The sequence below is a fragment of the Phocoena phocoena genome, chromosome 3 (genome assembly GCF_963924675.1).
Source record: "Phocoena phocoena chromosome 3, mPhoPho1.1, whole genome shotgun sequence".
In the NCBI taxonomy this organism is placed as follows: Eukaryota; Metazoa; Chordata; class Mammalia; order Artiodactyla; family Phocoenidae; genus Phocoena; species Phocoena phocoena.
In genome coordinates, this window is record NC_089221.1 from 84,080,485 (window position 1) to 84,192,523 (window position 112,039).

At 35.6% G+C, this 112,039-nt stretch overlaps 2 protein-coding genes across 11 annotated transcripts in view; both read left to right on the forward strand.

Annotated features, from left to right (window-relative positions):
- Positions 1–205: 205 nt before the first annotated feature.
- PPIP5K2 (diphosphoinositol pentakisphosphate kinase 2) lies at positions 206–66,290 on the forward strand. Of its 10 annotated transcripts, XM_065874504.1 has the most exons (31): positions 206–319; positions 3,125–3,320; positions 5,771–5,861; positions 7,107–7,192; positions 8,239–8,393; positions 9,810–9,911; positions 11,021–11,182; positions 12,575–12,696; positions 13,994–14,095; positions 22,611–22,697; positions 23,305–23,380; positions 23,464–23,573; positions 24,295–24,380; positions 26,750–26,875; positions 27,115–27,236; positions 27,483–27,665; positions 32,925–33,066; positions 33,670–33,893; positions 39,861–39,988; positions 40,569–40,683; positions 44,227–44,334; positions 44,424–44,540; positions 47,608–47,775; positions 50,151–50,324; positions 51,624–51,696; positions 53,294–53,413; positions 54,314–54,376; positions 56,305–56,364; positions 57,983–58,123; positions 61,263–61,388; positions 66,178–66,290. In XM_065874504.1, the coding sequence occupies exons 1-31, from the start codon at positions 206–208 to the stop codon at positions 66,288–66,290; spliced, it is 3,792 nt and encodes a 1,263-aa protein (XP_065730576.1). The 10 variants fall into 10 exon arrangements, with proteins under 10 accessions (XP_065730576.1, XP_065730577.1, XP_065730579.1 ...); XM_065874505.1 differs by lacking the exon at positions 56,305–56,364; XM_065874507.1 differs by lacking the exon at positions 56,305–56,364 and having other exon boundaries at positions 27,118–27,236.
- Positions 66,291–104,268: 37,978 nt separating this feature from the next.
- MACIR (macrophage immunometabolism regulator) overlaps positions 104,269–112,039 on the forward strand; it is a 17,074-nt gene continuing 9,303 nt past the window's right edge. The window contains exons 1-2 of the mRNA XM_065875289.1: positions 104,269–104,428; positions 111,881–111,970. The gene's annotated coding sequence lies outside the window, so the exon portion shown is untranslated. The remainder of the gene's footprint in view (positions 104,429–111,880; positions 111,971–112,039) is intronic.

Consider the following 112,039-nt stretch of genomic DNA (forward strand, 5'->3'; position numbering starts at 1 on the left):
ACAATGAAGCAATAATATCTGAGAACAAATGAACATTTGCCAACTAACTGTCATCACAATTTCAAGTGATTGTATAAGCAGAAACAAGCTGCAACAGACCCATGTGTCAACTCTTACAGAGAGAATGCTTTTTTCAGATGCTGTTTATTTAGAAACAGTTTTAGTATATCACATTTAAGTTATATCTATATCAAATGAAATAAAAATGAGTGAAGGCCCCAGATTCTTTGTTGGACCTGAGGATACAGAAATAAGCCCTGGAAATTATCGACACTTCTTCCACCATGCAGATGAAGATGATGAGGAGGAAGATGAATCTGTAAGTTGTTTGTTTAGTGAAGACCAATACAGTCTGGGCTTTTTACTGATCACTGTGAAGAGGAATTGATACCATTGTCTTAAATTATTAAGACATTTTTTTCATATAGAAATTTGTTGGAAAGTTTTAAACTGAAAAAGCATACTGTGTTTCATTAGTAACATTACTGAATCTATAGTGCTTCAACAAAGACAATTAGAGGTCAGATTTCTAAGTTGTTTAATAATGACTAATTTAGTGTCTTTCATTGCTATGTCTAATATAACACAGGGTTAGGTAGAAAAAGTGACAAGGAGAAAGAGTAATCAGGGCCATAAATCAAAAGGGTTCCTTGTATGTAGAAGTGCTACAGCAAATACATCAAGATAAAGAATTTTAAAGGTATTAAAGAAGAACTGCTTAACCAGCTTCATTAAGTTTGTCATGTTGTCAACACAAGTAGTGGCTGACCTGAAGATACCCCTTTTATTAACTATTCAGAAGTCTAAACTGTGTGGCTAGGAGAAACTACCTCAAGTATCTACGGGTGTGTGTGTGTATGTGTGTAAACCATACTGGATCTTTAGGAGTAACACACATTTATTATGTTTATTTTGCTATGGTTATGTTAGCTCAACATTTTTATTACTCATCATTTTTGTCCCTTTACAATTAGAGATTGCTTTACTTTGAGAACCTATTTAAAATACAAACTTAAAATATGTGTTTCTTGTATTTCCTATTGAAAAAATAATTTTGTTTTAAAACAAAAACCTGTTATACTTGATGTAAGTAGTAAAAATGAACCAAAAATAGCTATTAGATGACTCTTCAAATTCTTTTTCACTGTTATTTAACAACACCTTTCACAGTGCAGTTATACATCTGAAATGCAAAATCAGACTGTCACCCATTTAAAATCTATCCCACCCCCCCACCTCACCCCTAGAAAAAAATGATGGTTTTCAAACTTCTCATATCATCCAAAACTTTTCTTCATCTAAAGTCTTATGCAGAAGTCCAGTAACTAAAACATAAAAGCAGAGCTTCTCTAACTGACTTAGACTAGAAAGTACTTTTGATTCTGCCTCTGCTACGCTTACTCCTTTTCTTTAGAGTTCTTCTGAGCACATGAGAACACCGCTGATAAATCAAGTCCAGTCTTCTTCCATATAAGGATTTTTATCTCTCTCCTATGTCTAGAACTGTACTTGTCTCTCTTCTCTTTTACCTTTTATGTTTTAGCAATATCAGATTTTTATTTCCCACATCTTCCATCTTGTACCATGCCTCTTTGCTGTTGTATGTACTTCTTTATCTCTGTGAAATACCCCTCCTTTTTGGATAATTTGTGAATCAGTTTTCATTCTTCAAAACCTCAGATTTCATGTTGTTCAGTCTTCCCCCTCTCTTTACTCTTTTCCCCATGAGAAACTTGAACATTTTTTCCTCAATACCATTTCTATACCTTGACTATATACTTCTATTCTGTATATCACTATGTACTGTATGATTACTGTGTTTCCTGTTAGATTCAAAGTGCTTGATGACAGGTAGTTTCTGTATATGTAACTCTTCAGTGCTTAGCATAATTCTTGGAATATTGGTACTAATTAAATTGAGTTCACCTTTTGAGGAGCTTGATTTGGTTCATTTGACCTGTAGATTGATAAAATGATTTGTTCCAGATTGTTCTGTTAAGGTATCAAAGACGTTAGGTTGAGTACTCTTGTTGTCTGGGGAAATCTACTTAAGGAACATCATAATGAGCTATGCTGAGGCTTTTGATCAGGAAAGAATTGAATAAGGGAACATAAAAGTAGATGATCAGAGGGTGAAAGACAGCAGATCCCAGGGAGGTTAGAATTTACAATCTTTGATGGTAACATCAAATCCAATACCAATTTGAACTCTAAATTTCATATGAGTGAGAGGAATAATGCTAAGCATAAAGAAGAAGAATTATTCAGATGTTGCCCTGTTTTATTTTTAGATTTATAATAAGAGACGGTCTAGTAAAACACTTTTGGGCCCAGATTATAATGTCATATGAAATAAATAAATATAGAAGAGAAAAGAACTGAAATGGAAAACTGGACACAGCTTTATATTTGATAAAACTCTCAAAGTACCTGAAAGCAAAGACCTCAGAATGAATCTTGAGTAATTTTATAAACCCATGAGCTACTCATAAGTTTTCTATATTCTGCGTTTTAAATTTCAGGCTGAATCATGGCCTTTGAGCTGTAGCAAGGGTGCCAGAGATGAGCAACACTATAAACTAGGAATGTTGAGTACGAAGATTGGGGTGTCAAAGAGCATAGAAACCTCTGTTTAGCAGTGTGGCTTTCTCCATAATTTCCTTCTAAGTTGTCATTGGTGACCAACTCATATTTAAGCTCAATCTACAAAAATATTTTAACACTGCATAGCTTTGTAGTGAAAATATCTTATTTTAGGCAAGAGAATTCTTTATCTCACTCCTATTGGCCCTTTAGGCCTTATTTGCTCCTTTAGCAATTTAATAATTTGCTAAATTGTTATTTAGCAAATAAATGCTAGACACAGTTAAGGAAGTATTTAAGTTTGAAATCTGAATGAAAATAGTAACAGTGTTCTGAAACTTTAAAAAAATTTTTCCAGACCTTTGTAGAAAACTATTATTATTTATTATAACAATATAATCTTGAAAAATGCCTGTTCGGGTAATGTGTCACTTTTATTGATTTATCACATACTTTATGTACTTCTGACAGAGATTTAAGATAGCTGTACTTTGGAGTTGTTATCAAGTCAACCTGATTTTTTGTTTTCTTTCTGTTTTAGCCACCAGAAAGGCAGATTGTGGTTGGAATATGTTCCATGGCAAAGAAATCCAAATCCAAACCAATGAAGGAAATTCTTGAACGGATCTCCTTATTTAAATATATCACAGTAGTAGTATTTGAAGAAGATGTTATTTTGAATGAACCAGTGGAAAACTGGCCTTTGTGTGATTGTCTTATTTCTTTTCATTCTAAAGGTAGTAAAACAGGGAGGGAAACCTCTTTATCCTTTCTAACTATAAAACTAATAGATAAAATAGAAAAATAAAATTAAACTCACCTAGTCTCACAGATAAGTGATATTAACATTTTGATATATTTCTTTCCAATCTTTTTTTCTGTGTGTATTTTTTAAAAACACATTTAGTGTTATAGTGTATATGTAATTTTATATTTAATTTTTAACCTAATTACATCAAGAGGTTTTCCCCTTCTATATCATTAAGTACTATATCATACTTAACCAATATCCTAAAAGTGAGATGGTTTCCAATTTTTACTATTAAAAATAAGGTTGTGATGAACTTTTTGAATGTATGTCTTTGTTTACAACTGTAAGTTTCTTAGGACAAATTCTTGATTTTTAAAATATTATAAGCCCATATATTTTGCCATATAGAAGATGATCTATCATTCCTCAATACATATTCATGCTTTATTTCTTAAGAACTTAATATTTGAATTTTATATTTTCCTTGCTGTCTTTTATAAATCAAACTGAAATATCAATTAAGCTTAAGTATTTCTTCAAAGTAAAGTCCACTAATCAAAAGTTATTAAGTGTATGTCTGAAAATTTATAACCTAAGAATCTGTGAATTGAGTTTTCATTAAGAGCTCTAATTTAAAAGATATGCACTCAGTTATAAATGTATTCATATTAAGTCGTTTTTGTTACCAAACTAATGTAGCCTCCAGGTGTGTTAAAGTCTCACTTTAGTTAGGTGTTTAAAAAGCATCCCCTTCAGCAAGAAGGGGATGGAGCAGGTTAAGATTTTTTGTGCTCCCATACACTATATTGATTTTCATAATTTCATAGAGAAGTCAAGTCCCTGGTCTTCTTTACAGACTGAAGTCATTCATTTTAGAGGATCTTAAAACTTGCTTATCCTTGATGGTAAGGTGTTCTTCCCTTACTATCACGTGGTTCTTCCTATTTATTAAGTTAAAGCTAGTTATTTGCTTGTAAAAACTAGATACTACCTAAGGTCATATCCCACATGCTGCCTCTTTAACAGCAACAAAAGCAGGGTAATGACTGTATAGGCATTTCTTATTTCCTGAATTCTGTTACAAGGCTTCAAACCATAGACATTGAGACATCTTTACAGTAAGTGATGAATTCTTAAGAGTCTATAACACTAGATGGGTTTGTGATTTGTGGCCCATTGATTCTTGGTATAGAGTACTTCTAATTAAATGTTAAAAGCTAAGAGGAATTTAGGATTAAATCTTTTTTTTAACTGACCATAGCTCTTTGTTTTGTTTTTGTTTTTTTAACTTCAGTAGGCTTTAACACTTCCTTCCTCTACTAACTATTCTGATAATGCTACAAAATACAGTGTCTTCACAGTTACACTGTAGCATACTATAATTAAATGCTAAAGCTATGTATGCCTGATGATTGTTACCCTTTTGCTTATTTATTAAAATATTGTTGTTTAGGGAATAATAATAGTTAACATTTATTGAGCACTTATTATGCTAGGTATTGTAATGTGTTTTATATACAGTATTATATTTAATTTCCCCAAAACCCTTTTAGTTAAAATACCCCTTTACAGCTGGGAATCAGAGACTTGGAGATATTAAATAAATTTGCCCACGGTCACATAGCTAATAAAGATGGAGTTAGGATTTGAACCTTGGTTTATGCTCTTAACATCTATGGTATACTGCCATTCTTAATCATAAACTATACGTTGATGGATAAAATTGGAGTCTTTTAGTGTTAATACAGAGAGTGAAGTATAATCATTAAAATTATTTAGATTTGTTTTTTTAGATCTCTTACTATATCTGCCATTTGATTTGTTTTCATTGTAATTAGTAATTTTACCGAAGTCTAGAAATGGTAAGGACTTAATTTCTGCTGTGTTATTGACCTAGTTAATGGCAAGCATGATTCTGCTCATATATTTTGAGCATATCTGTTGAATGTAAATTAATTTTTCTTTTGCTGTTTTTGAAGATGCTTAAGTTCTTTGAATTATCAGCTAATTTATATGTATATGCATCAAAATATCGTTAGAAGAGGAGTTATATAAATTTTTTTAAAAATCAGAAGGTGATTGTGATACACTTATTTATATATAGATTTCTATTTGTGTATGAGGTAGTCTTACCTTCTGTCAGGTGACTTTGAATAATCAGGCATCAACTAACATGTCAGTGCTCTAAATTGGGTTATGTAACCACTGGCTTGCTGTGCCTTATCTATCAAATTCACTAAGAAAAAATAAGATTTATTTACTAGTACAAGATAAATCAAGTTTTGTGTATTTATTATTCTATCTTCTAAAGAAAGCAGTTACATGCATAATGAAATTAGTCTTTTATAGGAAATGGCATAAATTCAAGTTGATTAAGTTATAGATGTCAACTTATCTTGAGATTCTACAGAATATGTTAATAATATGTGTTCTTAGGATTTCCACTGGACAAGGCAGTTGCCTATGCAAAACTCAGGAATCCATTTGTAATCAATGACTTGAATATGCAGTATCTCATACAAGATAGGTGAGTGGTTAAGTTGGCTAAATTAAGGAAGGAAAATTAACATTTATTTAGTATCTACTTAAGCTGACATGGTATCAGGTGTTTTTATACATATATAAATTTGTGGTATCCTTGAAATAATACTTAGAAATAGGTATTTATACCCAGTTTTACAGATGACAAAACTTGAGAATCAGGCAGATCATTTAGTTTGCCAAAAGTCACAAGTAGTTTCTCAGGTAGTGGGACAAGGACTTAAACCAGGTCTGTTTAATTTCCAGACCGTACTAAACCATTGAAAATTATGAACAGTTTTTCTATCATGTGACTGATGATGAAGCTACGGCTTTAGCCATTGTAACTAGGTTTTTAATGGTAAAGTGGAACCATTTTGAGAAATATTTTACTGTATATCTTAGCAATTCATTTAACAGGTCAAAAGCATAGATATTTAAAAGAAATTGTAAAATACAAATGCATTTATATATTTCATTTAATTGGTGTTTCACTCTACTGGCTACGCTTATAATTTCACCGGTATTCTATTTTATTCTGTCTTAGCATTACAATATGAGGTTATACATATGAAAATGCTATATGAAGTGTAAGGCCCTATAGTTTTTGTTTCCCTATTTTTGTTTTTCCTTTTCCAGATAGTAATGTTATTAATATCTCAATTTTTATAACATTTTTCCTAGGTTTACATGTTTATATAGTATAAATATATATATATATAAATGCATATTCATTTTAAGAAATTTAAAAAATAAAATTATGAAGAAAGGCATTTAAGCCTGCCACTACGTTTACCATATTTTTTAATATAGAAAGCAATACATATATGCACTTATATTTTACAAAATTAGCATCACATTTCTATTAAAAGACTATAAACATTTTCCCACATTGTTAAATATTCTTTGAGTACTGTATAAGGTTTCTAATACTTAGGTAATATTCTGTCATTGTGATATAGTAACTTTAACCATTTCTTTTTATACACTTACATTCCCAATTTTAAAAATTAGTATTTTGATATGCCATAAAAAGTATTGTACATACACTTTTGTTCTAATATTGCTGAATATTTACTTAGAATACAGCTTTTCAGTGTTTTAAATGACATATTTGTTTACTTTAAAAAAGACTATATGCATGACTTTTTTAATGATAGAACAGTAATAATGTACTTTATGAACAGTACAGTAATATACTCATTGTGAAACAGAACAATAAAACAATAAGGATATTTTCTTTTTTCTTCAGGAGAGAAGTATATAGTATTCTTCAAGCTGAAGGTATTTTACTTCCTCGTTATGCAATTTTGAATCGTGACCCAAATAATCCCAAAGGTAAGAGTAAGAGATTTTAAACAAGCTATCTTTTGTCACTTAACATACTTTTGAGCCACTGTCTTCTATAATTAAATGGAAAGAATTTAAATTATGGTATTCTATTCAATTTTTTAAAAAATGATCCAAATAGGCAATTAAATTTCAATTAAAATGTGACACTATGAACTACAAGGCTAACTAATAATCAGGAGTTGTATGTCCTACATTTCTTTGGTCTACATTTGACATATCAGAATCATAAAGAAGAATTTTTAAATTACATGTTTAATAAATTTGTATTGATTGGGGTAAATGAGTGATTCATCTATGACTATTGATTTAAGTATTAGAAACTTCATGTTAGTATGCCACAACTAAACTGCTGATGAGTAGGAATTTTGAAATACTACTATTTATTAATATTTTAAAGTACCCTTTGCTTCATTTTCCTAGCTATCTAAAACATGGCATGTAAGTTACACTTAGTCTAAAAAGGCAAGATAAATGTTTATATGTTTTAATATTTAATATTCTGATAACTATTTTGGGGAATTTTGATGACTTTATTGTACATTAGAGGAACTTTTATTAAAAACCAGATATAGTACCATCTGTAACAGGGAACTTTTCTCATTTGTCTAGAGGTACAACTTGCTGATTGGATTGCTTGCTTACTCTGTATATTGGTTAATTTTCTAACTTAAATAATTTCATGTTTTATGGTATCTGTGGTATAATGATTCCATACATTTTTCAGAAGATGATAGCATTATGGAGTTATTTCTCAATCTTTCTTGTGTATCATTTCATATCTAACTTTGAATTCTATGGGGTGGCAGGGTAAAATGGCCGGTCCATTAGATTTTTGAAGAATATAGTTCCTAATGTCACAGATCATATGTTTGCATAAATATTTTTAATTAAAATCAAATCAGTACATTATCCAAGGTTACTTTTCTTTGTAATCTCTATTATAGTAAAAACAAAAAAAGTCCTCAATAATAATAATATATCTAGGTAATATACAATATATAATTTTTCTTGCTATTGTGTTTGATTTATAGAATGTAATCTGATTGAAGGGGAAGATCATGTAGAAGTAAATGGGGAAGTTTTCCAAAAGCCATTTGTAGAAAAGCCAGTCAGTGCAGAAGACCACAATGTTTACATTTATTATCCAACATCTGCTGGTGGTGGAAGTCAAAGACTTTTTCGAAAGGTAAACCTTTGTTACCCTAGTGAATACTATTCTAAATACATTGTTGTATAAATTTTACTAAAAGTAATGAAGTATTTAGTAAAACTAAGGTTAACAATGTATCATTTAGAGATAAATTAATAAAACTGATATCATATCAATACTTTGTTAGAAAAGCAAAGCTTACCTACAGAATACCAAGAAAGTTATTTGATCTTCTTTCTACCTTCCATTTATTTATCTGTCATGTGAGAAATTCGGTAAAGATCAGCATTTTTTTTAAGAAAAATGGCCTTCCAAATGGATAGTTCATAGAAAAAGTAATGCCAATGAACTCTTAAATACATGAAAGTATGCTCAAAATTTTACACCCATAATAAAATAAATGTAAAGTCTAAAAGATAATGACATTGAATTACTTTTTGAATTAGCAAGATCAAAAAGATTGAGGTAGTTGGAAAACAAGTACAAGTCCAAACGTTGTTAGCAACATTTCTACTTAGCAATATAACTTAGCAATATATCAGGATTAAAAGTGCACGTTCAGGGCTTCCCTGGTGGGGCAGTGGTTGAGAGTCCGCCTGCCGATGCAGGGGACATGGGTTCATGCCCCGGTCCGGGAGGATCCCACATGCTGCAGAGCGGCTAGGCCCGTGAGCCATGGCCGCTGACCCTGCGCGTCCGGAGCCTGTGCTCCGCAACGGGAGAGGCCACGGAAGTGAGAGGCCCGCGTATCGCAACAAAAAAAAAAAAAAAAAAATGTGCACGTTCACTCATAAACAGTCATGGAAATACAAAGTAAGAACACAATGAGGTACTTGTTTTATATTCATTAGAGTGTCAAATATTAGGAAGTCTGACAATACCAAATATAGATAATTGTAGATCAGTAGAAACTCTTATACATTGCTGGAGAGACTGGAAATTATTAAAACAGTTTTTAAAAGATTTTGGCATTATTTTGTAAGTTGAATGTGAGCATATTCTATCACCTAGCGATTCCACTTCTAGAATATGCCTTAGAAACACTCCTGCACACGTGTGCCACGGGGATATTTAAAAGAAAGTTCGAAGCAAGATTGCTCTACTAGCTAAAGCTTAGAAAACAACCTAAATATATATTGATAGGCAAATGAATGAATTATGGGCTATTTATACAGAGGAAAATTCTATAGTATTAAGAAAGTAGTTACATGCAGCAATATGGTTGAATCTTAGAAACACTGTTCTTAGTGTTCATTGTATTTTTATGCTATTCAAGTTACCATTAGAGCAAAAAATAATATAGTGTCAACTGTGTAATGTGTTGTTAAATATTTGTAGATTAAAAAAATTTTTGGAAATAACAGTGATGGAAATAGATGGTAAAAAGGGTTATTTTATAAAAATGAGGAGAATAATTTAGTTTTTACATTGATAGACTTCTTTTATTTTCAGATTGGCAGTAGAAGTAGTGTTTATTCCCCAGAAAGCAATGTACGAAAAACAGGCTCATATATATATGAAGAGTTTATGCCCACAGATGGTACTGATGTTAAGGTAGGATTGATTAAAGTTTATTTTGTATTTTGAGTTTACCAGTGATCTCAGAAAAAGAGATTACCTTTTAGTTAGCTATATCTAACCTCTATTCTGAATCTCTTTCTTTTTAACTAGGGATTCTTAATCTGTTTTGTATTATGAATGCCATTGGCAGTCTGAAGCCTATGGACCCTTTATACAGGATAATGTTCTTAAATGCTTAAAATAAACCACACAGTATTACCAAGGAGACAGATTTTATTGAATATTTAAAAACCAACCCAAAATATAGTGGGTAAGGGTCTAATAGCCACCACGATGTTTCCAGGCATTGATCAGTGTAAATGATATTTTGAGAACTTTGACAACTATAATGTGATTTAAAAAAAAATAGGTGTGATTTCTGTTGGTGACAAATAAGGTCTTAACTGCTTTACCTCAGCCAGTCTGTGTCTAGAGAGTTCTTTCTTAGGTGTAAACCTGATCATGAACTTCTTTTTAAAAATTCTCTTGTGGATCCTCATTGACCACAGGGTAATAATCAGATTTATAAGGCTGGCATAGATACTTCACAGTCTGCCCTCTGTCCTACAAACCTTATTTCTTACATTATAAACCATATCAAATACGTACTGTTACCTGAATACATCATGCTGTTTGGTTTCTCTGCCCTTTGTCTGTGTTTATTACCTTTGCTTAGAGTGCGTTTCCCTCTCTTGTCTGCTTTTGAATTCATTCTGTCCCTCATCCCCCACCCCCTTTTAAATCTTTATTTTGGCAGTTACTTCCTTCTGTAATTTTTAAATTTATTTGTACCTCTACTTTGTTAAACTAAAACAATTTGAGAAGGGTCACATCATATGCATTCTAGTATTCCCTCATAATGTTCAGTATAATTATTTTTTATAGAGAACAGGACCTCACTTTACCAATTTTTGCTGTATAATTAATTATTTATAACCTCTTCCAGTGTATTGAAAATTTTCACATGTAAAATAGAAAGATGTGTGAAAAAATAGTCTGGACACAGGTATTTTTTATTTATTATTTTTATTTGAATTTGTTGTCTGCTTTTTTATTTATATATATATATTTAAGTAAAATATGTATTTTAATATTTCTGAAAGGTTTATACAGTAGGTCCAGATTATGCCCATGCTGAAGCTCGAAAATCTCCTGCACTTGATGGCAAGGTGGAACGAGATAGTGAAGGAAAAGAAGTAAGATACCCTGTTATTCTCAATGCACGAGAGAAATTAATTGCTTGGAGAGTTTGCCTTGCATTTAAGGTAAGATGTTATGCAGGCCATATAGACTCTTGTAAAAATTCTAATTTTTTTTTTTTAGTAAATGAGATGTTATTTGGGCTTATAACAGGAGAGATAAGCAGAGAAAATAAAGTGGTATATCTGAATGGTTTATGTACTTTTCAAGGGATTCTTGTAGTGCCATTAATATTAAAAATATATAATAAATGAAGACCTTTGTTTCTCTTTATTCTTTCTGTATTATATAGAAGGAAACCATGTCAATTTATTCAGAAACTACAATTACAGAGGAAAACTTAACTGAAACAGTAGAATTACAGGAGTATTATTTAACATACCCCTATAACCAAAACTGATTACAAGTATCTATTCAGAGTTGATAAATGATTTTTTTAAATAAAAAATGTCATCAGTCTTCTAGCCTTTGCAGTTGATCCTTTAGCCTATTATGTATAGTAAAATATGTTCATGAAAGCTATACTAATACACTTCCTAAAGAAAACTTTTTACTTACGACATTTGATTAGTTCTCTCAATCTGTATTATTAGGCTTTGCCTGTACTGTACAGTAAAGATTTAAATAGAGTAGTTCAACTTGAATCTAATAAAGGATAGACTTTACCTTGTTGAAGCCTTGCCTTGGATATGTAACTTAAAGACTAGTGTATATTACTGGTTATTAAATAATAAATAAGTTCTTTGTGTTTTAATAATTTGAAGTCTCTCATGGAAGGAATCTTAGCCTGAAATATGTTTTAATAGCTTTATGTGAATTGTTTTAATTTTGTAATACCAGGATTCCAAAAGCCTTGACTTAAAATAACATTATACTAATATGTGATATGTGAATATAAGATGTAGAAGATCAGAAAATTCCTGGAGCCCGAGCAGGAAATTCATACCCTTCAACTGTTTTCTCCCAAATAAAGTAAATTTATTTCAGGTGCTCACAAGTATGTGGTTATCAGGGTTTAAAAGATTCATAGGGATAATGGGACATTTCCTCTGGGATATGTCTTCAAAACTTTCTCCTGTTTAGTTTTTTGTGGTTTTTTTTTGGATTAAAATGATATAATTTCTACTAGCACAGAATTTATCGAAGCCTTTAAACATTTTTACTTTTGTTTTTTAATAAAATGTTAATTGAAGAACTTCTTGGCCTCTCTAGTCCCGTGAGCATTAATGTTCTACATCTACTTCATAGGAAGAACTTAAATAATCATATGACATGCATATTTCAGAGTATTCAAGTTACAGATAAGTAGTTTCTTTGTTTTTACTTGCTATGAAGTAAACTGATAAGCAGTAATATACTTTTAGGCAGTTATAAAATTTGATGTTTTCTAATAAAACTGGAAAACTGTAAGTCATAATTCAAATGGAACTTTAAAGTTTATACTTTATTTTAAATAGCAAACAGTTTGTGGCTTTGATTTGTTACGGGCCAATGGACAGTCCTATGTCTGTGATGTCAATGGCTTCAGTTTTGTGAAAAATTCCATGAAGTATTATGATGATTGTGCAAAAATACTTGGGTAAGATTTTCTTCTTTATACTTCTTCCGCTTTACTTTTGTTACAGCTAATGCATACTGGTTATTCAGAAACCAAATAATGGTAAACATCAAGTGATCAGGGTTTTGTAAACACTGCAGAGTAAAAATCAATGTTCATAAAATGACATGCCCAAAGACCATGCCAAATCCTGAATTACACTTTGGGTTATGAAAGACAAATCAATATATGACCAGTATAGGTAAAGGCTTAAAGGTATTTAACTTCATAGATTTAGAAATGCTGTAACAGTGATTTTTAGTGATTATTACAGTGGTTATTCATCAAAATGGCTAATTTATTTGATTATTTTGTTTCTCAAGTTTTTGATATGTAATTATAGTACTTAATGGTTCAAAATTAACCAGAATAAGTAACCAGAATAAAATAGAAATACCTGGAATTTAGAATTCTTTTGAATGATTCTGCTTTCTACACGCATATGTTACTTTAAAATAATCTCATGAGATTATGAAGTGAATATAAAAGAAATTATTGCATATAGAAATGCCATTTTTATATTCTTTGACTTATTTTCTTATATCCTGATTTAGACGACTTGAAAGACAAGAACTATTTTTAAACCATTTCAAAGTATATTTGACAAAGCCGTAAAAAACTTACACTTTAAAATGTATTTTAATAATTGGGGTCAGCTGTTATAGTATATTTCAAAGGTTTGTGAACTTACCCTTAAAGTGAAATTTGGGGGAGCTTACTAAATTTTAGCATGAATAAATGCTAAATTAAAAAAAAACAAAAAATGTCTTATAATTACTTAAACATGTTTTCATTATTAACCTTATTAGCAAAGAGTAATAAGAAATTTGTTAAACATGAGCAATAGTTTAAAATAGCTTTGCAGGTGATAAATAAAAACTGAAAGAAATGATCAATGGCCACACAGAAGAGATAATCTTGGATTTCAGAATCTTTGTAAGTAGATACGCAGTTACAGTGATTTACTTGAATCCTGTGTAATTTATATTTTTAAAATGAGAGTAAATAAGTAAAGCCAAATTCACGACATCCTGTTAGTGTGTTCTATACAACAGTTTAGCACTGCTGATCTAATTTTTCTTGACCAGGATTGATTTTTTACGTTACTTTTTATGTGCTGTATTCACATAATCACTAGATAGTTTGACTTTCCCTCCTATAATACTCAGTTATTTGTCATTAGACTTTACCTCCTATAATACTCAGTTATTTGTCATTAAATACCCAGGTTTGTCTTGAAATGAACTAGTTTAATTTTTCTTTTCTTTTTGTCTTGAAGGAATATTGTAATGCGAGAGCTTGCTCCACAGTTTCATATCCCCTGGTCGATACCCTTAGAAGCTGAAGATATCCCGATTGTACCAACTACATCTGGAACTATGTAAGTTTAAATATTTTCATTTAGAAACTCCTTGGGTTTTCCCCATTGGTTAGTGCTATTACAGTGAAGATTATATTTCTGAATAATTATTAGATACTCTACTGTGTATGTTTTCATATGATTGACTTTGCAGATGGAGAAATAGATTATATGCTTTACATGGGGCTATTTAGACTAAAGATCTTTTCTGTTGTTCCAAATAAAATCCTGAAAAATGCTTATATAGTTATAGAACTATTGAATTAAGCCATAAGAATGAAGGAGGTGCCAACAGATGTGTTCCCTAAAGGTTCGTGGTCAGTGGTCATACAACTTTAGTGCTCTCAGCATGTAAAGGAAAAATATACAGTTATATCTTGAAGTAAATTAATTAGACCAACATTGCCAAAGTGTTTCATAAATTCTAGTGAAAGTTACTGCTTGAAATTCACCTGTCACTCAGGTGAGTTGACCAAATGCTTCATATTCACAGCTTAGAGCTTTATCTTAGCATATTAAATATTCTTAGGAGTCCTGATTGGGGCAGAGAGGAGGGTAAAAATACTTAATTTTGTTTTTAAACCAATATTTCCAAACTTATTTAACACAAAACATATTTTTGGGTAACTTATTCTATAGAGTTATGTTCTATGTCTCACAGTCTGGCAAATGTTAAATTGTACCCTACCATTTCTGCTAAGACAGTTTTATCTTCCAGTAACTTGAGTTTGAAATACTTTTCTTCTTACGTGGGCAAAATAAATATAGCAGCTTTATTTTGTTTGATTTAATGAAATCTCAGTCTATAGTGATCTGTGCTACAGGGCAGATAATTAAAGAAGTTAGGGGATTACAGTCCATTTACTTTATTTTTTTTTAATATTTTATTTATTTTAACATCTTTATTGGCGTATAATTGCTTTATAATGGTTTGTCAGTTTCTGCTTTATAACAAAGTGAATCAGCTATACATATACATATATCCCCCTATCTCTTCCCTCTTGGGTCTCCCTCCCTATCCCACCCCTCTAGGTGGCCACAAAGCACTGAGCTGATCTCCCTGTGCTATGTGGCTGCTTCCTACTAGCTATCGATTTTACATTTGGTAGTGTATATATGTCAGTGCCACTCTCTCACTTTGTCCCAGCTTACACTTCCCTCTCCCCGTGTCCTCAAGTCCGTTCTCTAGTAGGTCTGCGTTTTTATTCCCATCCTGCCCCTAGGTTCTTCATAACCATTTTTTTCCTTACATTCCATGTATATGTGTTAGCATATGGTATTTGTTTTTCTGTGTCTGACTTACTTCACTCTGTATGACAGACTGAAGGTCCATCCACCTCACTACAAATAACTCAATTTTGTTTCCTTTTATGCCTGAGTAATAGTCCATTGTACATATGTGCCACATCTTCTTTATCCATGCATCTGTCCATGGACACATAAGTTGTTTCCATGTCCTGGCTATTGTAAACAGAGCCGCAATGAACAATGTGGTACATGACCCTTTTTGAATTATGGTTTTCTCAAGGTATATGCACAGTAGTGGGATTCCTGGGTTGTATGGTAGTTCTATTTTTTATATTTTAAGGAACGTCCATACTGTTCTCTTATAGTGGGTGTATCAATTTACATTCCAACCAACAGTGAAGAGAGTTCCCTTTTCTCCACACCGTCTGCAGCATTTATCGTTTGTAGACTTTTTGATGATGGCCATTCTGACCCGTTTGAGGTGATACCTCATTGTAGGTTTTTTTTTTTTTTTTTTTTGCGGTACGCGGGCCTCTCACTGTTGTAGCCTCTCCCGTTGTGGAGCACAGACTCCGGACGCACAGGCTCAGCAGCCGTGGCTCACGGGCCTAGCTGCTCCGCGGCATGTGGGATCTTCCCAGACCGGGGCACGAACCCGTGTCCCCTGCATTGGCAGGCTGACTCTCAACCACTGCACCACCAGAGAAGCCCTCTCATTGTAGTTTTGATTTGCATTTCTCTAATGATTACTGATGTTGAGCATCCATTCATATGTTTGTTGGCAATCTGCAAATCTTCTTTGGAGAAATGTCTGTTTAGGTCTTCTGCCCATTTTTAGATTAGGTTGTTTGTTTTTTGATATTGAGCTGCATGAGCTGCTTATAAATTTTGGAGATTAATTCTTTGTCAGTCGCTCCCTTTGCAAATATTTTCTCCCATTCTGAAGGTTGTCTTTTCATCTTGTTTATGATTTCCTTTGCTGTGCAAAAGCTTTTCAGTTTCATTAGGTCCCATTTGTTTATTTTTGTTTTTATTTCCATTTCTGTAGAAGGTGGGTCAATAAGGATCTTGCTGTGATTTATCTAATAGAGTGTCTTGCCTATGTTTTCCTCTAAGAGTTTTATAGTGTCTGGCCTTACATTTAGGTCGTTAATCCATTTTGAGTTTATTTTTGTGTGTGGTGTTAGGGAGTGTTCTAATTTCATTCTTTTACATGTAGCTGTCCACTTTTCTCATCACCACTTATTGAAGAGGTTGTCTTTTCTCCGTTGTATATTCTTGCCTCCTTTATCAAAAATAAGGTGACCATATGTGCATGGGTTTATCTCTGGGCTTTCTGTCCTGTTCCATTGATCTATATTTCTGTTTTTGGGCAAGTACCATACTGTGTTGATTACTGTAGCTTTGTAGTATAGTCTGAAGTCAGGGAGCCTGATTCCGCCAGCTCCGTTTTTCTTTCTCAGGGTTGCTTTGGCTATTTGGGGTCTTTTGTGTTTCCATACAAATTGTGAAATTTTTTGTTCTAGTTCTGTGAAAAATGCCACTGGTAATTTGATAGGGATTGCATTGAATCTGTAGCTTGCTTTGGGTAGTATAGTCATTTTCACAATATTGATTCTTCCAATCCAGGAACATGATATATCTCTCCGTCTGTTTGTATCATCTTTAATTTCTTTCATCAGTGTCTTATAATTTTCTGCATACAGGTCTTTTGTCTCCTTAGGTAGGTTTATTTCTAGGTATTTTATGCTTTTTGTTACAGTGGTAAATGAGAGTGTTTCCTTAATTTCTCTTTCAGATTTTTCATCATTAGTGTATAGGAATGCAAGAGATTTCTCTGCGTTAATTTTGTGTCCTCCTACTCTACCAAATTCATTGATTAGCTCTAGTGGTTTTCTGGTAGCATCTTTAGGATTCTCTATGTATAGTATGTCATCTGCAAACAGTGACAGCTTTACTTCTTCTTTTCCGATTTGGATTCCTTTCACTTCTTTTTCTTCTCTGGTTGCTGTGGCTAAAACTTCCAGAACAATATTGAATAATACTGGTGAGAGTGGGCAACCTTGAGTTGTTCCTGGGCTTAGTGGAAATGGTTTCAGTTTTTCACCATTGAGGATGATGTTGGCTGCGGGTTTGTCGAATATGGCCTTTATAATGTTGAAGTAAGTTCCCTCCATGCCTACTTTTTGGAGGTTTTTTATCATAAATGGGTGTTGAATTTTGTCAAAAGCTTTTTCTGCATCTATTGAGATGATCATATGGTTTTTATTCCTCTTTTTTTTAATATGGTGTATCACATTGATTGATTTGCATATATTGAAGATTCCTTGCATTCCTGGGATAAACCCCACTTGGTCATAGTGTACAATACTTTTAATGTGCTGTTGGATTCTGTTTACTAGTATTTTGTTGAGGATTTCTGCGTGTATATTCATCAGTGATATTGGCCTGTAGTTTTCTTTCTTTGTGACATCTTTGGTTTTGGTATCAGGGTGATGGTGGCCTCGTAGAATGAATTTGGGAGTGTACCTCCCTCTGCTATGTTTTGCAAGAGTTTGAGAAGGATAGGTGTTAGCTCTCCTGTAAATGTTTGATAAAATTCGCCTGTGAAGCCATCTGGTCCTGGGCTTTTGTTTTTTGGAAGATTTTTAATCACAGTCTCAATTTCAGTGCTTGTGATTGGTCTGTTTATATATTCTGTTTCTTTCTGGTTCAGTCTCAGAAGGCTGTGCTTTTCTAAGAATTTATCTGTTTCTTTGTGGTTGTCCATTTTATTGGCATACAGTTGCTTGTAGTAATCTCTCATGATCCTCTGTATTTCTGCAGTGTCAGTTGTTACTTCTCCTTTTTCATTTCTAATTCTGTTGATTTGAGTCTTCTCCCTTTTTTCTTGATGAGCCTGGCTAATGGTTTATCAATTTTGTTTATCTTCTCAAAGAACGAACTTTTAGTTTTATTGATCTTCGCTATCGTTTCCTTCATTTCTTTTTCATTTATTTCTGATCTGAGCTTTATGATTTCTTTCCTTCTGCTAACTTTGGGGATTTTTGTCCTTCCTTCTCTAATTGCTTTAGGTGTAACGTTTGGTTGTTTATTTGAGATGTTTCTTGTTTCTTGAGGTAGGATTGTATTGCTATAAACTTCCCTCTTAGAACTGATTTTGCTGCATTCCGTAGGTTTTGGGTTGTCTTGTTTTCATTGTCATTTGTTTCTAGGTATTTTTTGATTTCCTCTTTGATTTCTTCAGTGACCTCTTGGTTATTAAGTAGTGTATTGTTTAGCCTCCATGTGTATGTATTTTTATAGATTTTTTTCCCTGTAATTGATATCTAGTCTCATAGTGTTGTGGTTGGAAAAGATACTTGATACAATTTCAATATTCTTAAATTTACCAAGGCTTGATTTGTGACCCAAGATATGATCTATCCTGGAGAATGTTCCGTGAGCCCTTGAGAAGAAAGTTGTTCTGTTGTTTTTGGATGGAATGTCCTATAAATATCAATTAAGTCCATCTTTTTTAATGTATCATTTCAAGCTTGTGTTTCCTTATTTATTTTCATTTTGGATGATCTGTCCATTGGTGAAAGTGGGGTGTTAAAGTCCCCTGTTATGATTGTGTTACTGGTGATTTCCCCTTTTATGGCTGTTATCATTTGCCTGATGTATTGTGGTGCTCCTATGTTGGGTGCATAAATGTTTACAATTGTTATATCTTCTTTTTGGATTGATCCCTTGATCATTATTTGTGTCCTTCTTTGTATCTTGTAATGGTCTTTATTTTAAAGTCTATTTTGTCTGATATGAGCATTGGTACTCCAGCTTTCTTTTGATTTCCATTTTCATGTAATACCTTTTTCCATCCCCTCACTTTCAATCTCTATGTGTCCCTAGGTCTGAAGTGGGTCTCTTGTAGACAGCATATGTACGGGTCTTATTTTTGTATCCATTCGCCCAGTCTGTGTCTTTTGGTTGGAGCATTTAATCCATTTACATTTAAGGTAATTATCGATATGCGTGTTCCTATTACCATTTTCTTAATTGTTTTGGGTGTGTTTTTGTAGGTCTTTTCCTTCTCTTGTGTTTCCTGCATAAAGACGTTCCTTTAGCATTTGTTGTAGAGCTGGTTTCATGGTGCTGAATTCTCTTAGCTTTTGCTTGTCTGTAAAGGTTTTAATTTCTCCATCAAATCTGAATGAGATCCTTGCTGGGTAGAGTAATCTTGGTTGTAGGTTTTCTCCTTTCACCACTTTAAATATGTCCTGCCACCTCCTTCTGGCTTGCAAGGTTTTTGCTGAAAGATCAGCTGTTAACCTTATGGGGATTCCCTTTTATGTTATTTGTTGTTTTTCCCTTGCTGCTTTTAATATTATTTCTTTGTATTTAATTTTTGATAGTGTGATTAATATGTGTCTTGGCGTGGATTTATCCTGTATGGGACTCTCTGTGCTTCCTGGACTTGATTAACTATTTCCTTTCCCATATTGGGGTAGTTTTCAACGATAATCTCTTCACATATTTTCTCAGTCCCTTTCTTTTTTTCTTCTTCTTCTGGGACCCCTATAATTCGAATGTTGGTGCGTTTAATGTTGTCCCAGAGGTTTCTGAGACTCTCCTCAATTTTTTCTTTCTTTTTTCTTTATTCTGCTCTGCCTTAGTTATTTCCACTATTTTATCTTCCAGGTCACTTATCCGTTCTTCTGCCGCAGTTATTCTGCTATTGATTCCTTCTAGAGACTTTTTTATTTCATTTATTGTGTTTTTCATCATTGTTTGTTTGATTTTTAGGTCTCCTAGGTCCTTGTTAAGCATTTCTTGTATTTTCTCCATTCAGTATCCAAGATTTTGGACCATCTTTACTATGCTTACTCTGAATTCTTTTTCAGGTAGACTGCTTATTTACTCTTCATTTGTTTGTTCTGGTGGGTTTTTACCTTGCTCCTTCATCTGCTGTGTGTTTCTCTGTTTTCTCATTTTGCTTCATTTACTGTGTTTGGGGTCTCCTTTTTGCAGGCTGCAGGTTCGTAGTTCCTGTTTTTTTTGGTGTCTGCCCCCAGTGGCTAAGGTTTGTTCAGTGGGTTGTGTAGGCTTCCTGGTGGAGGGGACTAGTGCCTGTGTTCTGGTGGATGAGGCTGGATCTTGTCTTTCTGGTGGGTGGGTCTGCGTCCGGTGGTGTGTTTTTGGGTGTCTATGACCTATTATGAGTTTAGGCAGCCTTTCTGCTAGTGGGTGGGGTTGTGTTCCTGTTTTGCTAGTTGTTTGGCATAGGGTGCCCAGCACTGTAGTTTGCTGGTTATTGAGTGGAACTGGGTCTTGGTGTTGAGATGGAGATCTCTGGGAGATTTTTGCCATTTGACATTATGTGGAGCTGGGAGGTTTCTGGTGGACCAATGTCCTGAACTCTACTCTCCCACCTCAGAGGCACAGGCCTGACATGCAGCTGGAGCACCAAGATTCTGTCATCCACACAGCTCAGAATAAAAGGGAGAAATAAATAAATAAATAAATAAATAAAATAAAGTTGTTAAAGTAAAAAATAATTATTAAAAATAAAAAATATTTTTAAGTAATAAAAAAAGAAAGAAAGAAGAGAGCAAGGAAACTAAAAAACAAGTCCACCAATGATAAGAAGTGCTAAAACCTATACTAAAAAAAAATGGGCAGACAGAATCCTAGGACAAATGGTAAAAACAAAGGTATACAGACAAAATTACACACAGAAGCATACACATACACACTCACAAAAGAGAAAAAGGAAGTGTGTATATATATATATATATATATATATATATATATATATATATATATCATTGCTCCAAAAGTCCACTGCCTCAATTTGGGATGATTTGTTGTCTGTTCAGGTATTAAGAGATGCAGCGTACATCAATTTGATTGTGGAGATTTAATCCGCTGCTCCTGAGGCTGCTGGGAGAGATTTCCCTTTCTCTTCTTTGTTCGCTCAGCTCCTGGGATTCAGCTTTGCATTTGGCCCCTCCTCTGCACCACCTGAGGGCGTCTGTTCTTTGCTCAGACAGGACGGGGTTAAAGGAGCAGCTGATTAGGGGGCTCTGGCTCACTCAGGCTGTGGGGAATGAAGCGTATGGAATGCGGGGTGAGCCTGCAGCAGCAGAGGCCAGTGTGATGTTGCAGCGGCCTGAGAAATGCCTTGTGTTCTCCCGGGGAAGTTGTCCCTGGATCACGGGGCCCTGGCAGTGGTGGGCTGCACAGGCTCCGGGAGGGGCGGTGTGGATATTGACCTGTGCTTGCACACAGACTTTTTGGTGGCTTCAGCAGCAGCCTTAGCATTTCATGCCCGTCTCTCGTGTCCACGCTGATAGCTGTGGCTCGTGCTCATCTCTAGAGCTTGTTTAGGCGGTGCTCTGAATCCCTTCCTCACACACCGTGAAACAAAGAGGCAAGTAAAAGTTTGCCTCTTAGGGAGGTCCAGACTTTTTCCCTGACTCCCTCCCAGCTAGCTGTGACACACTAGCCCCCTTCAGGCTGTGTTCATGCAGCCAGCCCCAGTCCTCTCCCTGGGATCTGACCTTCTGAAGCCCGGGCCTCAGCTCCCAGCCCCTCCCACCCCGGCGGGTGAGCACACAAGCCTCTCGGGCTGGTGAGTGCAGGTCAGCCCCGATCCTCTGTGCGGGAATCTCTCTGCTTTGCCCTGTGCACCCCAGTTGCTGCGCTCTCCTCCGTGACTCCAAAGCTTCACCCCTTCGCCACCCGCAGTCTCCACCTGCGAAGGGGCTTCCTAGTGTGTGGGAACCTTTTCTCCTTCACAGCTCCCTCCCACTGGTGCAGATCCCATCCCTATTCTTTTGTCTCTGTTTTTTCTTTTTTTCTTTTGCCCTACCCAGGTACGTGGGGAGTTTCTTGTCTTTTGGGAGGTCTGAGGTCTTCTGCCAGCGTTCAGTAGGTGTTCTGTAGGAGTTGTTCCACATGTAGATGTATTTCTGATGTATTTGTAGGGAGGAAGGTGATCTCCACGTCTTACTCTTTCACCATCTTTAAGGTCTCCCCTCCATTTACTATTATCCTAGAGTTAGCATAGTCATCTCAAGAGAAGAAGCAGGTATTGTGTAGCTTAATATTACTCCCCCTCCAGCCTCTTAAATTCTTTTTAGGATTTGATTTGATAAAATTAAGACTATTTGTTATAAGCACTATGCTTCATGGAGAATATCTTAGAGTGGTAAAAGATGGTTCTATAATATAATTAGATATATTAATCTGAATTATATAACACAAATCTTTGTCAGAAAATTGAATGTTATTTTTTAAATTTTAGGATGGAACTTAGATGTGTCATAGCTGTCATACGTCATGGGGACCGAACACCAAAACAAAAAATGAAAATGGAAGTGAGGCATCAAAAGTATGTTTAAAGGGGAATAATTTAACTCTTAGGAGATAATTTAAGATTTCTGATAGGTGCTTAGTTATTTTGATTAATACTTCATATAGAAAAACTGTTTACCACTACTTCTTGGCCATTAATATTTAAACCACTGGAAAGCAATAAAATCCAACAAAATCCATTTTAAATTGTATATTTTAGCATCTGAAAATTACTGTAGCAATATCCATATATGGTCATCATCCTGACCTAGCTTTTATTTATTATTGTAAATATTTAGTCTTCTGTTATTATTCTCTTATATTGCTTTCTGAGAATCATTAACTTCTCAACCTTCTAGATGAAAATTAGTAGAATGAAACTTTGTTACTTCTATTCAGTGAATCTAGTGATTATTAGTTTGATATGGTTTAGGAAAATACTAAGTTTTATCAATCAAAGTAGAGGAGCAACATCGTATAGTGAAAGAGGGCACACAGTGTTTGGAGTCCATAGACCCCAAGTCCCAGATCTATTATTAATTATTGTTTTAGTCCCGTATCTATCATTTATTGTAATTATTTGTTTTAGTTTATAGAGGTAATGTTGTTGCAAATGCCTAACAGTGCTCTGTCTTTCTTATAAGATTCTTTGATCTTTTTGAAAAGTGTGATGGATATAAATCTGGGAAATTAAAGCTCAAAAAACCAAAACAATTACAGGCAAGTGCATCTGATTTCTTGTTGGGTTTTAAATTGCTAATCGCAAAGTTACATAAAAATTCAATTCTTTATTTATTTTACAGGAAGTGCTGGATATTGCACGACAACTTCTTATAGAGTTGGGACAAAATAATGATTCTGAAATTGAAGAAAACAAGTCAAAACTTGAACAACTTAAGACCGTGTTAGAGATGTAAGTATCTTTTTGAAACCCATAATTTTGGTAACTACTTATAGTGCTTTTTTTTAAATATGTGTGACTTTTCATGTTAATTTCCTTCACAGTTTTATCTTCTTTATCACTGTAGCTGAGGAGAAATTAGTGGAAATCTAACAAGAACTTTATTTTCATCAGTGAGAAAAGAGATTGTTGTATTGAAGGTTCTGTTTTAGTTTTAATTTTGATGAGAAGATCAAAAGAGGGCATCACATTTAGATCTTGTATGAAGTACTACTTAGGATGAAGGCCACATTGCTAAGTTAACCACAGATTCAGTGCTGTTTAAGTGAAAAATAATTTTGAACTATGTTTTAATCAAGTGAAATTGGTACCACCAATATTCCTCTTATAAACTTTATTTCTTTGACCACTTAAAATCGTTTTTTCTTTTATTTTTTTAAAGACACATACATTTATGTTTTTGTATGTTTATATACTTTGGCATCTATTCAAAATTCTCCAAATTTTATAGAGAAACTTTATTGTATTTTTATTTTTAACGTGGTTAGAATAATTACCTAGGATACAGATTTTGTGCTAGGATATTTTGAAGAATTCAGCAAGGTAATTACAAATAGGAAGCATTAATATGTAAGATTTAGTTTTTGTCCAGGTGGATTTTAGTTTTTCTTTAGGAGGTTGCATCGCATGCTTATTGAATATTGTCTGTTCTGTTTGCCATTTTATTTTTCAGGTATGGCCATTTTTCTGGAATAAATCGTAAGGTCCAATTAACATATCTCCCTCATGGTTGTCCTAAGACATCTAGTGAAGAAGAAGGTATGTCACTATTAATGCCCGTTGTGTTTTATTTATATGTAGGGACTTACTACTCGTTGTTGATTACCTTTGTAATCTTCTGTCTAATAGTTTAGGGGTTAGCATGCTGAATAGAGGAAAAATAACATGGAGTTGTGTTAACTATGCCTTCTATCCTTTAAATAAAAGATGTTTTACGTTTTATCCTTTAGGTAAAGGATACCTTTTATTATTTTGAAAACTGTCTAGGACTTCTCTTTTACTCTTCTGAAAGCTTATTTATTTATAACTAAATGTTACTTAATGGGTCCCTATCCCATACAGGGTATACAGGAAGAAAACTTAAGAAATATGAAAAGACTGTTTAAAAAAATACGTAATCACCATGTTTCTAAAATAGATATTTTTCTCTGCCAATAAATCAGAATAAGCATTTAAAATTAGTCTCCTAAGAGCAGTGAGCACAAAAGTTCATTTACTTTTCAAAAGAAAAATGGGCAGGGATTGGGAAGCCATTTTACGGAGAAGTGGAGATGCCCAATACAATAATGATAATAGTAATAATCAGTCTTGCCTGTCACACTGGCAAAGTTTTTTCTTATTTTCTTCTTTTTCAAATGATAATAAAGAATGCTGATGAGAGTACAATGTGACAAGATTTCAGTTTACTGGTAGGATTGTAAATTGACATAACTTTTTTTTTTTTTTACTTTGTTTTATTTATTTTATTTTTGGCTGCATTGGGTCTTTGTTGCTGTGCGTGGGCTTTCTCTAAATGTAGCAAGTGCGGGCTACTCTTCGTTGTGGTGCGCCAGCTTCTTATTGCGGTGGCTTCTTTTGTTGTGGAGCACGGGCTCTAGGTGTGCGGGCTTCAGTAATTGTGGCTCGTGGGCTCAGTAGTTGTTGCTCGTGGGCTCTAGAGCTCAGGCTCTGTAGTTGTGGCACACAGGCTTGGTTGCCCTGTGGCATGTGGGATCTTCCTGGACCAGGGCTCCAACCCGTGTCCTCTGCATTGGCAGGCAGATTCTTAACCACTGTGCCACCAGGGAAGCTTTGACATAATTTTTTGAAAAGTAATTTGGCAATATATATCAACATTTCAGGGGACTTCCCTGGCAGTCCAGTGGTTAAGCCTCCACTCTTCCACTGCAGGGGACACGGTTTCGAGCCCTGGTCGGGGAACTAAGATCCAGCATGTTACACAGTGCAGCTGGGGGAAAAAAAAACCACTTCAGAAATTTTTCATATGCTTTGACCTTAATTCTACTTATAAGAATCTATCCCAAGGGGGTAATCAGATATTGAGGGAAAGATTGTTCTATAGGGATATTCACAGTGGCATTATTTATAGTAACAAAAATTGAAGTAATGATTATTTTAAATGCAAACAAATTTGATTATGTTGATCTTTATATATTCTAAAATTTGATATATTGCTCTTGTCACACCTTGTGATTAATAGCAACACAGATTAATTTTCTATATTTTGATGTTTATATCAAAAAAATCCATAAACAACTATAATTAACAAGTCAGTTAATTACCTTTCTATAAATGTTGGCTTGCATGATAAAGCACATACAGCTACTAACTAGCTCCAGGGGAAAGGGTGATTTTCTATCACTTTTAATGAATCATCAAATTCTTTAGTGCTTATAGTGCTAACTTTTAAATGACCTTTGTTTCTGTAATCCAGCACAGATCTTAGGACGTGATAAAGAGCAAGTCAAAATTAAATATAGAAACTCAGACCTCCCCTATATCTGAGAATATACTTTGGTCTGGAACATACAGATTCTACAACTCCAAATTTAAAAAGCTATTCTTGGCTATATTTTATTGTATATCTCACCCATAAGTTTAAATTATAATAAATATTAAGCTCTGTCATCTCACATCTTGAAAGTTATGCAAATCACTGATTACTAATCATAAAAATGTGTATATCTTCTTCACTTCAGATAACATTAACTTTTATGTGACAGCACTGCAGGAGGCTCTTAATATAAAGCCAAGATCTGAATCCTGTCATCAAGGAGCTCTTAATCTAGTATATGTAGTACAACTAAATACATTGGGCAAATACCATTGCTCTCATACCACTGAGAGCAGGGAAGGGAGAAGTTTCCTTTTAGAGAACTGGGAAAGAGCCTTCTTTCTAGAGTGTGGGAGAGATTTTGAAATTTTAGTAAGATTTTAACAGGTGGAGCAAGGGGTATTCCTAGCAGAAGCAACAGCCTACAAGAAAGGTATATTTAGGGAAGAAAATAATTTCCGTAAGGGCCATATTCCACTGCAGAAGAGACACAAAGAAAAAAATTAATCTTGAAATATGTCTGTTTAGAAGAAAAAACCTTGACATTTGCTTTATTCATTCACATGTATCTTAGACAGCCGAAGAGAAGAGCCATCCTTACTTCTGGTTCTAAAATGGGGAGGAGAACTAACCCCTGCAGGCAGGGTCCAGGCTGAAGAACTTGGAAGAGCTTTCAGGTGTATGTACCCTGGAGGTCAAGGTAAATCTTAGAGTTTCTTTAATTCAGTTAAATTCATACAGGCTGGGTCCAGGCTGAAGAACTTGGAAGAGCTTTGAGGTGTATGTATCCTGGAGGTCAAGGTAAATATTGGAGTTTCTTTAATTCAGTTAAATTCATACATCATATTTTCAAATCCTAATTTTGAGATGTTATTAAATATTTATAGAAATACAGTGAGGTAAAAATATAGCTTAAGTGATTTGAGGATTTATTTTCAGGAGATTATGCAGGATTTCCTGGTTGTGGTTTACTTAGATTACATAGTACCTACCGACATGACCTTAAAATATATGCCTCTGATGAAGGACGAGTCCAGATGACTGCAGCTGCTTTTGCAAAGGTATAAATAAATGTTTTTTAGAATTATTAGAATTTTCATCTAATATAGCATTTAAAAAGATTTTTACTAAGGTATTATTTTAATATTCTAAATTTTAAACTTAGCCCTGAAATGGCAATGACAAGTTGCATTATTAATAAAGTTTATTGTAAATAGTAAGCTTACACCTTTTGAAATTCAGCATGTAACAAGATAATTTTTGCATACTAATTCTTAATCTGTTTTGGCTTTATTTTATGTATTTAGGGGCTATTAGCTCTAGAAGGAGAACTTACACCCATTCTTGTTCAGATGGTGAAAAGTGCAAACATGAATGGCCTTTTGGATAGTGATAGTGACTCTTTGAGCAGTTGTCAGCAACGTGTGAAAGCAAGACTTCATGAAATACTTCAGAAAGACAGAGATTTTACTGCTGAAGATTATGAAAAGGTGGGTCTTACCAAACTCTTGCATTGTCAAATATTACATGCATTGTCAAATATTACACATAGAAAAGTGCATAAAATGTAAACTTAGAGCTTATCATATTATAAAGCAAAGAGTTATATAATCAGTACAGAGATACAGAACGTTGGAACAACTCTAGCCTCTGTGTGTCCCTTCCCAGTTGCAGCCCCTTCCCTATCTGCTAGAAATAATCACTATCCTAACTTTTTATAGTCTTATACCCAGAGTGCTTATTTGGCTAAGTATGTATCTGTAGCTACCATAGTCTCAGTTTGGGGTATTTTTTAAGCTTCATGTAATAGAATGTTTTCTTTTATGTCTGGCTTCTTTTTCTCAGTGTTATGTTTGTGAAATTCATCCATAGTTTTGAGAATTTTCAGAATTTTCATTTCTATGTAGTATTGTTTTCAGAGGTTGGCAAACTTTTTCTGTAAAAGACCAGATAGTAAATATTTCAGGCTTTGGAGATCACATATAGTTGCTTGTTGCATATGCTTTTCTTTTTTAAACCACCTTTTAAAAATGTAAAAACCATTTATTAGCTCACAGGCTATCACAGGTCATGTTTGGCCTAGTCTGTTGATCCATGTTCTATTTTATGAGTATATGCCAATTTATATATGCTTTCTAATATTGTTATAGTTTGAGGCTGTTATGCTAATACTGCCGTGAATATCCATATATGCCTCCTAGTGCATATGAGCATATGTTTCTCTTTGGTGTATTCTAGGAGTGGAAGTGTTGTGCCCCACAGTGTGCTAATATTTCGATATTAGTAGATGTCAAACTGTTTTCCAAAGTCATTGAAGCAATTTATACTCCCACCAGAAGTCCATGGAAATTGTTATTGCTCTACATAGTCTCTATTCTTGGTATTTTCAGACCATTCAATTTTGCCTATTCTGAAGGTGGATGTATAGTAGTACCTCACTGTGGTTTTAATATTCGTTGACCATTTAGGTATCTTCTTTCATAAGGCCTGCTCTTCAAGTCTTGTCCTTTTTTTCTACTAGTTGCCTGTGTTTTTCTTATTGAATAGTAGAATTTCTTTGTATATTTTGGATATGAGCTCTTTGTTATGTGTTCTAAATACTACCATCTACTCTGAGCCTTAATGATTTCCTTTGATAAGCAGAAATTCTTATTTTCCATGAATTTCTTTTTTTTTTTCCCATGTATTTCAAGGTCAATTTTTTCCTTTATGTTCAGTGCATTTTAATGCATTCTTTATAATACCTTTTTCTTTTTTTTAATTTATCATAGGTTTAACAATTAAACCTGTATTTTATTTTTATATATATATATTTTTTTACATCTTTATTGGAGTATAATTGCTTTACAATGGTGTGTTAGTTTCTGCTTTATAACAAAGTGAATCAGTTATACATATGTTCCCATATCTCTTCCCTCTTGCATCTCCCTCCCTCCCACCCTCCCTATCCCACCCCTCCAGGCGGTCACAAAGCACCGAGCTGATCTCCCTGTGCTATGCGGCTGCTTCCCACTAGCTATCTACCTTATGTTTGGTAGTGTATATATGTCCATGCCTCTCTCTCGCTTTGTCACAGCTTACCCTTCCCCCTCCCCATATCCTCAAGTCCACTCTCTACTAGGTCTGTGTCTTTATTCCTGTCTTACCCCTAGGTTCTTCATGACATTTTTATTTTTCTTAAATTCCATATATGTGTGTTAGCATATGGTATAATACCTTTTTCTAATGTGGGGTCATAAGATATTCCCATATATGATCTTCTAAAACTTTACTGTTTTTCCCTGCACATTTATCTACAATCTAGCTAAAATTGACTTTTGTGTGTGCTATTAGATAAGGATGTCAAAATTGATGTTTTCCCCCCAACCATATGTACATCCAGGTGTCTCAACACCACATACTGAAAAGTCCATCCTTTCCCCACTACTCTGTAGTGCCAGCTTTATCATATGTGTGTTCTTTGTTTCTAGAACGTATTCTTTTGTTGACTCTTGGGCCATTGAATAAGATCTCCCAAATCCTACATGGGTCCTTCTTCAAGTTCTTCTTGGCTTTTCTTGTATTTCCATATAAATTTTAAAATAACCTGGCCTAAAATCCTGTTGGAATATTGATTTAGATTGCATTAGATCTATAGTTTGTGAAAACTTACATCTTTAAAAAAAATTTTGTGTACTTGTAAACGCTCCCTCTAAAAAGGTTATTATCTGTTGCTGCTATGTACAAATAGTTTTTTTAATATTGACTTTATATGTGTCAACTTTATTTATTAACTTAGTAATTTATCTGTAGATTAAAAAAAATCTTTTCAAAGCATATCCCCAGGTTTTTGTCTTCCTTTCCAGTTTTTAATGTTTTTAATTCTTTTTATTGCTTTACTTTAATAGCTAGTACCATCAAAGTGATAGTAAATACAAGTGGCTTTTCTGTTTTTGTTTATATTCTCAAAGGGAAATCTTTTTAACACTGTCCATTAAGTATGATCTCTGTAGATTTTTTTAAAGCTACTCTTTTTCAAAATAAGGAAAATCCATTTTACTCCTGTTTTCTTAAGAGGTTTTATCATGACAAGTTTTTAAATTGTATATTTTCTTATCTGTTAAACATCGCATGATTTGGGGGAGAGGCTACCGTGGTTCCTAGAATAAGCTCATTTAAAAAAATATATATATATCACTGGTTTGCGTTTACTAATATTTTTGGTTAGGAGTTTTACATCTGTGTTCATGAGTCATACTGACCTTTACTTTTTTATTCTTGTTGTCTTTGTCTGCTTTCAATATCAAGATTATGCTGTTCTCATAAAATTAATTAGAGAGTCCTGTTTGGGGGGAATAATTCGTGTATATATGTTTCAGTAAATGTTTGGTAAAATTTACTGGTAAATCCCATGGGCATTTTCTTGATGGGAAAGCTTGTAATTGTGGTTTCCAGAATAATTTAGTAATTTCCATTTATTATGTCTTGTGTCTGTATTAAGTTACATTCTTCTAGAAATTTGTGTATACATTCCTCTTAAGTTGTTTATAATGTCTGCAAGATCAATAGAGATATTCCTTTTTGTTTCGTAACACTGTACAGTCTTCCCCCCCTTTTTTTTCCTTGATCAGTTTTGCCATAGTTGATCAGCTTTATTAGTCCTTTAAAAGAACTGTCTTTCAGATTTGTTGGTTCACTAAATTATGCACTTGTTTTCTATTTTATTAATTTTTATTGTTTAATATTTTATTCCTTCTACTTCTGTAGTTTTATTTTGCTCTTTTTCTAATTGTTAAAAACTAGTGTCACTAGATGGATGCTTATTAACTCATGAATGTTCAATCTTTTGTAAAATACACACTCTAGGCCATAAATTTCCCTTTATGCACTGTTTTGACTGTATTCATAAATTGAGGTTTATGCCATCTGGGACATTTTCTAATTTCCTTAGTGATTTCTTTGATCATATGTTATTTAGAAGTGTACTTTTAAAATTTTCAAACCTATGCATTTTTAAGTTATATTTTTGTTATTTCTAACTTTATATCATTTTGGTAAAAACAAAAATTCTTGCTGATTTTTTTTTTTGGTCTGTTTTTTCTTTCTTTACTGTTGTGTGTTAAAATTTCCCACTATAATTGTGGATTTTTCTTGTCTTTGTAATCTCTTAAGCCTTGCTTTACATGTTTTGATGTCATGCTATTAAATGCATACAAATTAAGAATTGGTATATTTCAATCAGTATTTTTGCCTCAAAATTTACTTTGAGATTAATATAGCTAAAACAGTTGTTTTTTCTTTTACTTGGTGTTTGTACGGTATCTTTTTTATCTTTTAACTTTCAGTCTTTCTGAAACTATACTTTTAGATGTATCTCTTAAAATCTGCATATAGATTTTTTTAAAATTTGTCATGAAAATGTTTAGGACAATTATTTCATTTATATTATAAATTACTGAAATTTGTATATGAATCTATTATCCTTTTAAGTGCTTTATATTTATACTGCCTATTTTTATTTTTCTCTCCTTTCTTGCTTCATTGGAATTGGTACTTTTTATTTATTTATTTCCCTGGTAGTTTGAAAATTATATTTGATTTTACTATTTGTTTTGTCACTACCCAAGAGATAACAATAGGCTTCTATGACATTTGCAAATTGAATGTTTACATCATGCTTTTATCCTCTTCCTGGACAGAGCAGGGACTCTAGAACTAAAGTGTTTTTCAAACTTACTTGACTAAGAATCATCTGGGGTCTTGTTAAAAATGCAGACTCCAGTTTATCCCTTTTTTGAACCCTAAATGTAGAGTTTACCAGAGTTTCACCTTTGAAAATCCTGGACTTCACTTTTTTTGTCCTGTTAACCTAAAATGATATTAAAGCTGTATTCTTCTTCTCTGCTGTCCATTCAGAATCAACAGATGTCTCCAGTGCAAAAACAGCCTTAAAAGCCAGTATCACTCTCTGGATCTCTGACCAGAGAGTTTGGTTTCCATAATTCTTAATAATTCTTAATATCTTATCTCTCAGATACCTTAAAGCAGAAGTATAGAAGTTCTTTGCCCAGGATTTTTACTAATCTTCAGTGGTTAGATTGGCCTAAACTACCTAGTTCACCATAACAAGAAGTGGAATTCCACTTTACATTTTTTATATTTATACAAACTTATTTGATGGGGTTAAATTACTTGCCAAGCAAAGTTTCAACAGTGAAAATTGAAACTATTTGTCATTAATGGCTTTTGTTGACTTGCAGAAAATCTCATCACAAAGGCATTTACATGGTGGTTAAGAGCACAGCTCTTTAGCCAGATTACCTGCTTTTTTAATCTCACTCTTTGCATACTAGTGGTTTGATCTTAGGGAAGGTGCTTTAACCTCTGTTAAGTACCTCATCTGGAAAAAGTGATGAAAATAATAGTCTCGAGGTTATTCCATGTCAATATATGTCAAATGGTTAAACCATATTTGCAAATACCAAGTGAATCAGCAAAATGTCTGCAAAATATTAGAATAAAATCTCCTTGTAAATTAGAGTACTTCTATTAGATTTTCCCTGTGGATAATCTAATGTTAGCTAAGGTTTGGATTTTTTTAACATGAAATTTTGAGGTTTTTATTTCCTCCTTGATCTTATTTCTGTATTTTGGGGGTATCTTCATTTGTAGTTTGAGTTATTCTGCAGCTACTGGAAAATTTTGTATATTGTTCTCTTGGCCAATTGAGCATAACCAGATGTAAAAATATATACTCTATTCATTTGTAGCTTACTCCATCTGGAAGTATTTCTCTTATCAAATCAATGCATTTAATTAAAAATCCTGTGAAGACCTGTGACAAAGTGTATTTCTTGATACAAAGTTTGACTTCTCAAATCAGACATCGAATGGAAGATCCCAAATCATCAGGTAAATATTTTGTTTTCCTTAGATTAGAACACAAATAAAAGGCACTATCCAGTTGCTATAAACATTTTTAAATAAGATGTGCCAATCATAAAAAATTCAAGCCTTTAATGCTATATTTAGCATTAGATAGGTATGTCTAGGTGTAATTTGAGTTAGTATATATCCAGCAAAAGAATAATAGCGAAGTTATAATTGCTTTTATCTGTGGTAGCATGAAAGGGATAATAAAACATTTTTATTTGGTTAATTATGTAACATTACTGTACAGCTCAGCAGCAAATAGGCAGCATAATAAGAAGGAGCAAGCAACAGGAAGGTGATCAGTGCTCTGGCTCTGAGACTAGCTTAGTTAATAACTTGGGCAACTAACGTATGTAACATATGGAAGGTCTTCTATAAAACCAGTTCCTAACCCATGTATTTGTACTTTTATTCAAGTCTACAAAATATATGGTTGCTAATAGTATATGCCTATGATAACATTTCCTAGATTGTTAACAATTTTACCTTTGATATTTAAGAAGTTTCTAACTACCAATTTTTAATATATATTCTTTATCTGATTTTGAAGTTTAATATACTAAAACTGTTATGTTGTTTTAGATATTCAGCTTTATCATAGTGAGACCTTAGAGCTCATGCTACGTAGATGGTCCAAGTTGGAGAAAGACTTTAAAACAAAGAATGGAAGATATGATATTAGTAAAATCCCTGATATATATGACTGTATAAAATATGATGTCCAGCATAATGGTTCCTTGAAATTAGAAAACACAATGGAATTATATAGGCTTTCAAAGGCATTAGCAGACATTGTTATCCCTCAGGTAAGTAATTCCTACATATCAATTTTCTTGTACTGTTATATAGATACTTTTAAAATGTCTATCAGTGGATAAAAGATAGTTGGTTTTTGTGTCCCAGTAAGCCTATAATTTTAAAAAGGAAAGTAACTAATTATGAATTTATATTTTAAACTTTTTGTTACATTAAATCATTGTTTGATTTTTTAATAGTTTATAGTGACTTTTTAAAATTTAAGAATTGATACTCTTAATAATAATATGCTAACAACAAACAAGACAACTGAAAATAGGATGTGATAAATCACTTAAGTATTTATTGGGCATTTATTGTGCACCTACCAGCTCTGTGCTATGGGAATGTGTGCAAAGTGGGAGAAAAAGGTAGTTGTGTCTCTATATAAATTTTGGAAGGTTTTTTACTTTATGTGGAAGTATTTTGAAAATAATATTTAGAGGCCAGGATGTAAGTAGTTATTTGTGGGGTGTGGTAGAGGTGGAATGGGGGGCCTTATCATTATAGGAGAGTAAAAATAGAGGTGTAACCAAAATTCAGTTAACTGAAATGTAATTAAACAGAGAATCAGATGATAATAAAGAGACAGGTGACAAGACAAGTTGAGATAAGAAATGTGTTAGAAGAAAACAGTTGCAGATGCCCTTTGGAGAACTTTTTTCAGCTCAATTACCAAAAGATCATTTGGACATTGTAAAAGGGAGATTGGAGTAAATCACACATTCCAACTGTGAACCAAAGTTAAAAAGCAGGAAAAATGAAATACAGTTGATTTTTGACCAATGTGAGTTTGAACTGTAGTGCGTCCACTTATACACAGATTTTTTACGATAGTAAATACTACAGTACTGCATGATCCACATATCCACAGTTGAATCTGCCAGGGATGCAGAACCACAAATAAGTTATTCTCGAATTTTCAGCGGTGTGCAGGGTTGGTGCTCCTAACCTCCACATTTTTCAAGGGTCACTGTACATGAAAAGTGTAAAGATTGTATATAAAAGTAGCCTCACTTAAAGATACTCATATATAGAAAACAGTGGGGAGGTTCCTTAATAACTAAAAATAGAGCTATTTTATGATCCAGCAATCCCACTCCCATATATCCAGAAAAGATAAAAACTCTTAATTCAGAAAGATACATGCATCCCGGTGTTCATAACAACACCATTTACAATAACCAAGACATGGAAACAACTGAAGTGCCCATCAGTGGATGATTGGTTTAAGAAGATGTGGTGTGTGTATGTATATATACATATATATATCTCTTTACACACATATACGTATATATACATACACACACCACATATACATACACACACACCATGGAATATTATTCAGCCATAAAAACAAAATATTGCCATTTGCAGCAACATGGATGGACCTAGAGAGCACCATACTAAGTGAATTAAGTCAGAGGAAGACAAATATTATATGATATCACTTGTATGTGGAATCTAAAAAATAATACAAATGAATCTATATTAAAAAGTGGAAACAGACTCATAGACATAGAAAACAAACTTATGGTAAGGGAGAGGGGGAATGATAAAGAGTATGGGATACACACCACTATACATAAAATAGATAAGTAACAAGGATTTACTATATTCTGTCAAGAATTTGCTATATACTAGTTCTCAAGGAGAACTATATTCAATATCTTGTAATAACCTATAATGGAAAATTATCTGAAAAAATATTGGATTGGCCAAAAAGTTCGTTCGGGTTTTTATGTTATAGAAAAACCTGAAAGAACCTTTTGGCCAATCCAATATATAACTGAATCACTTTACTGTACAATTGAAACCAACACAATACTGTAAATCTACTACAATTAAAACTATACTTCAGGACTTACCTGGTGGCACAGTGGTTAAGAATCCACCTGCCAACGCAGGGGACGTGAGTTTGATCCCTGGTCCGGGAAGATCCTACATGCTGAGGAGCAACTAAGCTCATGTGCCACAACTACTGAGCCTGTGCTCTAGAGCCCGCAAGCTGCAACTAGTGAGCCTGTGCACTACAACTACTGAAGCCCACGTACTCTAGAGCCCATGCGCCGCAACTACTGAAGCCCACGTGCTCTGGGGCCCACAAGCCACAACTACTGAGCCTGCGTTCTGAAACTACTGAAGCCTGCACGCCTAGAGCCTGTGCTCTGCAACAAGGGAAGCCACCATAATGAGAAATGCATGCACTGCAATGAAGACCCAACGCAGCAAAAAAAAAAAAAAAAACTCCAGTGTCCTTTTCCTAATATTCACAGAATATCCAGGAAAAACTAGAGACTTAAAAACTGGGAATTCAGGCTGCACAACTTACCTATAAGTATTTGTGTACATGTTAAAGTTTAGCTTATTCTTTCAGCATGAAAGAACAACTATTTATTTGTTTGGTCAGTGTATATGATGTAGACAGGTTTAAGTATATGGTATAAATCAGTGATTTGCAAATAAATTCTCTTTAAAAGAGGATAAAAATATCTCATACTGCAAGAATATGTCTTTGGGCCTCACTATAAGAAACATAGACTTAGAAAACAAGGACTTAGTCTCTGACAACATCTTTCATTTGCTAAATAGAAGTTTTATTCTGCAAAAGAGGTTTTATTTTACACAATAAAAAGTTGTATTTTTATAACAGATAAGAAAAGCAGACATATAGATGAATGGAACAGAATTGAGAGCCCAGAAACAAACCCGCATATATCTGGACAATTAGTTTATGATAAAGGAGCCAAGAACATACAATGGAAAAAGCATAGTCTCTTCAATATAGTATTGGGAAAACTGGACAGCCACATGCCAAAGAATGAAACTAGACCACTATATCACACCATACACAAAACTCAAAATGGACTAAAGACTAGAATGTAAGATCTGAAACCATAAAACTAAAAGTAAACATAGTATGCTCCTTGAAGTTGGTCTTAGCAATATCTTTTTGGATATGTTTCCTTGGGCAGGGAAACAGAAGCAAAAATAAACAAACAGGACTACATCAAACTAAAAAGCTCTGTACAGTAAAGTAAATCATCAACTAAACGAAACGACAACCTACGGAATGGGAGAAGATATTTACAAATCATATATTCAATTTGGGGGTAATATCCAAAATATATGAAGAACTCATACAACTCAACAGCAACAAAAAAACAGCCTGATTAAACAATGGGTAGAGGAGCTAAATATTTTTCCAGAGAAGACATACAGATTGCCATGAGGCTCATGAAAAGATATTCAACATTACTAATTATTGGAGAAATGCAAATCGAAACCACAGTGAGAGATCACCTCAGGCCTGTTAGAATGGCTGTTATCAAAAAGGCAAGAAATAACTAGTACTGGAGAGGATGTGGAAAAATGTGTGGTACACTGTTGGTGGGAATGTAAATTGGTGCAGCCGCTATGGAAAACAGTATGGTGATTCTTCAAAAAATTAAGACTAGAACTACCCTATGATCCAGGTATTCCACTTCTGGGTATTTATCTGAAGAATATGAAGACTCTAATTCGAATAGATACATGCACCCTGTGTTCATTGTGGCGTTATTTACAATAGCCAAGATATGGAAAGTGCCCATTGATGAATGGATGGATGAAGTAGTATATATAATACAATGGAATACCTAAAAAAGATACAGTCTTGCCATTTGTGGCAACATGGATGTACCTTGAGGGTGTTATGATAAATAAGTCATTCAAAGAAAAACTAATACTATATGATTTCACTCAAATGTGAATATTAAATTTTTTTTTAAATAAATGAACAAACCAAGCAAAATAAACATGTATTTATAGAGAAAAGAGTAATAATTACCAGAAGGGAAAGGGGGTGAATTGAGTAAAGGAGGTAAACTGTATGGTGATGGGTAGAAACAACTTCTGGTGTTGAGCATACTGTAGTTTATACAGAAGTCAAAATATAATGTTCGCATGAGACATGTTATAAACCAGTGTTACCTCAGTAAATTAAGTAAATAGTAAAAGAGCCTCGATGGTATGATGGAAGATAAGAACATCTAAAGATTATATTTGTTATTAAGAGTCTTAATTGAGATGGCACACGTTTATTGAAGTTTGAAGATCATTTCTTTGGTGATTGTATTATGAAATGCAGAGGATTCTTTATAATAGCATTTGCAATATAAAGTCCAATGATACTCTCATTAAATATCACCATATAATAAGCTTTCAAATACCTTCATCTGTTATTTTAATCAGTTCTTTTTGTGGAAGAAATAAGAGAACTTGGGTATCTAACAATTAATTATTTGGTCCTAGTTGGTTATGGCAGCTTGCTTTTTCAGCTCTACAAAATATGTCACTGTTTTGAAGGGAAAGGTTTTTTTATTATGAAAGTAATATATCTTTGTTATAAAATATAGATATAGCCAAAAAAAAAATCAGTATGCCATTACCAACTAGAGAAAAACATTTCACTATTTTGGAAAATTCTAAAAGGCCTTTTCCCTTAAATTCATGGATAAAATTTTTTTCATAAATTCGTATATATGACAAATGTATTCTTTGCAAAAATGGAACCAGGAAATGCATACTATTTTATAACCTGATTTTTTTTTTCTTGGCATCAAGAAATTTTTTCCAAATCAGTAAAGCTAAATATACTTCATTTTTCCTAATGACTGAATGATGTGATGTAATAATAACTATTTAACCAATTTCTCACATTTGGAAATGTGGATTCTTTTACTTTCTTTCACTCTCCTTATACATATGTCTTCTACATACAATCAAGAAGATTTCCAGAACTCTTTTACCAGTTTTGTTACAGACCAGCAGTGTATGAGAGTGCCTGTTTCATTACACCTTGCTAATAGCAACAGAAAAATTTCCTTTGATGATGTTAATTTCAACATTTTCCTTTTGTTTACACATACATACACAATTGCATACATATTTCTTTTTTTCATACCAATTTCACAGTCATCTATGTTGGTGAGATAATTAACCAACCAAGCTTTTATGTTTAAGGTAAATGACCCAAGAGGTTCCATTTTCATACGTCTTCCATCTAATCAATCAGCCTTTTTTTATTAGGCAGTTTTGAGATTTATTATCCATACTAAAGTTTTGCCATCTGGGAAGTACCTGATAACAGCAAGTAGCCTTTAAATACAGGTATCCCAGAAGGAACTGGGAGAGAAAGAGTGTGCTTATTTCTTCCCTCTTCTCTACTCTTCCTTCTTTCCCACTCTGTCCCTGCCTTCCTCTGCCTCCACCCCACTTTCTGCCCTCTTCCTCTTATACCCTCTCTTCCCATCTACACACACATCACAGATTTTTTTCTTATATCAGGTCATTTTCTCATCTACCCCTTTGAATTGTAATTTTTATTATAATTCTTACAATTACTATGTTTTCTTAACACTTTGGATTGTAATTCCTCATTTAATTAACTTATAATGGTTATACAGCTCATTAAGTTTGATAATTTCACGGCATTTTTGGCTAACCACTAGTTAAAACCTTTACAGTATTGGCCAAAGGCTTTAAAATAATTTGTTAACCTTTTTAATCTTTGATATTCAAATAGACAAAAATTTCATAGTTTCAATTTATATTTCTTTCTGTATGTTTATTGACTATTCTGTGCTTTAGTGTTTGTGCCCTTAATCCATCTTTCTTTTAGGGTTGTTTTCTACATTTAAAACCTGGTTGAGTTGAATACTTTTCATAAAGATTACATTCATCCATTCATCCTATCCTCTTTAGAAATTACTTTCTTTTTCATTTACACCAAAATAAAATTCTTCTAATTACACTTAATACTTTGGGGAATAGTGTACTTGAAGTTGCAGAAATGTAAACTAGGAACATTGTATAATGTTCAAAAGATGCTGAATAAAAATACTTGTTGCTCACTAAAATTCTTAAATTTAGTAGTACCTTTATTGGAGTTCTTTATTATTGTACCCTTTTTCTAATGTTGTGTATGTTCTGCTCAGGAATATGGTATAACTAAAGCTGAAAAACTGGAGATTGCCAAAGGCTACTGTACTCCTCTAGTTAGAAAAATTCGCTCAGATCTTCAAAGGACACAAGATGATGACACTGTAAATAAACTCCATCCTGTGTAAGAGACTGTACTGATATTTAAGTCTATAGGCATCTGTTTTTGCATTCTTCAAATCTAATCACTTTTTAATGTTCCTATGGCTAAATCAGGAGTGTATCACTTGGCACACTGTGGAAATAAATATTACCTAGGTATTTCTAATAGTTAACTTCCAACCAAGGTTCTTTTTGGCTCCAAATTGGAGAAAAAACTGAGGCAAACAGGGAAAGAGGATGTGTGTTATCATTCACATGTGATCATCAGTGATCATCCTCATTCAGCAGCATTAACATCTGTGAGCTTCTTTAGTGCTATGACCTCTTTCACTGTTAATAAAGGTGCTTAAATAACCTATGTACAGTGAACTTGACTAATATTAATGCTTCTTTGACTAATCTCAGTGGTCCCAGTTAGTTCCAGTTATCTTCATGTTAGAGGAATACCTGCTAAGATAATGCCTCAATTGTTATTGGAAGAGTGATAGATTTGCTTACTATGTTCTTTTACTTCTAGTAAGATTAAATTCCATTTTACAAAATAATTTCATTAAGTTTTAACTGCATGGTTACGTTTTAACACTGTCTGCTCCTTACTCTAGGTATTCCAGGGGTGTTCTGTCACCTGAACGTCATGTCCGTACCAGATTATATTTCACCAGTGAAAGTCATGTACATTCTTTACTATCTATTCTTCGCTATGGTGCCTTATGTGATGTAAGTAGGATAAGTTATATAAATCTATTTAACAAATATGTGTTATTGAATTTATAATCGAATCACTAACACCATTTTTTACTGTGCAGTTTTAAATAATTCATTATTTACCATCATTTGTCAAGGGTCTACTTTATACCAAGCACTCTGCTAGATGTTGGAGATAATGACATGTTCTCTTCCCTTTGGAGAAGATCCATTTAAGCAAACAATAATACAAAATATTTTAGGTAATGTTACAGGCCAGTGGCAGTGAGATAAAGAGAAACTGATGAATTTGCATTATTTAGAGGTTAGAATCAATAGGACTTGGTGTTTGGTTGGACATTGTGACTCTTATTTACTGTTATGTAATGAATCATACCAAAGGTTACTGCCTTAAAACAACCACAGTCATTTTATTTTTCTCTCTCATGGTTTAAAGGCTGACTGTGATTAGGCAATTTTGCATTGGGCCTCTCGTGATGTTGCAGTCAGACAGTGGCTCGGGCTCAAGTCATCTCACAACTTTCTTCTCATGTCTGGTGCTTGATGCACAGAACATAGCAGCTGAGTTCCAAAAGTGAACTTCCTAAAAGAGCAAGGAGCAAGCACAAAGCATTTTTATGACCTAACTTATGAAGTTACATAGTATCACTTCTGCTGAGCATTTTTGGAGGCAGTCACAGAGGCCCATCCAGGTTCAAGGGGTGAGGAATAGACCCATCTTACTAGATGAGTGGAGTATCACTGTCACTTACTTATTGTAAAATGAATACTTGGGATTGGATGTATTTTGGTGGCCATATTTGGAAAACAGAGTCTATCACAGTATGTCCATTACCCACACAATCCATATTTCTCCCTCATGCAAAATTCACGTAATCTCTCCTCCAGTATTCCCTCAGGCTTATCTATTATAGCATAAACTTGACATCCAGGATCTCATTATCTAAATCAGGTCCAGGTGTGGATGGGACTCCTTGGGGAGAGCTCCTTGAGTGCTCAGGAGAACTCAGTCTCATTTCAAAGACCTATGAACTGATGATACCAATTGTCTGTCCTTCATACATTTGACATACAGTGGTGGGATAAGCATAGAATAACTGCTGTAGATAACCTTTTCAAAAGAGGGGAAAACAGAAGGTACACCATGGTCACTGGTCCATAGCAATTTTGAAATCTGCCTAGGTACTTACTGCCCATTCCTTAATTAGGGCTCTGTCATACTGCCAGGGAGTTGTTTATAATGGTTCATGGCTTCATACTTTGGGTTCTTAATTGCTTCATCTAGGTCATCCTTCCTTTTCCATAAAAAGTAGCTCACATTTGCAGCTAAGTAGTTTTCTTTAACCTGCTTCCTGTCCAAGGAAGTTTGGGGATCCAAAGGTCTGTTTATTTTTAGTTCAAGATGGTATAATTTAAAAAACAAAACAAAAAGGAGTAATTTATAATCTACTTTATTAAACAGTTCATACCCACAAATCTTAAGAATAAGCCCATTTTTACATTGGGCTCCCTCTGTGTCTACTGAGGGATAGTACTCAGCAGTCCTTATTGCTTAATAGTGAGTATCTGAGAGACATGCTAGTATAATCCTGAGAAAGTCTTTGCGTCTTTGAAAGGTCTGTGAGCCTTAAATCTTTCTGAAGTCTTAGCAAGTGTTTTTACAATCACACCCATGTTTTCATGACAGATTCCTGCGTTTCTGTTCTTCCTGGAAGCCACTTTTTAACTATAGCATTTTTTGCTGTCTGGAGAGGCTAGGAATGAGAAACAGTTTTATTCTGAACTCTGCAAGTCTTGGCTCCTTTAATTAACCATTTTCCTGTAGTTTATCTCCCTCCTCTCATAGTTCATCACAGGTAGTGAGAAGAATCTTGGTGGCCTTTTGAGAATTTTTCCTGGAATTTTTGGTAGCTAGCTCATTGAGTTCCACTGTCTGCAGGCTACAGTGTTTCTACACTTTATGCCACTACATAACAAGGGTTCTTTTTCCTATAGTTTCCAGTAAGATTTTTTTTTAACCTTCCTATAGTCCCTCACCAGCAACCTCCTCAGTGCCCTTTCAGGCTTTCACTAACACTCTCTTTTTGAGGCATTTTAACTTTCACCAACACTCTCCTTGAGGCCCTTTCTTTGCTTACAGGTGTGGAAGGTAAGAAAGAAAAGAGAGTCAAGAAACGTTCCCATATTTCTAACAGGATCATCTACAAAATTACTCATTATTCACTGATAAGTAACACTTGGGGGAGTATCAGGCATTAGAAGGAAAGTAATGAGGTTAGATAGCTTGAATTTGAGGCACTAGTAGGCTAGTCAAGTGAACATGACCAGTAGTATGTTTATATGTAAGGCTAGAGGTTTGGGTTAAAGGTACAGAGTTGGTAAGCCAACATATTAATGATGGCTGAAGCAGTGGCTATTAATAAGATTCCCAGGAAGTTTGTATGTGAAAAAATAAAGAAAATGATGTTTTAGAGATTGGCAGTGGAAGTGATAACCACACAGACTTAGAAATTTTAATATCCCCTTTCTTTCTCAGTACACTCAAACCACAAATTATCTAGAATACAATGTCACTTCTATCATATATCAAAAATATATTTTCAGCCATCTCCAAGCTAGCAAAAAATAAGAATTAAAAAACTTTTTATATGTATATATATATTAGCATATACATTTATGCACATCTATAAAAAAATAATCTTTAAAAGAAAATGAATTCAACTTTGTTTTCTTTTGTACTTTTTAAAATAAAGGGCAGTCAGTGAAATGTATGAAGATTTGGTATATGTCTCCTGATTCTTAATTTCTCTTATCATTGGGCCTTGATGAATAGTTATTATCAGAGTTACCCTAAGACTATGTAAGTGTTCTTTTCCCATCAAATTTTCCAATTCATATGTTCTTTTCTCTTGTTTTTTATTTCTTTTTTATTCCTTAATAGAATAGCAAAGTGGCATCCCTTGCATACATATGAGAATTAGTGGAGCTTTAATAAAAGAAATAGAGAAAAAAATGACCTTTAATTAGCAAGGCAAGAGCTTATATATCCATTAGTAATGATGGAATTGTTTTAGGGGAGGAGAGATACATCTCTTATGTGGTCACCTTTTAACTTTCTTGCACTTATTTATAAGGTAGAAAGAACATAGAAGATGTAAGAATGGAGAGAAAGCCTATAATTGGAGCGTAATAGTGAGTGATGCATAAAATTGTAACAGATAAGTTTGGAGAGCCATGCCTTGAGGATTGGGAAGCCATTAAAAGGTTTTAAGCAGGGAAGTGAATGGCTTTGGTTTCTGTGTAGACAATAGATAGGTAGAAGTAGATATGAGGAAACCATTTAGGGAGCTATCACAGTGATCTAAAGAAAGATGATGTAGTTTACACTTAGGGTGGTGGCAGTAGAAGAAAGCTTGTTGAGTATATATAAGTGTGTTGAGTATTAAGTATTCACCTCATTTGTGTGGTATCAATCAGGATTAAACAAATTACCATAATGAAAATAAAGTGGTTTTAAAGTAACATAATATGAGAAAATGCTTACCATTTGTTCAGGAATCAAAGGATGAACAGTGGAAACGAGCTATGGATTATTTAAATGTTGTCAATGAACTCAACTACATGACTCAGATTGTTATCATGCTTTACGAGGATCCTAACAAGGTAACAGAGTCTTGATTTACGTGTGTTACCAGAGGTAAATAAATAACTTGAAGTTTCTCATTTTGAAAGTGTTCTGTAATAATTTTTAGGATCTTTCCTCTGAGGAACGCTTTCATGTTGAATTACATTTTAGTCCAGGAGCCAAAGGATGTGAAGAAGACAAAAATTTACCATCTGGCTATGGATATAGACCAGCTTCAAGGGAGGTAATGAAGATGAAATTTTCATTGCTTAGTTACTACAGTTCTAAATATAAATGAGGTTTCTTTAAGAATTTTCTATTATGTACTATAATTCTTATCTCAACTAAGTAGCAAGATGGTTTAAACTTCTTGAAGTATGATTTGGGTAGACAACATTTTTACGAATATTAGAATTTTATATTTTATCTTTTCTCTAGATTTTTTGGATTTTTAATATCAGTAGTTAGAATGGATAACTATAATTTTTGTTTTTGTCCTCAAGTCCTACTTGAGGACTAGTCCGTTCTTTACTATGCTAAGCACTTGTTACGAATTACTGCAGTTTAATTCTTAACCTTACAAAAGTTAAACATGTACTCAGCTTTAAACCTTTTTTACTAAACTATAATACATATTCGTAAACATACCTAAATCGTAAGTGTGTAGTTTAATGATATATCACAAAATGAACACAATTGTAAAACAACTAGCCAGGTTATAGACAGAAGATCATTCTAGAAGAACCAGTTGTGCCCCCTCTTTCTCACAACCTCCCTGCCTTCTCCCCAAAGTTACCTACTATCATGACTTCTGGCACCATAGATTAATTTTGTCTATTTTTGGACTTTATGATCACAAATGAAATCACAAAATATGTGCTTTTTGGGGCTGGAGAGTGGGTTTGGTCTCTTTCATTATGTGTTTGAGATTCATCGGTTCTTCATTTTTGTTGCCATGTAGGATTACGTTAAATAAATATGGTGCAGTTTATTAATCCATTTCACTATGATGATCATTTGATTTGTTTCCAGTTCAAGGTTTGAAGATGGATGCTTTTATGAAGATTCTTGTTCAGGTCTTTTTCTGAACATATGTACACATTTCTTTTGGATATATATGTAGGTGTAAAATTGCTGGGTTATAGGGTATGCATATGTTCAACTTTTTAAAATAACAGTCAAATAACTTTCCAAAGATACTACCATATCTTTATCAGCACTTGGTATGATTAGTGTTTTTAGTATAGCTATTTTGGGGACTATGTAGTGATATCTTGTGGCTTAAATTTACATTACCCTCATGACCAATAAGGATTAGTACCTTTTCTTATATTCATTGGTTATTTGAATATGCTTTTTGTGAAGTGCTACTGGCTAGGACTAGTATGGTGTTGAGTAGAAGTGTTGATACTAAGCATCCTTAGTATCATCCTTGTTCATTCCCAAACTAAAGCAAAAGGTCATGTTTCAAAGTGAACTTTTTGGAATTTTGATTGAAATTACATAAACTCTGCAGATCAGTGTTGAGAGAAATAACACTTTTACAGAATTGAATCTTCTAGTCCAAGGACTTGATATACAGCTCTGAATTTAGTGAGCTATTCTTTATATGTTCTTGATAAAATTAAGACTTTTTTTAATGTCTTGTATTTTCTTTGTCAGAGTAATTCCTAAATTCTTTATGTTATCATAAATGGCTTATTTAAATTTCGTTTTCTGTTTGCTATTTTCATATTGAATTTTAACTCATTTTTATAGAGAGATTTTATAACTAACAACCTTACTGCATGCTGTTTATTCATTCTAATAATTTATACATAGAGTCATTTGAATTTTCTATGTATATGATCATATCTGTGAATGATGACAAATGTCCAGCAAAATGTTGAATAGATTTAGTGATGGTGGGCACTCTTGTCTTCCAGTGATTTATTAATTGTGATGATTGTTTCAAGTTTTTAGTTATCCCTTACCTGGTTGAAGAAGTTTATCTTTATTTTCTATACCCCTTAGTTTGATGAAGGTTTTTATGTACTTCTGCTTGGCTTCTTTTAGCTAACGTACATTCATAAGATTCATTGATGTAATTAGTTTTAGTTTGCCCATTCTTAGTGCTTTAAAATATGTGTTTTAGTGTAATTTACCCAATTTATCCGTCCTGTTTATTTATTTTTAAATTTATTTATGTTTTTATTTTTGGCTGCATTGGGTCTTCGTTGCTGTGTGTGGGCTTTCCCTAGTTGTGGTGAGCGGGGGTGACTTCGTTGCGGTGTGTGGGCTTCTCATTGCGGTGGCTTCTCTTGTTGTGGAGCACGGGCTCTAGACGTGTGGGCTTCAGTAGTTGTGGCACATGGGCTTAGTTGCTCTGCAGCATGTGGTATCTTCCCAGACCAGGGCTCGAACCCGTGTCCCCTGCATTGGCAGGCAGATTCTTTTTTTTTTTTTTTTTTTTTTTTTTGCAGTACACGGGCCTCTCACTGTTGTGGCCTCTCCCGTTGCGGAGCACAGGCTCCAGACACGCAGGCTCAGCGGCCATGGCTCACGGGCCTAGCTGCTCTGCGGCATGTGAGAATCTTCCCGGACCGGGGCACAAACCCGTGTCCCCTGCATCGGCAGGCGAACTCTCAACCACAGCGCCACCAGGGAAGCCCGGCAGGCAGATTCTTAACCACTGCGCCACCAGGGAAGCCCTACCCATTCTATTTAGATGGATATTTAGTGTAACTTTTTTAAACGTATCTGTTTTCTGTACTATACCGTGAGATTCTTATAATTTGGGACAGTATCTTATTCATCGGTGTCTTGGCACATGGTACATACTAAATATTCAGTGAGTCATCAAATGGTTGTTATTTAAGTATGCAGTCTTTACATTTGTTGGAAATATTTGGCATAGAGTTTGAATTTTCTAAAATTTATAACTTAGATACTGTTTCAGTTTGTGGTTGAGTTGATGGCATTACTGGTAACAAAACTGGTTTCTTTTTTCTTACTGTCATTTATTATTATTGCTTATTTATTTGGGCATTGGATGAAATTTAATTAAGTACTTTGTTTTATATGGCTCTTTATTGTCGTTTTATGGTTTAATGTATCCAAAGAGTATGTATTTCTTGAAGTCAGGAACTCTATCATCTGTCTTACAATATCCAGAATAATACTAGGCTTTCATAAGAATTCAATTATTAATTTGCTTGAATAAACAAACTTGTATATGTACTGCAAGTGACTATACCAGTTGGTGGTTGAATTTGTTCATCTGAAGAGATTGATTTGTTTTATCTGAATTTTATTATGTTCTTTCTGCACAGAATGAAGGCAGGAGATCTTTTAAAATTGATAGTGATGATGAGCCACATACTTCTAAAAAAGATGAGGTTGATCGAGCTGTGATATTGTTTAAACCTATGGTATCAGAGCCAATTCATATACACAGGAAGTCTCCACTTCCAAGATCTAGGAAGATGGCTGCAAATGAAGTAAGTATATATCAGAGCATGTTTTTTATGAAGTAAACTAACTATATTTTAATAAAACAGAAAAGAAAATACAGCTTTAATTATCAAGCTTGGGAACCTAACAGATTTTTAATTGTCAACTTTATTTTTCAAATAAATTTTTTAAAATATAGAGGCAGTTAGAAAATACAAAGATTAATTTTAGAATTTGGAGCTTTATAGTTTTCATAGCAAAGTTGAATAGAAGTAGTAAAATAAGGCCTTTTGAAGACTTGATCCATTATTTTCTTGTCACTTTAGGTTATTCTAATAAAGAACTTTTTAAAAAGTCTGATATAATGGATCAGAAATAATTTTTGGTTAAAAATAGTGAGAAATTGCCAGAGATGCTTCAGCAACAACTGATTCCAATGACACTGTATATTAAGATGTGAGATTCTGAATTGTTAACCTGATTGCAAAAGTCAGTATAGGAATTTGAAATTTTGATGCTATGGTTGGAAAATTTACCTTTGTATTATATTAAGGTCTATAATTAAATAACTTAGGCTAATTCTTATGCTCACTAACAAAATAACATTTAAATAGCTACTAAAATAACACTTAAAAGGAAAGTTGAAAAGAAAGAAAGGAAAGTTGAGTAGTTGGAATAAAGTTTAAGTAAATCTTTAACATCTGTATACATTTTTATACTCTGAATACCTTCTTTTTGGGTTATTTATATTCTCTATAGGATGATTCCCCCAGCACTGATTTGAGATCAGTGCTTAAAAATGTCTTCTAAATGCTCAAGTAAAAGTATTAGATAGGAAGAACCATCAACTTTTAGGTTAGAAAAATATTTTTTGTTGATGATTAAATATGCCAAATCTTAAGAGTTAGGTATAACATCTAGCAGTTGGTGAGTAGGAACGTAAACACCAACAAATGAGAATTATGCTCATTTCTATAGCCCCAAATTATACAAACATATGTGCTTTTGATTCTCAAATTTCAAATGTATGTGTCCCAATTTGACAATGATGTATAGGAAAAACATCCCGATAAAATAGATTGTTGTAATTTTACAGTTGAAAATGTATACTAGTTAGGATTCCCGTGAATAACTATGGTATAATTTTCAACTGTAAATTAGGGGCCAAAAATTCTTCTTTTCCTGCGCTCTTTTCGCTAGCCCAATAAAAAAGAGGATGATTAACAATTGTAGAATTTGGGATTATTCTATTATAGCTTAATTTAAGAATGAGAAACTGGGGTTATGTTCAGTTATCTTTAATTTCAGAAAATTGGGAAATGACATTTATTAATGTAACCTAAAATACCATTTGTGTGAGGGCAGTGATTTTGGTGTTGTTGAACAAAGCAATCTGCAATTCATCAGACTGTTCAGAATTTCACCATTAAACCTTTTTTCTGAACTCCAGAAGAAGTCTGTAACACTGATACAGTCAAACGTATTCTGAGTCTCATCTGTATTTGTGAAATCTTCAACAAAATCACTGCCCTTTGTTAACTCTTAAAACGCAGAACACATTTATAAACCTTTTTCTCGTAAATACTTAAAAAGTTGCTTTCAAGAGATTATTTCTATGCCATGCTAAACTTTTACTTCCATAAGGTAAATTATTCAAGTAAAACCTTGAAGACTTTTTCCAGCGTCCATCATCTCCATGGATATCAGAAGTTTGTACTTCCAAAAGACATACAGAGAAAAAGACTATTCTCTTCATTTTGTGCAAGTAGATTTTACTCTGTCCTCACTGTCTGAAACCTGAACATGCAAACATGTAAAATGAGAATGTTTGCTGCATGTTTTGCCTACTGAACTCTATAAATAATCTTTGGAGGGGGTAAATAAATAGATAGCTTGAAAGTGTAAACAAGTGCAATTTGAATCCTCCATCTTAAGATCTCTAATTTTTTTTGTCTGGCAGACAGATTTCTTTTCATACATATATACAATGAAGTCTCTTTAACCCTTTGCAGGATTCTTTAGTGCTTTGGGTTGAAAAGTTTGCCCAGTATAGCATAAAACCTCCTGAATATCATATTTTTAACATTGCTAAGATAAAAAATTGTTAAAATCTTTCAAGTTCTAAGAGGGAAGTGACAACTATTAAGCAGTATAAATATTTTGTATATTTAAGATAGTGATGTAATTCTGATAATCATTATTACTTACAGTTAGATTTATAACTCATTCCGATCAATTTCTAAAATATTAAAATATTTGGCTCCCAAATTACTGTTTAATAGTTTTTTAAAAATTGATAAACAAATGCAAACAAACTGTATTTTTTTTTCTTTCTGATCATTTGGCTCTGTTGTATCTAACTTTGCATGCTCTGCTTTTTTTTTTTTTTTTTTTTTTTTTTTTGCCCCTTTCTCACTTCCAGGAAGAGAGCCCCCTGAGTGTGTCTAGCCCAGAGGGTACTGGTACCTGGCTGCATTACACCAGTGGTGTGGGTACTGGGCGTCGAAGACGCAGATCAGGGGAACAAATCACTTCTTCCCCTGTCTCCCCCAAATCATTGGCTTTCACATCCAGTATTTTTGGCTCATGGCAACAGGTTTTTAAACTTTACTTCATTAAACATTTTTCCTCCCCGCATTCAGAGCAACAAACAGCTGTCTTTGAGGACATCTAATCCCTTATATTTTACATCAGAGTAAATACTTCTGTTTTTAAATTTTGAATTCACTTAAAAATGCTTGTAATGTCTCACAATATTTGAGGGAAAGAAACCACTTACATTGCATGTGTTTAGCATTTTTACTGGGGGGGTTTTAAATATCCAGGATTTTAAAATTAGTCAATAAATTTTATACTCCTGGAAATTTAGCTTATTAATTAAAATTTTTTAAATGTAAAGAAATCATTTTTTGACTTATTTCTTCTTTAAAACATTCAGAAATGAAATTACATAATTTGATGATAAGAAAATTTAATAACCTTTTCCCCCATAATTGAAAAATAGATTCCATTTGGAATTTGCTGAGAATGTGAACATTTTTTTAAATATCAAAATTTACGTGGCCCTGTGTTAATTAGCAGGATACATCTAATACTGATGGTTCTCTCCCTCGCTTTCTATTATCTGGAAGTATCTAATAATTACATACAGTATGGGTTTTTTTAGTTGTATAATATCTTAATGCTCTCTTTAAGATAAAAGGGGACAATGTATATGTGCCCATCAACAATATGCCCCAACAAAAGGGGTCAAAATAAAATTACTTCAGAAGGACTTTTTGTGATGACATTTGGAAACTTAAAATACTGTGGGATTTTTTAGTTTTTTGTTTTTTTACAATGGAAGGTCTGCTCATACACATGACTTTTCCGAGAATTTCAGCAATTTCCTTTTGGAAATATAATGCATTGATTATAGGAAAAGGGATTATGGTATCCATTAAGGCTGTGAATATTTAAAGGTTACTCTGATAAAGCCTGTGCATGGATCAGTAATTGTATGGTGATCTCAACAGTCTGTCTGTCCTTTCTTTTGTTTGTGATTGTTTTTTCCCCCTTCAAATACAGGAGCCGTTTAAGAGTGGGCATTTGGCTTCTTTTAAGAGAGAGTGAAATTATTAATTGTCTATTAATTGTTTCTTTTCATCTGTCTTGTTTCATACATGATATTTAATTCTGAATGCCTGCTTCACACCACTTCATTGCAAGGACCTCATATGAAATGGACTCCCTTCAGAAGGGGATCTTGCATGATCTTTCATAATTTGTGTATTTCTACTAATATTTATCATACAGCTTATTAACCTTTGTCTGTCTGGAACAGGCTGCAAATGAAGTATGGACTTTTAAATTTATTTTACTGTTTTAGTTCATTTATTTTGCTTTCCTTGTGCAGGTTGTATCTGAAAATGCTAATTACTTGCGAACACCACGAACTCTTGTAGAACAGAAGCAGAACCCTACTGTAGGTATGTGGTCTAAAGGAAGTTGTATTCCAAACCTTAAACTCACTATTTTGCACACATGTAAAACTCTTCAGAGGTGAAAGCATGACCAAATGCTATGCTTTAGTTTTTATTTAACATACACTAATTCAGAAATGTTGAGTCATAAAGCTCAAAATATAAAGTTTTGATGAAATAAATAAGAAATAGCATTAATTTTGTTTCATAACCCTTTTGAATGCCCATAATGTAAACTACTTAGTCTAATTGCCAGTGCTCATTTTTAATCTTGTATTCTATAAGTTAAAATCCCAACATGTTTTAATTTAGGAAGGAAACATCATTTTTCCCAGCTGATAAAGATGAAAATATGCTATCACATACAAAAAAAATCTACTATTCTGATTAAAAAAATTTTTAAGTGGGGAGTGTTTCAAACCCTGTCTGGGTATATTAATTATCCTTTTGGTTTTGGTCATCTCTTAAGGAAAGCCAAAGCAAAACTGATGTACAGTGACAATGTTAATTCTTCATTGACCTATAGAACATAATTGTTTCTTTGCTAACACTCAAGCAAAGCAACATTGAAAAAGACCTTTCTAAACTTATTTTAGTTTTAAGGTCATTATAGATAAACTACATGCGATAATGACATATTATTTTCTGTAAATAGTTGTCTAAATCAGTTTAATAACAGCATAAATAAATTTCATTATGTTTCGACTATGTATGTACTATGATCTCTATACTAAGTTTATGAACTATCCATTGATGCCTACATACTTGAAAAATCTCTCTTTAATTACATATATGTTAATTGATACCTTTTGATATTCCCACTGTGTCTTGCCAGATACACATACACACACACACGTGTGTGTGTATATATATATGTGTGTGTGTGTATATATATATACATATTATATATATATATATATATATATTACTCCTTTCTTTATATATCATAATGTAGCTGATAAAAATTTACTTAATCCTTACCCAGTGGTAAAAGTTTTACTTGGGTATAAAGACTTTTACTACAAGTTAAGCATTAGATTGGGGTCTTATTAATTAAGATCTTAAATCATTTAAGTATTAGGAATTTAGAGTGATTTAGGCCTGAATGACCACTTAAAAGGAATTGTTTCACCTGGTCTTCTCACAAATTTCATAATAGATATTGATAACTCAAATTCAAGGGCATCAGGAAAGCTTCTTCATTTACAGATATACATTCAAAAATATTGATTTAGTATGATTTAATTTATGCTAGGAGAAGTTTTTTTATATGGCCTGCTCACGCAAATTGATTGACAGAATTCCTTATCATCCTAAATTAATTTTTATGATAGTGTTTTTTTTAATATGTATATGTCTAATTATTGTGTGGGCATATTATTTTCCTCAAAGAACATTTTCTCCAGTGTAAAATGCCTCCATTTGTACATATGATAAATGGTGGTGGTGATTGTATTATGTTGACATTAAAAGTGAATTGTGAGCCTGTTCAGGGCACTGCCAAGTATGTGTGGTAAGAGCCATGTTATTGCATGCTGCATGAATTCCCAATGTGAATAGAAGAACACCCGTTGTTGTATGTATTTTCTCTAACTCCCATCAGGGTCTCACTGTGCGGGCCTGTTTAGCACCTCAGTGCTCGGGGGTTCTTCAAGCGCACCTAACCTACAGGATTATGCTCGTACTCATCGTAAAAAGCTGACCTCTTCTGGCTGCATAGATGGTATGTGCACACATGCACACACAGATTCATACCTACACCCATGCACACACCCATGAGCATACGATATTTCTCAAAGGCAAGCCTAAGGCCACTGACTGATGCAAGCGGAATCCTAGCACCCTTTGCCTAAGTGACTATCAGTGCTCTGTTATTCACTACTTGGGTCCATGTTTCATCAAACAGTTAATTGTAGTTAGACTTACAGTACTTGTTCAGTGAGTATTTCACTGAAATATGAAATTTAGAACTACATCATGTGTATTCTTCTTTTAAATAGTTGATAAGCCATATTATAAAGAGTAAATCTTTCTTTGATCCTTTAAACATTTGTTCATTATTAAACCTTATTTTATTTACTAGTATTGATCTAAATAAATAAAGTGAATGGAATGTTTATAAGTAGAAGAAAATATCATATTGGCAATATTTTTATTAGAATAAACATAAGATGAGAATATTTTAGGACCCCTAGTAGAAGGAAATCCTCTCATTACTGTTAATACACCTTAAATTATAGTATTCAGAACATCTCTTGAGGCTCACAGAAGCTTGCCCCTTTTGTTAATAGGAGTGTTTATTAGCCCTTTCTAAATTAGCTTTATTTGAAACTTTTCCTCATGTATCCACAAATTTATTTTACTCAGTAAAACATGGCTTTCCCAGAATTGCCAGCTCATCCTGCTTTTCTTTCTTTTGTATATTTCGTTAAACACTTTGCCTCTGTCATCAAGCCATTTACTTCTTTTAACCAGTTTTTGGCTTATTTCCCTCTCTCACCATCCCTTCTGCATGTCACCTAATTCTAAACTCCTTATATATTTGTTTTTCCTCCTCTTTTTTTAAGTGTCCTTCTTTTGGTAGCTGTTACGAATTTCAGGTACCTGTTTTTCTCTTTCTCAGACGCCACACGTGGTTCTGCTGTTAAAAGGTTTTCTATCTCATTTGCTCGACACCCAACCAATGGTACGTTTTGCTTTTATTTTAAAAGATAATCCCCTGCTTCATCCTTTTTTATTTTTCTTCTGTTTCAAAATATGTGGGGTATACAGTATCATTCATTTCTCAGTCCTTAATTTCAATTGGCATACAATTCTAACTTATTATTCACCCAAAATATTGATACTGTCTAGCTCCCTGTTTCATCTGTAATTTAGACAATAATTTAGCACTACTCATCAAACTTTTAAATGACCACAATGATGATGAGTTTTAATACTTAATTAGCACCTAAAAATTCCTTCTGATTTCTCAAGTGATCAATCTACGTAATTTTAAAAATACAATTAGTATTATTTATTTTCTTTTTAATTCTTAATAATTTTAATGTGTTTTTCTTTCTAATTTATTTTCTTTTTTTTTGAATTTTTGAATTTTATTTTTTTATACAGCAGGTTCTTATTAGTTATCTATTTTATACATATTAGTGTATATAGGTCAATCCCAATCTTCCAATTCTCCCAACCATGATTACATGGTTGTTTCATTGAGCTATTTAACAAAAATACGGAACCACACTTGTCAAATAGCCAAATGAGATGTGTCTTTGAAAACTTCTTGGGAAGCAGGGGATGCGGGTTTCACTGTGTAACATTATTTATCCCTGGCTGTCTAAAGCAAAACCCAACTTGGTCTGGAGCACTCTGAAAACTTCATTCAGCGTTCACTTTGTCCTCATGTGGCAATATGGTTTGCTGCTGTCGAGCAACAAATTTTGGGGGGTATCATTGCTTTTTGTTAGGATTTGGAGGGCTCCTGATAGGAAGAAGACTAGGCTAAAAAATCTAGACAACCAGTTCAATTAAATTCAGTTTTTGAGGCTGAACAGGAAGGTTTTGTGGCCATTATTTATAAGCTGAATTTTGCACTATTACCGCTTTCTTACATAGAGCTTTTTTCGTGTGGGACAAGAGGGAATATTTACTAATCATTTTTAAATAACTCAGAATCAAAGAATTTAAAAGAAAACATACATGTTTTTGCTTTTATTCGGAATGAAGTTATTTTTATCCATGCAATTATTTTTTTCTTTTTCTTTTTAATTGTTAAGTAAGTCTTTCAAAAACTCAAGTCAGGTCTTTCAGAAACTATTATGAAGCTCAGGGATTGAACACAAATTTATAGTCATTCTTCTCCTTCTGGATCCTTTAACAGCACACCTAAGTTAACAGTGCACTAATACTTCTTGAAGGTGGAGTAAGAAGATCTAATCCTCAACAAGTGAAAATTTAGCCTTAAAGCTAAATGTGCTTTCCCTCCATTGTAGCTGTTTAAATGCTACTTTTTGAAGAAAAAGATCCTTATTTGATACAGCTGCAGCTTCTAAAGAACCCACATGCATAAGAACTTCTTAGAAGAAAAACCAAAGTCACAAGAAAAACCGAAGTCACGAGGAAAACCGAAGTCACAAAATTCTAAAGAAGAGACATTGAAGATTTAAGACTGACTATAGTTTTTATACAAAATGCTTATGTGTTTATAGCCAGTATTGCAAGTTTTATATAGGAGAAATCTTTGTTTACTGAAGCTTAAAAATAAAAAAGCTTTTGTTAAGTTTAACAGAAAATAGAGTAATTTTATATTCTTTTGGTTTAGACTTTTTAAAAAATGTGGATTTTCCACACATTGTGTGACTTGATGCATATAAAATGCATCCCTTTCAATTCTATAAATATTTCTTTTGGGTTTCAAATTTTCTTTTTTATGCTGTGTTGTCTTATCTGTCCTATGAGTTGTCATTTGACTCTTTCTTTTTCTTTTCCTTAACTTTCATGTTTTTTCCATCTTAACACATATTATGGACTTACCCCTCCCCTTCATCTTTAGTTCAAAGAACATGGTGAAACAAGTATCTTCTGACAGTGCTTTACCTTATTTTCTGGGCCTCTGTGCAGAACACCTACACCTCTATAGGTGCTGGTCCGTTTCCTCTGTGGAATTTCTAGGCTCCAGTGGTATGTTTTTATAGCTTCTAAACGTGACAGCAGGGTGGCTTTTTAAACTGCTGCGCTAACCCTTTCACTGTGCATTAAAGAAAAAGTTTACTAAGGATAGATGGAAAAAGATGTAGTCCAAAGGGGCTTGATTATATTGTCATTTGCCTGTTATAAAATCTAACAGGCAAGTGCAAGAAAATAGTTGTTACAAAAGACTTATAAACATTCTGAGGAAAGGATAAAAAATCCACAGTATTAAGTTTAGCATAATGCAAGGAAAGGGTTTGCGCTTATTTGCATGAATCTTGTACTTTTAAAGAAATGTAGTACTTGTGGAAGCCTAATTTCTTTAGTGCTTAACTTAGGTGCTTTAGCTGCTGCTATGGTATTATAATTTTGTTTTGTTTTAAGTTTATGTAATATCCTGTCATGCTTTGGTTTGCACCTGAAAATCAAACATACCAGTTTTGTTAATCAAAGGATTTGTTGTTTTCATTGAAAGATAGATTCTCTTTTAACCAGTTTCCCTATTGCAACTAAGAATTAGACAGTTCTTGGGTCAGTATTTTCTCCCAAAATTAAATAAATATCAGTCAGTGTTAAAATGAGCACATGCCTATTGAAGCAGAGAGTTTTCCAGTCTATTTGAGTTTAATTAATTTTTACTTTTAACTTAAGAATATTAGACTTTATGTAGAAACTAAACATTAAAAGTATGTCTTTTGGAGGAAAACTAGTTTAAATTTTTGAAAAAGTACATGCAGAAAGACTTGTTATTTTAGTTGTATATAAAAGCAATTTTAAAAGCCATTCAGTTGAATAAAGTAGGCAATATTTATAAAAGGTGAATAACCTATGTCCTATTTGTTTAAAAAAAACTGTATATTTAAGTGCTTTTGTTTCACTGATGGTATTAATACATATCTGCATGGTTTGTTTCATGAAATTTTTGTATTCCTGTGCCATTGTTGAATGCAAACATATTTGTATTTTGTATTGCTTTTTACTTGGCCTGACTTCACTCAGCTAGCAATTTCCAACAATAGAATTATTGTGTTAATTCAATAAAGGTAGGTTAAATATGTTTTGGAATTTTAATTTCAGCGTAAATGAATGGATGTTATTTTGGGGTCACGCTAGAGAGTATTATTGGCCTTGTTATGACTAGAAAAGTATTTAAAATCACTCTTCACAAGTAATCGCTTATTTGTTTTTCAACAAGAAGTTACCTTTAGCATTCTGGCATCAGGGACACATTATGGCATCAGCTTCTTCACCTATCAAATAGACCTGATTCTAAAAAGTAAAAACTAAAAAACCTGTATTTTTCTCTGTTTATTATTCCCCCAGGTTTTTTTCTTTAAGTATTATTCTTAGATTTTACCAAAATAGAGAATGAAATTGTGTGCATGCTGTACTATGTGGTTACATTTTAAATGAAATCTTTGTCACATCCTGATCCAACCCCATACTGCATAGCATCTGGTGTCATGACTTCAGAGATCTCGTGTGTTTGCATGTGATAGATTGAAAAGACCTAAACTGTCTAGTTCTAAGCAATGGTCTTCTTCCTTTTTAATTAATGAATTTTTAAGATATCCAACTCTTGTTTTTGTTTTTGTTTTTTTCCCCTCAGGCTTTGAATTGTATTCGATGGTGCCATCTATTTGTCCTCTAGAAACTCTTCACAATGCCCTGTCTTTAAAGCAGGTGGATGAATTTCTTGCTTCCATTGCTTCTCCATCAAGTGAAGTTCCACAGAAGACCCCTGAAATTTGTAGGAAAATTATTATTATTATTTGATTTTTAGGCAATAGAGATTATCTGAATATAAAAATAATTATAAAAACATAAATTCAATAGTGATAGTAAATAGAATTTTAGGAGAGAAAGAGAAGAACATTATTTAGAATTCTTTGGTATAATATGCAATGTACCAGGCTGTTGTCTTGACTCTTCTGCAAAGACTTTTTTTTTTTTTTTTTTTTTACAGAAAGGGGGGAAAAATCTAAGACCCAGCAATAAAATCAGCAACATGTAATATAGAGTCATGGTCTTATTTCCACATTCCTATTGTATGTCATTTTATAAGCTTTTTAAAAATGACAAAACATCAGTCTATATTAACCTACACATGCCACATGCCCATCCCTTCACCACTTTTGATAAGCAGTCATATAGACTCAGAAAGAGCCCTTAACTAAAGAGAGCAAATTAGGACAACAGTTTTTTAAATTGTGTTCTGCAGAAAATATTCTGAAGAGGTTAATTCCTCTGTGTAAAAAAAAAAAAAAGAGGTTTGTCACTAAGTAAGTTTTGGAAACTTTATTATATCCCACCTCCCTTTCAAGAGGTGTAGTTTCATCAGCATATAAACAGCTATGGTTCTTCTCTATAAAGAAAACTATATACCCACATTTTCCAGAACTTCCTTGCTGAGAAAACACTTTTTTTGGTAATGCATTTAAACATCATGTAGAACTATTCTGAGGGACTTCAGTTTGGGAAATGTTCAGGGCTACCTTTTTAGATGTGAGAAGTCAGCTGGCTGTTGTCATTTTCAGCTCTGTAGGATCATTTGACACATTGGAATTTCCAGTTTAGGAAGCATTCATTCTGAAAGAGAATGCTCTGCTTAGAGTTAAAAGTCTTGCTAGTCCTAGTCATATCTTAGGAAAGGTACAAACTTTCTATGTATACCAACTCCTTTTTGTAAGGAGAATGTTGTAAATATGTTTTTCCCAAGAATGAAATTGGAGGTCTTGGGATGAAAGCCACTTTTGTGTGTTGCTGTTACTCTCCTCCCTTTCCTGGGGAACCACAATGTATTATTCTACAGAATTCTATTCAGTGTATTCTGTCCAAACAGTGCCCCCTGCATTTTTGCCTTTCTCTTTCACATCTGGTGGTAGAGGTCAGCTTTTAACCATTAAGGGTAATGGAGAGGTATCTTGGTGTGAATGTTCTAAAATATTTCACTTTAGGAATGGTTTGGGGAAGTAGGTTTCAGATTTAAATGTACATATGAATGTGTCTGATTCTGAGAATTGATAATACTCCAAATGAAATAACCTGCAAGCTATAAAGTCAAAGTCAGGAAACTGAAGGATGTTCTTCCTTTTATATTCTCTGTTAGCTGATAGAATGGACAATGCTGCTCCTCAGAACGCAGTAGAGAACCTGAATAAATAAATTCTCATTTTCTCTTTTACCCTTCTTTATACTTGACATTTCAGTGCTTCCCTGGATCAGGGATTTATAATCTTAAAATAGAGATTAAAGAAAGACTGTAATTAGTAAATAAGAATTTAGGGTAGGCATTAATGCTGCTTTGAATTTAGAAGATCTTCAGTAAATGACTTAAAGGTAAAGTAGCAGTAATGACATCTGTTTTGGAAAGAGAATTTTGGTGGAATATTTACAAAAAGATAATCTTTGAATGTTTATGCTGTGGCATTGCTACCTTATGATGGCTTCATTTCTGTGGTTAGTGAATTCAGTTCCTCAGAGTGTATTATTGAGGTATATTAATGAAATGAAATATTAAATTCTTTTTCTAGTTCTCATTAACTCTTCTCTATATTATGGACACAAGTTGTACCCCAACCCCTCTAGTTCTCTTAAAATTTCATTCCATTACTTACTAAGGGAACTAGATGAGAAAGTAAATATAGTTAATGCAGTTCATAGAGTTGGATAAACCTTAGAGTTAATCTAATTCATTGGTCTTCAAACTATATTCCCAAGAGCTTTAGGAAGTTCCATGAGGAAGAGAAGGATGCTGAGTGATTAGGCCTGTGTCTTCTGTGGTTGCTTCAATCAGAGTCTCTGCTTTGATCTGTTTTATTTAAGATTTCATTTGAGAAAAGCTTACTGTTTTAAGAGAAAAACTTAGAGACACCATTGAGGAAATTAACCAGTTAGTGCTCAAGCAAGACTAAAACCCAGGTCTCCTAAAGTGTATGGTTTTTCCATTCTCTTTGATTAAAGAAAATAGGGTTCCAATTATGATGGAAGTATCTGAATCCTGTATTGTATAGTGTAACTGCAGAATAAATATTTAGTAGTCACAATATATTTATGTAATTTATACTTAATTCCCTGGATTGTCAAGGAAGTAACATCATAATATAGAACTATACTGAATTTGTGGCATTCATAACAAAGGAGAAGACATTGTTAATATCTGTCATTCACAGATTTTTTTCTCACCTAGGACAAAATTAATTTTGTGGTAACTAGTAGATAGCTTACAATGAGGCACTGACAATATCAGGTTGGTGGAAAAGGTGTGAGAATACTAATTGGATAAGTTAGAGGTGGAAGTTATAATAGGATAAAAAATGCAAGCAGAAAAGAGCTAAGTAATGATGTGGTGCTTTATAGGATGTTTTAGGCACTTTTTAATCACTTGTGTATTATTTTATTAATGGCTACTTTGATCTTCTGCCAGTGAAATTTGTATTCATTCAGTGTGGGTATCAATCACCAAAGGCACATTTGCCATAATTGGCCCACATATTGATTTTTCAGAGACACCGTGTTTATTGCTATCAGGTCCTCTTCCAAAATTGCAGTAATAGGCAAATCGGTCTTTTGTTATCTCCTTAACTCCCTTTGTTTAGGAACCCAAAAGGTCATGCCAATAGCTCCCCCACTCCAGCCTATCCTTTCCCAGAGGACTTCATACTTAAGAATTGTACCTACTTGTCCTTTTCACACCTCTCAATCTCCCCACCTTAATTAGAAAGAAAAAAAAAATATTTAAATTTCTTTTGCTTGAAGATAAATCTCATCTGGGTGATATAGGAAGACAATCTGATTTAATTATTTGTAATCTAGTTAGTTTAGATTTGATAGAATTGTCAGAAAATTATTGAATTACCATGTTGGGTTTGTTTGTTTGTTTTTTCCAGCCTCTTCAGCTTCACGTTCCAGTCCAATAATAAGAAGAAAAGTATCTTTAAATACATATACACCTGCAAAGATCCTCCCAATGCCAGCAGCTACCATAAAGAGTACTAAAGCAAGCAGCAAACCAGGTTAGGAGTGTGTGTGAATTTGTGGATTCAATATAGCAATTAAAAAAAAAAAAAAAATATATATATATATATACATATAGCAACTAGAGGGGCTTCCCTGGTGGCGCAGTGGTTGAGAGTCCGCCTGCCGATGCAGGGGACCCGGGTTCGTACCTCGGTCTGGGAAGATCCCACATGCCGCGGAGCGGCTGGGCCTGTGAGCAGTTGCCGCTGAGCCTGTGCGTCTGGAGCTTGTGCTCTGCAACACGAGAGGCCACAGCAGTGAGAGGCCCGCGTACCGCAAATATATATATATATATATAGCAATTAGAGGAGTAATAATAGCTTGCTTTGTAGATGTAAAGATCTGTTTTTAAGTAGGATCATTAGACTCTAGGAACTCTGTTATTGTAGCCTATTTACATATTTGGGGGTTTTTTTCTCCATTAATTATCCCCCCTTTCCCTCACATATGTTAATAAAATATACTTCATACTCATACTTTTCCAAACTGATTTATGGACTGTTTTGTCTTCTTTTGCTTTTCTCTTGAGCCAAGGCATCACTTTAGTCATTTTGTTTGAAAGATTTTTTTTTTCTCTTTCCCTAGAGTATTTTAATCTCTCCATTCTCAGTCTGGTGCTGTAACTACCAAATTCAACTATGTTTTATCAGCTTTTTTCTGTTTTTACTTGGCATATTTGATTGTGTTGTTGCCCATTACAGATGAAGAAAGTTGCAGAGAGGTTATGACTTGTCCCTGTTCATGTAGCTAGTAGTCAGTAGATCTAAGACCTGAATACTCTTTGAATCATGGTGCATTGTTCTCTATGTTTTAGATGCATAATAAATGTACCAAGTGCACTAAAAAAGAATTATTCCATAGTTTATTGATGTAGCGTTCTGTAAGTATCCATTAGGTCAAGATTGTTGATAATGTTACTCAGATCTTCTGCGTATTTACCATTTTGGGGGATGGCAACACGTACAAGGGAGAGGAGGTTCTGATTGTTCTAGCAGTTGCTTAGAGAGCAGTTTCTACTCACAATTGTGGAATTGTCTGCTTCCCTCTTTAATTTGGTCAGTTTTTACTTTGTGAATTTTGAAACCCTGTTATTAGGTGCATACACATTTGATTGTTATGACTTCCTAATGTATTGCCCCAATATCATCATGAAATTTCCCTCTTTGATTTCTAGTAATGCTTTGTCTTAAAGTTTATTTTATCTAATGTGAATTTAGCTACTTCAGCTTTCTTATGACTACTGTATGCATGGTGTATATATATATATTTAATTTATTTTATTGAAGTATAGTTGATTTACAATGTTGTGTTAATATCTGATGTACAGCAAAGTGTTTCAGTTTTATATATATATACTTTTTCATATTCTTTTCCATTCTGGTTTATTACAGGATATTGAATATACTTCCCTGTACTTTAATTTAAAGTAGGACCTTGTTGTTTATCCATTCTATATATAATAGTTTACATCTGCTAATCCCAAACCCCCAATCCATCCCTCCCTCACCCACCCTCCCCCTTGGCAATCGCAAGTCTGTTCTCTATATCTGTGAGTCTGTTTCTGTTTTGTAGATAAGTTCATTTATGTCATATTTTAGATTCCACATATAAGTGATATCATATGGTATTTGTCTTTCTGACTTACTTCACTTAGTGTGATAAGTGAAGTCCATCTAGGTCCATGAAGTCCATCTAGGTCCATCCATGTTGCTGCAAATGGCATTATTTCATTCTTTTTGTGGCTGAGTAGTATTCCATTGTATATATGTACCATATCTTCTTTATCCATTCATCTGTCTATGGACATTTAGGTTGTTTCCATGTCTTGGCTATTGTAAATAGTGCTGCTGTGAACATAGGGGTGCATGTATCTTTTTGAATTATAGTTTTTTCTGGATATATGCCCAGGAACGGGATTGCTGGATCATATGATAACTCTATTTTTAGTTTTTTGAGGAACCTCCAAACTGTTTCCCATAGTGGCTGCGCCAGTTTACATTCCCACCATCAGTATAAGAGGGTTCCCTTTTCTCCACACCGTCGCTAGCACTTGTAATTTGTAGACTTTTTAATGATGGCCATTCTGACCAGTGTGAGGTGGTACTTCATTGTAGTTTTGATTTGCATTTCTCTAATAATGAGCAATGATGAGCATCTTTTCATTTGCCTAGTGATCATCTGTATGTCTTCTTTGAAGAAATGACTATTTAGGTCTTCATGCACATGTATATTTTTTTTAACCAAACTGTCTTCATATTTAAGGGGATCTTTTTTAGACAGTATATATTTGGCTTTTTTAAAAGGCCATTCTAACAATATGTGCCTTATAATTAGTGTTTATAGTCCATTAACATTTAATGTAATTATTGATATGGTTGAGTTAGGTCTACTCTTTTATTATATTTTCTATTTATTCCTTCTGATTATTATTCCTTTATTCTTTCCTTCTCGTTTTTTTAAATTAATTCAGTATTTTTTAGAATTTCATTTTAACTTATCTATTGGCTTTTTAGCTATACCTTTTTGCATTATTCTTTTATTGGTAGCAGTAAATACATATTTCTGGCTTTTCTTGGTCTACTTCAAGTCAATTTTGTGCCACTTAACATAAAATGTAGAAACCTGCCAACTGTATAGGTGTGTTTACCTTCCCTTCTTTCCATCTTTTACACATAGTGTCCCATATGTGTTACTTCCACATGTATTATAAAGGCTACAGTACAGTGTTATGATATTTGCTTTAAAGAGTCATATGTATTTTAAAGAAATTAAAAAGAGAAAGAAGTCTTTAATTATCCACATATTTGCTATTTTTAATGTTCTTTATTTCTTCTTTTAAGTGTTTGTTTCCATCTGGTTTCATTTCCCTTCAACTTGAATTTATTTACCATTTCTTATACTTCAGATCTGTTACTATATCTGAAAAAAAAATCTTTATTTTGGGCTTCCCTGGTGGCGCAGTGATTGAGAGTCCACCTGCCGATGCATGGGACACGGGTTCGTGCCCTGGTCCGGGAAGATCCCAGATGCCGCGGAGTGGCTGGGCCCGTGAGCCATGGCCGCTGAGCCTGCGCGTCCTGAGCCTGTGCTCCACTGTGCGAGAGGCCACAACAGTGAGCGGCCCGCGTACCGCAAAAACAAACAAAAAAATCTTTATTTTACTTTCATTCTTGAAAGGTAGTTTTGCTGGACAGAGAATTTGGGAAGAAAGTTTTTTCTTTCAGCATTTTAAGGATGTTGTTCCACTATCTTGTCATTCCTCTTGTTTCTGATGAGAAGTCTTTGTTAATTTGAATTGGTTGTTCCTATGTATGCAATGGGTTAATGGATTATTTTTCTCTGCCTGCTTTCAGTGTTTTCCCTTTATCTTTGGTTCTCAGAAGTCTGACTGCGGCATGCTTAGGACTTTTTTTTTTGGTAATAAAATCCTGGTTGATAGTCACTTTTACCTGTCATCTCTATTCTGCTGTTAAACCCATCCAGTGAAATTTTATTTCATATATTTATTCTGTAGTTTTAGACATTTGTTTTGATTCTTCTTTGTAGTTTTTTTTCCTTCAGAGATTTCCTATATTTTTATTCATTATAAGCATATTTTCCTTTGTTCTTGAGCATAGTTAAAATAGTTGCTTTAAAATTCTTGTCTATTAATCTGGCTGATCTCATAAATTTTCTCATTCCCAAGAAGGAAGGTTTATTTCCTGTTTTTCATATACTAAGTAATTTTGGATTGTATCCTAGACAAACACTGGACTCTGTTGTTTCTCTTATGTTCCTCCAAAGAGTATTGGATTGTTTTTAAAGCAAAGAGTTAACCTTGGCTGAACTCAGATTGCAAACCTATGTCTTCTGAAGTGACTGACAGCTCAAATTTCACTTCACTTCTTTTAGCCTGAGCCGGACTTCTTAGGAGCTTACTCTGCTCAAGTCACACACTTGATCAGGGTTTACACAAAGATTTGGGATTCCCCACTGGACTTCCAAGCAGCTATTTTTGCCCCAATACTTTTCTTCTGGTTCTTCATGCTAGTAGGACTGAGTTTTATGTTGTAGTTTTAGCCATTCCACATGGGGCAGACTGGATCCTGTCCTTAAGCCTAAAGCTTTTTTAAAAAGGGCACAGGGGACTAACTCCATGTTGTTCCCTTCTTCCAAATATTGGTTCTTTTCTAGTATATGCCTGCTTTTGTTCATTCTTCAGTGTCTTCAGGTAGTTGTTTTTTTCATATTTTATCCTGCACTTATACTTGTTACCAGGAGGAGGAGGATTGGTCTGGCAGGAACTTACCCATCCATACAAAAGTGTAACCTGGCTTAGAATAACTTTTTGATAACTCATTGGGGCTTGATGTTGGTTTGGATATAAAAGGATGATTCCCAAGTCAAGAATGTTTCTAGTTCTTTAATCGTTCAGCTTTTTAGATAGTGGTAAGATAGGAGATACTGAAGAAAATAGATGTTTATAGGGAAAATGATGAGTTCCATTTTAAACATGGTAAGTTTATATTTCCTATCAAATATCTATATAGAGGTTTGTAGTAGGATGTACAGGGTATACAGATCTTGAGGTAAGGGAAAAAGGTCTGGACCAGAAGTATAAATTTGAAGGTCGTTAGGACATTAGATGTTAATTAAAAATGATGGAATAAATGAGTTTCCCAGGAAGAATGCAGGGGAATAGAGAAGTTTGTTTTATGTTATTTGAACTTCTGTTGATTATTTTGTATTATCTGAACTTGGATTGCTTGTGAAAATCTAAACAGTAGTTTTTCTTTTTATGTATAGCTCCCAGCGGACCTTCTAGTATGGTTGTTCCCAATACCTCATCTCGGAAAAAGGGTGTGAGTAGCAAAACAGAAATACATGAACACAAAAAAAACACTGCGAAAAAAAAATGAAATCTTCTTAGCAGAAGCTGGAACTCATTATACTTATAAAAAATCACGTGTTCAGTAGAAAGAGACACGTAATAAACCTTGACTGAAAAGTATCAAAGCAAGTAATTTGTGCCTCCTTATACATCTCTGTATTAATTTAAAGATATATGACATCTAGAGAATTCTTTGTATATATTTAGTTAAGGCCTTTGTCATGATCTGGAAATGTTTAAAACAATGTTTATTAGCATTTTATGAGTAGCAAAACTTATGGTGGTAAAGATCTGTTGTTCTGAATGTGATGTTTACTGTGTGCCTGTGGTAAAGAAGAGGAATGGGAAAACCCAGACAGCCTGTGCCAATGTCACACAGTAATGCTGTTTGCTGAAGAACCTGTGAGGTGACCTCTGTACACATTTTCACTTTCACAGGATCACATCTGGGCTGCAAAAACCTATAGCTTGAAATTTGATGGCCATACTGGGGACTTTTAAAAAGCATATTTCCAAAGAGATTTCATTGACCATATAGATTAGAAACCTTTTTTTCCCCAATTGTTATGATTACATATATGCTGCAATATTTAATAACTGGAGTATTGGCATATGGGTTATTTTTTCAATCTATGCTTTGAATTTTTATTGTGTATTATTTAAAATATTACATAGGCAGCTGGGATAACTATACCTTTATGCACATACATTTGTAGAAAATATTTTCTTTATATATTTCCTTACCATAAGGTGCTTTTGTTCATCAGGACAATTTTTCTTTGTATATTGGCAAGAAAGACATCTTTAGAGTTTCTTTTTAAGATATAGTTGACAAGTTTATAAATGTTAGTTATCTTCAGAGTTCTTTTTAGATCTAAAAAACTGAGTTCAAGAATGGAGGTAATCAATGTAAGAAGAGTATCTGAATTCCATTGTTAGTAGATAATATGTATAGCACCTATTTTTACCATTTCCATTCTTATCTCTAGAATATCAGTTGATCTCACAAAGATAACTTAAAGATTGAGCATTTGAAATACATGCTCATTTCAAATGATTAGATTTTGAAGGGAAATTGAGATTATTGCATTGTGATTTCATCTATAATGTGAAAAAATATTTATTATCCTTGGTGCTCACTTTCCCCTGATGCACAAATAATTATTGTCTAAACCACTTGAAATGACTTAAACTGTAAACCAAACAGTACATCCTGATAAGAATTGCATCCATTGCCAGTTAGGTAACTTAAATTGCTAAAGCTTTAGTTTGAGGCTTATGTTTAGAAAAATTATTGAATTCTCATATGAATGCAGCTATTAAAATCCTTCAGTAGAGACTCTCCTAACCTTAAATCATCATATATGAATTGACTTTAGAAAATAAGCATAATACGTGTTCATTTTAAAAGGTACCAGATGCAAAAGTCACAAATATATACAATTCTATAAGTTCATATATTTCACATGAATGTAAATGTATTACATGGAGACATGTCTTGTAAACAGTTGAATGTACCTAAGCTTTCTGTATGTGAAAATGTGGTTAATGTGCTCATTGTCAGAGTAAAGAAACTACTTTTATTTTTTAAGTGGAACTGAATTAAAATATTTTATTTCTAGAATCAGAGGATGGCTTAAATGGCAAGTTATTTTTTATTCTTTTCTTTGACCCTTTACTTTTAACTTTCAAAGTAGAATGGGGAAAAGTATTTTAATATTAAACAATGCTCATCTTAGATATTAGATAAAATTTCTTAGTATTGGCCATAGCTATCACAATAGAAACTAACTAGAAAGTTCAGTGCCAGTCACATTTTTCCATTGATACACAAGAACTATGATTTCACTGTGGTCGCCAAACTTGGTAATAACTGCTGTGTAGACAGGACAGTTTTATTTGCAAGAACCTTAGATTCATTTTCCAAAACAAACAAAAAGAAATTATAGTTATCACCATTCAATGGAAGTTTGACTGAAGCATCTGTTTCTCACTTGATTCTATCCCTGTAAAGTGTGTTTTTTGTTTGTTTTAAATACTAGAAGATATTTCTTCTCATAGCTAATCCTCCATCCAGCGAAGAGATGAGAAAGCCCAGCTTGAGGTACTGTTCAGTTATCCTGGCCTGTTAGTCTTCATAGTGCATTATTCAATCTTTTCCCCTTAAAAACCCTGCATATGAACTCAAACCTATTTTTTGCCCTTGAAGTCCAGTGCCAGCAGGTTCTGCTGCTCTGGTTTTAATGAGTTCTTGTAGTCCATTCTTAACTATTAGAAAATGTTTTGGGGGTGTTGTACAGTCTTGGGTTATGGAGAAAAGTATGCTGAACACTTTATATCATGTTTCCTTTGAGTAGGAAATGGAGGCAGAAGGTAGACAGTAAATGAACAGAGAACATGTGGCAGTATGCTTAATATATACATACCTAGAGCAAGAGGGTGATAGATGGCAACTATAAGAGAAAAGTTAAATGATAGTTCTTCAAGAACTCTCTTGTTAAAACTCTTTAGACAAAGGAAGAGTTTTTTAATCAAGGTCACCTAGATTTTTCTCCAGGTTCTGACTCTGATCTACCCTGCACGTCCACTATTATTTATTTCCATGCCAGTTTGAACTAAGATTTTACTTTTTTGTTTTGTGTTCATACTTTGGTAAAAAGTTCTCAATCTTTACTTGTGTGCTTATCAAAGTTTGCCTTACATAAAGCATTCATTAGTTTTCTGTCAGTTTACCCTTGCCTTATTTTCTGGACAGTATAGGCAGCCATACTATTCTTGGTCAGGTTGGGATCACTTCTGTGATGGCCCAGCAGTTCCCTCTCTAGCCTCTCTCTAATTCTCTTTCCCTGTACCTGCTGCTACCACAAATAGCAGCATTCTTGCCCATGGGAACAATTTTTACACTCCTTCTGAAGGAGTCCCTTGTGATAAGGAGTCCAAGTAGAAACAGCTGTCCCTTTGTATGGAATCCTGGGTACCAAACTATTGGCATGTAAAGTTTTCTTTACATGGGTCAATTTTTGTGGAAGATCTAGTCTCTATTTTCAGAGAATGGAGTACTATACAAAATCTCTTTATTGTTTTATACTTTATTATATCCTGATTAAAGATATTATTTAGATTTTCTATAGCCTTTTCCTTTGATCCACATGCTTAGTCATGACTTGAGAGAGAGGTAAGTTAAACTCTCCACTTACAGATTACTGTTAAGTTCTCCTCTTATCTGTGGTTTTTACTTTACTTTTTTCTGTACAGTACATGGCTGTTTTCTGTTGCAAATGAATTCACAACTGTTAAATTTCCATTGTGGGTTTTACCTTTGCCATTATAACAATATTTTTTTTCCTCATTGGATGCTTTTGAAATGTCAGATATTAAGATTATGACCTGTTTTATTTTGGCTTGCATTTGCCTGATATACCCTTATTCATCCTTTTATTTTTTTATAGTGTCGATTTATTTAGGTATTTTATTTTAACTTACTATATAGTAGGTTTTGCTTTGTGATTCTATTTTAGTATCTTATTTCATTTATTAGTATAGTCTAATTGTATTTATATGTAATATATCTTTGCTTTTAGTTATGTTTTGTTTTTATTGCTTATTTAGTTTATCTTTTTGTAAAAGAATACTTTTCATTGCAAGTAGGAGAAACTCCAATTGAAATTAACTTAAAATCATAAGGAAATTCACTGTTAAACATTTCTGAAGGTCCAAAGATGGTGAGCTTCAGCCACAGTTCTATCAGTCATGTCATCAAGGGCCTAGGTTCTCTCCCTGTTTCCTCTAGCATAGAATAAACTTTTTCCCAAAGTTGTTTTCTGTCATGTTCACAAGATGGTTGCCAGTGGCTTCATGTTGCCTTGTTCATGTCCAGCACAACAGAAATTGAGGAAAATTCTCCTTCAACCATGGAATAGTAAGTCATCTTCTTCAGTGTGATTGGGCTAACTTATTTGGTTATTTGTCCACTTTCTGGATGAATAACATTCACCAGGAGAATTCTATGAACTTATTGGCCCTAGAGCTGGTGATGGGGTCAGATTTCCCCAAAAGCCTCAGCAGTGTTGGTATTTTGGACCAGTTAATTCATTGTGGGAGGCTGTTATGTGCGTTGTAGGATGTTTAGCAGTATCCCTGCACCAAGCTGGAAGGGTTTTAAGACAGTGAGCCAAAATGAAAGTAACAATCAAGTCTTTATTTACTTACTGTGATAAGTGAGAGGCCAAAAAGGAAAGTAGGAAAACAGTGCCCACTCCTCACTGTTCCAAACCCCCACTCCCCGTAGAATGGCACTGAGCAAGGGTCAATCAAATGACACGTAGTACAGGTGGAGGAAATTGTCTTACTGCTGAGGAGCCTGGAATAAAAGGTTCCTGCCATTTTATGAACCAAGGGGACTAGAGGAAAGGCTATGAGTGAAAAAACTGAGTCATAGTGGAGAAAAGTGTCTTGGTCAAGGCCCGCCCCATAAGGAGGTCTCAGTGGGGAGATCTAAAATGTGTCTCAGCCAAGGTCTCCTGATAAGGAGGCCTGTGAATGGAGGTGCCTGGGCTAGGAATGCAGATATGCATACGAGCATGCAGGCCCAGAGGTTATTGATTATAACTCTCTTGGAAGACTATATGTGGGAAGGGCAGCTTTTCCCCATGAATCCTGTCAGGCAAAGCCTTTGTAATTGCCTGTGATAAGGTCTGAAAGAGCACATACAGGATTTTGGCCTGGAGCCAGTCACGTCATCCTGGCCTCTACCCTAAATGCCAGTAGCATCCTCCCCGAAATTGTGAGAGTCAACATCTCCAGACAGGATCAGATGTCCCCTGGAGGGGCAGAATCACCTTCAGTTAAGAAACAGTGCCCTAGAGCCCATGACGGTATGAAGAAAGGATGGATATATGACACAAATTAGGGTTCTGATAGGAGGGAGAGGTAGGGGGATGGATAATGAATAAGTAATCAATATAAACTGTACACTATCAATTATATTATCCATGTTTGCTATAGTTTCTTTGGTTCCACTAATAGTTTTCTTTTTAACTATAATTTTGTATTATACATTTAATTTTTTAGGTGCTACTGACTCCCTGCTATGAGCAATGTACAATTAGTACACTTCCTTCTACCTTTTCTCTACTTCACAGGTTTGGTTGATTTCCTTGGTTCTTCCTGTGTTTAACTTTTATAAATATTTTTATGCCTTATTACATGCTTATCAATTTAAATGTTATATTTTGAACCCCTGGTTAATCAAGATGAAGAAATCATTTCACCTTATCTCTTCTTTGCCTTCTCTTAGTTTTGCTTATTTCCACTGTATTCTTTCTGGTGTGACCTTATTTCTGGGATGTCTTTATTTTTTCTCTTTCTTTCCTGAACTCTGTTAGCTCATATTGCATTGCCTTTGGTTGTTTTGCCAGGTGGTTTCTGATCACCTGTATATCTGGATGAACTTTTCACTTCCTTAAATTTTTTGAATTTTGATGGTATGTTTGATCACATATTTTGTATGCTCAGCAAATTCATTTTCTCTGTTGAATGGTTTTATCTGCTGTTGTTTCTCCTGTTCCTTTCCTCCTTTTCTTGGAGCATGTTTATGTTAGCACTGTGTGAGGTCATTCTCATTTATTACTCTTCTTTAGATGAGGTAAGTGTCTCACCTATTTGGTAATAAATTCATATGGTGGATAGGGCAGCATTTTGTTTTATTTATTTATTTATTTGGCTGTGTTGGGTCTTCATTGCTGCACGCGGGCCCTCTCTAGTTGTGGTGAGCGGGGGCTACTCTTCGTTGTGGTGCGCGGGCCTCTCATTGCGGTGGCCTCTCCTGCTGTGGAGCATGGGCTCTAGGCGTGCGAGCTTCAGTAGTTGTGGTATGTGGGCTCAGTAGCTGTGGCTCACAGGCTCTAGAGTGCAGGCTCAGTAGCTGTGGCGCACAGGCTTCGTTGCTCCGCGGCATGTGGGATCTTCCCAGACCAGGGCTCAAACCCATGTCTCCTACATTGGCAGGCAATTCCCAACCACTGCGCCACCAGGGAAGTCCCTAGGGCACCATTTTGGATTAATAGTAGCTTCCAGTGAAGCTACTTATGACAGGACTGTGGGTCTGAGAGAGCTTTTTGAGCCTTTTGTTCTCTCCTGCTAACAAGGGTTGGCAACTGCAGAGCTACTCACCTTTGGAATCTCTTTCCTCCCTTCTGACTCATCCACAGATTGCTTCTTGTATGTGACATGTCTATATTTCCTTCTTTGGCTTTGCCTCTCCTGCTACTCTGTGGTACCAGGTAGTGTTCAGAAAATTCCCTCCTGCTGGCACTCAGCCCATTTCCATTTTTTCAGACAAGGAATTGGCTTTGCCCCTCCAATTATGCCATCTATTTTGGAGTCTTTTGGTCTAGTGACTTTGAGATCTGCCCTGTGAGCATCCTCTCCAGGCATCATCCTGTTTGACCTTGACTACATATGTCATCCCTTTCTCATATACTGTGGCTGAGGTTACAGGTGTCTTCTAGTTGTGTTGAAGACAGTTTATATTTCTGTTTTATATTTGGGGATAATTTTTTTATTGAGAAATAATTCCTCCTTTATTTTCAAACTGGGAATCGCTTCTTTTTTTGTTACTGTCCTTTAACAAGAAGGAAGTGGAGGAGGAAGAAGGAGAAAAGGAGAAGCCCATGTCTTCTCATCCCAGTTATATTTTATTAATGAAGTTAATAATGCCAGTCCTGCCTGCAGTACAATGTTGGTAGGATCAAATGAAATGTTAATTTGGTAAACCATAAAGGGAAGAACAAAATCGAAGCATTGTTTGCATTCTTTTGTTGTAATAGAGTTGTATATAGTCCAAATGTCGACCAGGCCTGTTTTCAATGGTGTTTCAGCATTTTTCAGTCAGGGATGTTCTGGACAGCTCCTAATACTCCTTTATGGTTGCTCTTGTTGCCATGGGAACAGCCTGCCTAGTAACAATCTAATGAAACCTACCCCCCACCCCCAAATCAAGGTTATTCTGCCACCTTTCCCTTTTTAAAAATAAAGTATTTAAAATAAGGCAATACAGTCCTTCTTAAAGCGGGTTAAAAAAAAAAAGCAACACAGTATTTAATCGGGCCTGCCCTCGCACCCATCCATCTCACATTGTATGTGATGTGAATGACAACAGTTATATGACCCTGGTGGGATAATGGTTGTACAGTTTAAATACCTATTTTCAAGCACTTACAAGCATGTATCTTGATAGGGAAAGTGAGCTACTTCTTTATCATTCTATGTAAGGTGCTTCAGGAGTGCTTGACATATGGAAGGATGATTTTTAAAAGAAAAAAGAAACCAAATGTGCCTTCTGAAAGGGTTTTGCTGCTTTTAAAACCCATAGATTTTTCTCAAACTAGTCATTGCTGACTAGAAAGCTCAGTGATAAAGGTAGATGGATGGATGGAAAAATGGGGAGAAAAAAGAGAAAGTGAGGGAGAGGTGAGGCAGAGAATAAAAGAACACAGGTTCTACTGTTATCAAAAAGCATCATTGCTGATGTGAAGAAATTGGAAACCAAATAATTAAAGACTCTCTTTCATTACACATAGAAATGCTAATTTGTCCTATAATGTCTGGCACAAGATTCATGACAATAAAATGAGACCCGCGACTCTCAGATGTAATAACTCATCACAATTTTTTATTACTGATTCTTCATTGGTCAGGTAGAAACCTTTTTGAAAGTCCCATATACCATACCTACATCCCAGTGGAATAGATGGAAAAGCCACAAAGAATAAGCCACACAATAGTACCCATATTGAAAGAGAACTGTGTCTGCTCCACCTGTGGGAAATGCAATCACTTTAAAAATGTGAAAATTGAAAGAATCAATAGATCGAAGAAAGCACGGAGTCATTTCAGAAATCCTGTATGAAATATTAAATGTCCAGATTGGAATTATGTGGCTGAAATGCCCTCATGTGATCATTCCACAGTCTGGGCAAGAGGATAGAGCACTGAATAGATAGATGCTTTAATTCCATTTTTAGCAATGAATTTTGTGTATGTAAAAACATGCATGTTGAACTGCCTGGCTATAATGCTTTTTTCCACACTTTTTCAAAGCCTCTTCAGGAAGAAAGAGCAAAGTCATTGCTATGAAAGGTAGAATACGGGACTGGGAGAAAGGAGACCTGGTTTTGCCTCCCGGGTCTGCTACTGGCTGTCTGGGAGACTGTGATGCTCCATACTTCTTTGGTCCCCAGATCCCTTATCTCTGCAACCAGAGGGTTTGCCTGAGGCCCTTTCTTCTAAAACTTTATATGAACTTGCTTTATTTTCCCTTCCACAGAATTCTAGAACCTTAACCATTCTCTCTAATATCAGTAGCTCCCTCTTCTATCATAGTCAACAAGTGTTTTTTTGAACACTTATTTAGGTAGATAGCATAGCTCTAAAAACAGTTAGTGGTACTAATTCACATTACTACTCCCTCTTGTTCCCCAGATGTTCTTTTGAGGAATTTACTTTTAATAGAGTTAATGCTACAATATTTATAATAATAACTTTGAGAATTATCAACATGAGAATATTTACTTAATAGCTTCCCTTTATTACCCAGAATGCATTTAGTTCTGGATATTGGTTGGTATTGTAAATGCAAACTCTTCTTCATATTAGCCTTAATAAAATGAAATACAGTTATGGAAATGTTTTTGTAGCAAGAAAAAAATATTTATACACACTATCCTTATGGGTGGTGTAGTCCTATGGGCTGTGTAAAAGCAAATGACTGTAAGGGGAAATCTTTCAGTGTATAGAATATGTTCCATATTCCTACTACACATGCATTATTACCCTTGTCCAACTGGTTGTTTAAACCAACATCTGTAAAATTAATCTGTAAAATGATCATGTGGGTTCTGACCTCTCACAGTCTATGATGTTGTGATTCTAAGGAAGTTCTTTCCCTTGTTATCTTCTGTCTTCTATATTCTGACCAATTCTGCAATCACAAATAAGTACATGGTATCATTTCATCATAACACTTGGTTATAAATGGCTATAACTCATTTTCATACACACAAACACATTATCCCTAAAAAACTAGAGTGACTCCGTAGGAATCAGGTGACCTTGTATTACTGGGTTGGGCCGAGAGGCTACTACATAAGCAGAAAATTTGGTTGCTGAGTAAGGTGTGAGAATTTGGAAGCAATTTATCTCCTCAAAATATCTCACCTACTTGCTAGATTTAGTGTCTGAAGTGTAAACACTGGAGATCCGTTGAGGGAAAAAATCATTAAGAAAGCTCAGTGAACTCCCCAGTGAACACATAGATAGCCCCTTTTAAAATGCAAATACCCTTGGAAGGTTTACCTCATTAAGCTAGCCATTAACCCCATAATTAATCAAATGGTTTTCTCAGTCATCTGAGAATAGTCATTTCTTCACCAAGTGTGTGTTGAATGCCTATTATAAACCAGTTACTGTGCTAAGCCCTGGTGATAACAAAGGTGAAAAGTTCTGTTTTCATTCTTTAAGGAATTTACTGTCCACTGAGGACTAAGTGCTCTAAAGTAATCAGAATCCATGGCAAAATGACTGAGTAATTAGCTCTTCCATTCCAAACACTTAAAACTTCTGGATAAAATATTTTGAAAATAAATGCAACAGTTCAAAAACAAATTAAAACCAGAGGGTATCCAAAATGTAAAAACAATCAACAGCTAAATCAAGCTTGAAGTCTTTTTATCCAAGGGATTCAAAGGGTACCTCGATCTCCGATTTTTCAGGGATAATTTATTTAGTCAACATGAGCTATAGCTAAGGGTACTCTTGAGAAGATATAATAGGGATTGTGGTTGCAAACTATATGCATGGCAAGTTACTGGAGCTGGGCTCCATTCATAAAGGAGAGAGCAGGAAACACTCTTTACTGTTGGTAATCAGAACTGTTGGAATCTCATGCCTGCTCATTATCTTGATAAGTCCTGTGGGACCATAAAAAGAAGCAAATACCAAAACATACAGTGGAGACACTTTCACAATCCAGAGCACACACAGGGCACTCCCACAATAGAAAATCACACTCAAGGGAATCTCGCAGTTAAACAACAACTCAAAAATCCCCTGAGCAAACCGCTAGAGACAGTTGGCAACCTAGGAGAGGAGACTTCTTATCTGAGGAACTAGCTGGTGGTATGTGATTGTGGTATATGAGGAACAAAATAAGGTTGGAGTAGGAAGAGGCATTTAGAGGGGAAGCTAGGAGAGGCAGACGATGATGACTTCATAAATATTCCTGGGCTGGTCTTGGTTGGGAGGCTTTAATTTTGGAGGCTTCAAGAATTTCAAAACACGAGTAAAAACTACTGGAGACAGGGATGGTTGTCATCCTAATAGGATCCCAAATAAAGTGTATACTCTAAAATGTTATTCTGCAAGTTGTAAAAGCTTTTCAAAATAAAGTGATGTTAAGCTAATATAACATGAAGTTTAAATATTTTTAAGTCATTTATTATCCCATTACCCTAATAAAACTTCATTTTTCCATTGTCTCTTCCAGTTATTGCATCTTTACATACTTTTAATCATTGTGCCATAAACATAGAATTTTGGTTTCCCCAGATTCTTTATTCCTAGGAAATAAACTCTGGTATTTTATTTAAAATTTTAAAAAATATATTTATTAAATAATATAGCACATTAGATCAAATGTTACTAAAATGTAACAAGAGCTTCAGTTCCCTGCCTCTTCTTTTCCTTGACCTTTATCCACCCTTATCCCTACTCTCATTTCTTAAAGTCTCATTTTCTCCCTACAAGTTTTCTAGCTTTTTCTTCATATATTTGCCTCCGTATTTCTATATAATAATCTTATACATCTGTGTTTTGATTTACCAATTTTAGATATTATCTATTGACTTCTTGTTATGGTAAGAATTTAACTTTCTAAACTCTACTTTTCCTTCCTACCCTCGAAAATTAAAATATTTTTAAATCATTAATCAGTGTTTACAGTGTTCGTGGCTATGTAAATATTGCTTATTGCTGAGCCAAATAGTATACTATGATTGTTTCCTGTCTTGTACAATTTTGGTTTCTTCTTGGAATTAATTGTTTCATCGGTTTTCATTCAGTTACTATATTGCTAGTTCTTCAGTTTCTCCAGTGGATATGTAGAGCAGATTTTAATGTTATTTTCAACATAATAGAAAACCAATTAGTTCCATTTTCTTCCCCTGAATATATCCTTCCTGTATCTTGTCAGTAGAATAACTTTAGCAGTTGGGCCCACCAATTTAGAAAAAAGCAATGGCAGATATGCAGAAATCAATCCAATGTTATCATACTTTTCCTAAGAGTTGTGTGGTCCTACCAGTCAGGAAAAATTTGAAATGAATGAATGATTTATAAAGTTCAGGTTTTAAAGCTAGGCAGGGAGATATTTATACTTTAAGAAGAGCCAGAGAAATAGAAAATCCAGTCAAGTCACATGGTCAGTTAGATGGAGGTGACAGACTTAAAGATGTCTATGAGTAGACAGAAAGGTATGTACATTTCCAGTCTAAGAGATGGCAGACTACTTAAAAACCTACTTCTTCTTTAGGTACAGAGTGCTTAATACAACAACTATAAAATGGTACTCAGTAAATCCCATCAGTGTTGAAGGCAAGAATCCAGTCCTGGCCCAGGCCAAAGTCTTCTCTGAACCTAAAGAAACTTTGGGGTTGTTTTGTTTTGTTTTAACATAAACATTGAACAAGCTGAAAGGGTGGCCACAAAAATGACGTGGGATGGTAACGTTAAGATTTTGGTGGTGGGTAACAATTTTTTTTGTAGTGGCAAAGAGTTATTTATCTTTTAAGTTTGGGAAGATTTAGAATTAAGTAGAGGAATATTTAAGGGACTCAAACTTAAAATAACAATTTTTTTTGTTGTTAGAGAATCTCTGCATTTTTGTATTTTATGTAAGTATAATATTTAAGAAAACTTGGTCAGTTGGAGTTAGATCAACTTGCGATTCCAATTTTAAGATGTGTAATTGATTTAATTTGATTTTAAGCTGAAATCAAACTTAATTAATTAGATTTATAAGAATTCTGTGAGCACCTTGGAACATTTGTCAGACATTTAAATATTTTAAATACTTAAACAGGTGTTATGGACCAAGCTAGTAAATGGGACTGAATATTAATAAAAGGATCCTTCAAAAGTAATTAAAATTTGCTAGATTTACAAATAGAATAATATGTTAAAGTCAACTTAAGTGCCTAGGAATTTTGAATTTGTAACTTTACTAAATGGAACATTTTAAAAATCAAAGTGCTCTCTGAATAATTTTTTGTGCCCCCAGGCTGCCCTTGAGGGCATTACAGAACTCTCACATTAACAAAGTCGGCTGTCTTTCTGTTCCAGTCTGGGCTGATTACTCTCTAAGCCTGCTTCCACTACTTTCCTGTGTTAGCTCCATGTTTTTCAGATTCTATGCCCATGTCTTCCTCTGAGTCCCATGGCCACACCATCACACTAAGAGAAGGACTTAGCATTCTTCCAGGAAGGAGGAAGGGTAAGCATGTCAGGGGCTGGGTGAGAAATAGATGTTGAGTAGAAAACCATTGGTGTCTGCTGCCTTTCCCCCAAGCCCCATCCCATCCTTGCCTCCCATATACCGTACGCCCCAAGCCCTCGGGGTTTCTTGGTTTCTTGGAGCAGCTGGTTTGCTTTTCTTTGGTGTTTCCATCTGCGGTGCCGTCGGTTGCAGTTGCCTCTGCTCTCTAAATCCAGTAACGTGAATTGTGTGCTTTCTACTTTCCAAAAATCTGTTGATACCTCTCATCTGATGTTCTTTTCATTCATACTCTCTTTATGGTTTATTGTTTTTTATTCTTCCTTTCTTGTCATTTTAGAGTGGTTTGGGAAGCAGTTGTAGTTAAATTGCGTGAGTTCAACTTTCATTATTGGGAACTCCCATCATTTTTACAGTATGTATTAACAGTCTACTAGCTGAACTACCATAATTTGTTTAAAGTCTCTATTGTAGAGCACTTAAATTTCTTCTTTTTCTTTCCTCTCAGCTTGTTTTCTGGTGAATTATTTCCTTGCAGTAGATTACAAGAGGTGGAATTATGGGGACAAAAGTTATAAAAGGATACAATGTGGGATAGCAGAAAGGGTGTGGGCTTTGGCACAATTCAACTATTAACTCTGTTTATTGCCATCAGTGTGATAAGCAGTTTATTTTTGAATCTACCTGAGTCCCAGTACCCAAAGTCAGATTAAGGAATAATATTTATTCCAAAAATCAAAATACTCTGCAAAGTAAATAAAGTAAAATAAAAGTAAATAAGTAAAATTTTAAGTATAAATATGGCTTAAAAAAACAAGTAGACCCCTTGGTGTTAATATCCTGTTCCATAACCTCCTTAATAAATTTAATTCCATTATTTACCATTTTCCATCCTTAAAATGTCTCTCATTTTGAAACTTTCAATGTATCGAATCAATTCTAAGTTTTATTAAAGTGTCCACGCCCTCAAGGCTTTCTAGGGTAGGCATCTGAAGGTTGAACAGTGCTTTTTGTACCTAATTAAAGCTTAGCAAGTGGTATTATAATAAAAACAAGTTCTCTCACTGTCTTTTGTAACATGCGTGCCAAGTTATTGTACCTTTCCAGAGTCTTGCCAGCTTTTAGGTAATGACATTAAACTAGTATGAATGGGAAAATGGTTTTCTTGCCTCATCGTCCTACTTATATTAGCAAAAAGTTGATTGCCAAAACTGCACAGAACAGATTCCGAGCTTTTCTGCTTTCATTTTAAAGAGACTAGTTTACTACAAAATCTGTTTGAATTGAAACCTGCCCAATTTTTTATTTTTGCTTCACTCTCCTCAAACTACAGAGGAACCATTAAATATTTCCTTGAGTATACATCTCACCTTCAATGGCACTTTTTTAAAAAAGAAAAGTACAAGCAAAAACAGAGTAAATGGGAGTAGGCATTAGAACATCAGAAAGAAACATAAAATTAATTACATTTTTCTGACCGTGCATTTTACCATAAATAAAAATGCTAAGCCTCTGTATTATTCCCATGGCTTAAAGAGCTGAAGTTCTAGTCGGGCAATTCAACCACAGGACTTTCATTTGTAGAGAGACATTCTTTTCAACTTCATCATAAATTAGTTTGCCGAGTTCTTCAGAGAGCCCTAGGAGGTTAGCAGAGCATGTATTCTTACTTGACAGATAAGGAAGCTGACGTCCAGAGAGTTTGCCAGAGGAAACAGTGAGTCAGAAAATGAATTGCAGTGCCACAACTCCTGTGCATTTTTGTCTCACAGAATCAGCTCTCAGTAATTATCTCTCTCAGTGCTTATTACTTTAACTTTCCAACCTTGCTCAGTGGCCATAGTTCTCGGGGAATATCATTTGGTTTTTGTAATTCATGATGCAACGATTAAAAATGAATTTTCTAAATTAAAAGAAGTATTTTAGTTAGTGCACAGAAATTCTGGTAGCTAGACTTGGTTCTAGAAGTCCTCATTTCAAGAAACATAGCTCAGTTTTGTCTTTTATTTAGCCTCCATTTCAACTCTTTGTAGTGTGGTTATGGGAAGAGAACTGGATGACGGTCTGGGCAGCATGTCTATCTTAGCCCTGTCCTCTGCTGGTACGTGACTCTGGGCAAATTGGTTACCCTCCTCTAGCCTTGGTGGCATCATAGGTAAAACTGAGAATAACGTCTACTTTTCCTGCTTTACTAGGCTTTTTGTGATGAACAACAATAAGATGATACTTGGGAACATGCTTGGTAAATTGTAAAGCACACCACCTAGGTAAGATAGTATTATTTCCTCAGTACCACAGAACAGGTGAAGAGATACCTCTTCGGCTAATATAAGAAAGAAAGTGAAAGGCCATTTAAGAAATTTCAGCCTGAACTGTTGTTAGGATTCATTTGCTTGAATGATACAAGTTGACCTTTAGTAAAAATCTCCACTATGACAGCAATTTAAGGGTGCTTAACATCAGAGCAAGGTGAAATTCCTAGTCTTTATATATGAGAGTAATAGGGAGCAAGCTCAAGGATTAAATCCAAGTTCACTATAATTTGGTAGTCCACCAGTTGTTCTCAGGTTTTTCTCTCTGGCTGCTGGGTTTTCAAATTCTCTTACCAATGAAAACACCATTTTTTGAAAGAAATAATTTAATAAATTTTGTGTCTGTGTCTGTGTGTGTGTGTGTGTGTGTGTGTGTGTGTGTACATGTAGGCACTCATGCAGGCAAGAACTAAATGTTTAGAGAAAAACTGAATTGTTCAAAATTGTTTTTGACCTTTTATCACAAGCAGAGTTATCATTCATGGAAGATTAATGGAGCTAAGAATAGAGTCTAGTGCCCAGCATGGAATACTCATCTGAGAGGACTGACTGAAAAGTTTTAGATTTAAGCTTTCTGTTCCACTCTGGTAGCGGGAGAGGTGAGCAGAATCTGCCAATTAATATGTATCTGTGCGGTGGATTGTATTTGTGATTGTTCAGAGGTCCCAGCACTTTTGATGTACTGAAGAGGATATATATATATAACCCTATCAGTTTCTACCCACTTTGCCTGACTTTTTAAATTCCTTTACTGTAGAGTTCTGAAATAAGGAATTTGGATCGATTAAGGTAGGTGAACGAGAGTGAATAGAAAAGGGGGTCAAAAAGGAAAGAGATTGATTTTTTAAGTCAAAAAAGTACCATAGAAAATAATTGTTCCTCTCTCCAATTGCAAGATAATTTATTTTCTAATATATTTGAAGACCCTCTAGTATATCATTGGCAGCAATGTGGCGCTTTAAGAAAATTTTGTATGGGGCATTGATCACATCATTGAGTGGTGATGATGACAAGACCCTTAAAGCCCCTTAAACATATAGCAGTTTTTCAAATGATCTTTCTCCATCAGAATACCTCAGTGCTATGCCACTTAATAAGTAGAAAAATAAGCTAAATTTGTTCTATTTTCTGATAAACAATTGTTTATGGTTAGTAAAACTGACTTGAGAAATTAATGCAATTTTTCTCCTTTAAACACATGTTTTCGATAGTGGATTGCACTATATGTCTCACAAAAAAAGTTTAGAAATGGATCTTCGTTTCATGGCATTTATAGTGTAGCAAATTCTTTTGACTAAGAACCAAAAAACAAAAGCAAACACTTCTTTTTGTTCTTTCTGGCCACTTTCTTCCTCTAGTTTTACTAAACTCTCATCCAAAATATGGCCTGTTCACATATAATAGTATTGGTAGCACCCAGGCCTTTTTGAGTGGTTGATGAAAAGCAGTTCATTTAGAACAGTTATTAATGCAGGTCCTCTGGATGTTAGTAGCAATTACTTGGGGAAAAAAGTTCAACGATTAATTAAATCTGGGAATAAGCTTAGATTAAACAAACTTAAATGGGCTTCATTATTACAGGAGCCCTCGCAGCCTTTAAAAATAACAAGTCTGTGATTCTTCCAATGGGGAATTTAATAGACAGTGTTCCCCAAATGTATTTGACCATGAAATCCTTTTCTCATGAAGGCATCTTTTGGGAAAGAGAGATCATTTAGAAATTGACATTAGTATAAATATTAGGAAAGCCTTTAAAACAGGCTAACTCTGGACTAGAATCAGAGTTATAGTCTGAGCTCAGCTATTTATTAACTATGTCCCTGGACGTGTCATAAAAACTTTTCTGAACCTCAGTTTCCTCATCTGTAAATGAAAATGAGAATACTTCAAATCATAATTATGAGGATTAAAAAAAAAACTGTGCAAAAATGTTCTGTAAATTTCAAGGCATTTTAAAGATATAAGCATTATGAAAATTATGGTTACAGCATTAAAAGTTGATCTCACTAAGAATTATTGACCTCATTTTTAAAGAATGTGCTTTGACATTAGATTAATGATGTGTAATAATCAGATTCCCTGATTCAGCAAAGGAGAGTTGTTCTCTTCCAAGCCATTCAGATAGTAAAGTATTAACTTCAGTGGAAATAACCATAAAGTAATGAGGCAAAAGTTTCCATGTGGTTCATTATTCTATCACACTATCACATGTGAATTCTTGCACAGTGCTTATTGAACTAGAGATAATAAATGTTAAAGAGTAGGCTTCATATAGTTGGTGAAATACCAGACTAAAAATTTTCTCACTTGGATTAGCATCAAAATACTTAGAAATGAGGAAGAAAACTTATGTGAGTAAACAATAAAATGATTTGGAGTTTTATCCTCCTAGCGTTTATCACCTAGAAGGCTGGTGGAGATATTGATAACCTCATAAAATGACAATAAGCAGGTTGTAGAAAAGCAAGGAAACAGAGGTCCTAAGACATTTAGCATTACTGAAATAGAGTGAGTTGGTTGATAATATTCCCTTAAAATGGAATATAATTGTTATGGGCTGAATTGTGTCCCCCTCAAATTCATATGTTGAAGTCCTAACCCTCAGTGCCTAAGAATGTGAGTATATTTGGAGACAGGGTCTTCAAAGAGGTAAGGTAAAATGAGGTCATAAGGGTGGGCCCTAATCCAATATGACAGAGGTCCTTATAAGGAGAGGAGATTAAGACATAAACCTAGGGGAAACCCTCTCTGGATACAGTGAGAATATGGCCATCTATAAGCCAAGGACAGAGGAATTGGAGGAAGCCAAACCTGCCAATACCGTGATCTTGGAAGAACAAAAGAAAATAGATATTGATAACTCTTTACGTAGGCTTGTAAGTGATTCATGTTTTAATCAAATCTGCCCTCTTACATACCACTGTTATCTAATGAAAGTTTATGTGGCTTACTCAGTGGTGGGTTCCTAAATCTGAAAGTCTTGAATATTCCTGTATTAGAGAAACAGTAGACTATAAGGAGTAATGTTTGGAGCTAATTAGCCTGGGATCAAGTCCTGGTCCTGCCACTATAAGTCATCCATAAAATAGGTATGCAAATAGTACCTATTTTGTAGGGTTGTTGTGAAAATTAAATGAGTTAATGGATATAAAGATGTACAGTACAGACATTGAACTTGCAATTCATATATCCAACACCAGATGGCAGTGTGGCCATCCAAGGTTAGGTTGCCATGTAATCAGGTTGATGAGCCAACACGAGTATCTGAAACACAAGGTAACGAAATTCTAGAAGATTTCTATGAAACTAAGACAAATTTAAAACCTCTGTGCAAATAATGCTATATAAGGTCACAGAAATATACACAAAAGCTTTTTTTTTTTTAAGGAGAAACTTAAGTAAAATGCATCTGATTATCATTAGTTGCTTTCCATCACTAGTTATTCAAATCATAGCTCCATGGTTTTCTAGCTGAATAAGCTTGGGCAAGTTACTTACCTTTTTTAAGACTCAGTTTTCTTATCTGTAAAATAATATATGCATTTAAGAAAATGTTGTTGAGCTTCTAATGTCAGGCATTGTTCCATGCTCTGGGGATATAACATTTTAAAAAAGAACAGATTATCCTTGCCTTCATGAGGCCTATATTCTAGTCACTAGACTCTAGTGAATAACCAAAGAACTGTTAACATTTAAAATCAGACTGATTGTGTACCAGGATGTTAAAGTGACGTTCTACCTCAGTGTTCACTGAATTCCCAAAGGTGCAGAACAAAACAATGGGTTTAAAGTAGCTCTACATTTTATGGCAAGGTATTCAATAGACCATTGATGAAGAACCTGGAAAGGTGATGTCAACAACTGCAAAGGTCAGCTTAGCACCTACCTCAAGCATATAAGAAAGCTTGGATAGGTTGAAAGAAAGGATTGTTTTTAAAGATAATTTATTTGGAGAAAGTTGTTGGAGGACTGCACATATCCATCACATCACCATAGTGAAGAGTGGGAAACATTCTTTCTCACCTAAATGAGAAAGGGATCTTCAGGAGAATCACTGGCAGGGCTGACATGAGTCCCCTGGAGTTGAGGCACATAAAAACTGGCTGAGAGGCTGTGGCTGCTCAAGCCTGAGGTGACAAAGCTGAGAGAAGAGAGCTGCACTAGAAGCAAGGTACACTGCTGTAGCCGACTGGCATAAAAGCACAGGCGTGTCTCATGGACCAGGTGTGCACTCTGAGGAATCCCTATCTGGAAGGACAGTGTGATATCCTCTGTTATAAAGTGAGGCACATTAAAATTTTCAAGGGTTTAGATGAGCAAACAGTTGGAATCAGGCAGTGCCAAACTGGAAATTGTAAAAAGTTAATAAACAGAAACCTCAATTAAATAGAGCTGGGAGACCAGAAAGGGGAGCTCTCATGCCCTGTGATAATAACAGAGCCCAACAGGAAGAAGAAAGCTCCTCTTCTTTCCTGACAAGGACACAGCCAATGAAAAGCCATGGACTCTATGTTTACTATAGCCCTCTCATCTTCCCTTTCCCCTCTATAGAAGAGTTCTTCCCTTGCCAGGTGGGGACTTGCATGTGGCTTGTCATGGTTGTAGACCCCAATTGCAGTTCTCTGCTGATCCCCAATGAACTCATCTTTGCTGGAGAAATATTTGGCAGTAAATTTGTTTCAGGTCAACAAAGTGGTGAGGAGCCTCTTCTAACAGGAGCCGGGGAAAGGCTTTTATAGAGCAGACATGGAAGGAAGCAAAGCAAGGAAATTATTTTATTGGCTATAGCTTAAGTGGTTGCCTTATTTGGGAGAAACTAGTTGGTTGTTTGTGATTGGTTATTCTTAAATTTTGTTTTCTCCACACAAGTGCATTTACAGAATTGACTCTGGCTTAGGTTTCGGTTTGTAGACTACCAAGTCATTGGAGCCACCTGGTGTAATGGCGTCCTTATTTAATTAACACCACAAAGGAGCTGGACTGCCAGGTAGCTGCCCAGGGCATGAGGGAGGAATCATGTTGACCAGCTGGGGCCAGACATTGTCAGCATCACAGTGTGAAGGCCCCAGTAGCAGTGCCTTTGAGGAGCTCCACTAGGGAAAGAATCAGCCCTGGGGATCCACAAACACAGAAGAGCCCCAGAGGTTATGTCTGTGACAGCTAAGTAGAGCTTTTCCATCCCTTACTTCTTCCATCCTCATTCCAACTCTGAAGTGAGGGCGTGAGGAGTTGCCCCCACTAGGACAGGGAAGAAACACTACCTCAGAAGAAAGTTTAGTTGCACTGAACATTTTAATTATTAAAATGAGAACATTCTTGTGCCTAGAAGGGATTAGAGGATTCATGTTATTGTTAAAATTCTAAAAGTTATTATGGCACCTGCCTGAGGTTTCAACCAGGTACAAGAAAATACTTAGCCCTCCAAGTAGAGTAAAAATAGATTTAACATATATGAAGGGCTTAATATGGTAAATATTTTCTATTTTCAACATTGTTCTTATGATCAGCCCTTGTAGCTTGTTGGACTCCCAGTTGTACAGCTCTTATACTAAAGATTAAAAGAAGGTTGCCAAGGATGCCAAAATAGCACACAGTGAAGAGTGGAGCAAGCAGAACTCACACTACTCCTTAGTTCCCTCAACATCCATCCACACCCAGAGGCTGGCTCTGCTCTTTAGGGTCCCAAAGGAGGGGGCAAGTCTGATTTATATTTTCCAATCTTCAGCACGTAGTCCTTGTGAGCTGTTGGGTAAGATGTGTAGTCATGAGCAAGGAAACAAAGGCAGGAGTGCTCATCCAGAACAGCTCCTGGTGTGAGTGGGCCCTCCCCAAGCATTTGTAGATTGAGTACTTGCATGACGGCCTGGGGCAGGATGAGGAGGATTGAATTACTTCTGGGATTTTGGGGATGAAGCAATTCTGGCCACAAAAGTAAAATGGTGTCATTTGAATGGTGCCTTCAGAAACATTTCTCTCCCACAAGATGGGTGTTTTCACACAGAGCATCCCTCCTTTCAGCAAAGGCAGCATTTTTCCGTGGTGTTCTGCCAACTCTGCCAGGGATACAGAGAGAAAGTAAAAGTTTCTATCAGGACAAATGTTTGGGAAATTCTGCACACATTGTCCTCACTACTAGGACATACATATTAGCATATTATAGAGTCTTCAAAATTGCATAGGTTAATTTTGCTAAACTCGGTGTGTTTACTGACCTTATAAGAAGCTCAGAACACTTCATCTCTCAGCACACTTGCTAACATCCCTCTGACCGGTGTTCTGTGTCACACCATTCTGGTTACATAGGACTAAGGCATCGTCTCCAGAAAGGCCCTGAGCAAAGGAACAACATGTAAATAAGTTAGCGTGGAGATTCTCCCCAGCCTAGATTCTGGAAAGTAGAGAGCAGGGCTGCCAGGAAGCAGGATCCATCGGGAGAGGTAGTTTTTGATGAGATGATGGAGGATCAAGAAAGGATTGGAGATTACTGTATCTGGAAGATTAAGAGGTCAAAGGGAGCAGCAGCCCAATGGTGAAATGCAGTGTATTTCACAATTCTATATGTGACAAGGTTCAGAAATATTATTTCATGTTGCTGTAGGGAACAAAAGGCTGGAAGAAGATCAAAGTGCCACAGCCTATAATTTAGTTACGGTAAATGTTATCTATTTAATTAAGACTCCTATAGCACACACTATGTACCAGGCACTGTTCAGAGCAGATTACAAATATTACGTCATTAAATTCTCAACATAACTGTAAGGTAGGTACTATTACTTTCATCCCCATTTCAAAGATGAGGGAACTAGGGCACAAAGATATTTAACTTGTTCAAGGGCCAGGACTGAAGTCCAGATCATGTCTCCATGATCCATGCTCTTAATCTGAGCTTTTGCGGCCTTTGTGAATACATGAAGTAGAACGGGATGCTGCTGGAGGTGATCCCAAGCCATTTAATAGTACAAACAACAACTGCAAATACTAAGGAAAAACTCCCTCTCTTCTAGGTTCTCTGAAATGGGAGAACGTTCTCCACTTTAATCAAAACTGACTGACATTAATGTTTATTCCTATAACGTCTTGATATGACCTTTTATATACCCAAGATGAAACTAAAACTGATATGAGGGATAGCGTTCCAGGTAAAACAACTTAAGTGATAAAACTTGTTACCTCAGCAATGTTGCCCGAGGGGCAGTCTTACATTTTTCATGAAAAATGTTAGGCAGAAGGTCTTGATGTCATTTCATGCACCATTTAATCAGATTTAGCTCAAGAGACAGGGGGATTTGCAAAGCTATATTTTTCTTTTTAAAAAATACAACACATATTTTGGTATAAAAGTAATTCATGCTCACTACAGACAATTTTGGAAAAACATAAATTATAATTAAGAAAATAAAAATTATGCATAATTCTACCACCCCAAAACAATTACTTTGATGTGTTTCCTTCTATTCCTTTTTTTTCCTCTATTGAATATATGTGTGTGTGTTTAACACGAAGTCTGAATACATTTTACATCTTACACATTTTACTTAACATTATATTGTGGATATTTTCCCATGTCTCAAGAAAATCTTTGTATAACTGTAGTGTTGTTCTGTCTGTTATCTTGTTTTGTTTATTTTTGTTTTGGTGCCATGTTCTGTGTTCTTCGTCTTTTAATATAAGGAATATGGTTCTATTGCTTTTGTCTTCTACAGTGATTTCTATGGTTTTCACTTCTTGTTTGTACTTGAACAAATAGGACTCTAATTATGCAAGTCAAGATGGAAATTGCACTTTTTTGACTCAGCCCACTTATATGGATGAGAAGTTTTCTGTGTTTCTATTTCTTCATACATCATTTTGGGTTTTAAAGTATTATTTAATATTTTACATATATACATATATATAAAGATGATTTGTTAACATTTGTAATAATTGTGACCATATTTATAATTTTTTTCTTTTTTACCTTTGTATTCAGACATAATTTCAGACTTTTAAAATACTGCAAAACAAAAAGTAGTATAAAGAACACTCCTTTAATCTCCACCAAGATTTGCAAAATATTTCAATATATTTAATATATACTTCACCAAAGAGATATATAGATATTAAATAAGCATGTAAAAATGTATAACATCATTAATCATTAGGGAATTGTAAATTAAACCCACAATGAGATACCACTACACCTTTGTTAGAATGAGTAAAATTAAAAATACTGATTATACTAAGTGTTGTCAAGGAAGCAAAACAACTGGAACCCTCATACACTGCTGGTGGAAATGTAAAATGGTATGACCACTTTGGGAAAAGAGTTTGACAACTTCCTTAAAAATTAAACATATGTCTATCATATGACCTGGTCATTTCACTCCTAGATATCCACTCAAGATAAATGAAAGCATATGCAACAAACACTTGAACATGAGTGTTCATAGCTTTATTTGTAAAGTCTATAAATAGGTGAATAGATAAACAAATTATGATATATCCATACCACAGAATACAATTCAGCATTAAAGTACAACCAACTGGGGATACATGCAGCTGTATGAATGAATCTCCACATGATTATGATAATTACGAGGGTAAGAAAGCAAGCCCCCCCCCCCAAAAGCATACTTTCATTTCATGTGCATAGCATTATAGGATATAAAAACAAATCTAATAACAAGAAGCAGATCACTGGTTGCCTGGATGGGGGTTCGGATGGTAGTGCAGAGAGGTGTGGGAGAAAAGGATGACAGAGGCACAAGGCAACTTTTGAAGTTGATGGATATCTTCATTATCCTGATTCTTGGGATGGCTTCACAAGTGTGTACACGTAGTAATACTTATCAAATTGTACTTTTTAAATAAGTGCAGTTTGTATATTAATTATACTTGAGTAAATCTGTAAAAATGTATAATAGCAGACAAAGTATTTGTTGTATATCAGGTACTGTTTTCTGGCTCTTTATAAAACATAAAAGATATAAAAGCATTTAGCACTATAGTAGGCACTTACAGTAAGCACTCAATATATGTTACTTGAAAATGAATCTGAGTTATGTAAATTTTTTCTATGAAAATGTTTGGCATAGAGTAAAAATGTTATCTCTAATTTCATATAGAATCAGTTTCCCTTTGATACATATTTAGACTAAACAAAAAACAAACATAAAGGCAAGAGTAAAAATTTTCTGGCCAGTGAAACCCAATGACAAAACAGCAAGAAGAGAGCCACGATCATCTGCCTTAGTCTCTAAAAATATATAGAGACACATATGCACATATGTATACATACATGTATGTATATATATATTCACACAGACATATAACATACAGAGATGTAAAAATTTACATCCATCTAGGGATTAAATAGATTCTTTGGAAACTATTCATTGGTATCTGGATGTCAGAGATCACAAAGTCAATTTATTAATAAGATATCTAATGCACAGTTGGTGTTCAATAAAGATTTTTAAAAAATAAATCAATGAAAACAAATGAGCAATCTTGTTTCTCAAATTACTTTCATATTCATGTAGAAGACTTTTAGTGAAAATGTCTTCCAATATTTAAAAAGTAACTTTGTTTTGGTCCTATAGCCCTAAAAGTTGCTACTATTTATGAAAAACACCAGTCTTAAATAGCTCCTAGTTCAAGATGCTAAATAAAATAAATGCTACTTCTAAAATTTTTTGGCATTGAAGTTAGCATTATTTGTGCAACACTAATTGGAAACAACTAAAAATGAAAATAGTCATTCAGTGGTTTAATATCAGGAAATAAAAAGTAATACTATATAGAAAGCCCAGAGATAAACCCATGCACATATGGTCACCTTATTTTTGATAAAGGAGGCAAGGATATACAATGGAGAGAAGACAGCCTCTTCAATAAGTGGTGCTGGGAAAACTGGACAGCTACATGTAAAAGAATGAAATTAGAGCACTCCCTAACACCATACACAAAAATAAACTCAAAATGGATTAAAGACCTAAATGTAAGGCCAGACACTCTAAAACTCTAAGAGGAAAACATAGGCAGAATACCCTATGACATAAATCACAGCAAGATCCTTTTTGACCCACCTCCTAGAGAAATGGAAATAAAAGCAAAAATAAACAAATGGGACCTAATGAAACTGAAAAGCTTTTGCACAGCAAAGGAAACAATACAATACGAAAAGACAACCCTCAGAATGGGAGAAAATATTTGCAAACGAAGCAACTGACAAAGGATTAATCTCCAAAATTTATAAGCAGCTCATGCAGCTCAATATCAAAAAACCAAACAACCCCATCCAAAAATGGGCAGAAGACCTAAATAGACATTTCTCCAAAGAAGATATACAGATTGCCAACAAACACATGAAAGAATGCTCAACATCATTAATCATTAGAGAAATGCAAATCAAAACTACAATGAGGTATCACCTCACACTGGTCAGAATGGCCATCATCAAAAAACTACAAACAATAAATGCTGCAGACGGTGTGGAGAAAAAGGAAGCCTCTTGCACTGTTGGTGGGAATATAAATTGATACAGCCACTATGGAGAACAGTATGGAGTTTCCTTAAAAAACTAAAAATAGAACTACCATACAACACAGCCACCCCACTACTGGGCATATACCCTGAGAAAACCATAATTCAAAAAGTGTCATGTACCACAATGTTCACTGCAGCACTATTTACAGTAGCCAGGACATGGAAGCAACCTAAGTATCCATCAACAGATGAATGCGTAAAGATGTGGTACATATATACAATGGAATATCACTCAGCCATAAAAAGAAACGAAATTGAGTTATTTGTAGTGAGGTGAATGGACCTAGAGTCTGTCATACAGAGTGAAGTAAGTCAGAAAGAGAAAATCAAATACCGTATGCTAACACATATATATGGAATCAAAAAAAGAAAATGGTTCTGAAGAACCTAGGGGCAGGACAGGAATAAAGATGCAGACATAGAGAATGGACCTGAGGGCACCGGGAGGGGGAAGGGTAAGCTGGGACGAAGTGAGAGAGTGGCATGGACATATATACACTACCAAATGTAAAATTGACATCTAGTGGGAAGCAGTCACATAGCACAGGGAGATCAGCTCGGTGCTTTGTGACCACCTAGAGGGGTGGGATAGGGAGAGTGAGAGGGAGACACAAGAGGGAGGAGATATGGGGATATATGTATATGTATGGCTGATTCACTTTGTTATAAAGCAGAAATGAACACACCATTGTACAGCAATTATACTCCAATAAAGACATTTTTTTAAAAAAGTAATACTATCTTTTCTTACCTAGTTTTTCATAATTTGAATATCCTCATGCTGTTATTACTTACAAACTCTGGTTTATCAAAGGACAGAGCTCATTGTAGAGTTAATACTTTTTTAAAAACTATTAAAGTTAAGGTGTTAAGGTGAAAACAGTTGGAGAGGGAAGAAATATGAGAAAGAGGAGGTGGAAGGCTGAAGATTTCTACTATTCGGTGTGAAAGTTTACTAAACATGCATGCCAAATATGTAACTTCTAAAATCACTGTTTAGCCTTGAGCTGATGTTTCATTTAGTTCATTGATCATTCAAAAATTTATTAAAATTCTACAGTTAAGGAACTATGAGAGACACCATGATGCATGATTCTTAAATCTACAAGAAAGATAGCACATATAAGAAAGGTAGCCGAACCCTGGTAAACACATTTATAAGGGATGTAGAAGAAGTAAATCCAGTGGAAAAAGAGAGAATAAGATAAGAGGAGAATCTGAGCAGCATGTCATCTTGGAAATCGAGCTTATATTATTAATATAATTGACATGGCATTTAGGACATGTGAGAGACATTACTGGTGGTCACTTGTATCCCGTTCTGCTCTCCTTCCAGGAATGTAGAAAATATTTTCCAGTCCCCCTGTAGGCAGACATGGAAATTCGATTACATGTAGCCAATGAGCTTTGAGCAGCGGTGGCTGGTGTCCGTGCCAAGGCACGGGAAGAGCAGATAGAAGATGTCCTTTCGCTCTCTTTCTCTGCCAGGTGTTGGGGTGGTGAAATGTCCATCCCATTGGTGGTGATGACTTACAAACAGGTATGATGCTATCTTTTTTTTTTTTTTGCGGTACTCGGGTCTGTCACTTTTGTGGCCTCTCCCGTTGCGGAGCACAGGCTCCGGACGTGCAGGCTCAGCGGCCATGGCTCACGGGCCTAGCCGCTCCGCGGCATGTGGGATCCTCCCGGACCGGGGCACGAACCCGCGTTCCCCGCATCGGCAGGCGGAGTCTCAACCACTGCGCCATCAGGGAAGCCCTATGATGCTATCTTAAAGTGTTTTCTTACAAACAGGTATGATGCTATCTTAAAGTGTTTTCTCCATGTAAATTGGAAAAACAACATAATCACGTGGCTCAGATAGAAGAGATCAAACAAACACATAGCAACATTTTTTGGTGGTATGGATTGATTTACCATGTCCAATCTCACATCCTTAATATATTTAATCATGGAACACAATTTACATACCTAAAAGTTCCACATTGCAATTATCAGCACGTTGCAGTAGGCATCTTACCACTGTGGGCTATACAAAATTTTAACAATTTCCATGAAGTACCTGGAGCACTAAAAAATGATTTTCTACAGAGTTTGAGTAAGGCAGGTTTTAATCACCTCTTCCAGTCAAGACATTATATTATTAAGTACCACAAAGTCACTCCCCCAAGATCAACTCCAGCCGAAATAGAAACATCAAGAGAGACATGAAACTCTCAGAAATTCCTGGGAAAATGGAGGGCTGTCGTGTGAGTGGATGATGGTCCTAGTCTAGGGCATTTTGCTCTGGATATCATTTTTCTCTACTTTGCCTTGGGGCTATCAATGGTGCCAGAATCCACTTAAATGCAACTGCCCTCAGGCATAAAATCTTGGCAGCACAAATTCTGATTAAGAGCATCAAAAACTTGCGATGATTGATAAGCCTTGGATAGTCATGTCTCTTCCCCGCCCCCTCACCCAAACTTCCAGGATGGGTGATACACACTAGGATGGTTTTCTGGTACCCAAGCTGCTCCACCTTCAGGCTCACACCTCCATTCTACCCCACAAACATCAGGTCTGAGACAGATTGAAGTCTGACTTTCGGCTTTCCCCCATATATATTGCTGGACAGAGCAATGAATACCCCAAGAGGAATATTAACTGACAAGTTAAAATAAGAGGATAGCTGGGGAGCACAGCTCTTTCAAAAGAAAACAGCAAGGGCTTCCCTGGTGGCGCAGTGGTTGAGAGTCCGCCTGCCGATGCAGGGGACATGGGTTCGTGCCCCGGTCCGGGAAGATCCCACATGCCGCAGAGCGGCTGGGCCCGTGAGCCATGGCCGCTGAGCCTGCGTGTCCGGGGCCTGTGCTCCGCAACGGGAGAGGCCACAACAGTGAGAGGCCCGCATGCCACAAAAAAAAAAAAAAAAAAAAAAAAAAAAAAAAAAAAAAAAAGAAAACAGCAAAGTAGATGGCAGAGTCCATCAAAAAAATAAGTTTTATAACTGATGGGACAAAGACTCAAAATAAGCATTTAAAATATAGCAAAACAGATAAGGAAAGACATGAGCAATATGAAACATAAGGAAATGTAAAAAAAAAAAGAACAGTGGAAATATTATGTGTAAAAAATGCAGTAGTTGAAATACAGAACACAATAGATAAGGTAAAATGTAGAATTGATACAGCTGAGGAATTGATTAATAGATTGGAAAATTTGATTGAGGCACTCTCCCAGAAGGAAACAGGAAAAGATAATGATATAGAAAATAGAAAAGAAAAGTTAAGCAATATGAAGGTGATATATTGTTCATAAGAAATTGTTATTTTTCTAAGCTATCAATTTGCCTGTTAATTGAAACAAAATAGCCTTCTTTACCAAGGCTGATTATAAAGATAGTCCAACCTGGTTTGAGGACATGAATAATTAATATGAGAGTGAAACAACTTATTCAACAAGACCAGGGAAAATATATTTTTCCTTGGATAGATGCCATATTTTTTGATTATTTTAAAGTCATAAGCATATAACATTCTGAATGAACGTATCGTTATGCTGTGTGATAACTATGAAGAAGTATATATAGAATAATATTCTAATGGGAGAAAATTATAATAAAAGTAATCATATCCATTTAATAGTGTTTATCATCATTATCATATTGCAAAGTAACCTGGCTTAGATAGGTAGCAGTTCCTGTAAATGATTGTAAGCAACATTTTATAGCCAATCGAAATTTTTGTTCTCTTCTCATTTTTTGGTCCCCCAGCTAAAAATCAGTGTTTTAAGTAAGAATTATCATCATTGTCGTCATCATCTTCACCATCATCTTTATCATCACCACCCTCATGGGTGTTAGTATTCCCAGCCCTCTCCTTATCCACAAACGTATAAAATGGCAAAGGCTTGTTTCTGATTGTGTAAGTATTGGGATTTCCTTGCCACCAACCTCCTTATACCATGCCTTAAAGCATAAGTGCCCAGTTTTTTGTTTGTTTTTTACCAAATCATTTTCAAAATGTTCCGTCCTTCCTTCTTTCCTTTCCTCAACATTTACTGAGCACCCACTATGTACCAGCACGGAATGATGTTGGTGATAAAAGAGAAAAAAAAAAACCTATGGCCCCTGACTTTTACAAGACCTCAAGGATTGGTGAGCAACTGTTCCACGTTCAGCTGTCCTATGCTGAATGTCCTGGGAGCTAGGGGATTTGAGGAAGCAGAAATTCCGGGCCACAAAGATACTGATTATATGTCACAGGTATGTTCCCAGGATGTGGGAACAAAGAATGTTGCTAGTCCAGGATATGCAGCAATAGAAAAACAAGGGGAAAAATGTGACTACAGAGATATGATAAAGGTAAGCTAGGTTTTAGGGAAGAAAAGATGATCAGCAACTCCTCCAGGAATGTAGGAATGTACTCTCTCTCTCTCATTCTCTCACAGATATCACACACATACACAAACACACCCGAAGTTTGACTCAAGGACTAACCTTAAGCACATATACTGTGATTTTAAGAACCAACTCTTTCTGACTCTAATGATTTAGCACTGAGAAACAAAGGCCTTCATTTGCCTGGTAACTATGATCTGGTTAAAAATGTAGTGTCTCAGGTGGCTGTTACTGAGGAACATAGGAACCAAAGTGCAGATTTATGGTTTCTAGCTGATGAGTCACTAGGAATGGGTTTCAGTTTCAAAAATAATCAATAGGGCTTCCCTGGTGGCGCAGTGGTGGAGAGTCTGCCTGCCGATGCAGGGGACACGGGTTCGTGCCCCGGTCCAGGAAGATCCCACATACCGCGGAGAGGCTGGGCCCGTGAGCCATGGCTGCTGAGCCTGCACGTCCGGAGCCTGTGCTCCGCAACGGGAGAGGCCCCAACAGTGAGAGGCCCGCGTACCGCAAAAAAAAAAAAAAAAGTCAATAAAGTGATAGTACAAAAATCACAGCACCTCATAAGGAAGTCACAGTCATCCAACCGTTTGCTAATGGTACTTAACATGATAATACATTGATTAAACTCACTAAGTTGATGGGGGTGTATGTACCACTTCCTTAAAAGACCAGAAACTGTCATGTGTAAAAGAGGTTAATACAGAGAGGATCTCTCTGGAAGACAGCCAGGGGTCTTTTTCAAGTAAGTAGTTAGATATTCAAAGAACAGAAAGTGTAGCTTGAAGAAATGGAATCTAGGCTTGGGAACAATTTAGGGCTCTTGTCTTCAGGGTTCCCCAGGACAGAGGTTCAAATGGGCCAACAAGGGGACCTTGATAATCTGCCCAAACCTATTATGGTATGTGCAGTTCTCACCCAAGTCCTAAATAAGTAGGCTTCTAATGTCAAATTGGTTTTCTCTACCAGGAAGAAATATTTCCCTTCAGAAGTGATTAGGTGGACTTTCTACTCCAAATTCATCTTGTATGACTTCGGGTAGTGAATTTTTCCAGGAAGTGGGTGAGTTGATCTTGATAGTTGGAAAATCACAAACAGTAGCATAGTCTGAGAGAAAAGAAACTGCACAATACTTTTAGAGCACCCGTTTATCCTTCAAAACTACATACCTCGCAACAACATTTCAAAGCCTTTGTCATGTACAACAGAGGAGAGTCCAGTCTTGGAATAAGACAATCTCTTTCACAAATAATAGAGTGACACTGGGATTAGTGAACATTGAGATCTATACGATCCTGTCTCTGGGAATTTTCTGTTCATGAATTCTGCTGAATACTGAGGCAGAATGATTACTTCAATATAAAAATCTCTTAGAGTTAAAAGAAGTCTAAGAAATGGTTAATCACCTGTGTGGCACACATTAACAACATTAATGTTTGTACTATTATTGAAATGGGTATATGAAAGTTCTGTGATTTGACTGTCCTTTTGACTAAATTATAGTTTGACCTAAGAATTTAACACACGCCAGTTATCAACCAGGGCGGAATACTTTGGGTAGTAAATGTTAAGAGTTATGTGTTATTGTGGAAACTTCTAAATGGCAACTGCAAACTTACGGTAAAAGGTACATCTTAAAAATGTATTCTTTACCTTCAGCATTTCAGAAACACATCTAACACATGTGCCTATTGAAGCAATATGAAAATACAGAAATATCAAGGAAATATCACTTATATATTCATAAGTTTGATTTGATGTACACCAGCTTAATGTCTTATGGAACTGCTCTGTCGGTGCCATCCTCAAGTAAGGTGGATGCTCATGTAGATCAACATATTACCAGTGTTGCTCTACCGATTTAATAGGAATTAACCTGTTAAAATGGGCTCAGATTGATTTGTTGTCTTATTTGGTTAGATGGCTCCACATCTGACAATTCTCTGACATTGGAAGTTTACTTGTAATGAAAGAAAGCACCTAAGATAAGAAGGGGGAATGCAAATGTGGGAATCAGTTTGCTTTTATTAAGGCTGATTTTTTTTTTGGCCGTGCCGTGCCACATGCAGGCTCTTCCTTCCTCCGACCAGGGACTGAACCCGAGCCCCCTGCAGTGGAAGGGCCAAGTCTTAACCACTGGACCACCAGGGAAGTCACAATGGTGATTTTCATGCTGTGAGTAGGGGTATTTTGTGTCTACCCAGTGTGATCTATGTGGAAATCTCCCATTTTATAGACTCTGCTTTCTCTTTATGAGATTTGCAAAGGAGAAGGTTCAATTTACATCCACCCCTGGGGCCTCAATTTGGCAACCACTCCTCCACACTACATCCTCTTCACCGCTCCCAGTTTCACTTTTGGCTACTGCTGTCTAGAGCTCCCTGCTCCATGCTAGGGTACTGGGCTGCACTACATGTTGCTGTGATGTGAAAATCCCACACCTTGTTTTATTACTGTATAGTCTAATTCCCCCAGAGCACCAGCAGTCAAGGCTGTATGGGTGAAACAGTTTTCCCTGAAGATTTGGGAGTAATTAAAGAAAATTAATTACAACAGAAATAATATTTTGAAAACCTTTTAATATTATATCCCAAATATGTCTGTTTCCCTAGTCCAAGAGAAGAAAAAAAGACAAATTCAGCCCCTCACAAAGGGCCATTTAAGGGCACACACCATGTCTGTCTTTTTTTTTTTTTTTACCTTGTAAGTAATCTTTTATTTTTAATTGCAATATTATTTATGGGTTTTTGCTCACTAGGAATTCTGTGTCGCTTTCAAAGAGATGGTATGAAACACACTACATCAGGAGAAAGACATGTGCTGATGAATTATGGTCCTGAATGTCATCATTCTGGTGATGTATATTAGAATAGGGATGGAGGAGTGAAGTTGAGGGATGAGTCTGTGTGCTGTGCATTCTTTTTTTTTTTTTTTGCGGTACGCGGGCCCCTCACTGTTGTGGCCTCTCCCGTTGCGGAGCACAGGCTCCAGACGCGCAGGCTCAGCGGCCATGGCTCACGGGCCCAGCCGCTCCGCGGCATGTGGGATCTTCCCGGACCGGGGCACGAATCCGTGTCCCCTGCATCGGCAGGCGGACTCTCAACCACTGCGCCACCAGGGAAGCCCTGCTGTGCATTCTTGAATGATCCCCAAGTAAACTGTGATACAATTAATATACATGTTTAGCATCATATAATCACAAAGTATTTGCCTGCAGAGGGAACCATTTTCTAGGTAACTAGGCATATACACCACCGACACCCTGGGTGACATCCATTTACCATGTCTGTCTTGCTCTCCTGCCTTCTTTTTCTTTACCTTCAATGTGCACCCCTCTCCTTTTAGTAAAACTCTATTGCCACTCCTCACAGGGATTTGTTTTGCCCTAGTTTCCATCCCCCTCCTCCAAAGAGTATAATCCAGAAAATAAAATCATCTTCAATCATATATTTTCAATGACATATTTGATCTAGAACAATATCAAGAGAACTTCATCAGAAAGTCCTGGCAGAGCTCACCAGGCAAAGCAGAAATGTCTGCAGAGGCCAGGCATCGCAGAGCAGAGTGAAGAAGCCTGGGTTTGGAGTTGAGCCTCAAAGACCTAATAACTGCACAGTCATTAAATTGGAAAAAAGTATAATTGGTAGTCCAAAGATGTAGAAGTGGTTTTTCATTGGATAGCCTGAGTTAACAAATAAATTAAATGAAAAAAAGTTGAAGACTTCAGAGGAACACCTCTGAAAGGAAATTTGAGAATTAAATCTAGAATTAACGTAATACATTATAAGATCTCTGAAAGACTAAGATATAAATATCTAAACAACAATGAGGAGGTCTCTTTATGATGAATGAGAAATGGAGGAATTCTTTTTTTCCACTCAACAAATATTTACCAGGTGCTTAATCTGTACCAGGAACATTTAAGGGGCTAGGAAATATAGCAGTAAATAAAAGGAATAAAAATATCTACCTTCACAGAGCTTACATTTTAGAGGTGGAAACAGATGCTAAAGAAGATCAATTAAATGAATGGGTTATGCCATAAATCCTTTCAAGGCAAGCAGAACAAGAAAGGTGGATATGCACTTGCTGGAGATGTCAGAGAACCGTGGTTTTAAATATTGTGCTCAAGGAAACCATATGTTTATAGGTACCAGTGAAAAAATTTCTATGAAAGAGCCAGCAATGACTATAAATAGAAGCATGAGGATTTACAGAAAACAATATGTATCTGCCACATTATAACAGAAAAATGTGACATTACCTCGTCTCAGATATTCTAAAGATGTCCTTTCTCTATAAGATGAATATCATCATGGTGTTACTTAAAAAATGGCTTCATCAAGGTGAGATTAGGTGCCCCTTCCACAGACTTCCATAGCACCCAGTACTTCCTTGTTGTAGGAGCTTCTATTCCCCAATATTGTTCTTGGAGGAGAAGCTGAATATAACAGAGACACAGACCATGAAGCCTCTGATAGAGAGAAAAGACTTCTAAGGTCCTGCTAACTTTCAAGTTTCCACAAGGTTGGCTGTACTTTGTTTCCTGCCCTTGTTTTCTGAGATATGTGTCCATAAAATATTCCCACCCTTATTTTGGTGGACCTCTGTTTTTTGCATCTAAGCTTTTTGCTTTCAATAATTTTAGCTCTGAGTCACTACCATGTCTTAGGTACTGTATATAGGTGATATTAATACTCAGAGCAATCTGGAAAAATGGGTATTATTATGTTTGTTTTCTAGATGAGGAAGCAAATATGGTTTGGTAGGTTAAATAATTTGAACAAGGTCACGTAGCTAGAAATCCTGGACTGCATGATTTCAAAGTCCAGGCTATCTTGATTTTATCACATCGTATCTTGTAAAGTAATTCGATGACAAAGTAGGTATGGGTCAGTTGACCCATAAATGTGCAGATAGTTCACAGCAATAGTAACAAATAGGAAAAAAGATTTTTCCATAAACTCTTTTTATTCTGGAAAGGATTGAGTATACAGAAGTGAATCTTCTTAATTAAAAAAGATAAGGATTTTGGCTAAGTGTTCAGGAGTAACAAGAAATTGCAATACTGTAGTAGGTTAATGATTAGAAAGGTAAAAAAGCCACTTTATATAATTTCTGAATAGAAAGTAATAGTGTAATCAAGACTGTTAACGATTGGAAAGCATCAAGCTTTGATTGGTTGAGGAATTTAAAAACTGGTATTTAAAATTTTATTTTTTGACTAGGCATTAATTTTGCATGGTTGAAAATTCAAAATATACAAAGGAATATATAGTAAAAGGTTGACCTCTTACCTCTGTTCCCCAGCCATCAACTTTTCCTCCCTAGGAGCAACTAATATTGTTCTCTTCCTGGCTATGCTTCTAAATATGTTCTAGATATGTTCTAAATATGCAGATGTGTTGCTTTTAAACTCCTTCAGTTTTTAAGAACATGTTATTGTATGTTCACATGCTGTTATAGGAAGTAATACAGAGAGATCCATATACCCTTTACCCAGATTTCCCCATTGGTAATTTACAGTAGAATACTATATAGTATTCTATACTATACAACTATAGTTCAATATAGTATACTATATTCAATACTATGCTATAGTTCAATAGCACAACCAGGATACAGAGCATTTACATAACCAAGGCTTCCTTGGCAGTAGCTGTCTCTTCCTCTGTGGCTACAGCTTCCATCAGGGTGACCCCTGGGCTCCAGTAACCCTGCCTCTTCCCTTTGTTTCTCCAGTTAGGAGCTGCACTTGCTAATTTCTGGATTACCTTGTCAACCCCTGCTTAGCTTCTGAGTTCTTCCGTGGCCTGTGTTATCAATTCCTTGCATCAATTGTCTTTGTAAAAATTTGAAATGATCTCTATTTTCCCTGTTAGCCCCTGCCTGAAACAAGTGGATTTAAAGAAAAGTGGTGATGTGGCATTTCTTGCACACCTGGCTTTGTAGTTTCTGTTTTATACCCACTATGTTGTTATCAAATCTACCTATCCTGTTCTCTCAAACTGACTATTTGCTAGGTGATGCTCTTTAAACCAATGTATAATCTTTCCCAGACAACCATCATTTTTTGTTTGTTTGTTTTTTTTGGCTGCGCCCTGCGCTTTGTGGGATCTTAGTTCCCCGACTAGGGATCGAATCCGTGGAGTCCTGACCACTGGACCGGTAGGGAATTCCAGACAGCCATCATTTTAAAGTGATTTTTCTGGGAAGGAGGCTTGAGGCAAAGATGTAACTTACAAAAGGGGCATTTGAGATGGACTGTCTTGACTCCCCAGGTTCAGAAGGCCTTTCAGACCACAAGGTCTATCTATGGTACATTTGCACCTAATTCTTTATAAGCATGCCATTTTTCTTTGTAGACTGAAAGATCTTCACAGAACATGGAAGAGCTCTGTTCTGGGCTTCTGCATTACCCCCACCCCGATTCCGCTCTTCAGCCACGTCCTTGCAAGCCACAACTGATCTGAATTAAGACAGTACCCAGGCAGAGTCTTTAGGTGGCATAGACACATCAGGAGGGGCCACACATAAAGCTATTATCAGCCATTAACTACCTGGTGAATTGGTTTATTGGGTGTTTGTGACACTCAAGAACTGACTGAAGTTTTGATTGGGTGATGAGTCAGGGGTAGGATGGGAGAACAAAGCACCACCCAGGGAGGGAGGCAATTTGGACACAATGCCCCTCAAGAGAGCTAGCCTTGAGCCTCATAAATTTAAAGGCAAATCAGAACTTTACTGCTTTTGGCTAAAGAACATTGACAACCTTTCAGAGCAAAGGGCAAGTACAAGGCATTCTTCTGAAAAGGTTACAAGATTTCAGACAGAACAGAATGAAAGTAAGTTTCTGAATATAAAATATACCACGTTTTGGAGGTGGTTTTATGAGAACTGATCATCAGAACAATATACTACTGTGTCAAACAGATTATAGTCTGAAATAACTTTCAGTGTTCTCCTAAAGTACTGACGAAAAAAAAGCCCATTCATTTATTCATTTAACACATACTACATCGTGCCAGGTTCTATATTTGAGAAGTTACACATATCTGTTAGAAATAATTTATGTTTTCCTAAAATTGTTTTATAATCTTCCCATACGTATTTTAGGGCACATAAAGTAGTATAAAATGTCTTCTAGCTGAGGAGCCTCCAGACATCGCTGTTGAAATAAGGGTGTTCAGATTTGTGTTTATAGTTTCAGGGGCATATATAGATTTTGGAACAAGTGTGAATCAATATTTGTTTACCTTTGTATTAATTTACACCAAGATTATGCCTTTTATGTTCAGATAAAGCATTTTCTTAAAAAAAAAAGGAAGAACAACAAACTCTCTTGGATTGAGACTGGAACACAAATTATCATCATTTATAAACAATTCTGGGGTTCCTCTGGCTGCGTTCAAACCCACCTCAGCCACTAACTCCGTGTGTGTGACCTCGAGGAAATTACTTAAATTTTCTGCATCTTTAAAACGCGAATCATAATTGGTCACTCTCTTACAGAATTGTTGAGGAGTGTAAATTAGAAAATGCATGTAAAAAGGCCTGGCACACAGTGAGGGCTAAATAAATGTCCGTAATTATTCTTATCTCTGAGTTTGATAACCGGTTTGGCAGAGATGTACATAAATCGAGAATAGGAAAGAATGATCAAAGGAAAGAATTTCTTACAAGAATGGAAAAGATCAAGTCTGAGGATTCAAAAAGGGGCTAATCAAATCAGATTCTGAATTTTACCCTCCTCCCCACATTCACTAGATATTTAGCATTTTTCTAAGATTGACCCTATAATTTGTAATTTCATGGGCTTCTAGTCTTCTCTACTTCAGCTCAGTGCTGCGTCCTTAAAGCGGAGACTCACCAATGACAAACATCGCCACAACACATAACTGGGGCAACTTGAGTGTTGCCAGGCCTGGAGTGGGAGCACTTGAATTGTTGGGCGCGGGTTTGGACTGGGCAGGGGGGGGTTACGACTCCTCCTCCCCCTCCTCCCCCTCCCCCTCAACCACCGCAGCCGGCAGCTCCACTCCCCTCTCCCCAGCCCCCTTCTTCCAGCTCCCGAGCGCCTTTCTCTCTCGGGTCCGCCCTTCCTCGGGGTGTGTGAGCTGGGCGCAGGAGGCGGGCTCAGCGCTGACGGGCTGCGCCTCTGCAGCCAGAGGGAGGAGGGCGGGAAGGCGTGCGGCGGCGGCGGCGGAGGAGGAGAAGGAGGCGGGGACAACGCCGGGCCGTAGCTGGCGCCGAGCGCGGTGGGAGCGGAGAGGGTACCCGGCTGGCTCGGCTGGCGGCCTCAGCCCGGACCTCGACGCCGCAGCCCTGCGCCTCCCGAGCCCTTGTCTCAGTCTCCGCGACCCCAAGCACGGCGGAGGCGGCCGAGCTGTGGGCCACTGGTAGGTTGACGGGGACGGCGGTTCCTTCTGCAACCTTTTGTGCTGCAGAAAAGGTGGTGGTGGTGGTGGTGGTGGTGGTGATGATGATGATGGGTGGGTGGGTGCGTGGGTTAGGGGGGTTGCCCCAGTCCTCGATCCTCGGTGCCAGCCCCAGTCGTGGCGCCGCCCCTTCCTCCCTGCCTCGTCTCGGGGCCGGGCGCGCGGTGCCCGCGCGGTGCTGAGGAACCCTGACCGGGCAGGCCTCCGGGATGGACGGCGGGCGGCCTCAGCGGCCCTTGGCCTCGGCGGTCTGGTCCGCCGGCGCCCGAGCAGGGGGGTAGAGTCTGGTGGACTGGGTGGGGCCCTGGCGGGGTGCCGGGAGCCCGCAGTTTCTTGGTCCAGGGTGGGGTCGGAGACGCCGTGAGTGTGCAGCGCGTGTGAGTGAGGGTGCAGGGGCGTGCGCCCCCGTGTGCGCGCGGCGTACGCTCGCCGGGGAGGTGCGGGACTCGACGACCCATTACGCGTCTCCCGCGGTGCGGCGGTGCGGAAGTCGGCGCGCGTTGGCGCGCACGCTGGATCATCCGCCGCCGTGGCCTCATCGCGGGGCAGCGGGCCTGGGGGCCCCATTAAGAAGTAGGTCCTTCCCGGGCCTGCTGCGCCTCTGGCTGCCTGCGCGGGCCGAGCGCCGGGTGCGACTGCCCGGGCCAGATAGCACCTCGGGGCAATCCGTGGCAGCCTTATCTCGCCTGCCCTCCTCGTCCGCGCAGCAGTCTGGGGGGCGAGGCCGTCCGGGAACCCGCAGCCAGCGCCCGCTGCGTGTCTGCCGGTTTGGCGGGGGCGGGCAGACCGGCCGTGGCCGGGGGCGCGCGTGTGGATTCGGGCCGGGTGCTGGCCAGAAGCGAAAGCGGCAGATGTCCTTGGGCATCGCCGCCCTCGCCCCACCTGTCGCGGGTGAACTTTGGGCCAGGTGGAAAGCGGAGGAAAGGGGTTTCCGGGCGGGCGGCAGTCAGACCTTGAGAAGGCGGCCCCATTGTGAAGCTGCCAAACTCTAGTGGTGGAATCTGCAAATCTCTGCCAGAAAGGAGATGGGAACACGAAGGGAATGATGGCCCTGTCCCTTTCTCCTTGTAAATGTTCCACATCCTTAGGGTGTCTCTGCTTCTCCAGCCACGCCAGTTTGCACTCGGGTTGGTTACTGATTTGTGTCGAGCCAAGATGCTGAGTGTGTATGTGTATGGCTGTGGCGCACAGGTTAACACTGGGACTGGGAACTTTTTAATCATTTGAGGAAAGAGGAAGAATGGAGGCAGTAGCATTTTATAGCGTGCTCGCTACTCCTAGCCAAAAGAACAGCTCTTGCACAACATTTCCGACGTTTCTAGACTCTTCATTTTACATTGTTTTTCTCAGATAAGCCACACTACAGTTCACTTGTAAGTTGCTTTATTTATTTTTTTTAACCCTGTAGAGCAGATTAGACACTAAGGAGATAGAAATGACCTCTTCCCAAAGTTTATTTTCCCAGTCATTTCAAAATACAGTATTGGTTATTATTGTGAAGCTTTTGGTACTTTCTTAATTCAAGACCATGATTTACGCTTACACAATTATACTTAATGAATGTTTCACAGATTTCTCAGTGTTTTAATTATGTAACTGTGTATGCATTATAAACTTAATAAAATGACCAGCATGAAATACAAGGATTAATGATCCCGGAAACCTCTTGATTTGATAAGAACTGGTGTTTAGAATATGCTTCTGCCAACATTTTAGGTTATTTAATTGTAAATTAGACTGTTTAGTAGTATCTCTTCCAGGGTATAAGACAGAGGGTATTTATTGACCTTACATAATGGTCAGTGACTTTGTTTACTTTCTCTGTATAATTTTGTATACTTTGGAGAGCTAGTGGGCACATTAACCCTTAAAAGTATTTAGTGTGGTGGGAGTAATAAAACCTTATATACAGGATTAAATCTTTTTTTTTTTTTTTTTTTATTATTTTTTTTTTTTATTTTTTTTTTATTTTTATTTATTTATTTTTTTATGCGTTACGCGGGCCTCTCACTGTTGTGGCCTCTCCCGTTGCGGAGGACAGGCTCCGGACGCGCAGGCTCAGCGGCCATGGCTCACGGGCCCAGCCGCTCCGCGGCATGTGGGATCTTCCCAGACCGGGGCACGAACCCGTGTCCCCTGCATCGGCAGGCGGACTCTCAACCACTGCGCCACCAGGGAAGCCCTTTTTTTTTTTTTTTTTTTTTGCTGATTTATATCCTCTGGGGGAAAATCAGCTCGTTTCCTCCAGAGAGAGCTCTGATTTCGTCACCAGCGTATCAAAATAAGTTCTTGGTTTTAAGCTTTCATCTGGAACGTTAGCCGATTCCACTGTGTACACCTGTCCCATTTCACTTATGTTTCCTAAAGGGCAAATTTCTTGTAAAGACTGCATGTAGACGTGCAGTTCCAGTTACTGTCAGTCATATTTGTAGTGAAACTGAATTTTTTTCTAAAAGTAGAAGGATGATTTCACATAATGATAAGCCACTGGTAATTTCTTTAATTTCTACTAGTAGAAGTAGAAAGAAAATGAATGCTGCCCTTTAAGGAATTTACTATTAAAAGAACTGATATTAGAAAGAGAAACACATTTTTTTCTTCTGAACCAATCATGGGTTGTCTTTCCAGGTTGGTGTGGTTAATGATTTGTTTGTAAGGTCAAGGATGGTTTCAGAAAAGTCACACCCTACTTAACTCTTCTTAAAAATTATTGATGATTTAGTTTTTATGAGTTGCAAGTGGAAAAGTAAGATGATTTTAAAGTAGCCTTTAATACGAGCACATAAGTATAGCTAAGCATTTTACTTTCATTGTGAATGTTGTACTTTGGCAGTTAAGCCATTTTATTTCTGCTCAGTGTTCTCTTACTTGAGAGATTTTTTTTGTTTTTTTGGGTTTTTTTTTTGCGGTACGCGGGCCTCTCACTGTTGTGGCCTCTCCCGTTGCAAGGCACAGGCTCCGGACGCGCAGGCTCAGCGGCCATGGCCCACGGGCCCAGCCACTCCGCGGTATGTGGGATCTTCCCAGACCGGGGCACGAACCCGTGTCCCCAGCCTCGGCAGGTGGACTCTCAAACACTGCGCCACCAGGGAAGCCCTTGAGAGATGTTTTAGTCCTCTTTTTTTTTTTTATTATTATTAGAGTAATCTCTGAAACTGTTCGTAGCAAAATATTTTCACTAGTCTGAACGGAACTTTTAAAAATTGCTATTTTTTGCCAAGTCCTTTTCCACTATGTGTCTCTCCTCAAATAGCCACTCTGAGGAAACTACCTGCTTCCATTTTTTTTTTTTTTCCTTCCTGTTTTGGGAACTAGAATTAGAACCTGTAACTTCTCTACCAATTTTCTTTGCCTGAAGTTTATCTTTCTTTTTGTAATATAACCTTTAATGATTTGTGAGATTTATTTACCAAAATTCTTGAGGGCTATATGCTCACCTTCATAACCTTATGATTTTTGGAAGTGATATTTTGTTAATATTTTTCATATTGCTATTTTGTTAATGGATCTGTGATGAAGCCAGAGATTTGTGGCTTTTTTGTGTGTAGGGATTTTGTGTGGGCTTGAAAATTTCCATATGGAGCTTCTATATTTGGGGGAAAATCACTCCCATTAGGTTCCCAATGCCATTCAAGTTTACTGTTATATGTGTTAGATTTATGTATTTCCATGTCTGTCTGTCTTCCCCTCTTGTCTGGTCTCAGGCTTCACTTTTTATATTTGTTACCAGTACCTGTACAATGCTGGGACACAGTAAGACCCAAGAAATATTGTTGAATGAGTAAATGAATAATTGAATGGCTGAGTGGATACACCCAAAGAAGTACTACTCAGAACTGTAAAGAAAGCCACTATGCAAGCAGAAGGGTCTTTCTTCCTTTCTTTTTAAATTCATTGCCTTTCCATTGTTATATATTACTTTTGAGAAGGATGATAATACAATTAGCAAACTGGGATGGGTTTGAGAGATAAAGGGGGTGCTGTAAATAATTATGCCAGGGCACTCACTGGCTATAAACTGAGACATATGGTCACTCAACTTTTGAAGGACATTCTTCTTTATTTTCCTGTGATGGTATCTATCACCTTGCCTGAGAAAATTTGACACACTTGCTAGTTAATGTTTGCAGACTTTTCTGTTTGTAGAAACTTCATTTGCAGTCAGATGTTGGGTGTCTTTTGCTTAGTCACCCATGGCTTCCCTGTCCAGAGGCCTATGGGTAGCTCTTGACCAGGCTTAATTTTTCCTGTTTTCATTGCTTACAGGATTATGTCACAGAACTTTCTGCTTGTTTCAGCTGCTTATAGCTGGAAGCGTTATGTACTCTAGCCTTTGCTCTGTTTACTTCCCTTTGTTTTTTTTTGCTTTTAATTAATTTTTATTGGAGTATAGTTGCTTTACATTGTTGTGTTAGTTTTACTTCCTTTTGTTTTTTATGCAGTATTTAGTCCATCTTGTAAGAATTTCACATGAGCTCTTTTCCCTTTGGCTGTTTTTGAGAGAAGATCCATTGATACTTTGCCAAAGCTTCATGTTCAAAACATTGGCCAAAATCAATTGCAAGTGCTAGAGATTTATAGATTTTAAAGTATCTTAAAAGTGTTATTTGGAGGGTATATATTTTGGGGACTTTTGAATTACAGTCTTTTAGTTCTTTCTAATGGGAGATGAGAATAAAATCCTTATTATAATTTTTACTATGTTCCTTTATAGGAAGTCTCTTAAAGAAGCTATATTCTTATACTAGTTTCTGACCTCGTTCCTTTTATTTTAAAATTTTTTCTCTTTTTCACCATCTCTATCATCATCATCCTCTTAGCACCTGTGCATGGATAACGTGCAATTACACACCAAACAGTAAGCTGAGTCAGAAATGAGTAAAAAATGGAACAGAGTTCCTACAACTTGGTTTCGCCCTGTGTTGCTCCTTTGGACTCTGTATTTCTGTTTTTGGCTTGGCACTGGCATAATAGGGATAATTAGTTACCACACTTTGTTTACTATGAAATTACAACCATTTCCTAGACTTCCACATCAGCTGTAGTGCAAGAGTTGGATAATTACTTTAAAGCTCCTCTGCTTTCAAATCCAGAATGAAGTTTTAGGTTGATTTTCCTTTTAGTATTGAAAAAATATTGGAAAAGATATTTTTCCAATGCATTTAAAAGCTTGAAAAGAAGGACATATCACCAGAAACATGGTGCAAATTATATGATAGTTTGAGATTTTAGACTGCTTTATAAAACTATTGTTTATTTAAATTTTTTTCTAATGTTCCTTTTTCTGGGTTTTCAGTCTAGATTTCTAAAAGTCTAAATGAAATCTATCTCACTTTGCCATAGATGTAGCCCTGAAAAATCAAGTGGAGATACGTTTCTGTATCTGGCATCCAACCATATAACCAGCAAATATTGGCTGATACATTTTTTCCTGGCTTAGAATTTTTGATTTAAAAAAATCTTATAAGGTCTGAGGAGAAAGGGTCTATGATTTAGAATGGTTTTGTATAAGACTCTCCTGTATGTGCCTTAGAATTTCGACATTTTTCACGCTGGAAATAACCCTAGAGTTAGTAATTAAAACTACCTTCCTCCAGCCGTTTCACAAATGGGGCAATAGAGCTTTTAAATAAAATAACCCTCCACACATTTAAGATAGGATCCCACTTACAAAAATTAATATACATTTTTCAGGAACATGATTATTGTGTAGAAAGCTACACACTTGGGCTTATCACTACACAGAGCCATGTGTGTGTAAAGTGATGTCAGTGGGCTTTGGAAACAGACAAATTGGGGTTTGGAGTTTTGCTCTGACTTTCAAATAGTATTACTTGATTAAATACTTTAAAACGGGGGTATTATTTTCCTGATGGGACTATATAGTTGTTAAGATTAAATGATATAAATTGCATATAGGTTTTGGCTTGTAGAAGGTGCTAAAACTAAAAAAAAAAGGTTTTAAAAATTTCCCTTCCCCATTAAAAATCCATTTACTTGAATAAGAAATCAATTTGAACTTTATAACATTAGGATTGGGGAGATTCTTTGGGGGTAATTGTGTTAAATAAAAATTATTGTTAGGTAACAATTTTTGTTACACTGTAATTCATTTTATGTTAAAACCAGAGGCTTCATTGGTGGAACAGACTTAATTATCTAGGTTTCTTGGTTACCCAATTTGAAAATAGTTTGTGACAAAAAATGAAAGGAAAGGTGTCGAAACTAAATCTAAAGAAGTTTCAAAGGTCGATAATCATGGTGGTTTCTCAGAATGATAGTTCTGGGTGTGTTAGCTCCTTCCAGGGTCCCAAGTGGAGGAAGCACATACCTTTATTAATTCAGTAATAATCCATTTCCTTTGGATAAAACTTTTATGTGCTGGTTAGAAAAATAATGAATAACAAATCTTTTTGGGAATGAGTTGAACTGTTGCCACTTCAGGCTTTGTGCACTTACATAGGTAAAATGAATCTATTCAACTCATTTGAGCCACCATCTGCCCCCAACAAGTTAAGCACAACAGAAAACCCACCAACCAAAGAAACCTTTACAGGTGGAAGAAACTTTGAGTTTTCTTGGTCTTAAGAAATTAACCCAGTTAATTGGGGAGGTACAAGATAAAGATAGATTTTCTTATACATTTGTCCCCAAGTAAGAGGTGAAAGGCACAGAAGAGATGTTAGAAACCGTAAGCAATGTAATAACTATAAAGAAGTGTTTTTGAGTTGTTCTCTTTTAAAAAAATGTTTTTCCATGAGCCTTTCAATCATTTGCCTCAGAGCAGTCTTAGGGAGGATTGTTGCTATTTTATGGCTAAAAAGAGTAGACATCAAAAATTAATTGCATAATAATAACATCACACATTCGTAAAGGGGTTTGCAGCATGCAAAACACGTTCACCTACTTCTCATTTGATCCACATAACAACTTTATGAGGGAGGAAGGATGGAATTGTCCTCATTTTAAAAATTGCTACTTATGCAGGTCAAGAGGCAGAGTTCTTAGCAAGGCAAGGTCTAGGACCTTTTCTTTTGACCCCAGTCTCAGCATTATATTTTCCATAGGATACTGCGAATCTTTTGAACACATGAATAGGATTTGGATGATGGAACCAACATTTAAACCCCTAAGTTTTCTTGGCTCTTCATTTAGCCCTGGTAGCTACTATTAGTCTCCAGGTAGAGATTAAGCAACAGAACACAGAGAAACAAGCATGATAAAATGTTTGAGGTTGCATTTAGCTGAACAAACTCAAAATTACTTTAATTAATTAATATTGTATCCTATGTAACCTGTACCTGGTGTTAGTATCTCCTGCTTCATCATGCTTTGCAGTTAGAATTGACATAACTGCTTTATAAGTTGTGTTACTTGTTAAATTAAAGGTTTATTTTTATATTTCATGTTTAGTATCTGGAGTAGAGCAGAAAAATTATTATGCCTGTGTTCCCTTGGGACTCATTGGAAATTGTACAGTGACATCTTCTGGGATTTAGGCTGGTGAGTTATATTTTGCTTTTTCTGTTTGTTAACCAGTTGTATGAACATAATACTATAATGTGTTTTAAG

Coding starts and splice junctions, on each gene's coding strand:
- PPIP5K2 (XM_065874504.1), top strand. CDS start 206: ATGAGTGAAGGCCCCAGATTCTTTGTTGGACCTGAGGATACAGAAATA. Junction 24,381..26,749: donor GACATCTAGTGAAGAAGAAG/GTATGTCACTAT, acceptor CATGTATCTTAG/ACAGCCGAAGAGAAGAGCCA. Junction 51,697..53,293: donor GAAGCAGAACCCTACTGTAG/GTATGTGGTCTA, acceptor AACTCCCATCAG/GGTCTCACTGTGCGGGCCTG.